Source organism: Pseudoliparis swirei, chromosome 20 (assembly GCF_029220125.1).
Source record: "Pseudoliparis swirei isolate HS2019 ecotype Mariana Trench chromosome 20, NWPU_hadal_v1, whole genome shotgun sequence".
NCBI lineage: Eukaryota > Metazoa > Chordata > Actinopteri > Perciformes > Liparidae > Pseudoliparis > Pseudoliparis swirei.
This window is the reverse complement of record NC_079407.1, coordinates 21,634,300-21,776,910: the sequence shown is the minus strand read 5'-3', so window position 1 is coordinate 21,776,910 and position 142,611 is coordinate 21,634,300. Positions and strand designations below refer to the sequence as shown.

General features: G+C 44.2%; 8 protein-coding genes and 1 pseudogene across 11 annotated transcripts; 2 read left to right on the top strand and 7 right to left on the bottom strand.

The window, feature by feature from the left end:
- The first annotated feature begins 20,261 nt into the window (after positions 1-20,261).
- On the top strand, positions 20,262-20,940 carry LOC130211306 (zona pellucida sperm-binding protein 3-like). The gene is made up of 2 exons (XM_056442046.1): positions 20,262-20,741; positions 20,818-20,940. Exons 1-2 carry the CDS (start codon positions 20,262-20,264, stop codon positions 20,938-20,940), a joined length of 603 nt encoding a protein of 200 aa, XP_056298021.1.
- A 2,958-nt stretch (positions 20,941-23,898) lies between these two features.
- LOC130211300 (zona pellucida sperm-binding protein 3-like) lies at positions 23,899-24,569 on the bottom strand. The gene is made up of 2 exons (XM_056442039.1): positions 24,125-24,569; positions 23,899-24,046 (listed from the first exon to the last, which is right to left on the bottom strand). Exons 1-2 carry the CDS (start codon positions 24,434-24,436, stop codon positions 23,924-23,926), a joined length of 435 nt encoding a protein of 144 aa, XP_056298014.1. The 5' UTR covers positions 24,437-24,569; the 3' UTR covers positions 23,899-23,923.
- A 1,051-nt stretch (positions 24,570-25,620) lies between these two features.
- Positions 25,621-32,738, bottom strand: LOC130211261 (uncharacterized). 2 transcript variants are annotated; one of them, XR_008834978.1, is made up of 2 exons: positions 25,923-32,738; positions 25,621-25,663 (listed from the first exon to the last, which is right to left on the bottom strand). XR_008834978.1 is itself a non-coding variant. In XM_056441998.1 (2 exons), exon 2 carries the CDS (start codon positions 31,396-31,398, stop codon positions 26,140-26,142), a length of 5,259 nt encoding a protein of 1,752 aa, XP_056297973.1. In that variant the 5' UTR covers positions 31,399-32,260; positions 32,556-32,738; the 3' UTR covers positions 25,621-26,139. The 2 variants fall into 2 exon arrangements, 1 of the variants encoding a protein (XP_056297973.1); XM_056441998.1 differs by having other exon boundaries at positions 25,621-32,260; positions 32,556-32,738.
- Positions 32,739-36,242: 3,504 nt separating this feature from the next.
- LOC130211305 (zona pellucida sperm-binding protein 3-like) lies at positions 36,243-36,980 on the top strand. The gene is made up of 2 exons (XM_056442045.1): positions 36,243-36,722; positions 36,801-36,980. The coding sequence occupies exons 1-2, from the start codon at positions 36,243-36,245 to the stop codon at positions 36,921-36,923; spliced, it is 603 nt and encodes a 200-aa protein (XP_056298020.1). The 3' UTR covers positions 36,924-36,980.
- An 8,427-nt stretch (positions 36,981-45,407) lies between these two features.
- Positions 45,408-45,702, bottom strand: LOC130210664 (histone H2A-like; annotated as a pseudogene).
- A 6,909-nt stretch (positions 45,703-52,611) lies between these two features.
- LOC130210943 (SPARC-related modular calcium-binding protein 1-like) lies at positions 52,612-63,725 on the bottom strand. Its single transcript, XM_056441483.1, has 11 exons — positions 63,641-63,725; positions 58,734-58,908; positions 58,222-58,455; positions 57,636-57,689; positions 57,418-57,465; positions 57,179-57,259; positions 56,704-56,896; positions 56,214-56,287; positions 55,973-56,066; positions 55,533-55,848; positions 52,612-53,383 (listed from the first exon to the last, which is right to left on the bottom strand). Exons 1-10 carry the CDS (start codon positions 63,716-63,718, stop codon positions 55,536-55,538), a joined length of 1,344 nt encoding a protein of 447 aa, XP_056297458.1. The 5' UTR covers positions 63,719-63,725; the 3' UTR covers positions 52,612-53,383; positions 55,533-55,535.
- Positions 63,726-66,270: 2,545 nt separating this feature from the next.
- Positions 66,271-112,416, bottom strand: actn4 (actinin, alpha 4). Of its 3 annotated transcripts, none has more exons than XM_056440419.1 (22): positions 112,010-112,416; positions 85,552-85,666; positions 85,062-85,181; positions 83,553-83,639; positions 82,413-82,500; positions 81,422-81,500; positions 81,146-81,227; positions 77,792-77,877; positions 76,162-76,254; positions 75,919-76,044; positions 75,695-75,799; positions 75,429-75,576; positions 75,104-75,254; positions 74,812-74,920; positions 74,180-74,320; positions 73,909-74,091; positions 73,331-73,465; positions 72,855-73,034; positions 72,520-72,666; positions 71,333-71,413; positions 68,559-68,717; positions 66,271-68,348 (listed from the first exon to the last, which is right to left on the bottom strand). In XM_056440419.1, the coding sequence occupies exons 1-22, from the start codon at positions 112,133-112,135 to the stop codon at positions 68,190-68,192; spliced, it is 2,700 nt and encodes an 899-aa protein (XP_056296394.1). In that variant the 5' UTR covers positions 112,136-112,416; the 3' UTR covers positions 66,271-68,189. The 3 variants fall into 3 exon arrangements, with proteins under 3 accessions (XP_056296394.1, XP_056296393.1, XP_056296395.1); XM_056440418.1 differs by lacking the exon at positions 77,792-77,877 and adding an exon at positions 80,236-80,321 and having other exon boundaries at positions 112,010-112,415; XM_056440420.1 differs by lacking the exons at positions 77,792-77,877; positions 112,010-112,416 and adding exons at positions 80,236-80,321; positions 109,641-109,656.
- A 3,578-nt stretch (positions 112,417-115,994) lies between these two features.
- zgc:85932 (uncharacterized protein LOC405875 homolog) lies at positions 115,995-134,711 on the bottom strand. The gene is made up of 20 exons (XM_056440422.1): positions 134,394-134,711; positions 130,958-131,027; positions 129,481-129,599; positions 129,240-129,373; positions 128,529-128,700; positions 128,295-128,366; positions 127,945-128,036; positions 127,125-127,199; positions 126,003-126,163; positions 124,755-124,912; positions 124,152-124,360; positions 123,999-124,041; positions 122,926-123,003; positions 122,047-122,104; positions 121,156-121,220; positions 119,907-119,975; positions 119,306-119,384; positions 117,363-117,479; positions 116,886-116,944; positions 115,995-116,462 (listed from the first exon to the last, which is right to left on the bottom strand). The coding sequence occupies exons 1-20, from the start codon at positions 134,688-134,690 to the stop codon at positions 116,436-116,438; spliced, it is 2,154 nt and encodes a 717-aa protein (XP_056296397.1). The 5' UTR covers positions 134,691-134,711; the 3' UTR covers positions 115,995-116,435.
- A 603-nt stretch (positions 134,712-135,314) lies between these two features.
- eif3k (eukaryotic translation initiation factor 3, subunit K) lies at positions 135,315-139,379 on the bottom strand. The gene is made up of 8 exons (XM_056441035.1): positions 139,209-139,379; positions 138,086-138,184; positions 137,374-137,494; positions 136,933-137,010; positions 136,233-136,299; positions 136,030-136,107; positions 135,821-135,946; positions 135,315-135,446 (listed from the first exon to the last, which is right to left on the bottom strand). Exons 1-8 carry the CDS (start codon positions 139,268-139,270, stop codon positions 135,415-135,417), a joined length of 663 nt encoding a protein of 220 aa, XP_056297010.1. The 5' UTR covers positions 139,271-139,379; the 3' UTR covers positions 135,315-135,414.
- Between the last annotated feature and the right edge of the window lie 3,232 nt (positions 139,380-142,611).

The following is a 142,611-nucleotide window of genomic DNA, read 5'->3' as shown; positions in this document are numbered from 1 at the left end:
ACATTAAGAGATACTTTGGTCTTTGACCGCAGCACCAGTCTAGTGACAGTTTACAAGTGCACAGACTTATTTTCAAATGTCCCTTTCAGATCCCATCTTCTGTGGAGCATCAGAGTCTGTGATCGATTTGGAACATTCAGTCATTAGTTTCACGAATAGAGCCGAGTAAACCAGTGGTCTGAGAAAATAAAAAGTTTATTTGGGTTTGCTTTGACAGTCCAACATCGTTGCAACCGGTCATCATCTCGTGTGGTATTTTCGACTCGATGGCGGCCTCTAACTCCCTGATGCGACTCCGTCCGACATTTTGGTGCTCGTGAATCCGGTGTAAAGGCATAAATTAAAGTAATCATAATCATCTAAGAAGAGAACTACTGGTGTTCACTGAAAGTATACAACGGCAATGCGTTTAAGGCAAAACCCTCACCACTCGTTGGCTGCCACGGTCGTGCAGCTGCGTGTTCGAACCGGCACATGGGCCAGTGGGTCGATCTCCAGTGGGGAACAGCCACCGGTGTGATGTCCTCTGGGTCGATCAGCGCAGGCCAGCAAGTCCTGGCTCACTTTCACCTGGATCCTGCTTTCCCCACCGCTTTGACCACGGATTTTGCCTTGATCTCTGGTTTCCGCCAGTTCAAAGTTAGGCAAGGACACCTTCTTGAATCCACTGGATCTTCTGAAACCTCAGGACAGAGTGAGTCACAGCTGGATCTGCTGAGCCAGACATGGCGGCTTGTTGAGGTGGAGCCTGGAGGCTCTCAGGTGCTGCTGCTGCCCGGCTCAACTCCAACTCCCAGGTAGTTTGGTGCTCTGGACTGAGGAATCTAGCAGCATAGGCTGTACAGGCTGCGGCAACACAAAATGAGCAGGGCCATTGTTTGAACCTGGGCTGGGGTTGATTCACTCCAACACGGCCGCACGGGCTGAAATAGTGGTGGCTCCTCCCCTTATTTCGTTACAGCAGTTGCTTTGCAGAGGTGTGAATCATTACAAGGTAAAAGAAACAGGAGGTGGATGGGTAAGTGGGTGTTTAATAGGGCAGTGGGACTTTCAAATATGAGCAAGAAATGGATAAAATAGACTTAAATGAAGATGTCGTGAGGTTGATATAAAAATAACATTTACAATACTGGGCTTAGCAAAACAAGTAATAGCCTAAAAGTAAAGGATGAAGGGTCCCTGGTGGACAGAGGAATGTGGGAGGTAGTGAAGAAAGAAACAAAGCTCTTAATTGTTAAAGAAGAACACCTCAACTTCCAGAATCTGATCAGTACAAACAAAGCGCCGGCAAGAGTGCGGGAACCATTCAGGAGAAACAAAAAGGAAAGCTGGAGGTTACTGTAGTAGAATTGGGAGATCAACACCTGTGGGAGATTTGGGGATCAGAAGCATGTGAAGAATCAGAAAGTATGGCAGTATCAGTACTGAAAGGGGAGGGAAGCAGCAGCGACAGATGGGAGGGGCAGAGATGATGGCAAAAACGTTAACAGGAAATCCACAGCTCATGACACTTAGGAAGGGTAGAATTAGGGAGGGAGAAAGGACACGGTGGCTCATCCTGGTGCTCTGGAAAGAAGAACATACTAATAGTTCAATGGATACCCATTTACTTTGGAAGAGGTTAAAGGTGATAGAAAAGGCAGTTAACATCCTGGGAAAAAGGATGAAATATATTATATAATGCTGAAGCATTTAGGGAGGTTAACAATGACCAGAATTGGTATCATTTTATAATAAAATTTAGAATGAGACTTCCTAGATCATGGAAAAAAGCTGTGATTATTTAATCAGGAAGCCAGTTAAAGGAATTCATCGTCAACAAATTATAGACCATAACTTTAACCTCATGTCGGTAAAATTATGGAAGAATGATAACTGAGAGAGATTAAGCGCTATTATATGGAACCAGAATGATAACACCTCATCAGTGGATTTCGGAAAGGTAGAGGAACTGGACCCAATTATTTGTTTAGAGACAGAAATCAAAAAGCCCAGGTAAAGAGAGTCAGTGATAGCGGTGTTTTTGATGTGGGAAAGGCATATGACATAGTGTGGAAGGAAGGGTTGATGATTAGTTGAATATTATAGAATAGGGGCAGAGTATACAATTGGATTAAAGACTTTACTTGACAGAGTTATCCAAGTCAGAATTGGGACAGCACTATCGAGAAAGATACCGGTGGAGAATGGTACACCTCAGGGTAGTAGTCAGTCAATACTGTTCTCCATCGCCAGTAAATAAATGTGTTCATCGAGTTCAGGTGATATTGGACGATCACATTAAGATGATGGAGCATTGTGGAAGAGGGAAGAACGCAAGCATATTAAAGGGAAGGTGCAAGAGGCCGTGAATGAAATAGAAAGATGGTCTTATGCGAGTTCAAGTTTTCTGTAGGGGAAAACTAAAACAATCTACTTTATTAGGAAGAGAGGTGGTTACTCAGCAAAAAGCTATATGGGCAAATTATTGAGCAGAGTGAAGTTTTAGGTTTCTAGGGTGTGGTTCGATGATAGCTAACATGGAATAACAGATTCAGATGATAGTTAGGAAATGTAAAATATTTTAAATGTGATGAGGTGTCTAACCCGGGTGAATGAAACCAGCAGGCCTGCAATGAAGAATATTATATTGCGCTGATGAGATCAGTTTTTTTATTTTGGGTGTATAGCAATTTGGAACTACGGCAAAAACTTCATAAAGTTGGATGGTGCAATTTCGGAATATGAGACTTTGTTGTGGGGTTTGAGAACAAGTCCTGTCACTCTCTCAGGTGGGGTGGTGAGATGCCGCTGCATTTGAGGCGTAAACAATTAATGTTGAGCTATTGGAGGCCAATCGAAGGGCATTCGTGGACAAACAGCCAACCACAAAGAGAGACTCATACCCGTGTTAGGAAAGCAAAGGGACAAGCAGGCTGCTAGCATTGGAGAGTGGACAATTGCAGGGAGATGGGGTTGAATCAGATCAAATTCACTGCTACCGTGCGCTGGTAACACCTTAGTTATTTTTCCTCAGTATCAGTTGATCCATTTGTTCTCACTCTGAACAAAGCAAACATAAAACATTGACAATATTACAGGAATGGTGGAGGATAGGCTAAAGAGCGTATATAAATCATTACTCCGGCATTCCGCAGACGGATCGAAGATCCTAGTACAGAGTAGAACGGTTTTTGCGGTCACCATCCATCTTCGTTATGAAGTAAAACGGAATCGTCAGACCATCTATCGGTGGATACAGTCAAGGACATTGGCCATTCTAGCAACACTACAGTGGGTGGAGGTTCAGATAAGTAAGGTCATCATTTGTTTAGTTCAGTTCAACATTAATGTCATTACAATCACTCACATCTAACAGCAGGCAGGACTTAATCAATGAAATACACGAAGCACTTTTCCGTCTTAAGCATATTAAGGTATTTTGGTAGCATTCATGTGGTGCCGGCACATAGAGGTAAGGAAATAGGCAACAGATAAACTAGCAAAGCAAGCATTGGATGTCAGAACAAGAAGGATATTTATTTAGCAAATCAGAAGCTGATCAATAAGGTAAACATTAAGGAATGGCAGCACAGTTGGGAGGCAGAAGGAGGCTGGGAAGACATCTGTATACTATTCAGAAGGATGTTAACAAGGGAGGACAACAATATTTAGCACTAGAGAAAACATATTGAGTAGACTCAGGATTGGACATACAAAGCTAAACAATGATGTACTTAATTAAAAACACAACTGGACTGTGCAGTCCTGCAAGACATAGAAGCAGTGGATCATATCATGTGGCATTGCCAAGAAGTTTGAAGCAGCGAGGCAGGTTGAAGAGGAGAGCTGGCAGTAGGAGGGTGCAATTGAGGATGCAGTAGCCTCCTTGGGGAGGCAGGAAGGTGCTGCAGTATCTACAGAGAGACAGGAGGTTGAATAGAAGGTGGGGCACTGAAGTTGACAGGGCTCCCTTCTTTAGTTTAGTTATTTAATTTAATTTAATTTATTTCTTTTCTTTTGAAAAGAAGGGGATAAAGGGCTTGCTATTTCTAGTGCACAGAAAGGCGGTAGGTGGCGGTAATGCCAGTTTGGATTACTTGACCGCCTAAAAACAAAAAGAAGAAGAAGAAGAGGTGTAGATCTCACAGCTGCACAGGCCCCACTAGTGGGAGAGACCAGTGTGTCTTCACAGTGTTCAGAAACCTGTAAGATCACAGCTTACTGGCAGGGCCAGTCTGCCTTTGAGCTATGGGTCTGTAATAATGACACTGATGGGTTATGGAGGACTTTTGGTGAGAAAGGACTTTGTTTTCAATTCAATCAGTTTATTTTTGTATAGCCCAAGATCCAAAATTACAAAGTTGCCTCAGAGGCTCAGGAAAACTCCCAACCAAAACTGAAAAAACCACCTTTCACAGGAAAAAGGAAGACACCTTCAGGAGGCTTAACAGGAGGATCCCCAAATTAACAGAGGCAAAGATGTCATGTGTACAGAATGTACAGTACAAACAACTGTAGGTCAGTGGTTACTTGAGTCCGTCTTTCAACAGGGGTTAGCGGTTCAATCAACCGTTAGCGGTAAATATGAGCAAGACATAATCTGAATTGCTCCCTGTAGCTGTTCTGGTGATGAAATATGATTGTAATTACTTTGTCAGCTAAATTTAATCTGATGTAAATACTATTTCTGATAAATTGTCAGTTTAGGAGGTTTTAAATAAGCAATTTCCTGCTATTGGCTAAGCAGATATCCCTCGCAATGACAAAATAACACAAATTAAAAACACTTGATGAATGAAGTAGTACAATTCTGAAAAACTAATCTTTCTTTGGCTCATACTACATGTACAGACGCCACCTTGTCCTTTGCTGCAAGAGCATTTTCACAAATTGTAATCGTCAAAGAAATCCCGGAGTTGCAAGTTTGTTTAAAAGATAATTTGATATCCACATTACCATGGGCCCACTTAATCTATAAATTAACTATTGTTATAGTTACTCTTAGTGCAAATGTCATGGTGAAGTACAGTAGCACAAAATAAAAAACATCTCAAGATATCAGCAACATGAATACATGTTCTTAGTTACTTTGTCCCTTGATTTGATTCATTGTTTCTCTTCCTTTGTAAACATACATTGGTCTTTCCCTAATTAGTAAGGGGGGCCTGGTTTGGGCAAAAACCTGTGGGGGGATCCCATTTCAGCCTGCAGTGGCCGTGCTGGAGAATCTGCATCCCCAGTTCTGTGTCTGCAACAATGGGTCCAGCCAGCTTCTTTGTTGGGCTTGTGCCCTGCGTCAGCTTCAGTGCTGCTAGATTCCTCAGAACCAGAGCACCAAACTACCTGGGAGTTGGGTTGAGGGGGAAGCAGCGCCCGAGAGGGGCCCCCAGGAAGTCTACTCAACAAGCCGCCATGTTCCGGGCTCAGCAGATCCAGCCCGGGGGACGACTCTCTGTCCTGGAGGTTTCCAGAAGATCCCGTGGATTCGGTGAAGGTGTCCCCCGTCAACTTTGAACTGCGGAAACCAGAGACTGGGGTGGCTGTCGGGTGGGAAAGCAATCCGGTGGAAGTGACCAGGGGGGGCCTTGGGAAGCTGATGCCCGGGACAACATGGGGTGTTTCCCCATGAGATCACGATGGGTCATGTCTTCTTTTAAACGGCTGCAGACGGGCAGCCAACAGTGGTGAGGGTTTTTCTCAAATGTTTGTTACTTTAGTAAGACCATGTTTTTTTTCTTAGATAAAACCCAGGATTACTTAATTTATGCCTTTCCTATCAAACCCAAATGTCTCGGGGGTATCCGGGAGCCAAGTGCCGTCTCGGAGCAGTCCATGAGATGTAGGTGCGACTTATTTACGGAACATTTACTTTGTGTAAACAAAAGAAATAAACTTTTAAAATTTCTCAGACCCCTTTCTCCTCATTTTAAACCCTAAATGTTCCCTCGAAAGACTCTGATCTCCACGAAAAGGGGCAAAGGGACATTTAAAACAATCTTCTCCTGTAAAAAAATCCCAAAAGACAGGTGCTGTGGCAAAGTATCTCTTAATCAATTTTCGCTACTTTTCCTTGAACTTTTGGGAAAAGTTCATTGTAAAGGGAAAAGGGCCTGTCCATGGTAAATACAAACCAACTTAAATGGCTTTATCCCTGAGGCTGGGTTGTCCTTATAAAAACCCTATGTGTTTCAATTTGGCATTTACCAAGCACAAAGAGCTGTGGAAACCTTTTTAAACCCAGCCCGATCCCGATTTCCAACCAAATGTCCTAAATTTTTGCCTTGAGGGTTGTTAATCAGCTTACTTTTAACAGTTTAAGACCATTTTTTATAGCCCAAAATTTAAAAATTTTTCAGGGCTTTACAACGTGATGGACATCCCTTCCCCGGACCTCAATTATCAGGAAAAAAAATGGGGGCCCAATTAATCCTTAAAAACTTCCCCCTTATCAAATATCTTTAAAAGGACTTTTTTTTGATGGGGCTAAGATGTTTAAAAATTTCTTCCTTTTTTTGGATGAATTTACATCTCCATTGAATAACTTGTTCACGTTATAGGGCCCTTACCACTGTCTAACTGGTTTGGGGTTTCCTGCCCCGGCCCGGTGGCCCCCCAAGGCCCCGTAAAGCCGGGCCCTTAAGTCCTGTGACGATTTAAACCCTGGGCTTGTGGCTTTTAAATTAAATTTAAAATTTTTTGTGGTCACCTGAGGGGACATAAGGATCCGAACAAAATTACGTTGTTGAGCCCCTCTGGTCAAAAAGGGGTTTATTTCAGAAATTTTTAAGGGGAAATCAATAAAAACAATTGATAACATTGTGAAATAGAGCTAAAAGGAAAATTCAACAGCCTATTTATAAAAAACATTTCAATGGTTTTTTGTTGTTTTCCTAAGAGAAAATGTTTTTATTTTCCGGGAAATTACAGCGATCCAGGGAAATTCAGCTCCGAGGGAAGAGGGGTAAAAACAACCCCCGTTGTGGGGGTGGTGGGACAAAAACCCTCGCCGCACTCCTAAAAAAGGGGGCCTAGGAAGGGGGGGGGTCCCAAAGTGGGTGGCAACTCAGCCGTGGGGGGGGAAGGGCCAAACCCGGCGAGCCTCCGGCACCCTTAGAGGCCGAGACCCCTGGGGCTAAAACCTATGGGGTAGGGGGTTCTACAGTGTGTGTGTGAGAGTTCATGTTGATCCCGGTAAATCCCTCCCCAGGCCCAACCCCGAGTTCTCGTCCCCAAAAATGGTCGTTGCCCTAGATAGCCTTGAAACCGGGGATACAACCCCAGGTGCTTGGTGGGGAAGGAAAAAGGTTTCATTTAAACGATTTTTGTTAGTGGCCTTTGGGCCACCCGTTTTGGTTAGGGAGACAGATAAGTTGGGATTGTTTGGTTTGAGCTACACCAATTTGCGCACCAATTTCCACCACTTTCCTCCCATTTCCCAATAGGTTTAAATCATCCAATTTGTCGGCGCCTTAGGGGGTGTCACCGTTCCTTATTTTTGGGATAAACCCAAACCCGAATCATAGGAAAGGAGATGTATCTACTCCCCCACGGGAAAGGGTGAAAGGCCACGATCTTAACCCGCTGAACTCCCGGCAGGACGGGCAGGCCCCAACCCAAGGGGTTTTTGTTGAGGGGACCGTTGTCAGTATCAATTGATCGGCCTAGTTTTGTTCAAACAGCAGAAACTCTCAAGTTGGCAAAAAGAAGGGGGGCCAAACGGGAGGGGGAAGGTCTGGGGGAGAGGGGTCACCCCCCGGCCCTAAAAAGTCCCTTGCCCTTTTCCAATCAATTGAAACTTTTTTAAAGTCTTTTGCCCTCTTCGTGGGTCAGGCCTTTGTGTCTCGGGGATTGGTAAGCCTCCAGTTTAGGGGTTGTTTATTTTGGTTTTCTTTGCACAAAGTAAATATCTACACGGAAATCAATCGTGGCGGTTCCTTGTTAGGGCATCACTCATAAACTCTGGCTCCTGTGATGGACTCCGTCGACATTTGGGCTGTAGATCATGTAAAGGGATTTGTAATCCCGGCATCTAAGAAGAGAATATGGTCATTCCAGAAAGACAGCTCTTTAAAGCAAAAACCCCCCCCTCTTTGGTGCCACAGTCGTGCAGCTTATTCAAAAAGCCAACCCAGTCGCGATCCATAGGGGAACAGCCCGGTGGATGTCCCTGGGTGATACTTTCCAAGGAGAATTTGGCTATTCCCCCTGGTCCGTTTCCCCCCCCAAAAGGGGGTTGGTTTCCCAGTTCAAATTTAAGGGGGGAAACCCAGAATCCAGGGTCTTCCGGCCTCCGGACAGAGAGGCCCCCCGGTGGATTCGACCCGGAACAGGCGGCTTTTGGGAGACCCGGGGGTCTCCAGGCGTGCTGTCCCGCTAATCCAATCCCCTATTTTGCCCGGTTCGAGGAAACTGCAGACTGGCTGCCCAGGCAACCCCCCGAAGCTGGCTCCCGTTGCGCCAAAATGGGGATGCGATTCCCCCGCCGGCCACGCGGCTGAAAAAGTGGCCCCCACTGTCTTAGTTATGTTTTAGAGGTGTAGTTAAATGCCATGTTAAATTAAAAACCAATGTTGTTTTCGGGAAGAGAAACATGAACAATCAAGGGGCAAATAACTAAAAAATGTTTTAATCTTTAACTTTGAAGTTTTTATTTTTCTACTTTGTACTTCTACCAGACATTTCACAAAGAACTAAACAATGTTAATTTACAATTAAGGGGTGTAATAATGGGAATAAATTACTTTTAAATAAAATTTTAAAACGGTTTCTTTGGAACAAATTTTGGAAAAGTCTTTCACAAAAAACAAGGGGGGTTTGTTACATGTATAGTAGCAAAAATTACTTTTCAAATTGACACTTTTACAGTTTTTCTGCATTTTTTGTCATTAGAGGACTCTGTTCTCGAAATTCTTATGAAAATCCCCAAATGAAATTCTTCAGAAATAGTGTTTTAATAGTTAAATTAGCTCAAACGCTTCTCAATTTTAAAACACGTAAGGAGAATTAGGGGGAATTTTTATAAACTAAAAGAGCGCACAATCTCCACGGAGCTGCCGCGACGGCGACTGCTTTTGCAGATCTTACAGGTTTCTGAACACTGACTGAAGGTCAGCGTATATCAGGACTGAGAGGATATTCCTTCAGATCTCTCTTTTAACTTGATAGAAAAGTCACTCATTTCAACTAGTGGAACATAAAGTCAACATATTCCTCTGCTGTAGCTCTCTGCTGCCATCTAGTAGCCACAGACTGTATGTTCTTTTTACTGTAGAGAACCAACTGCTTGGCCAGAAACACATCTGCACTGACATGGTGTGCATCATATTTCATCATGAAGATGCCAGTGTGAAAGAGTGAATTGTCAAGGTACACTGAAGCAGTGTTGACTGGTAAGTCAGACGCAGCGGGAAGAAGCTCTGGTTTCTCTCCTTCATGCCATGAGGGAAGCAGCTCTAAAAAAAAAGGTATTCATGCTGCAGAGTAAATACCCTTCACAGGGTCATGTGTTGGTTTGTGTCACCATGGCAGACCTCCATCAGTAGCCACAGCAAACTCATGTACAACATGGATACAAATCCTGAGCTGCTTTTTTAAACAAGTTAATTTTTCCATGACATATTGTTCTGTCCATCCGGGGAGAGGGATCCTCCTCTGTTGCTCTCCTGAAGGGTTCTTCCCTATTTTCCCCGTGAAAAGATTGTTTCTATTTTTTGGGAGTTTTTCCTGATCCAATGTGAGGTCAAAGGTCAGGGATGTTGTTGAATTTAATTGAATGTAGTTTATATATTATGGGTTATGTCTTCTTCTTCTTCTTCGTCTTCTTTTCTTCTTTTTAAAGGTTTATTGGAGGGTGGTATACCACCTGGTATGGAGTGTATATATGTATTGGCTAAATATATATATATTGGCTTAAAAGAAAGGAGAAAAAAACAACAACACAGGGCTTATATTTTCCCAATAATATTTGTAATTCGAAGATAGATAGATAGATAGATAGATAGATATATACTTTATTAATCCCCAAGGGGAAATTTGTCGAGTCAGTAGCAGCAACACAAGAATAAAAATAAAAAAACACAAAATATAAGAAGGGTTAGGGTGATCTGGCAAGAGGTGAACTGTTGTAGAGCCTCATAGCCGTCGGCAGGAATGTTCTCCTGTATCTCCTTGTGGCAGCGGAGCGTGAGGAGACGTCTGGAGAAAGTACTCCTCTGACCCTGTAGGAGGAGGTGGAGAGGGTGGTCCGGGTTGTCCAATATGGACACCAGTTTCTTCAACGACCTCCTCTCCACCACCTGTTCCAGGTGCTCCAGCTGGCAGCCGATGATGGAGCCAGCCTTCCTAACCAGTTTGTTAAGACGGCTGGTGTCACCGGCTCCGATGCTGCTCCCCCAGCAGACAATGGCAAAGTGCAGCACACTGGCGACAACCGACTGGTAGAATAACTCCAGCATCTTGCTGCACACGTTGAAGGATCGAAGCTTTCTCAGGAAAAAGAGACGACTCATCCTTCTTGTACACAGCGTTGATGTTGGCCTTCCAGTTCAGTCGGCTGTCGATGGAGACGCCCAGGTACTTGTACTCCTCCACCATGTCCACGTCCACTCCAGGACACTCAGAGGTGTAGGAGCTGTCGCCTTCCTCCTGAAGTCCACCACCATCTCTCTGGTCTTGGCCACGTTCAGCCGCAGGTGGTTCTCATCGGCCCACTTTACAAAGTCACTCACCACTGCCTGTACTGTACTCCTCCTCCGTCCATCCCTAATACACCCGACCACTGCAGAATCATCAGAGTACTTCTGCAGATGGCATGACTCCGTGTTGTACTGGAAGTCACTGGTGTACAGGGTGAAGAGGAAGGGAGACAGAACAGTTCCCTGTGGGGCTCCAACATCACTGACCACCGTTCCAGACAGCACACGGCCCATTCTGACAAACTGTGGTCTGCCTGTGAGGTAGTCAGTGATCCAGGAGATGGTGGACGCGTCCACACCGGCCACCCGCAGCTTCTCACTCAGCAGCAGTGGCTGGATGGTGTTAAATGCACTGGAGAAGTCAAAGATACTGTAATAGTCCTTATTTTTTCAGAATGCCTACACTATTTTAAATGTATTTGACTTGCCGAGGCTTCTCAATAGCTGTCTTCTCCCATGCTCATATTTCTGAGAGTGGAGAATAACATGTTCTGTTGTTTACTCTTGGCAACATAAGTCATATTTGCCTGTATCATGTTTCCCATTGGTTACATCTCTTCCCTTGTGAAGACACATTGGTCTCTCCTAATTAGTAAGGCCTGTGCAGCTGTGAGATCTACACCTCTGCAAAGCGATCAAGCTAACGAGTCAGTGGGAGGAGCCACTGCCTATTTCAGCCTGCAGTGGCCGTGCTGGAGGAATCTGCATCCCCAGTTCTGTGTCTGCAACAATGGGCTCCAGCCAGCTTCTTGTGTTGGGCGTTGTGCTCGTGTGCGTCAGCTTCAGTGCTGCTAGATTCCTCAGAACCAGAGCACCAAACTACCTGGGAGTTGGAGTTGAGCGGGCAGCAGCAGCCTGAGAGGCCCTCCAGGAAGTCTACTCATCATGCCGCCATGTTCCGGGCTCAGCAGATCCAGCCGGTGGACGACTCTCTGTCCTGGAGGTTTCCAGAAGACCCAGTGGATTCGGTGAAGGTGTCCCCTGTTAACTTTGAACTGCGGAAACCAGAGACTGGCAACCGCGTGGCTGTGCGGTGTGGGGAAAGCAGGATCCAGGTGGAAGTGAGCCAGGACTTGCTGGGCCTTGGCAAGCTGATCGACCCAGAGGACATCACACTCGGTGGCTGTTCCCCTACTGAGATCGACGACTGGGCTCATGTGCTGGTCTTTGGAATACGAGCTGCACGACTGTGGCAGCCAACGAGTGGTGAGGGTTTTGCTCTTTAAATGCATTGGTGATGTACTTTCACTGGAATGTTACTCAGTAGTTCTCTCTCTTTCTTAGATGACCGAGGATTACTTAATTTATGCCTTTACACTGATCTACGAGCCCAAAGTGTCTGACGGGAGTCACATCACGAGCCAGAGTGCTGTCATCGGAGTCGAGTGCCACTACACGAGATGATGACCGGCTGCAACGACGCCCTTGAGTTTACTGTGTAGATATTTACTTTGTGTCAAAGCAAACCAAAATAAACTTTTTAATTTCTCAGACCACTGGTTTACTCGGCTCTATTCCTGAATCCCGACGAGACGCAAAGGCTCTGATGCTCCACAGAAGATGGGATCTGAACAGTGGTGGGCCGTCAGTGCCAGCAAGGCCTTCTCTGCTGGCCTAAACATCAGAATATAATTTTTTGTTTTTATAAATGTTCTCTCAAATATGTATTCAATTATTCCCCAGAATAAGAGTTATACTCTTAATTTCATAGCTTTCCTCTTGGTTGCACTGCTTCCAGCACCAGGTTGAGATTTGGAGGGCTGATTTTCATGTTAGATCTTTTATCCAATCATATTCAGCCATCGTGTTGCCAGGGGGCTAAAATCTGCCCTTAGGCCTTCAGAATCAACATTGCGGGCGCTGGTAGCTTCAAGTGAATGAAAATGTTGTGTCAACCAATCAGCTTTAGAGTTGGCTCCTGAACCAGCACAGGAGCCAGCTAGCAGGCGTAGTGCGTGCACATCTTTTGATTGGATTACCAATATTGAGAGGCGGGGCTTATGGGCAGGTATATGCAGAACTAGGAAACTGAATTTGATGAATTAATTTGCGTACTACTAAGCTATTTTTTTCAACCTACAATGGTGGAAGGAGGAGAAATCGATTTGGTCGAGGATATAATTATAACGCCATTCTCAAGACTAACTTTAAGGCTGACGCTACAAAACCCGTCACAGGCAGGGAAGGGGTTCGTCCACCACTTTCAAAGTTCCAACTACGAGCGCTACCAACGGCTCAGGCTCCGAGAAGCTCTGCACACCGGACTGCTGGGAATGCCTGTTGCAAGTGATCGATTTGGTGTTTGGAGCCACACTGGCTTTGCAAACTTGAGTTGTCTAACCAAGGCAGCAACGAGACACCAAAGTCCGACTCGGCACCTACAAGCAATTGTGCTTTGGAAACTTCTGGGGACACGAGTGGATCTACAGATCAACGAACAAGCGCGCAGGGCAACGGAGCTGCACAATGAACAGGTGAAGAACAATAGGGAAATATTGAAAAGACTCATTAATTGTGTCATGTGTTTGGGTAAACAGGAACTTTCATCTTCATCACGGTGAAACTGCTTTGGGAGTGACAATGCGCTGTTTAGTGAACACACTGTAAAAAAAAAGTTGGACTTAAAGCTCAAAGTTTGTGGACCAGAAGAATATTAATATAACTCTGTTGCACTCGAGTATGTTCTTGCCTATTAGTTGAACTGTACTGTTTTGTACTCTTCCCCTGCAATTCTCTGAATATAAATGTCAATTTCAAGGTGACGCAACACCTGGTTATACTGCATCTGTCTAACTGTATAGTGTCTAGAGCCATGGCATCATAATGATACTAGCCTAATAAGAGGTGGATTAATTCGGGTGGGACTGTGTAGGACCTCACTGAAGGCCCAGGCCCCAGGCCCACGGCACGCCACTGGATCTGAAAGACATTTGAAAATAAGTTTGAGTTGATTAGGAAAAGGCAACTGTGGACAATCTAATGTTGAAACAAAAATGACCATGTGAAATGTTTAATTTTATCCAAATGAGGCTGCTTAAAGAGGGTTTACCTTATTGGCTCTTATCTACTAGATGTTATCAATTTGTCTTTAATGTGCCATTTACCAGTCATTCAAAGTATCTGAACCATAAACACCCTCTCCTGATCCAGAGGTGTTGCCTCACTACAGACTGATCAATGTTTCTGCCTGGCTCTCATCCTTGAGTGTCGCTATCAGTTGTGACTTTCTACATAATAGTTTAGAGGACTTTGAATTCAATTTATTAAAGCCCACAATCTGCCTCATGGCTTTACAATCTACACAGGACATCGCTCAAGAGGCCAGGCCCTTCAGGCAGGGCCATTGGGAAGGCCAGCTCCAGGCCAGGGGCAAGGAAGGACCCAGGACCAGCTTCAGACAGCTAGGTCCAATGGACCCTATGAAATGTGAACATAGTAATGTGCAATGGAGATGTAAATTCATCCATAAAGAGAGAAGAGAAATGTATCCTAAACATCTGAAGCACCATCAAAGAGGAAAGTCCTAAGTCTTAAATGAGGTTTGTCTCCCTGACTGAAGGTGGAAGCTGGTTCCACAGGAGGAGCTTGAAGGCTCTGGCTCCCATCCTTTTTCCTGATCCAATGTGAGGTCCTGGGATAGGGATGTCCTATGTGCACAGATTGTAAAGCCCTGAAGCAAATTTGTAATTTTGGGGCTATACAAAATACTGAGTCTTCAAACTGTTGGAGAATCTCACAGCTGATTAACAACTTCCTCAAGGGAGAAAGATTAGGGATCAGTTTGTAGCTGGCAAACCCCTCTGGATCAGGACTGGGCTTCTAAAGGTTTAACCACAGCTACTTTGACGGACTGTGGTAAACAGCCAGTTTGACACATTGATAACATCTAGTAGAGTGTTTCCACTTAAGGTACAACTTCTCAGCAGCCTCATTGGGATAAATGACACATGGTCACATTTAAGTTGAGTTGTGTACTTTCACCATGACAGACAGCGCCACAGTTTACCTTTTACTAATGAACTCTTCCACATAATGTTCAAGGAAAAGTAGTTAGGAAAATTAGATTAAGAGATACTTTGACCACAGCACCTGTCTTGTTGGACCGTTTACAGGAGCACAGACTTATTTTCAAATGTCCCTTTCAGAGCCCATTTTCTGTGGAGCATCAGAGTTGTGATCGAGTTGGGACATTCAGTCATGAGTTTCAGGAATATAGACGAGAACCAGTGGTCTGAGAAATTAAAACGTTTATTTTGGTTTGCTTTGACACAAAGTAAATGTCTACACAGTAAACTCAAGGGCGTCGTTGCAGCCGGTCATCATCTCGTGTAGTGGCACACTCGTGATGACGGCACTCTGGCTCCTCGTGATGTGACTCCCGTCAGACACTTTGGGCTCGTAGATCAGTGTAAAGGCATAAATTAAGTAATCCTCCGTTATCTAAGAGAGAGAACTACTGAGTAACATGCCACTGAAAGTACAACAGCAATGCATTTAAAGAGCAAAACCCTCACCACTCGTTGGCTGCCACAGTCGTGCAGCTCGTATTCAAAGACCAGCACATGAGCCCAGTGGTCGATCTCAGTAGGGGAACAGCCACCGAGTGTGATGTCCTCTGGGTCGATCAGCTTGCCAAGGCCCAGCAAGTCCTGGCTCACTTCCACCTGGATCCTGCTTTCCCCACACCGCACAGCCACGCGGTTGCCAGTCTCTGGTTTCCGCAGTTCAAAGTTGACAGGGGACACCTTCACCGAATCCACTGGATCTTCCGGAAACCTCCAGGACAGAGAGTCGTCCACCGGCTGGATCTGCTGAGCTCGGAACATGGCGGCTTGTTGAGTAGACTTCCTGGAGGCCCTCTCTCAGGCGCTGCTGCCCGCTCAACTCCAACTCCCAGGTAGTTTGGTGCTCTGGTTCTGAGGAATCTAGCAGCACTGAAGCTGACGCACACGAGCACAACGGCCAACACAAGAAGCTGGCTGGAGCCCATTGTTGCAGACACAGAACTGGGGATGCAGATTCCTCCAGCACGGCCACTGCAGGCTGAAATAGGCAGTGGCTCCTCCCACTGACTCGTTAGCTTGATCGCTTTGCAGAGGTGTAGATCTCACAGCTGCACAGGCCTTACTAATTAGGAAAGACCAATGTATGTTTACAAGGGAAGAGAAACGATGAATCAATCAAGTGGTCAGAGTAACTAAGAACATGTATTCAAGTGCTGTTAACATCTTGAGATGTTTTTTTATTTTGTGCTACTTTGTACTTCTACCATGACATTTCGCACTAAGAGTAACTATAACAATAGTTAATTTACAGATTAAGGGGTCGTATATATAATGGGATATCAAATTATCTTTTTAAATAAACTTGCAACTACGGGATTTCTTTGACGATTACAAATTTGTGAAAAATGCTCTTTGCAGCAAAGGACAAGGTGGCGTCTGTGTGACATGTAGGATGTGAGCGTGAAAAGATTAGCTTTTTCATAATTGTACTACTTCATTCATCATGTTTTTTGAATTTGCAGTTATTTTGTCATTATGAGGACATCTGCTTAACAATAGCAGGAAATTGCTTACGAAAACCTCCCTAAACTGACAATTTATTCAGAAATAGTGTTTTTACATCAGATTAAATTTAGCTGACAAAGCGACTTACAATCATATTTCATCACCGTAAACACAGCTACAGGGAGCAATTCAGGGTTAAGTGTCTTGCTCAAGGACACATCGTCAACGGCTGATTGAACCGCCAACCCCCTGTTGAAAGACGGACCTGCTAACCACTGACCTACAGTTGCTCTGTAACACTGTACATTCTGTACACATGACATCTTTTGCCTCTGTTAATTTGGGGGATCCTCCTCTGTTGCTCTCCTGAAGGTGTCTTCCCTTTTTTCCTGTGAAAGGTTTTTTCAGTTTTTGTTGGGAGTTTTTCCTGAGCCTCTGAGGCAACTTTGTAATTTTGGATTCTGGGCTATACAAAATAAACTGATTGAATTGAAAACAAAGTCCCTTTCCTCACTCAAAAGTCCTCCATAACCCATCAGTGTCATTATTACAGACCTCCATAGCTCAAAGGCAGACTGGCCCTGCCAGTGCTTTTGCAGATCTTACAGGTTTCTGAACACTGACTGTGAAGACACATTGGTCTCTCCTAATTAGTAAGGCCTGTGCAGCTGTGAGATCTACACCTCTTCTTCTTCTTCTTTTTGTTTTTAGGCGGCTGGCATCCAAACTGGTGCATTACCGCCACCTACTGCCTTTCTTTGTGCACTAGAAATAGCAAGCCCTTTATCCCCTCAAAAAGAAAAGAAAATAAATTTAAATTAAATTAAAATAAACTAAACTATAAGAAGGGAGCCCTGTCAACTTCAGTGCCCTAAATTCTTCTATTTAACCCTGTCTCCTTCAGATACTGCAGCACCCTTCCTGCCCCCAAGGATAATGCATCCCTCAATTGCACCCCTCCTACTGCCAGCCTCCTCTTCAACCTGCCTCGCTCGTTTCCAAATTTCTGGCAATGCCACATGACATGATCCACCGTTTCTGCTGTCTTGCAGTACTCGCACAGTCCAGTTGGGTGTTTTTTAATTAAGTACATTGTATTGTTTAGCTTTGTATGTCCAATCCTGAGTCTACTCAATATGTTTTCTTCTCTAGTGCTAAATATTGTTGTCCTCCCCTTGTTAACATCCTTCTGAATAGTATACAGATGTCTTCCTGTGCCTCCTGCCTCCCAACTGTGCTGCCATTCCTTAATAATGTTTACCTTTATTATTGATTTAGCTTCTGATCTGCTAAATAAAATATCCTTCTTGTTCTGACATTCCAATGCTTGCTTTGCTAGTTTATCTGCTGCTTCATTTCCCTTTACCCCTCTATGTGCCGGCACCCACATGAATGCTACCAAAATACCCATATGCTTAAGACGGAAAAGTGCTTCGTGTATTTCATTGATTAAGTCCTGCCTGCTGTTAGATGTGAGTGATTGTAATGACATTAATGTTGAACTGGAATCCGAACAAATGATGACCGTACTTATCTGAACCTCCTCCACCCACTGTAGTGCTGCTAGAATGGCCAATGTCTCGACTGTATCCACCGACAGATGGTCTGACGATCTCCGTTTTACTTCATAACGAAAAGATGGGATGGTGACCGCAAAACCGGTTCTACCTGTACTAGGATCTTTCGATCCGTCCGTGAATGCCGGAGTAAATGATTTATATGTCGTCTTTAGCCTATCCTCCACCATTCCTGCAATATTGTCAATGTTTTTAAGTGCTTGGGTTTTGTTCAGAGTGAGAAAAAATGGATCAACTGATACTGAGGAAAATAACCAAGGAGGTGTTACCGATAGCGACACGGTAGCAGTGAATTTGATCTGATTCAACCCCATCTCCCTTGCAAATTGTCCACTACTCCACGCAAAGCAGCCCCGTTTGTCCCTTTCGCTTTCCCAACACGGCATGAGCCCCTTTGTGGTTGGCTGCTTGTCCACGGAATGCCCTTCAGATTGGCCCAATAGCTCAACATTAATTGTTTACGTCTCAAATGCAGCGGCATCTCACCCACCTCCACCTTGAGAGCAGACACAGGACTTGTTCTCAAAGCCCCACAACAAAGTCTCATAGCCTGAAATTGCACCACATCCAACTTTTTAAGTGAAGTTTTTGCCGCAGTTCCAAACGCTATACACCCAAAATCAAAAACTGATCTCATCAGCGCAATATAAATATTCTTCATTGCAGGCCTGCTGGCTCCCCATTCCGACCCGGTTAGACACCTCATCACATTTCAAATATTTGTACATTTCCTAACTATCATCTGAATCTGCTCATTCCATGTTAGCTTATCATCGAACCACACCCCTAGAAACCTAAAAACTTTCACTTGCTCAATAATTTGCCCATATAGCTTTAGCTGAGTAACCACTCCTCTCTTCCTAGTAAAGCAGATTGTTTTAGTTTTCCCCACAGAAAACTTGAATCCCCATGCATAAGACCATCTTTATACTTCATTCACGGCCTCTTGTACCTTCCCTTTAATATGATTTATGTTCTTCCCCCTCTTCCACAACGCTCCATCATCTGCGAATAGGGATCGTCCAATATCACTCTGAACTCGAAGGAACACATCATTCATCATGATGGAGAACAGTATTGGACTGATGACACCACCCTGAGGTGGACCATTCTCCACCGGGTATCTTCTCGATAGTGCTGTCCCAATTCTGACTTGGATAACTCTGTCAAGTAAAAAGTCTTTAATCCAATTGTATACTCTGCCCCCTATTCCCATAATATTCAACTTAATCATCAACCCTTCCTTCCACACCATGTCATATGCCTTTTCCACATCAAAAAACACCGCCATCACTGACTCCTTATTTACCTGGGCTTTTTTGATTTCTGTCTCTAAACAAATAATTGGGTCCATAGTTCCTCTACCTTTCCGAAATCCACTTTGATGAGGTGTTATCATTCCCCTGGTCTCCATATAATAGCTTAATCTCTCAGTTATCATTCTCTCCATAATTTTACCGACATGAGAGGTTAGTGCTATGGGTCTATAATTTGTTGGATTTGATGAATCTTTGCCCGGTTTCCTGATTGGAATAATCACAGCTTCTTTCCATGATCTAGGAAGTCTCCCCATTTCCCAAATTTTATTATAAAATGATACCAATTTCGTCATTGCTAACCTCCCTAAATGCTTCAGCATTATATAACATATTTCATCCTTCCCTGGTGATGTCAATCCGGCTCTTTCTATCACCCTTTTAACCTCTTCCAAAGTAAATGGGGCATCCATTGAACTATTAGTATTGTCTCTTCTTTCCAGAGCACCAGGATGAGCCGACCGTGTCCTTTCCCTCCCTAATTTACCCTCTCCTGTAAGGTTGCCAGAGCTGTGGATTTCTGTTAACGCTTTTGCCATCATCTCTGCCCTCTCCCCATCTGTCGCTGCCGTTTCCTCCCCTTTCTTCAGTACTGGATACTGCCATACTTTTCTGATTCCTCTCATGCTTCTGATCATCCCCCAAATCTCTCCCACAGGTGTTGATCTCCCAATTCTACTACAGTAATTCCTCCAGCTTTCCCTTTTTGCTTTCCGAATGGTTCCCCGTACTCTTGCCTGCGCTTGTTTGTACTGGATCAGATTCTGGAAGTTATGTGTTCTTCTTAATACCTTAAGAGCTTTGTTTCTTTCTTTCACTACTCTCCCACATTCCTCTGTCCACCAGGGGACCCCCTTTCTCTTCATCCTTCCTTTACTTTTAGCTATTGCTTGTTTTGCTGCTTCCAGTATTGTAAATGTCATTTTTATATCAACCTCGTCGACATCTTCATTTAAGTCTATTTTATCCATTTCTTGCTCGCATATATATTTGAAAAGTTCCCATTTTGCCCTCTTAAACACCCACTTACCTATCCACTCTCCCTGTTTCTTACTCCTTTGTAATGATCTACACCTCTGCAAAGCGATCAAGCTAACTAGTCGGTGGGAGGAGCCACTGCCTATTTCAGCCTGCAGTGGCCGTGCTGGAGGAATCTGCATCCCCAGTTCTGTGTCTGCAACAATGGGCTCCAGCCAGCTTCTTGTGTTGGCCGTTGTGCTCGTGTGCGTCAGCTTCAGTGCTGCTAGATTCCTCAGAACCAGAGCACCAAACTACCTGGGAGTTGGAGTTGAGCGGGCAGCAGCAGCGCCTGAGAGAGGGCCCTCCAGGAAGTCTACTCAACAAGCCGCCATGTTCCGGGCTCAGCAGATCCAGCCGGTGGACGACTCTCTGTCCTGGAGGTTTCCGGAAGATCCAGTGGATTCGGTAAAGGTGTCCCCTGTCAACTTTGAACTGCGGAAACCAGAGACTGGCAACCGCGTGGCTGTGCGGTGTGGGGAAAGCAGGATCCAGGTGGAAGTGAGCCAGGACTTGCTGGGCCTTGGCAAGCTGATCGACCCAGAGGACATCACACTCGGTGGCTGTTCCCCTACTGAGATCGACGACTGGGCTCATGTGCTGGTCTTTGAATACGAGCTGCACGACTGTGGCAGCCAACGAGTGGTGAGGGTTTTGCTCTTTAAATGCATTGGTGATGTACTTTCACTGGAATGTTACTCAGTAGTTCTCTCTTTCTTAGATAACCGAGGATTACTTAATTTATGCCTTTACACTGATCTACGACCCCAAAGTGTCTGACGGGAGTCACATCACGAGGAGCCAGAGTGCCGTCATCGGAGTCGAGTGCCACTACACGAGATGATGACCGGCTGCATCAGCCTGCAACGACGCCCTTGAGTTTACTGTGTAGACATTTACTTTGTGTCAAAGCAAACTACAATAAACGTTTTAATGTCTCAGACCACTGGTTCTCGGCTCTATTCCTGAAACTCATGACTGAATGTTCCAATTCGATCACAGACTCTGATGCTCCACAGAAGATGGGATCTGAAAGGGACATTTGAAAATAATTCTGTGCGCTTGGAAACTGTCTCTAGACTGGTGCTGCGGTCAAAGTCCAAAGTATCTTTTCATGTCATTTCCTAACTACTTTTCCGTGACCACTATGGAAGTATGTGAAGGCGAGTTAATTAGGAAAAGGAAACTGGACTGTCTGTAATGGTGAAACTACAAAGAAAGCCTTTAATGACCATGTGAAATGTTTCAATTATCTAAACGAGTGTTCTGTAAACGGTCCAAGACAGGTGCTGCGGTCAAAGTATCTCTTAATCTAATTTTCCTAACTACTTTTCCTTGAACATTATGTGGAAGAGTTCATGAGGAAAATTTAACTGGTGCTGTCCATGGTGAAAGTACACAACTCGCTGAAAACGTGACCATGTGTCATTTATCCCAATGAGGCTGCTGAGAAGTTGTACCTTAATTGGAAATACTCTACTAGATGTTATCTGTCTTGACCGGGCCATTTACCAGAGTCTCTCAAAGTAGCAGTGGCGGCTGGTGAATTTTTTTTTTGGGGGGGGCGCAGTTGGGCGACGCGGTTTAAATAGCACTCAACAATGAGAAGAAAAGAGGTTTAGAGTAGAATGTAAAAAACAAAGCTTTATTTCAAGAAAACACCGTGCTTAACACTGTCCAATAACAACTATCAACACACTAACTTTGGGCATAAGAGGTTCAGAGCAGAATGCTTTAAGAAACATTTCAGAGGTTTGCAAAATAAAAGTTTCACCCTCACAAAGAGGTTCAGAGCAGAATAGTCAGATGCATCACATTGTACATTGGGTGTTTGACAGAGTAGACTCCACTACGTGTAAAGAAAAGTAGCCCTCTCTTTAAAGTTGGCAAACTTCTCAATAACTGGTTAAAGTCAATCATGTCTGTAACCAGCCTGTTTCCATTATTCTTGAGGGAATGTGTCTGTTTTTCCGAACTTCTTCGTTGTGTTTGCGATGCCAGTTCGGTCTCCTTCTGCTGCTCTGCTCTGCAAACAGGGTTAGCTTCATGCTGTTAGCGAGTTAGCTTCATGCTGTTTACTAGATAACTGCGGCAAGATTCATGCTTTCCACTTGTCTGCAGCTCTTTAGATCCCTCACCCCGTTGTAGTCCAGAGAGTTTCAGTCCCAGGACTTTGGAACAACAGACAGGGGAAACTAAACAGCGCATTACTCACTGAGCCTCCAGCTAACAGCTCCGTTAGCAACCTGCTCCCGTAGCTCCGTGAGCTCTCTGGCTGAGGGAACGATACCGGTCTCTGATTTGCTGAATAGTCCAGTCACGTGAAATAAGAAACGGTCATTGGCCAGGGCGCACATTTTTGTGCCCCAAGATTCACGTTTCATCCGCCAAGACTGCCAATGAGAAGCCGTCCTTGCCGAAACGACCGTGAAATGTTTGCTCGCTGCCGTACACACACACGTTGGGCCGGTGCCCCGAAAATGGGGAGGGGCTTCTCTCCGTGAGGATGAGTGGCGATATATTATTTCTGTCACATTTAACTTAAGTGGTTGTTGACAGGGGCTTACGGTCTCCCACACATATAGCTCAACACGGTATATTTACTTTTTAAATGATTTGGTATATGTTTTTTGACAGGATGTATTATATTTTTTTCATCTCAAAAGTTTAAGAGGGGCAGCGCCCTAGCGCTCTCTATGGACGCACCGCCACTGCAAAGTAGCTGTGGTTAAACCTTTAGAAGCCCAGTCCTGATGCAGAGGGGTTGGCTAACTACAAACTGATCCCTAACCTGTCTTGAGGAAGTTGTTAATCAGCTGTCTGATTATATAGACCCAAAATTACAAGTTTGCTTCAGGGCTTTACACTCTGTACACAGGACATCCCTATCCCAGGACCTCACATTGGATCAGGAAGGATGGGAGCCAGAGCCTTCAAGCTCCTCTATGGAACCAGCTTCCACCTTCAGACACTTCGGACTTTCCTCTTTGATGTCTCTTCTCTCTTTATGGATGAATTTACATCTCCATTGCACATTACTATGTCCACCGAGTCAGACTTCACATCTTATAGGGTCCATTGGACCTAGCTGTCTGAAGCTGGTCCTGGGTCCTTCCTTGCCCCTGGCCTGGAGCTGGCCTTCCCAATGGCCCTGCCTGAAGGGCCTGGCCTCTTTCGAGTGATGTCCTATGTGTACAGATTGTAAAGCCATGAGGCAGATTGTGGGCTTTACAAAACTGAATTCAAAGTCCTCTAAACTATGTAGAAAGTCACAACTGATAGCGACACTCAAGGATCCGAGCCAGGCAGGAACATTGTTCAGTCTGTAGTGAGGCAACACCTCTGGATCAGGAGAGGGTGTTTATGGTTCAGATACTTTGAATGACTGGTAAATGGCACATTAAAGACAAATTGATAACATCTCGTAGATAAGTGCCAATGAGGTAAAACCTATTTTAGCAGCCTCGTTTGGATAAATGAAACATTTCACATGGTCATTTTAGGGTTTTTTGTAGTTTCACCATTACAGACAGTCCACAGTTGCCTTTTACTAATTAACTCACCTTCACATACTTGCATAGTGGTCACGGAAAAGTAGTTTGGAAGTGACATTAAGAGATACTTTGACCACAGCACCAGTTTACAAGCGCAGAGACTTATTTTCAAATGTCCCTTTCAGATCCCATCTTCTGTGGCGCATCAGAGTCTGATCGAGTTGGGACATTCAGTCATGCGTTTCACGAATAGAGCCGAGTAAACCAGTGGTCTGAGAAAATAAAAAGTTTATTTGGGTTTGCTTTGACAGTCAACGTCGATGCAGCCGGTCATCATCTCGTGTAGTGGCACTCGACTCCGATGACGGCACTCTGGCTCCTCGTGATGTGACTCCCGTCATACACTTTGGGGTCGTAGATCAGTGTAAAGGCATAAATTAAATCATCCTCGGTTATCTAAGAAAGAGAGAGAACTACTGAGTAACATTCCACTGAAAGTACAACAGCAATGCATTGAAAGAGCAAAACCCTCACCACTCGTTGGCTGCCACAGTCGTGCAGCTCGTATTCAAAGACCAGCACATGAGCCCAGTGGTCGATCTCAGTAGGGGAACAGCCACCGAGTGTGATGTCCTCTGGGTCGATCAGCTTGCCAAGGCCCAGCAAGTCCTGGCTCACTTCCACCTGGATCCTGCTTTCCCCACACCGCACAGCCACGCGGTTGCCAGTCTCTGGTTTCCGCAGTTCAAAGTTGACAGGGGACACCTTCACCGAATCCACTGGGTCTTCTGGAAACCTCCAGGACAGAGAGTCGTCCACCGGCTGGATCTGCTGAGCCCGGAACATGGCGGCTTGTTGAGTAGACTTCCTGGAGGGCCCTCTCTCAGGCGCTGCTGCTGCCCGCTCAACTCCAACTCCCAGGTAGTTTGGTGCTCTGGTTCTGAGGAATCTAGCAGCACTGAAGCTGACGCACACGAGCACAACGCCCAACACAAGAAGCTGGCTGGAGCCCATTGTTGCAGACACAGAACTGGGGATGCAGATTCCTCCAGCACGGCCACTGCAGGCTCAAATAGGCAGTGGCTCCTCCCACTGACTCGTTAGCTTGATTGCTTTGCACAGGTGTAGATCTCACAGCTGCACAGGCCTTACTAATTAGGACAGACCAATATATGTTTACAAGGGAAGAGAAACGACAAATCAATCAAGTGGTCAGAGTAACTAAGAACATGTATTCAAGTGCTGTTAACATATTGAGATATTTATTTAATGTTTGTACTTCTATTCCATTACATTTCTCACTCAGAGTAACTATAATAATAGTTAATGGTTACTTTACAGATTAAGGGGTTGTCTATACAATGAAATATCAAATTATCTTTTTTAATTTCTTCTGGAACGAACGGATTTCATTGGAGATCACACATTTGTGAAAAATGTTCTTTGCAGCAAAGGACAAGGTGACGTCTGTGTGACATGTAGGATGTCAGGTTGAAAAGAGTAGCCTTTTCATACATCATGTTTTTTTGACATCTAGAGTTAGTTTGTCACCAGTTCATGACTTCCAAAGGAAAATAATATGTTGTTTTGTGATTTAAATATATATTTTTTAATCTCTACTTTTAGTGGGGACTCTAAATGATCGGATCAGTGAAGATTTGTACTGCCTGGTACCACATAATGTGACCTGTCAATCACACCAACAGCACTCTGAGGCCTAAAGGCTGTTGTTCTTTAATTTAATTCATTTTGAATAGCTCCAACATCCTCTGTCCTAGGACCTCAAACGGTTCAAGAAAAAATTCCCCGGAAAATTCTTTTAATGGGGAGAGAAAAGGAAGCAACCTTTAGGAGAGCAACAGAGGAGGATCAACAGAAGTACAATAGATGTCATGTGTACAAAATAAATAACATGACAGAGTTACAACACATTCAAAGCACATGACAGACTATTCTGCTCTTACTTCTTTAGGTTAGCTTAGCAGATAGCTAACAGCAGATCCATAAAATGAAGACTCATGAATCCAGAGTTGAGTTTTAGGGTCTTTAGTATTGATCTTTGATATTGTAAAACTGTGGAGACATAACATAGCATAGCTTCACAAACTGTCCACAGACATATGCATAAACAACATTATGATTAACACAAGGCCATCATGACATAAATTACCCCTATCCATCAACATGAATATCCTGACTACTTAAGAGTCCAAGCTAATCCTGACATGACAAATGCTAATCGCGATTAGCGTCCACTGCTACAGCACAGTATTATATTATAACAGTAATGACACATAGCAGATATTTACAAGTTGCATACATAGATACTTACAGACTTTGAACTTCAGAGGCTATCAAGCAGTAAAGGTGAAACGTAGCTGCAGTTTGTGCTTTCAGTTGGAAATGAAACGGGAACTAACTACGGTGAGAGAGGAGGGATAAATCTAAGAACCAAAAAAGGCAATTGCCTTCTAGACCACTCAACGTCTCAAATGCAACACATGACAATGTGGGGCAGAACACTCCCCGTTTGGTATTTTATAATACCACTATGTCCCCTCACTGAGGAGCAGGACAACTTCTGAGACAGGTCTTGAATACACCTTAGGGGTGCCTTCTTTGATGATCCTGACATTTACTTTTCGAACTCTGCCATCGCGACTGGGAGTGGTTTGGACAATAACTCCCGTTGGCCACTCATTTCTCTTAACTTGAGTGTCTTTGAAAAGTACCACATCTCCAACTTGTAGATTTGGTCTTTCTGACTGCCACTTCTTGCGAGACTGGAGGGTCACCAAATATTCTTGCTTCCAGCGTCTCCAGAAGGTTTCAGCAAGGCTTTGGACTTGTCTCCACTGCTTGGTATAGAGATCTTTGAGATCCATTTTCCCTGACGGAGCAGATACTGCCTCAGTCTTCTGTGTAAGCAGCATTGCGGGCGTTAAAACCGCTGGCATCTCAGGATCAGAAGTCACTGGAACTAGAGGTCTCGCGTTCATTATTGCCATGACTTCAGTCATTAGTGTCACAAGTACTTCATGTGATAGATGACAGTTCTCTTTCAACAACATCGCATCTAAAATGCGACGTGCAACACCGATCATCCTTTCCCACACACCCCCCATGTGAGAAGAGTGTGGCGGATTAAATATCCAGGTGCAGCTTTTGTCTCGCAGGTGAGCTTTCAACTCTAGATCTTCTGAGTTAATCTGCAGTTCTTTGCAAGCTCCAATGAAATTTGTTCCCCTATCTGAACGCAATAGTCTCACAGGACCTCTGATAGCAGTGAATCTCCTCAAAGCGTTAATGAAGCTGGATGTTGTCATATTCTCAATGACTTCGATGTGCACCGCACGTGTACTCAGACAGGTGAACATGACTGCCCATCGTTTGGCTTCTGCATGGCCGCCTCTGGTCCTACGTGATGTTATAGTCCAAGGTCCGAAAACGTCAAGACCAACATTGGTAAATGGGGGATCCAAAGTGAGTCTATCCAAAGGTAGGTCAGACATTTTTTGTTCTTCTAGCTTTCCTCTTAACCTTTTGCAGGTGACGCATTTATGTATCACACTTGACACCAATCCCTTGCTTCCTCTTATCCACAATCCGGCGGTTCGAATTGCTCCTTCAGTGAAATGCCGACCTTGGTGAGCAACTTGTTGGTGGTAGTGTCTTACCAGCAGGGTAGAGACGTGATGGCTCTTGGGAAGGATGATTGGATGCTTTTCTTCCCAGGACATGTCTGCCAAAGATGTTCGACCTCCAACTCTCAGCAAACCACTGTCATCAATAATGGGGTCCAGATAAATGAGCGGACTGCGCATTGAGACTTTGTCCCCCTTTGAGATGTTTTTTACTTCTTCTTTGAAGAGGTTGTGTTGTACATTTTTCATAATTATGAGTCTTGCTTGAAGGAGTTCATCCTTTTCCTGGCTACATTGAGGTGAAGTTACAGAGAAGGCTCTGGCTTTTTGGATGAGCCTAGCTATTGCACGGATAAGGGATTTCCAACTGGAGAATCTTCCAAACCGATGGGAGCCGAGAAGTCCACTTGTTGCATTTGTGGCATAGGTTGAAACTAGAGGGCGCACCTCTACGTCAGTCTCTGGATATAGAAGATCAAATACATCTGGACATGGCAACTCGTCCTTTTCCGGTCTTGTCAGAAAAGATGGACCGGAAAACCAGTTGGTGTCTTTCAGAAGATTAGCAGGGACAGACCTAGATCCATGATCTGCAGGATTATGGTTGGTTCTGATGTAGTGCCACTGGCTTGGGTGAGAGGACTTCCTGATTCGTGTCACTCTGTTAGCCACATAGACGTAGAAGTTCCTGGTTGCATTATGAATGTAGCCCAATACAATCTTGCTGTCCGTGTAGAATTTTACTGTTTGGATCTCCACATCAATTTCATCCATTATCAGGTCTGCCATCTCTGTTGCCAATACAGCCGCACACAGTTCCAAACGAGGTATGGTATGTGCAGGACGTGGAGCCAGCTTGGATCTACCCATAATGAACCCAACATGTCTGTGTCCTTCTGTATCGACTGCCCTGAGGTAAGCTACAGCTGATATAGCCATCGTTGATGCATCTGAGAAAACACATATTTCTCTGTGTGCTGTAGCGAGCAACGAAACAGGAATGTAGGTCCTCTGAATCTGAATATGCTTTAGTTCCATGAGGGAATCTTTCCAGGCATTCCACTGGATTTCTTTCTCTGCTGGGAGTTGTGTGTCCCAATCATACTCTTCTTTAGAGATGTCTCTGACAAGTGCCTTCCCTTGAATTGTGATTGGTGCTACGAACCCTAAGGGATCATAGAGACTGTTGACCGTTGATAGTATGCCCCTCCTAGTGAATGGCTTTTCCTTATCGGACACGCAGAAGGAGAAGCTGTCAGTTTGCATATCCCATCTGAGACCTAAACTGTGTTGGTGAGGCAGAGGATCAGATGACAGGTCTAGATCCTTAAAACATTTGGCACGATCTTCAGATGGGAAAGCGTCCATAATGCTGCTGCTGTTGGATGCTATTTTATGCAGCATGATGCTTGACTCAGCTAGCATCTCTTTTGTTCTTTTCAGAACACTGATGGCTTCATCCTCAGTGGGAAATGAGGCTAGCCCATCATCCACATAAAAGTTCCTCATGACGAACTGCTTAGCATCTGTACCATGTTCTTTGTGTCCTTCTTGCGCTGCACGTCTTAACCCATAGATGGCCACAGATGGTGAAGGGCTGTTGCCGAACACATGTACTGTCATTCGGTACTCGGTCACTGGTTTTGTGAAGTCGTTACCTTCAAACCACAAGAACCGTAAGAAGTCACGATGGTTCTCACAGACTGTGAAACAATAGAACATCTGTTGAATGTCTGCTATGACTGCAATAGGTTCCTTGCGGAAACGGATGAGTACTCCAAGAAGAGTGTTATTCAAATCTGGTCCCTTCAAAAGGATTTCGTTGAGAGAGATGCCTTCGTGCTTGGCACTCGAATCAAACACCACCCGTATTTGATCTGGCTTCTGAGGGTGGTAGACGCCAAATGCTGGAAGGTACCAGCACTCTTGGTTCTTCTTCAATAATGGAGCTAGCTCTGCCTGGCCTGACTCGAAGATCTTCTGCATGAAGTCAAAGTATTGTTTTTTCACTCCTGGCTTTCTTTCCAGGGTGCGACATAGAGAAGAGAGACGTTTGGCTGCTTGACCTCTATTATTTGGGAGACGGGGCCTCGGGTAACGGAATGGTAAGGGGGCCACCCAGGTGTTTGCATCATTCATGAAGACATGTTTGTCCATAATCTCCAGGAAGGCTTTATCTTCAATGGACAATGCCATTTTCTCATCCTCTTTTGTCCTGTCAAAAACTTTGCTTCCAAGATTGTCATCCTCCAGGAGCTCTGTGTCTTTGAAGATTTGATTGCTCTGACTTGACGTCCTCTTGTTAACTTTCTCTTTTACATGGATACCACTAGCACATGGACTAAAGAAAGATGTGCGCCCATTATGTAGTATATTGGTCTTGTAGACGTTGATACTGTTGGGTTTGTGGGCTCCACTGAGACATACTTCTCCAACAATAACCCACCCAAGGTCCAGTTGTTGAGCATACGGTGCATTGTTGGGTCCATTGTACTGTTTTCGCACCTTGTGTACCCGTAGTAGGTCTCTGCCAAGGAGAAGGAGAATGGCTGTATCAGGATCAATAGCTGGGATTTTATCCGCTACCGGCTTGAGGTGGGGATAATAATGTGCTATCTCTGGGGAGGGGATCTCCGAACGGTCGTCAGGCATCATGTCACACTCTATGAGTGTGGGGAGAGGAATCTGTACGTTGCCATCCATGGACTCAACTATGAGTTTAGTTGCGCGTCGTCCTGATGTTTCCATAACCCCTGAGCATGTTTTAAGGATGTATGGTGCAGCACCTGCTCTAATGTCAAGACGGTCGAAGAGCTCTGTCTTTGCCAAGGACCTGTTACTCTGTTCATCGAGGACAGCGTAGACTTTAACAGCTTTCTCTCTTTGACCTGCAGGGTAGACCTTGACCAAGCATATTTTGGAACATGATCGTGCGCTGATGGAGTCCCCGCAGACTTCTGTGCATTTTGACATAACCTCTGGGGTCTCATCTTCCTGTTGCTCCCCGCTTTGATCTTCCTTAAGAGCATTGCTCACTGGTTCCCATAACATTGGCCCAGGGTGGAGTGCAGATGGGTGTCTGCTGCTATTGCACTCTTTGCAGTGCACCGCTTCCTCGCAGTCCTTGGCGAAGTGACTTGTTGAAGCACAACACTTGAAACAGATACGTTTCTCTTTCAGGTAAGCTTTTCTGTCTTCTATTGTCTTGTTGCGAAACCCACGACATTTTCTTAGAGGATGGGGCTTATTATGTAATGGACACCGTCTGTCTGGATCCTCAAACTGTCTCTCCATGTTGTTGTGCTTGGCTTCACCCTCTGAGGAAACTTCCGTTTTCCGGGTGAACACAGATGGTTTTATGTTTTTCAGAGATGTATCTGTCCTCGTGGAACCACCCATGGTAAGTTCAGCAAAGCTGGGGTCATTTCTGATCTTTGCCTGGTCGCAAATGAACTTTACAAACACACTAAAAGGAGGATATTGGACCTGATAATCATTTTTGTATTTAGAGCCAACTGAGATCCATTTCTCTACAAGGTTATAGGGGAGCTTCTGTGCGATGGGGTTGACTCCACGGGGTGTGTTGAGGTAAGAGAGTCCAGGTAAGAACCCATCTTTCCTAGCTGCCTCCAGTTCTAGCAACAGGTCCCCTAGCTCCCTCAGCTTCTCATTATCTTTGTTTGAAATCTTAGGAAACTCCTCTAACTTTGTTAAGAGAGCATGTTCAATCATTTCAGCTGAACCGTAGCATTCTTCCAATCTCTGCCAGATCATTTGGAGGCCTGAGCTAGCATTATTAATGTTGACTGCACGGATACGTTTTGCTTGCTCTGCAGACTGTGGTCCAAGCCATTTGGTTAGTAAATCCAACTCTTCTCTGGCGGTAAGGTTCAGGTCACTCATGGAGTTGACAAAAGAGGCTTTCCATGTCCAATAGTTCTCTGGTCTATCGTCAAATTTTACAAGTCCAGAACTCACTATTTCTTTGCGAATCAGGTACCTGGCTAAATCAGCTATATCTGATTGAACATACGGAGTTGCTCTGGAGGGCATGACCTGGTCTGTACCTTCTGACAGTGTAATGTGAGTCTGGAGGGGTCCACGTTCTTCTTGGAGGAACTTCAGAGGGCGTGCGTGGCTACGCTGAATGATGGTTGGACTCATGCTCTGGTGTTATGCTGGTAATTCTTGGAATGTGCGGTCGTGAAGTCCACCAAAACTATCAATTTGGAGACCCGGATTGTCTGCATCATCGTTGTCCATATTTGGCTGGCGCTTTGATGGAGAAAGAGGTTCTCGTTTTGTGAGTTGGTGTTGTTGCTGACCATGGTCCTGAGAATGTTGTTGCACATATTCCTTGGTGCGTTGAGGTGGTGGATGTGGAGCTAGATTTGTCACATTTTGTCTTGGTCGTTCTCCACCGTTTTCCTCGTAAGCTGCTTCAAGGATTTCAGCTTCTGTGATAGCTGCTACAGCGGCGCCCTGAATTTTCAGTGCATGTAGATTCGCCTGTAGCTCAGTTTTCCTTCTTTGCTGTTCCGCTCTTACTTTTAATTCTTCTGCTTCTATCCGTGCCTGCTCTATTAACATGTCTGCTTCTATCCGTGCCTGCTCTATTAACATGTCTGCTTCTCTCTGAGCATACGAAGCTTTGACCCGAGCAGCTTCTGCTTTAGCTCTTGCCTTGGTGGCAGCAGAGCTGTGTGTTGAAGAACGGCTCGATTGGTTTGAGCGTTTGGAACAGGAGGAGTATTGAGACTGTTCATCAGATGTAACTCCCAGAAGGTTTTCTACTTTGTTTTCCTCCATAATGACTTGTAAAGGTTATACTGAGCTGTATCTCTGGTCTGCAGTGTGCTTAATCCACTTTTCGTTTGATAGGCATTTTGATTAGTCTTTTTACTATTCTGCTCTTACTTCTTTAGGTTAGCTTAGCAGATAGCTAACAGCAGATCCATAAAATGAAGACTCATGAATCCAGAGTTGAGTTTTAGGGTCTTTAGTATTGATCTTTGATATTGTAAAACTGTGGAGACATAACATAGCATAGCTTCACAAACTGTCCACAGACATATGCATAAACAACATTATGATTAACACAAGGCCATCATGACATAAATTACCCCTATCCATCAACATGAATATCCTGACTACTTAAGAGTCCAAGCTAATCCTGACATGACAAATGCTAATCGCGATTAGCATCTAGCTAATCGCGATTAGCTAGACGCTAATTAGCGTCCACTGCTACAGCACAGTATTATATTATAACAGTAATGACACATAGCAGATATTTACAAGTTGCATACATAGATACTTACAGACTTTGAACTTCAGAGGCTATCAAGCAGTAAAGGTGAAACGTAGCTGCAGTTTGTGCTTTCAGTTGGAAATGAAACGGGAACTAACTACGGTGAGAGAGGAGGGATAAATCTAAGAACCAAAAAAGGCAATTGCCTTCTAGACCACTCAACGTCTCAAATGCAACACATGACAATGTGGGGCAGAACACAGACACTATTTACATAATGAGAGTAGCAGGCATGGTGAAAACGTTACGATTAACAAAATGAACAGCAACAGTCGATATAGTAGAATAATAATGATATTAAAAGCCGTAATGGTATTAGCAAAACTAATTACAATGCAACAAGCAATAATAACAATGATGAAAGCAGACACACTTCCATCTCCAGCGGTGCAAGGGAGCAGACTGTGTGAAGTCTAGCAGCTTGTTCCATCGCACATACGTGTGACTTGATTCATCTCGTATCCAAGCTCACACTGATCTGCCCCTCTGTGTGTGTGTGTGTGTGTGTGTGTGTGTGTGTTCTCAGCAGATAAGCAATTGTTCATGCTGCTTTAGTCAGCATGTTTTTTTTAACTTTTTTTGAATTCTAAATACTTTACTGCAGTTTTGGATTTTCCTGGATGAATTATAGTTTAATCCCAGCATGCACATTTAACTACTGTGTGTGTGTGTGTGTGTGTGTGTGTGTGTGTGTGTGTGTGTGTACATGTGCAGATTTTGAAAAATTTGTTTTACCCTAATCCAGGCCCGGGGTGGGTAATCGGGAGAATCGGGAGAGTTCCCGGTGGGCCGCTTCACTTCTGGGCCGGTCGAGAATTTTATTTGTTGACATTTGTCACGTTAGTCCATCTTCTCTTAAAGTGGGCTAAACACGTTCCGCATTCTGACACCGCAGCCTCTGCATGGGTTGTACCATGCGAGGAAGTTCACCCCTCCCAAATAATAGAGTTGGTTCAGTCCATTATGGAACCAACCAACTCAATTTGGGAGAGGAGCGCTTCCTAATAGAGTTGGTTCGGTCCTTGGCCGTCTTTTCCAAAAAGTGTTCTCAGCTACGGATAGCTGGGCCGGCCCGACCACAACGATACGCGTCAGGGAGGAAGAGGGCAGGAGGGGCTGAAAAAGCCAGGTTGAAAAAAAAAAAGGCATTGGAGGAGGATGCTGCCAAATGTGCCAAGCTTACAGATTTATTTTCAAGAGGACAAACACAAGTGGCAACTGGTAAAGAGAGACAAAGGCCTAATGATTAGCAACATAACTATTCGGCTAACGTTGTAGCCTTGATTAATATCATTGTAGCGTTGTCAACCTATTCTCAAGCAAAATATTAAATTGAATTAAAATATTAGCCTTTTTATATCACCCAAAATATGGCGATCCATAGACTTTGCAAATATTATGCAAATATTGATATATACTATTGATATTGATATTGAAGTATGCAGTAATATCACTCTTAATTTTTCTTTGTAGCTTCGGAGCAGCAGATAAGAGTCTCCTGCTGAAAATGATGAGCCCAACATTTGCAATGAGGAGGCCATGACTACAGGGACATGTAGAGAGGATAACAGAGGAAACTATATGAATTAAAGTTATATATTCTAAGAAAGAGCAGTACAGTACTTGATGAACCAACATGCATTGTTTGCTCAGAAGTGGGTGTAGTAAAGGAGTAAATCACCACTATATAATACTCATGCAGAAAAATGATAATGACCATGCCAATGACGGCCCCCATGAGGTCTCACTCCAACAAATCTGGCCTACTGCCAAATCTGAGTCTGACACCCCTGCTACGCCCTTCTGCCTTTTTTAATGTGCATATTTTTTGTGAACTTCTCATTTTAAGTGGATTATTATTGTTGTATTTAACCGTTACATTATTTGTTGGACCATGGTATTAATAAAAGAACTACAGGATAGTAAGAGCTGAACTGTTGCTTCATTTATCCAATTTCCACGATACCATGAAAAAAGTGGGCTGGTCTTGAGCCTGAAATTCCCAGGCTGAAAAGTGGCCCCACTCCGGCCCTGCCCTAATCCATTGGCAGATTGATGCCTCTATGTGACTCACATGGCCATTTCTTTGTTGTTCGTCATGGGCTCAGCAAACACGCACACACACACACACACACACCTACGCACACACGCACACACACACACACACACACACACACACAAACCATTACAGTTTATTCCGATTTTTTAAGGAACCAGCTCATCAATAATTTCTATCAATATCACATCATTAACCCCCCCCCCCTCCCCCCCTTTCCCGCCTCATCTGCCCGGGGCTCAAACTCCACTCACCTTAATTTCACGAATAGTTTGCATTATTATTAGGGCTGTGAAACGATTAAACATTTTAATCAGGTTAATCACAGGTTTCTGTGGATTAATCATGATTAATCACATATATACATTTACAGGGCTCTCAAGACAGGCAAGAGCTCCGAGAGGAGTTGTTGACGGGGGGGGGGGGGGGGGGGGAGACGGAGATCGGAGTCGTGTTAACTCGACACGTAGAGACAGAATGACATGCTGCTTGTTCGAGACGACCAACAACAGACGGATTGGAAGCTCATTCTGCGCATGCGTTGAATGCGTAAAAAAACAAAAAACTAGTTAAACCTGTAATTTAATTAACTGAGTTAACGCGTTATTTTTCACAGCACTAATTATTATACAATATGTACTCGTCTTTTCTCATGAGATCCATCATCAGTATGAAGCGCTTTCTATTTGTTCTGCTGGTATTGTGTAGAAGTTCCACTGCAGCAGAGCGCCATCTGCTGGTCACAGATATACATCGGAGGTCGAGGTCAGCTGACGATGGATTTGGACTTTCAAGATCAAGATGAAAGAGAAGAACAATAGTTGTTGCAACTTCACCGCTAGAGGCCAGCAAATCCTAAACACTGAATCAAGCGGAAGACCTGCTCTTCTATCAATCTCTTCTCTCCTCATTCTCTGCCTCTATCTCTGCAGCCAAAAGCTCTTTCTACCTAACACAAAATCAGTCTTCCTTCTCTAACCCAAAAAACTCTTCTCTATCTTTTCCAACCTCCTTGATCCCCCCTGTCCCTCTCCTCCTTCCAACCTTTTGCCAAGCCACTTTGTAGAACTACTTTAAAAACAAGATAGACGACATACGCTCCTCCTTTACTAATCCATCTTCTATCACTTCACCAACACCTTCTTCATCTCCCTCTCTTTCTTCTTTTACCCCCTTGTCTCCCAATCAAGTTCGATTTAAGTTTGATCGTGGAACGAGCTCCCCACTGACATCGGGACAGCAGAAAGTCTCTACAGCTTCCGCCGGAAAATAAAAACACATCTTTTCCAACTATATCTGGAGTAAAACACAGATTAGCACTTCAGTGGCACTTAAATAGCTCTTATTATGGTACTTTTGTAGTTCGACTATGTTGAGGAAATGTTACTTTCTGTATTCTTGTTGTTCTTGGTTTGTACTCTAGGTTGAATGCACTTATTGTAAGTCGATTTGGATAAAAGCGTCTGCTAAATGACATGTAATGTAATGTAATGAATCTTTAATTCAAGGCCTGTGGAGCTGTGAGATCTACACCTCTGCAAAGCGATCAAGCTAACGAGTCGGTGGGAGGAGCCACTGCCTATTTCAGCCTGCAGTGGCCGTGCTGGAGGAATCTGCATCCACAGTTCTGTGTCTGCAACAATGGGCTCCAGCCAGCTTCTTGTGTTGGCCGTTGTGCTCGTGTGCGTCAGCTTCAGTGCTGCTAGATTCCTCAGAACCAGAGCACCAAACTACCTGGGAGTTGGAGTTGAGCGGGCAGCAGCAGCGCCTGAGAGAGGGCCCTCCAGGAAGTCTACTCAACAAGCCGCCATGTTCCGGGCTCAGCAGATCCAGCCGGTGGACGACTCTCTGTCCTGGAGGTTTCCGGAAGATCCAGTGGATTCGGTGAATGTGTCCCCTGTCAACTTTGAACTGCGGCAACCAGAGGCTGGCAACCGCGTGGCTGTGCGGTGTGGGGAAAGCAGGATCCAGGTGGAAGTGAGCCAGGACTTGCTGGGCCTTGGCAAGCTGATCGACCCAGAGGACATCACACTCGGTGGCTGTTCCCCTACTGAGATCGACCACTGGGCTCATGTGCTGGTCTTTGAATACGAGCTGCACGACTGTGGCAGCCAACGAGTGGTGAGGGTTTTGCTCTTTAAATGCATTGCTGTTGTACTTTCACTGGAATGTTACTCAGTAGTTCTCTCTCTTTCTTAGATGACCGAGGATTACTTAATTTATGCCTTTACACTGATCTACGAGCCCAAAGTGTCTGACGGGAGTCACATCACGAGGAGCCAGAGTGCCGTCATCGGAGTCGAGTGCCACTACACGAGATGATGACCGGCTGCAACGACGCCCTTGAGTTTACTGTGTAGATATTTACTTTGTGTCAAAGCAAACCAAAATAAACTTTTTAATTTCTCAGACCACTGGTTTACTCGGCTCTATTCCTGAATCCCGACGAGACACAAAGGCTCTGATGCTCCACAGAAGATAGGATCTGAAAGACATTGGAAAATAAGTTCGAGTTTATTAGGAAAAGGCAACTGTGGACTGTTTTATGTTGACACTACAACAAAAATGACCATGTGACATGTTGAATTTTATCCAAATGAGGCTGCTTAAAGAGGTTTTTACCTCATTGGCACTTATCTACTAGATGTTAGCAATTTGTCTTTAATGTGCCATTTACCAGTCATTCAAAGTATCTGAACCATAAACACCCTCTCCTGATCCAGAGGTGTTGCCTCACTACAGACTGATCAATGTTCCTGCCTGGCTCGGATCCTTGAGTGTCGCTATCAGTTGTGACTTTCTACATAGTTTAGAGGACTTTGAATTCAGTTTTGTAAAGCCCACAATCTGCCTCATGGCTTTACAATCTACACAGGACATCGCTCAAGAGGCCAGGCCCTTCAGGCAGGGCCATTGGGAAGGCCAGCTCCAGGCCAGGGGCAAGGAAGGACCCAGGACCAGCGTCAGACAGCTAGGTCCAATGGACCCTATGACACGAACATAGTAATGTGCAATGGAGATGTAAATTCATCCATAAAGAGAAATGTATCCTAATCTTAAACAAAGAGGAAAGTCCTAAATCTTAAATGTGACCGTCTCCCTGACTGAAGGTGGAAGCTGGTTCCGTAGGAGCTTGAAGGCTCTGGCTCCCATCCTTTTTCCTGATCCAATGTGAGGTCCTGGGATAGGGATGTCCTATGTGCACAGATTGTAAAGCCCTGAAGCAAATTTGTAATTTTGGGGCTATACAAAATACTAAGTCTTCAAACTGTTAGAGAATCTCACAACTGATTAACAACTTCCTCAAGGGAGAAAGATTAGGGATCAGTTTGTAGCTGGCAAACCCCTCTGGACCAGGACTGGGCTTCTAAAGGTTTAACCACAGCTACTTTGACGGACTGTGGTAAACAGCCCGTTTGACACATTGATAACATCTAGTAGAGCGTTTCCAATTAAGGTACAACTTCTCAGCAGCCTCATTGGGATAAATGACACATGGTCACATTTAAGTTGAGTTGTGTACTTTCACCATGACACAGCGCCACAGTTTACCTTTTACTAATGAACTCTTCCACATAATGTTCAAGGAAAAGTAGTTAGGAAAATTAGATTAAGAGATACTTTGACCGCAGCACCTGTCTTGTTGGACCGTTTACAGGAGCACAGACTTATTTTCAAATGTCCCTTTCAGAGCCCATTTTCTGTGGCGCATCAGAGTTGTGACCGAGTTGGGACATTCAGTCATGAGTTTCAGGAATAGAGCCGAGAACCAGTGGTCTGAGAAATTAAAACATTTATTTCGGTTTGCTTTGACACAAAGTAAATGTCTACACAGTAAACTCAAGGGCGTCGTTGCAGCCGGTCATCATCTCGTGTAGTGGCACTCGACTCCGATGACGGCACTCTGGCTCCTCGTGATGTGACTCCCGTCAGACACTTTGGGGTCGTAGATCAGTGTAAAGGCATAAATTAAGTAATCCTCCGTTATCTAAGAAAGAGAGAACTACTGAGTAACATTCCAGTGAAAGTACAACAGCAATGCATTTAAAGAGCAAAACCCTCACCACTCGTTGGCTGCCACAGTCGTGCAGCTCGTATTCAAAGACCAGCACATGAGCCCAGTGGTCGATCTCAGTAGGGAACAGCCACCGAGTGTGATGTCCTCTGGTCGATCAGCTTGCCAAGGCCCAGCAAGTCCTGGCTCACTTCCACCTGGATCCTGCTTTCCCACACCGCACAGCCACGCGGTTGCCAGTCTCTGGTTTCCGCAGTTCAAAGTTGACAGGGGACACCTTCACCGAATCCACTGGATCTTCCGGAAACCTCCAGGACAGAGAGTCGTCCACCGGCTGGATCTGCTGAGCCCGGAACATGGCGGCTTGTTGAGTAGACTTCCTGGAGGGCCCTCTCAGGCGCTGCTGCCCGCTCAACTCCAACTCCCAGGTAGTTTGGTGCTCTGGTTCTGAGGAATCTAGCAGCACTGAAGCTGACGCACACGAGCACAACGCCCAACACAAGAAGCTGGCTGGAGCCCATTGTTGCAGACACAGAATTGGGGATGCAGATTCCTCCAGCACGGCCACTGCAGGCTCAAATAGGCAGTGGCTCCTCCCACTGACTCGTTAGCTTGATCACTTTGCACAGGTGTAGATCTCACAGCTGCACAGGCCTTGAATTAAAGATTCATTACATTACATTACATGTCATTTAGCAGACGCTTTTATCCAAATCGACTTACAATAAGTGCATTCAACCTAGAGTACAAACCAAGAACAACAAGTATACAGAAAGTAACATTTCCTCAACATAGTCGAACTACAAAAGTACCATAATAAGAGCTATTTAAGTGCCACTGAAGTGCTAATCTGTGTTTTAATCCAGATATAGTTGGAAAAGATGTGTTTTTATTTTCCGGCGGAAGCTGTAGAGACTTTCTGCTGTCCCGATGTCAGTGGGGAGCTCGTTCCACGATCGAACTTGAATCGAACTTGATTGGGAGACAAGGGGGTAAAAGAAGAAAGAGAGGGAGATGAAGAAGAAGTTGGTGTTGGTGAAGTGATCGAAGATGGATTAGTAAAGGAGGAGCGTATGTCGTCTATCTTGTTTTTAAAGTAGTCGACAAAGTGGCTTGGCAAAAGGTTTCAAGTTTCAAGTTTCAAGTTTTTTATTGTCACATCCCCTTTTATACAAGTATAATCGGTTCGTGAAATTCTTATGTGCAAAACACCCGACAGCAGTAGCAGACTAAAAAAAGAATAAGAATGAGAATAAACTATACAATATCCACACAAAAAAAAGAAGAAAGTATTAACAATATATATATAAAGCAATGTAATAGAATATACATCATGGCAATATATATATATAAAACAATGTAATAAAATATACACTTTTTTGAGACTATATATATATATATATATGTATATACATACAATATATATATACAATATATATATATAAACAATGTAATAAAATATACACCATGGCCATAGATATTCACAGAATATGTTCTGGTGTATAGTGTTAATGAGGGTCTCAGTCCTTGTTCAGCAGCCTGATGGCCTGACTGAAGAAGCTGTCCCTCAGTCTGTTTGTGCGGCACTTGATACTGCGGTATCGCCTGCCTGACGGTAGAAGGGTGAACAGTTTGTGGCCGGGGTGGTTATTGTCTTTCATCATCCGTTTGGCCCTGGCCACGCACCGCTTGGTGTATATGTCCAGGATGGAGGGAAGCTCACCTCCAACGATGTACTGTGCCGACCGCACCACCCTCTGTAGTGCCCTACGCTCCAGGGCGGTGCAGTTCCCGTACCAGACGGTGATGCAACCTGTCAGAACACTCTCGATGGTACTGGTGTAGAATGTTCTGAGGATGCTGGGGGCCATGTTGAATTTCCTCAGTCGCCTAAGGAAATACAGGCGTTGTTGGGCCCTTTTCACCACGTGAGTGGTGTGCGTGGTCCATGTGAGGTCCTCGGAGATGTGCACGCCGAGGAACTTGAAGCTGCTGACCTCTCTACTGCAACTCTGTCTATGGAGATGGGGTGTGCTCTCCTCTCCGCTTCCTGTAGTCCACGATCAGCTCCTTGGTCTTCTTGACGTTGAGGACGAGGCTGTTCTCCTGGCACCACTGTACCAGTGATCCAACCTCCTCCCTATAGGCTGTCTCGTCGTCGGCGGTGATCAGCCCCAACACTGTTGTGTCGTCAGCAAACTTGATGATGACGTTGGAGCTGTGCATGGCCGTGCAGTCGTGGGTGTACAGGGAGTAGAGGAGAGGGCTCAACACGCATCCCTGAGGGGCTCCCGTGTTGAGGGTCAGCGGCTCTGAGGTGGTACCGCCCATCCTCACCACCTGGCGGCGGCCCGACAGGAAGTCCAGTATCCAGCTGCACATGGTAGAGTGCAGGCCTAGACCTCTGAGCTTGGTGTCGAGCTTGGCGGGAACAATAGTGTTGAACGCTGAGCTGTAGTCCACAACCAGCATTCGCACACAACAGTTCCTCCCCTCCAGGTGGGAAAGGGCGGTGTGAAGTGCCATGGAAGGAGGAGGGGACAGGGGGGATCAAGGAGGTTGGAAAAGATAGAGAAGAGTTTTTGGGGGTTAGAGAAGGAAGACTGATTTTGTGTTAGGTAGAAAGAGCTTTTGGCTGCAGAGATAGAGGCAGAGAATGAGGAGAGAAGAGATTGATAGAAGAGCAGGTCTTCCGCTTGATTCAGTGTTTAGGATTTGCTGGCCTCTAGCGGTGAAGTTGCAACAACTATTGTTCTTCTCTTTCATCTTGAAAGTCAAAATCCATCGTCAGATGACCTCGACCTCCGATGTATATCTGTGACCAGCAGATGGCGCTCTGCTGCAGTGGAACTTCTACACAATACCAGCAGAACAAATAGAAAGCGCTTCATACTGATGATGGATCTCATGAGAAAAGACAGTACATATTGTATAATAATACAAACTATTCGTGAAATTAAGGTGAGTGGAGTTTGAGCCCCGGGCAGATGAGGCGGGAGAGGGGGGGGGGGGGTCTCGTCTGGTACACGGAGTGGGTTAATGAAGTGATATTGATATAAATTATTGATGAGCTGGTTCCTTAAATAATCTGAATAAACTGAAATGGTTTGTGTGTGTGTGTGTGTTTTCTGAGCCCATGACGAACAACAAAGAAATGGCCATGTGTGTCACACAGTGCGTTTACATGATGGTATAATTCGAATCTTGCTTTAGTCGGACTATGCTATCTTTTGGGGGATCTGCTGTTATCCCAATATACATGGCAGTGAGTAATTCGAATCATTGGCCTTTGAAAGCATGTCATATCCGATACGATAGGCGGCGCTGTTTTCATTACAACTCGTGGTGATACAGCCATTTCCGCTTGACCTCTTCACCACTACCAACAACAACATTTCGAGGGCTAACAGAGAGCGCGAAGCTACATCCCTCTACTATTCTTCCATGGTGTTAATAGGAGTACAGCGAATGCAAATGGCGCTATTGGCTGAGTTGTTGATAACGGAGAAAGCGCCCGTCGCGGAGAATTTAATTTATCGTCTCTTTCGACTTCACGGTCACGACGGAGGAGGGGAGAGGCGGCGGGATCTCGAGCATGCGCAAAGCGCAAGTCCAGTTCCGAATCGAATTCAGAGTTACATGCCGCGATAGTCGAATTATCAACTGGATCGGACCGAGCTATCCAGGGGTGTTAATCGGACCGCACATAGTCCGACTAAGGTGTTTACATGAAACGGATAATTCGATTTCAGTCCGACGAAGCCAATAATTCGATTGCATGTAACCGCACTGACTGAGGCATCAATCTGCCTCAGGGCTTTACAATCTGTACACAGGACATCCCTCAAGAGGCCAGGCCCTTCAGGCAGGGCCATTGGGAAGGCCAGCTCCAGGCCAGGGGCAAGGAAGGACCCAGGACCAGCTTCAGACACAGCTAGGTCCAATGGACCCTATGACACGTGAACATAGTAATGTGCAATGGAGATGTAAATTCATCCATAGAGAAGAGAAATGTATCCTAAACATCTTAAGCACCATCAAAGAGGAAAGTCTTAAATGAGGTGACCGTCTCCCTGACTGAAGGTGGAAGCTGGTTCCATAGGAGGAGCTTGAAGGCTCTGGCTCCCATCCTTTTTCCTGATCCAATGTGAGGTCCTGGGATAGGGATGTCCTATGTGCACAGATTGTAAAGCCCTGAAGCAAATTTGTAATTTTGGGGCTATACAAAATACTGAGTCTTCAAACTGTTGGAGAAAGTCACAGCTGATTAACAACTTCCTCAAGGCAGAAAGATTAGGGATCAGTTTGTAGTTGGCAAACCCCTCTGGATCAGGACTGGGCTTCTAAAGGTTTAACCACAGCTACTTTGACTGTGGTAAACAGCCCGTTTGACACATCTAGTAGTGTTTCCAATTAAGGTACAACTTCTCAGCAGCCTCATTGGGATAAATGACACATGGTCACATTTAAGTTGAGTTGTGTACTTTCACCATGGACAGCGCCACAGTTTACCTTTTACTTATGAACTCTTCCACATAATGTTCGAGGAAAAGTTGTTAGGAAAATTAGATTAAGAGATACTTTGACCGCAGCACCTGTCTTGTTGGACTGTTTACAGGAGCACAGACTTATTTTCAAATGTCCCTTTCAGAGCCCATTTTCTGTGGAGCATCAGAGTTGTGATCGAGTTGGGACATTCAGTCATGAGTTTCAGGAATAGAGCCGAGAACCAGTGGTCTGAGAAATTAAAAAGTTTATTTCGGTTTGCTTTGACACAAAGTAAATGTCTACACAGTAAACTCAAGGGCGTCGTTGCAGCCGGTCATCATCTCGTGTAGTGGCACTCGACTCCGATGACGGCACTCTGGCTCCTCGTGATGTGACTCCCGTCAGACACTTTGGGGTCGTAGATCAGTGTAAAGGCATAAATTAAGTAATCCTCCGTTATCTAAGAAAGAGACAGAACTACTGAGTAACATGCCTATGAAAGTACAACAGCAATGCATTTAAAGAGCAAAACCCTCACCACTCGTTGGCTGCCACAGTCGTGCAGCTCGTATTCAAAGACCAGCACATGAGCCCAGTCGTCGATCTCAGTAGGGGAACAGCCACCGAGTGTGATGTCCTCTGGGTCGATCAGCTTGCCAAGGCCCAGCAAGTCCTGGCTCACTTCCACCTGGATCCTGCTTTCCCCACACCGCACAGCCACGCGGTTGCCAGTCTCTGGTTGCCGCAGTTCAAAGTTGACAGGGGACACCTTCACCGAATCCACTGGATCTTCTGGAAACCTCCAGGACAGAGAGTCGTCCACCGGCTGGATCTGCTGAGCCCGGAACATGGCGGCTTGTAGGGACAAGATTAATATTCTCTTGCCCATAACCAGTGCCAATCTGTCCTCAAGTGGAATGGCCTTGGAAACCGCTGTATGCCCTGGTGTATATTTGGAGGGATTTTCTCCTATCAACCGTGACCAATTATTTTCAACGGTTTCTACTTCGAACACGTCTACCTGTCTCTTGGACCCCATCCCGACGAGGCTGCTTAAAGACGTTTTGCCTTTAATTGGCGGCTCTCTATTAGATATTATCAATGTGTCTCTGCTAACAGGCCACGTGCCACACTCCTTCAAGGTGGCTGTTATTAAACCTCTCCTGAAGAAGCCCACTCTGGATCCAGAGGTATTGGCTAACTACAGACCGATCTCTAACCTCCCTTCCTCTCCAAGATCCTTGAGAAAGTGGTCGCAAATCAGTTGTGCGACTTTCTACATCATAATAGTTTATTTGAGAAATTTCAATCAGGATTTAGAAAACACCACAGCACCGAGACGGCACTGGTGAAAATTACAAATGACCTCTTAATGGCAGCAGATAAAGGACTCCTCTCTGTCCTGGTCTTGTTAGACCTTAGTGCTGCATTCGACACCATTGACCATGACATCCTGTTACAGAGACTGGAGCAGTCGATTGGCATTTCAGGCACGGCACTAATTTGGTTTAAATCCTATTTATCAGATCGATCTCAGTTTGTATTTGTAAACGATGACGCCTCGATAACCACCAACGTTAATCACGGAGTTCCACAAGGTTCTGTGCTTGGACCAATTTTATTTACCTTATACATGCTTCCTTTGGGCAATATTATCAGGAAACACTCCATAAACTTTCATTGTTATGCAGATGACACTCAACTATATTTATCGATAAAACCAGAGGAGAGCAACCAACTCTGTAAAATTCAAGCATGTCTTAAAGACATAAAAACATGGATGACCTGCAACTTCTTGATGTTAAACTCAGACAAAACCAAGTAATTTTAATCGGCCCTGAGCACCTCAGAGATCAATTATCTGGTGATGTGGATTCTGTAGACGGCATTGCCCTGGCATCCAACACCACTGTAAAGAATCTTGGCGTTATCTTTGATCGGGACTTGTCCTTTAACTCCCACGTAAAGCAAATCTCAAGGACTGCATTCTTTCATCTACGTAATATTTCAAAAATCAGGCATATCTTGTCTCAAAAAGATGCAGAAAAATTGGTTCACGCGTTCGTTACTTCGAGACTGGATTACTGCAACTCCTTATTAGCAGGCTGCTCTAATAAATCTCTTAGGTCCCTCCAGTTGATCCAGAATGCTGCAGCTCGTGTTCTCACTAAAACTAAGAAAAGAGATCACATCACTCCTGCACTAGCTGCTCTGCACTGGCTCCCAGTAAAATCAAGAATCACTTTTAAAATTCTTCTCTTAACCTACAAAGCCTTGATTGGAGGAAGCTTTTGTTGTTGTGTCTACTTCTTGGCGGCCTTCTCGGTCTTCTTGGGCAGCAGCACCGCCTGGATGTTGGGCAGCACGCCGCCCTGAGCGATGGTCACTCCGCCCAGCAGCTTGTTGAGCTCCTCGTCCAGCTGCAGGTGACGGGGATGATGCGTCTTCTTGTTGTCGCCAGGATCTCAGCGGTCAGATACTCCAGCACCGCCGCCAGTTCCTCAAGTGCCTGTGGACACGGGGAACTGGAGGCCGGCCCTGGAGGACCTGGTCTTGGCCTTCGCTCTGGTCTTACGGCTCCTTTCCACGTCCAGACATGTCGCAGCTGTTGGTCTCTCAGTCAACTCACAGAGAACAGAGGTTGTTTCAGTAGTGGCGTTTTGCTTTTGGACACTGGACCATAACTACTTTTTCGATAATTCTACTGTGGCTTTTGTTCACTTTGTCGTGAGTATCGGTGAGCCGCAGCATAACAATGACTGGGACCGCGCGTGCTCAGCTGATCGCGCTTCTGCCTGGAGACAGACCTGTGATCCCGCTGGAGCTACGGAGAAGGGCTCGCGGCTGCAGATCTGGCGTCAAGCGGAGGCTAAACGAGGAGATACAAACCCTCGGTACCGTCGATCATAACGGGAACGTGAGGTCTTTGGCGAATAAGACGGATGAGCTCGCTGGTAATGACCGAGAGGGTCTTCCGTGAGAGCAGTCTCTTGTGTTTCACTGAGACTATCCGGATCACAGCGCGTCTTTGCCCGGCTTCAGGACTGTTCGGGCTGACAGAGACGCTACACAGAGCGGTAAGAAGAGGCGGGATCGCTGTTTATGTGAATGAACGGTGGTGCCATCCGGACCATGTGTGCGTGAAGGGCGCTTCTGTAGCGAACATTGAACTGTTGGCCGTGGGGATGCGCCCGTACTATTTGCCGAGAGAGTTCACGTCCGCCATTTTGGTTGGCCATCAGCTGGCGCTGAGGAAGCTGTGGACACCATCCACTCCACTGTGTCTGCTCTGCTGAATCATCAGCCTGGAGCATTCATGGCTATCACTGGTGACTTTAACCACACCACATTGGAAAAAGCTCTGCCAACCTTCCATCAATACATAGACTGCCCAACAAGGAACAATAAAACTCTGGACTTGCTGTATGCTAATACTAAGGACGCATACAGCGCCACTGCCCTTCCCCCCCTCGGCAGGTCTGATCATGACCTGGTCCGGCTGACACCCAGGTATGTTCCTCTGGTGAAGAGGCTGTGACCACCAGGACTGTGAGGAGGTGGTCTCTGGAGGCTAACGACGCTCTACAGGACTGCTTCGAGTCAACGGACTGGGATGTGCTGTGTGGACAGGACATCAACAGTATGACCGACTGCATCACGGAATACATCAAGTTCTGTGAACACACCACCATCCCATCACGGACTGTGCGCTGCTTCCCCAACAACAAGCCCTGGATCACCAGGGACCTGAACATGAAAGCTGCTTTCAGGTCTGGAGACAGGATGAGCTGAGAAAGCCCAGCGCAACCTAAAGGTGAAGCTCAGGGAGGGCAAGGACTCCTACAGGAGGAAGCTGGAGGCCAAACTCCAGCTGAACAACACAAAGGAGGTGTGGACAGGAATGAAGCAGATTACTGGCTTCAAGGTGGGAGGGAGACAGCCAGGGGGCTCCCTGGAGAGGGCCAACGAGCTGAACTGTTTTTTCAATAGGTTCAGTTCACAGCCCTCCCGTCTCCTCCACACATCACACCTCCCAAACACCTCCTCCCCCTCTGTCCCCCCTGCTGTGCTGCACATCCACCGAGCCCTCAATAACAATGGGCTCCTCTACCCTCCCCTCTCCTCTCTGTGACGACTGACCAGGTGAGAAGACAGCTGGAGAAACTACACCAGCGCAGAGCTGAAGGTCCTGATGGCATCAGCCCCAGGGTCCTAAAGACCTGCGCCACCCAGCTGTCTGGTGTCCTGCAGCGCCTCTTCAACCTCAGCCTGAGGCTGGGCGAAGTCCCGTGCTGTGGAAGACGTCGTGCCTGGTCCCTGTCCCAAAGAAGTCAGCACCATCTGGCCTCAACGACTACCGACTCACCTCCCATGTGATGAAGGTGCTGGAGAGGCTGGTCTTGGCCCACCTCCGGCCGCAGGTGAAATCATCGTTGGACCCTCTGCAATTTGCTTACCAGCCTCATGTGGGAGTGGGCGACGCCATCATCTACCTGCTGCAACGAGCTCAGTCGCACCTGGATGGAACCGATGTCTCTGTGAGAGTCACTTTCTTTGACTTCTCCAGTGCATTTAACACCATCCAGCCGCTGCTGCTGAGTGAGAAGCCCACCATCTCCTGGATCACTGACTACCTCACAGGCAGACCACAGTTTGTCAGAATGGGCGTGTGCTGTCTGGAACGGTGGTCAGTGATGTAGGAACTGTTCTGTCTCCTTCCTCTTCACCCTGTACACCAGTGACTTCCAGTACAACACGGAGTCATGCCATCTGCAGAAGTACTCTGATGATTCTGCAGTGGTCGGGTGTATTAGGGATGGACGGGAGGAGGAGGACAGGGCAGTGGTGAGTGACTTTGTAAAGTGGGCCGATGAGAACCACCTGCGGCTGAACGTGGCCAAGACCAGAGAGATGGTGGTGGACTTCAGGAGGAAGGCGACAGCTCCTACACCTCTGAGTGTCCTGGGAGTGGACGTGGACATGGACTGAACTGGAAGGCCAACATCAACGCTGTGTACAAGAAGGGGAGGAGTCGACTCTTTTTCCTGAGGAAGCTTCGATCCTTCAACGTGTGCTGCAAGATGTTGGACTTGTTCTACCAGTCAGCTGTGGACAGTGTGCTGCTCTTTGACATTGGCTGCTGGGGAGCTGACACCAGCCGTCTTAACAAACTGGTTAGGAAGGCTGGCTCCATCATCGGCTGCCAGCTGGAGCACCTGGAACAGGTGGTGGAGAGGAGGACGTTGAAGAAACTGGTGTCCATATTGGACAACCCGGACCACCCTCTCCACCACCTCCTACAGGGACAGAGGAGTACTTTCTCCAGACGTCTCCTCACGCTCCGCTGCCACAAGGAGAGATACAGGAGAACATTCCTGCCGACGGCTATGAGGCTCTACAACAGTTCACCTCTTGCCAGATCACCCTAACCCTTCTTATATTTTGTGTTTTGGTTTTTTATTCTTGTGTGTTGCTGCTACTGACTCGACAAATTTCCCCTTGGGGATTAATAAAGTATATATCTATCTATCTATCTATCCATCATATCTTAAGGAGCTTGTCGTACCATATTGCCCCACTAGAGAGCTACGCTCACTAAATGCGGGACTACTTGTAGTTCCTAGAGTCTTAAAAAGTAGAATGGGAGCCAGAGCCTTTAGTTATCAAGCTCCTCTTTTATGGAACCAGCTTCCAATTTCAGTCCGGGAGGCAGACACAGTCACCTCGTTTAAGAGTAGACTTAAGACCTTCCTCTTTGACAGAGCTTATAGTTAGGGCTGAATCAGGTTTGCCCTGGTCCAGCCCTTGATATGCTGCTATAGGCTTATAGCTGCCGGGGACGTTTTAGGATGCACTGAGTACCTATCTCCTTTTTTCTCTCCTTAAGGATGAATTTTCATCTCTCAATCACACGTTACTAACTCTGCTTTCTCCCGAAGTCCTTTGACTTTCGTCTCATGGGGTCATCGGACCCTATGAGGCGCATAGATCTATCTGCCTGATGGATCGTCTGGGTCGTGGAATTCCTGCTCATGACTACGCCACTGTCCTGTTGAGACTCCGCCCACTCCTCCTCCCCACCGCCATCTGCCTGATGGATCGTGGAGGTCTCCATCGTGGAATATGCCTACTATGAACTATTCATACACTCTGTCATATTCATTGAATGTATTTTAACTCTAAATCTGTCCTTCTGTACACATTACATCTATTGCATCTGTCCATCCTGGAGAGGGATCCTCCTCTGTTGCTCTCCTCCAGGTTTCTTCCCTTTTTTTCCCCCTGAAGGGTTATTTGGGAGTTTTTCCTGGTCCGATGTGAGGTTTTGGGGCAGGGATGTCTATGTGTACAGATTGTAAAGCACTCCGAGACAAATTTGTAATTTGTGAAATTGGGCTATACAAATAAACTGAATTGAATTGAATTGTTGAGTAGACTTCCTGGAGGGCCCTCTCTCAGGCGCTGCTGCTGCCCGCTCAACTCCAACTCCCAGGTAGTTTGGTGCTCTGGTTCTGAGGAATCTAGCAGCACTGAAGCTGACGCACACGAGCACAACGCCCAACACAAGAAGCTGGCTGGAGCCCATTGTTGCAGACACAGAACTGGGGATGCAGATTCCTCCAGCACGGCCACTGCAGGCTCAAATAGGCAGTGGCTCCTCCCACTGACTCGTTAGCTTGATCGCTTTGCAGAGGTGTAGATATCACAGGTGCACAGGCATTACTAATTAGGACAGATCAATATATGTTTACAAGGGAAAAGAAACGACAAATCAATCAAGTGGTCAGAGTAACTAAGAACATGTATTCAAATTCTGTTAACATCTTGAGATATTTATTTAATGTTGTGCTATTTGTACTTCTATTCCATGACATATTGCACTAAGAGTAACTATAATAATAGTTAATGGTTACTTTACAGATTAAGTGGTTGTATGTATAATGGAATATCAAATTATCTTTTTAAATAAACTTACAACTACGGGATTTCTTTGACAATAAAAAATTTGTGAAAAATGTTATTTGCAGCAAAGGACAAGGTGACGTCTGTGTGACATGTAGGATGTCAGGTTGAAAAGAGTAGCATTTTCATACATCATGTTTTTTTGACATCTACAGTTAGTTTGTCACCAGTTCATGATTTCCAAAGGAAAATAATGTGTCGTTTTGTGATTTAAATATATATTTTGCAGCTCTAATTTTAGTGGGGACTCTAAATGATCGGATCAGTGAAGATTTGTACTGCCTGGTACCACAGAATGTGACCTGTCAATCACACCAACAGCACTCTGAGGCCTAAAGGCTGTTGTTCTTTAATTTAATTCATTTTGAATAGCTCTGTCCCGGGACCTCAAACGGTTCAAGAAAAAATTCCCCGAAAAATTCTTTTAATGCGGAGCGAAAAGGAAGCAACCTTTAGGAGAGCAACAGGGGAGGATCAACAGAAGTACAATAGATGTCATGTGTACAAAATAAATAACATGACAGAGTTACAACACATTCAAAGCACATGACAGACACTATTTACATAATGAGAGTAGCAGGCATGGTGAAAACGTTACGATTAACAAAATAAACAGCAACAGTCGATATAGTAGAATAATAATGATATTAAAAGCTGTAATGGTATTAGCAAAACTAATTACAATGCAACAATAAATAATAACAATGATGAAAGCAGGAGGTGTCGGGCCTGAGAGGAGAGAAAGCACAACGTCTCCGGAGAAGGAGCAGAGTTAGTAATGTGCATTAATGGCCTCTGGGTTTCGTTACATCGCTCCGCTGCCGGATGGATTCATCGCGGCTCCTCGGTGACAGAAGGAGGAACACATCCAGTAATCCAATAATATAAGTGCTTTATTTATAACTCTGTCGACTTTAAAAGCAGCTACAGGTGTGACCGCGTGTTCTCCCAGGATGGATGTCTTTGTGTGCTTCACGGCCTCTCTGTCAACAGACGTGTTCTCACGTGAGCTGAACGCAGCTTCCTGCAGGTTGTGATATCACACCACCGCACACACACTTCCATCTCCAGCGGTGCAAGGGAGCAGACTGTGTGAAGTCTAGCAGCTTGTTCCATCACACATACGTGTGACTTGATTCATCTCGTATCCAAGCTCACACTGATCTGCCCCTCTCTCTGTGTGTGTGTGTGTGTGTGTGTGTATGTGTTCTCAGCAGATAAGCAATTGTTCATGCTGCTTTAGTCAACATGTTTTTTTAAACTTTTTTTATTATAAATACTTTACTGTATGAAAATGGCAGTTATGGATTATACTGGATGAATTATAGCTTGATCCCAGTATGCAAATTTAACAACTGTGTGTGTGTGTGTGCGTGTGCGTGTGTGTACATGTGCTCCTACATGTGTTGAAATCCTTGGCAGATTGATGCCTGTATGTGACTCACATGGCCATTTCTTTGTTGTTCGTCATGGGCTCAGCAAACAAACACACACACACACACACGCACACACACACCATTAAAGTTTATTCATATTTTTTAAGGAACCAGCTCATCAATAATTCATATCAATATCACATCATTAACCCACCCCGTGTACCAGACCGGACCTTAATTTCACGAATAGTTTGTATTATTATACAATATGTACTCGTCTTTTCTCATGAGAGCCATCATCAGTATGAAGCGCTTTCTATTTGTTCTGCTGGTATTGTGTAGAAGTTCCACTGCAGCAGAGCGCCATCTGCTGGTCACAGATATACATCGGAGGTCGAGGTCAGCTGACGATGGATTTTGACTTTCAAGATGAAAGAGAAGAACAATAGTTGTTGCAACTTCACCGCGAGAGGCCAAAACACTGAATCTTTCATTTAAACTCTCTCGTATTTGTTTAGAAACGACAGAGTTTGACCTCTGGCCCATGGAGTTTTTGACCTTAACGAACAGGTTGCTCTGATGACGAGCTTTACATTTCTTCCTCTTACATTCATTTCACTCTGTAGTTTTGTTCTCAGCAGCTTTTTCATCGAGCCAGAAACCCCCGACACTTGATCCCTTGACCTGAGCAGGCTCAAGCCGTCAGATAAGCAGACGGCCGTCACTGTGACCAACATGGCTGTCCGCCGGGTGTCATTGTAGCTTTGTGTTGACAAAGCCCCCTGATCTCGATCTCTCTCTCTCTCTCTCTCACTCACTCACTCACTCACTCACTCTCTCACTCACTCACACCTCATGTCAGGGCCCTCAGGCTCAGTCTGGGCACCACAGAGGAAGAGAAATCGCGCTGAGGACACGCCTCCCTCCTGCTGCAGTTTGGACACTGTACATTTCCCATCCAATCACATATAGCCGCAGCGATCGACTCGGACAGCCGCTAATGCACCCTGGGTAATACTTGGCCGCTGCTCTTCGACCGCTTCCTGTTTATCCGTTGATTTGTTTACCGCGGGGCAACGAGTGCGGCGTTGTCCTTGGCAACCGGCCAGGCCTTCTCGTGAGACCGAAAGCCCAGAAGGACTTCATTCACTGATTACTGGCACACAAGCAATGACATCATCACTTTATTGTAATCACATTTACAAACGTCAGGGAATAGAGAACTGTAAACGACTCGGCCTTAAACCTAATGTGTACAACATTAATTAAACATGATCAAAATGTGCATCAAAATATGTTACATCAATATATTGGCAATATGTATATAAAATACGGGCCAGCAAAGTATATACAAAGCAGGGAGGAAAGTAGGAAGTAGGAAGTAGGGGGGAGGAAGGGAACACCAAAGGTAAGGATGTTTGTAAAGGGAACGTCACCAAGGGTGAAAGAAATAGATCAAGGAAAGGAGAGGAGGAAAGGGAAGGAACGATGGAAGGAAGGATTCAGGATCTAGTGAAGGAGGAAGGAATCAAAGGACTGAAGGAAAGGATTACTTTTAGCCCAAAGTGACCACTTGACCATCGGTTGCGTGGACGTTCTCCCTTCTCATCGGAACAGAGCTCACTCCGAGTCGCTGGAAAGACTTCTTTTGTTTCTGTCCCATTCAAAAGAAGTTTAAACAACAACTTTGTCTCAGTTTGGTGGAAGAGAGACGCTTGAATTCAGAAGGTGTCGAGGTAGGGATGACAAAACATCGCTCCATTGGCATTTTCATGGATTCATCAGATGAAGAGCGGCGCTTGTGTAACATAGCGAGCCTCGCCGCTTTCCCGCAATGCATCCTGGTCCCTTTTATCGGTGTCGATGAAAAGGATGCAAAGAGACGATGCCCTTGATGTTATGGACGAATGGATTGAACCGTGACCTCGTCACCAGGTCTTCTGTGGCAACGAAAGAGAGAGAAAATAAAAGATTAAAAACCAACAGTGGGGGGGCAAGCAAGTCCAAACCACGTCCTGTTGTCTCTAACTCAGCAGTGATGGCAGCCTCTCCTCCTCTCCTCTCCTCTCCTCTCCTCTCCTCTCCTCTCCTCTCCTCCTCTCCAGGTGTCACTGTCACGCCTCCACCGCTCGCCCTCTACTTCTCCTTTTTTCTCAGTCTCAGAATCATCGGCAGCTCCTCCGCCCTCTTTTCCTCCCCATCTATTCATCCGTTTCTCTCCCACCCTCATCCCCTCTGCTCGGCTGGACACCTCCACCTCACTGGGTGGCTGTGATGTCAAAAAGATGAACGGGAATGTTCTTCTGTTGAATTTAAATCACAAATATGTCCCTCATAATGTAGAATCATAAAACACTGCACTACATAGTACACTGTATATTTGTCTAACAATGACTTTTGCCATTTACATTATTATCTCGGATACGTTTTTTTAAATAATGACTATTTTAACGATGATAAAAAAACAGTATAATTCAGCCACCAAGGGTTTTATTTACATTTAAAATAGTTCTAACGACTTAAATGATCCTAACTTAAAGTATCTGACGTCCCCATAGTGTCACATGACAGGATGTAGAAGGCGTCCTCAGTGACGCTCCATCGCGACTGAACTGGGCTCTGAATGTGTCCTCTGGGTCCCTCTGCAGTGGACTCACTGGACTCACTGGACCCACTGGACTCACTGGACTCACTGGACTCACTGGACTCACTGGACTCAGTGGTTCCCCTGAAGGATTGAACTGGGATTTGTTCAGCTGATGTTCCAGCAGAGCGAGCGTGAGACTCACCTTGTGTTCCTGCCGTGAAGCGATAGAAGAGCTCACAGAGAGTTATAAACGCGAGGAGCGCTCCCTGTTCGATATCAGGTTGAAGCGTTGCACAGATGTTTTAATGCTAAAAGCATGAAAGACCATTCAGCCACGAAGAGCCCCTCAGACGTCTGACTGAACACCATCACGCTTTGGAAGCAGGAGATTCATAGATGATGTTGTAGCGGTGGCGTAAGTCAAAGGGATCTGTATGTGAAGGCACACTGTACGTTCTCTGTTTGAGCCACATATTTTGTTCTCTGTATGTCAACAGAAACGACATAAATTCATGTAGAAACAGACTCTTTGTCCGAGGCAGGTTGAACAGTGAGTTGGCACACACACACACACACACACAGTCATAATAACACTCTGACCCCCCCCCCCCCCCCCACACGCACACACACACACACACACACCTGTCATGGCCGTCTGCGGCGGCCTGATTGGTGAGCTCGTGTCACGGCTGAGCCGTGACCGATGGCTCGCTGACAAGCAGGGCCATTGAAACCGCGGCCGGGCGTCTGTTTTCATTTCATTAAAGTACATAAACACTCGGACAGCGCCGGGTGTAATTTGTCTGGCCGCCGCCCCCCTGACACGCTCCGCTCGCCTGGCATCGGGAAGCGGCAAGGAAGGTGTGTGTGTGTGTGGGGGCGGGGGGGGGGGAAGAAAAAAAGTAACACGTAGGTTATTAATAAATGTCATGTCTGAATATTTTGCTGATTTTGACCGAAAGCTGCAAAAGAGCTCCGAGTTGCTTGACGAGTAACTTTGTTGGAGCGATTCGAAAAGATATAATAAGATCCGATTCCTGTTGACTTTCATCTTGAAAAGGTATCCCCCGGCCTATAGAAAAGAGTTTATACGTCGATCGCACAATATGTACTGCATGTGGATCGTAAATGATACCAAATGAATAAATAGAAAGAAATCTCATTGAGATGTTTTTCCTGTTGCCAGGAGCAGCTTCTGCTCCGCTGGACGGGACTCTGGCTCCCTGTCGTCATGCCAGCTGGTGCACCTGCTGTGAATCAGCTTCACTGATTGGTTGGCTGGGAACTGGTGGCACGTGCACGCTGCTTTACGCGCCACCGATTTGTTTTACTCTTTTACACTGGAAACTTAAGGTGGCCGACCTGCCAGCTTGTATGTATCTTATTGTCAGTCGCTGACTTTGTGTCTTTACCGACGTCAAAAGGTCGCTTCAACAATTTGTTAAAGACGTGGAAAAACCCGGTGAGGTCGAGGTTTCCATCACGCCCCGGCCCCGACCCACCTTTCAGAGGCCCAGGCAGACCCTCAGCTCCTCCAGCGTCAGGCCTCGGTCTCCGTCTCCGTCGCAGTGCTGGGCGAACTTCTTGGCGCACCGCCGCGGCTTCAGCCTCCGTCGCAGGAACTGCCGGAGGGGTCGGGCCTCGCGTTCGCTCAGCGACCCGCTGGAGTCCGCGTCCAGACGGCCGAAGTGCCACCGCAGCGCCGCCTCCGGCCCGGAGAACTCCGCGGCCTCCAGAGTGGAGGAGGGGGACGGAGTGTTGGAGGGTGGAGAGGCAGAGCCGGAGGGAGGTGTGGAGGAAAGAGACGGGGAGGAAAACCTAAAGAGGGGAGAGGGCGAAGCATCCGTGCATGAGGTGACTGTGACCTGGGCTCCCCGAGGAGATCACAAGAGATCAATAACATCCACTACTTTCATCACCACACCGCAGAATTAAGACTTACTGGTGGAGACTCAGACTCCCAGCATGCTCTGCTTCCAGCTGCAGGGCTCTGACCAGACTCTGCAGGAAGTGCTTCCTACGCGCTCCGGGACACCCTGGGGGGGGGCATGAATTAATGTGGCATGAATTATTAATAAAGTAAACAGGACGACATTTGAAGATGCTTTCATAAAGAAAAAGTCTGAAACATTTTACAGAATTATTATTATAATTTTCTGATACGTATTTCTCTAATTTCTTACCAGGCAGAGGGTTTTTCCTGGGCTTCCTGTCTGAAGGCGCCTCCTCTGCCCCAGTGCACTCTGGGATGCGATTCCTGCATAGAAACAGATGATTTTAACTGACAATTAACCGACATTACAGTAGAACGAAGCCAAGCATATGTTCGCTTACTGCAGGAAAATGAAATAAATAAAAATAAAATAAATAAAAATAAAATACAAATTAAATAGATAAAACTTAAATTAAATAAATAAATACAAATTAAATAAGATTTTCTGAAAAGAGCAGGATCGAAAAGTAAAAACCAGATGAGGAAGTGAAATATATTAAACCTTGTATTGCATAATACTGAAAGGTGCATTTATAGCTAAATATAACAAACGGCTGAACAGCAACATCAACACGTCTTTAAAACAGGGCTTTTCTGCTAATGCTACATTAGTGGTGAATATATATTGTGCTTATATCCCAAAAAGCAAAGCAAGTGTATTATCCAGACTGATTGATTACCTCGTGGATGTGCCTGGCAGCGGCCTGCCACTGTCCACCCGGACACACCAACAGTAACCTGTGGCAGCGTGGCACTGCGCGGGGCTGTAGAGGCCGTCTGCAGTGCATTCTGGGACGAAGCGCTCCTCCTGCCAGGACGAGCTCAGGCGATAGAGCAGCGACGCCCGCTCGCGCTCGCACGTCTGAGGAGTGCCTGTGCAAACGCAATAATACTATATAGAGTATATTTGTGAGGAAATGTGGAGGCAATACACCCCCCTTCTTTTAACTGACATTTCAGAGAGGTGCCAGTTGTGTGTGTAATGTGTGAGTGTATATATTTTGTATTTCTCTTTCTGGGATTCATAAAGTATACGATATCACAAGTGCACCTCATAAAGGGTACACTGGGTGTATAAGCACAGCTACTAAAAGTGTTTTATGACTATGATTCCCTTATAAATCCTTTAAAAAACTGTCTCACACTGGCTCTTACCAGTGGGTCGTCTGACGGAGAAGTTCCCCCGAGGGTCGGAGTTCATCAGCATGGTCACCCAGAACGGGGGAGCGATCCGCTCTGTCGAAGAAGAGTTTAAAGGTATTTATGAAAAGATGTGCCAGTGAACTAAAACATGGATCATGTGATCAGCAGTATTATCTTCAAACAGTAATCTGAGGACAGTGGACAAGACAGCCGTGTCCGTATTGGAGAAGGTGTTTTTTTGTTGTCGTCACCTGTCGGTTTCCTGGGCTCCAACGTCGGTCCTGGTTCCCCAACTTCATCTGGAACAGAAGAAAATAGCGAAAGTGACACAAAAGATGCAGAGAGCGGAGGCAGTCTGGGCGCCCGGAGGAACATTCAGGTGTGCGTTCGAGTCCACGTCTCAAATGTGAAGAATAAACATGTCCGCAGAGAGAGAGACGTTGCCTCGTGGAGCAAAAGTCTTTCTCACCTTCATTTGGAGCGGAATCTGCATCGCCGGCCTGAGCCAACCTGGCGATGTGATCTGTTTGGAGAGAATTCAAGGGTCAAGGTTTTTTATTTGCCATTTGTGCCTAGACCAACAGTCCAGACATATTGGAATTGTTTTGCAGGGCTCTCCGAGTCAACAGAGGTACAAACACACTATAATAAGAAGAAGAACAAGAAGAAGAAGAAGAAGAAGAAGAAATATAAAAAACACACTGTAAATAAGGTGGTAGAATATACAGTATTCAGTACAGTTTAAAAAAAACATGTTATCAACATAAAAAAGGAGGCCGAGGTAAATAAATAGATAAATAGGCTCGTGCTGAGTGTTGTTCCTAGCTTGTGAAAAGAAAGAGGGGGAAGGGGACAGTTATGTGGGGATATTGCACAGATTGGAATATTGCACATTTTCTCAGATAAAACACATTTTTGAATAGTTGTGTTTTGCCATCAGTCTGACTGGCAGGGAAAGAAGCTGTTGAAAAAAACGTGTTCATGAATTCACGAGACGGAAGTGCTCGTTGGTTCCTTTCAATGTGCAGAACTCTGTTGAATAACGTATGTCTGACCGGTACAGTCGGGCATCAGGTGGAGGACCGAGGTCCCGCTGACGGGTTTGCCGTCGGGCATGGAGCACCAGCAGTACCGGGTCTGGTTGTGGCACTGCACTGGCAGGAAGTGGCCGTCCGCGCTGCACTCGGCCACGAAGGCGGCCGCCACCGGGCTGACGCGGCCGGCGCTGTGGAGGGCGGCGGCCTCCAGGGCCTGAGCCCGGGCCAGCTGGCACTTGGACTGACTCGGGTCTAAGAAGAAAGGGACATCAAGTCATTGAGTGTCCACAATGTCTCAGTCCTGGAGAGTAACTAAGTACATCTACTCAAGTACTTAGAGGGTAACTTAGGACTTGGGACACCTTTACCAGCTGCAACATTGAAGGGATGAACACGTTAATGCATTAATACGATATAATCCTTAAAATAAGCCATTTTGTTTCGCGAGAACTTCTACTTTGAGTCCTTTAAGTATCCTTTAAACGACTCCCACACTTGTGTTTGAATGACGCGGCGGCGAGTGTTGGTACCTGAGCAGTGCGCCCGCGGAGCGAGGCGGAGCCCCGTGTTGATGCACCGGGCCCTCTGGAACGCACACGGCGATTTATACAGGCGGCCGTTGCTGCCGCACATGGCTCGGTGGCGCCCCCTCTGGCAGTCCAGGACACAACCACGAGGCCACATGTTGTCGGCGATCAGGAAAGGCTGCAGCACACGGACACGGGTTCTGGAATAACTGATCCAGCCGGTAAGCAGCCGATGGAAACATGTTTTTTAATGTCGCATACGAGGAACTTTCATTATAAGGGTCGCAGAATCAGTAACTTCTTTTAAATCACTTCTTAAAACCCATTTTTATAGAGCAGCTTTTGAGTGATCCATTTAATTTTTTATTTTAAATATACTTGTAAATGTAATATTGGTTTCTTGCTGTTCCAATTGTTTGGCTTTGACTCTTTGTGGAGCACTTTGTAAACATTATTTTTAAAGGTGCTATAAAAATAAAGTTATTATTATTATTATTTTGGTGGTGCCTCTGGACAAAAGCAGTCGTGTTTTATTTGACAGGTACATCGATGACATTTGACCTTTGCATTGAACTAAGGCCAGAGGAGCAACAAGGAGCAAGGGTTCAGTGACAGTCACAGCTCAAAGGCTTTCAGTGTCACGACTGGAAACACGACTGAAGGAAGAAGAGAGGGAGAGAATGAGTGTGGCAGCTGTGGGGGTGGAGTCTCGCGGTGATTTAAATGACTCCCACATGCGCCTCTGGGTCACACACACTGCCCCCGACTACCAACTCTTCATCAGTACCTCTTTGTACATCACCCCCCCCCCCCCCCCCCACCCACCCCCCATGCATGTCTTACAGTGTTGACATCATTTAGTGGTGAATGAGACCTTTGTGCCTTCGTGTCCAAACATTGACGTACGAGATCGAACATTAAATATGTCTATGAATCAATTATTTGATCCGATGGGAAAAATAAACAAGAGACTATTCTTTGTTATTTATTGATTTTTAAAGTGTGATTATATGATGGTAGACTGGAGGGAGGAGTCCAGCTGCAGACTTCCTGTCTGTCAGGTAGAACTACAGCAACTACAATATCCTCAGTGTTAAAACAATTACCACCCGTGCTTTAGGGCCAATATAACTTAATAAATGGGTGCATGTGTGTGTGTGTGTGTGTGTGTGTGTGTGTGTGTGTGTGTGTGTGTGTGTGTGGGCGTTAGACAGAAACATATACCTTTAAATAGATTTACTTTTTAAAAAACTGTCATTCTCACGTGTTTTATATTTACTGCGATGTATATATAATATAACTGCAATGTTTAAATGTTTAATTGCAAGTCATCTTTACTTATATATACATATAAACTCATACATACATAGATACACATGTATACATATACACCCATATATTTTCTGCTGCTATTTAAGAAATTAAAATTAAACCAATATATGTATTTATAAAGCTGCACAGCTGTTACTCTAGAATATCTTTGCTTCTACTTCGAGAGAGAAAGGGGGACAGGAAGCCAGAACAAGCCAGAACAAGCCACCACTGTCTCCTCCTGCCTCTCACTTGCTTCTCGCTTTAGGAAAACGTCTCCAGAGCTTTTGGACACCAGTGAAAGGCCCAGTGACCCCCAGCGGGGGGGATCTCGACTCACTGCCTGTGAGAAGTGAATCGCTCGCTTGTGATCGTGACTCTCTCCATCAATCTGTGCAGCAGTTGAACCGACCATCACCTCGCTGAGTGTCGACGATGACACGCTACACATCTGGGCAGTGTGAGTATGTGCGAGTATAAACATCAGCTCCACTCATACGTCTGACTGCTGCTATCATACAGACTTAAAGTACTTTATAGTTCTTAATGTATACGTCGTCTAAATGTTCTTTGTTACCTTCGCATTGAAAATGCGGAAGGTAATGTTTTGAACGCTGTGTATTTGTATGCGTGTTATTCGCATAAGTCAAACAGTTTTAAACCGAATCTCATGGAATTTGGTGGGATGATTGGTTATTATCCGGGGACCATTTGATTCGATTTTGGAATCGATCGGGTCAAAGTCATGAAAGGTCAAAATCTTCTTTTTACCATAGCACGGTCAATTTGTATCCAATTGACATGCAACTAATGCCAAAAGGTTCATAATTCAATGCCCAATCTTGTGATATGTGAAGGTATGCGCTCTACCGAGTGCCCGTTCTAGTTGTTAGCTGTTTTGCACTTCATTACTTTATTAATATTATCACTACAATACACTTTGTGTTGGACAAGAGAGAAACGTACTTTCAGATCTTCTGTATGTTTGCACAAATGGAAGAAGTGACAATAAAGATGACTTTGAGCTCCTGATGTAAAATCAGATTATAATCTGTGTCTGTGCTGCACCTTCAAAAGGTCATTTTGTATCTTTTAACCCATTGACCTGCAAATGTCCTTTAATTACCCTGAACGTTACATGAACTGCAAGTCATTTCCAAAGCTCGCGCTCAGGTTTCACGTTGATTTCAAGCCTTTTTTTCTTTTAGAGCGACTGGGTTCAGTTCATGCATGTGGTCAGGAGACTCACCATGGGGCCACTGCTTTTATTTAAATGTTCCTGTAAAACGAAAGAACGTCTTTTATGGCTTTGTGAAACAAAAAGCAGCTACCTGGATGTAACTCCAGTTCTACGAGTATGGGCGTCGCCCTCTAACGAGCTTCGCTAAACCTCTTGAGGCTCCGCCCTCGGCACCTGAGAAGAGAGATTTTCTCGTTCAACCCATCTTCTGAGCAGGTTGAATGTGTGCCCAGACCAAACCTCAACCATCAGATTAAAAAACAGCCACAGGAATGTTGCCGTCGACAGCTCAGAAAACACTCTAATTGGTCGCTATAGAAGCCAATTAGGTTTGGCCTGTTTGGTTTGGAGGACTTACGGGATAAAATAACATTTACCCAAAAAGACCTGCTCCCAGCAGCATGAGACCAGAACACTTGAACTCAGAAATGGATGGAAAGTGAAGTTAAATCTTGACATTCCAGTCTAATTGAAAAAGAAAATAAGCAGATGCCTGAGTGTAAGCTAGAAAAAACCCCACAATTGATTAAAAATGATTGACAGTAATATAAGGTGAAAGCGTGCCTCATTAATTCTTTCGTATAGTTCATGTGATATGTTTAACATTATATGGTCTGTATGGTATTTTTCTTGTGGTCTTAAAGAGTGAAATATCGATCACTGATCTCTTTCCACATGGCATCTCCATAATGTTTCAGGTAATCGACCTTCTTAATTAAACTATGTTACCACATCTATGATATTTAAGAGTTTTCCGTACTTCTCCAAGCTTAAGTGCACCATGTACTGTGATGTTTGTTTAGTGTGCTGTTAAAACACACTGGAGGATTACTGGGGATTTTTTTCCTAGGAATTCCTTAATTTCTCTCACACACACCTGCCGAGTTTCCACTGAGTGGCTGGTTAAATATTTGCATGGCAGCAATGTGTGTGTGTGTGTGTGTGTGTGTATGGCTTGTCTCATACCACGCCGTCCTCCAGTGAGCGACACACACACACACACACACACAGTGTGCTTTAGGGTGAGGCGACTGATTGACAGTTCGCCGCCGCTACCAGAGTCATGTCGGTGTCTCTCCGTCACTCCTTTGCATTCAACTTCTTGGTTGTGAAAAAGCCAAAATGGCGACTTCTAAATTGCCAAATTCAAGGCTTCATAACAAAGTCATGATTACTACGCCCACTTCTTACGTACATGGGTACAACTGAAAGGTGGGGTGAGTCTCATCTTCATTCTGCTCTCCCTTGAGAAGGTTCCTGGTGCAAAGGGGGTCGGCTTTGCTTTCGTTGGCTTGACGCTGCTGCAGTCCCTTAGAACAATGGATCTTTTCAGGTTTACCTTGTTTCCATTTATTTAATACAAATCATTGACCTGTATTTTTTAGGTTTTCAGATGAAAGTTTCACAGCTTAAAATTTGTATAGAAAGGTTACATCTTTCTTTTTTTAAAGCAGATATTCTCAGTAAAAGTTGAATGCGTCAAAGAAAGCTCGTCGGAGAATCTGTTAATGGCAAATAAATAAAAGAGCTAAAGCCTAATGGTTAAAACCCTATAAAAATAAATGGTTTCATATATAAAATATTTTTTTAAATTGCTGCAACCAAATGAAGCCATGTTATTTGGGGGAGTCCCAGACAGCCCTGAGTTATTACAGGCCAATCGCTTCTAGAGGGTCTGAATACTTATGACCATGTGATCTTTCAGTTTTTCTCTTTTTTAATAAATTTGCAAAAATCTCTACATTTCAGTTATTTTCTGTCAAGATGGAGTGCCGAGTGTAAATTAATGAGAAATAAAATAAACTTTTTTGATTTTAGCAAGTGGCTGCAATGAAACAAAGAGTGAACATTTTAAAGGGCTCTGAATACTTTACGTACCCACTATCTGGAGAAATCAATCACAATTTAATTTCACCCAAAACCTTGATGTCGATATTATGTGACGATATTTAAGGGTTTCACTAATGTTACCAATTTTTCATCAGAACCGTAGATATGATGACTAAGTGAGTAAAGGCTAACAATAGTCTGGTAATTACAGAAATGACATCACTTAACTGTAATGAAAATCAGGGGAAGAAAATACTTATGACAAAATACTAAATATTACAAATACAAGATGCCACATTATCAATATGTTGATATAATGTGGACCCCTATTGTGTGCCTGCTGTAAACAACGTGCACACTTGTCAGGTTGATACAATGAAGACTACAAACAGTTGTTGGAGTCTTCTTGCCTGTCAACACACGTCAAGTAAACATATTCTCCTGTGTAGGCTGCACGAGGGCTTCCTAAAGTTCACAAAGGCAGAAGTTTCACACTCTCTCGCAGACAGAGTCGAGGTTCGGCTCCTACCGCAGTTCTGTCGGTCTGAACCGCCTCGGGCAGCAGGGCGACGAGCAGCGCGCGGCAGGCGAAGGTGAGCGCGAGCATCGTCCCCGCGCCGGGCGGACCGGAGGCGCAGCGGCCGCGCGCCCTCATGAGCTCGCCGGCGTCCCGATGCTTCAAAGCGCCTTTGTGCGCGCGGAGCGGCCCCGGCCAGTCCGGAGCGAGAGAGGATGAAGGTGAAGGTGAGGAGGAAGGGTCTAGGTCAAGGCCGACTTCGGCGTCACCGACCCGCTCATGTTGCCGTTTGGTGGTCTCGTGCTGCTAAAAGAAAAAGGTACTCCCGCGCGCGCAGATCAGACCCCTTTTCCAGAAGGTACTGCCCATTTCCGTTCCTCGTGCCCACATTCAGAATCTAAACCCCACCAGTTGAAACCTGCCACTCCCCTGCACATCCGTTACGTCATCACTTTAAACTTACATTACCAGGGTTCTCAAGTTTTGAAGACAGGCAAGCGTGAGATTTCCATCAGCACCCGATACAGCTGACCGTTGCGCGCGCCGGCATCGAGCCGAAAACAGTTGTTGAATCGAGCCTATTAATTAATCCCAATGCGCGCAGACCGGCGTCGGAGCTCTGCAGCGGAACAATCGATCGGCGTATTGAGCACCCCTGCATTCAAGCATTAAATAGCCGAGGTTTTTTCAGCGTGAGGAATTCGACGTGGCGGGAGTGCGTGAGATAAGACCGAAATGCGTGAGTCTCACGCTCAATGCGTGAGACTTGAGAGCCCTGCATTACACTATTTAAAGTACTTTTAACCTGGAAAAGGTGACAGGGGGGGTGAGGTGAGGACGGGTGGTTTTCTTTGACTTTCTTTCTTTTGTCTTTTTTTTTTGCACACGTTTTTAGAACCAGCCTCATACTAACCATTTTCTTAACCACACAAAGTCAAACAATATATAATAAAACAAAAGAACAAACAGTCTCCAAACTGACTCAGCTCAACCCTATAATGATAGTAAAATATATAATAATATTGTCATTCTATATACATTGTCATTAATATGGTTAATTTTTTTTTGCCTGAAACTTCCTCATCCTTTTTCTCCTGATGATCTTTCCTGAATCTACCTGAATCTGTTCTGTTCCTACCTGTTTGTCACGATATATTATTCATATTATTATATATATATATATACCGAAATAAATACAATACCAATACCAGAATATAATACCCATAAATAAAATAATTCTACCATAAATACGATTGTATATAATAAACATCTTGTATGGTTCACTTAAACCAACTTCACAACTCAACAACCAACTTTTTCATTAGTTAACAAATACCATTAATATATGAATGAAAATATGAATGAATGGTTCCATCATAGCATTGATGATAGATCATGAGGCTGTTAGTCTGATGACCACACATGAGATGTCAGTGAGCAGCTGTAGAGTTACACAACTTTACAGACAACTTTACAGACTTCTTTTCTTTCTTTTTTTTTTTTTTTATTTTTTAAGCGAAGTTCTAAAACGCTGCTCCACTTGAGCTGCGCAGCGTGTGCGCGAACAGCTCGACACAGACAGCTCGCGCGTGCTGATCGCTCTCTTAATGAAGTATCGAATAAGTATCGATAAAAAACATGCGTGTTTAACGTACGGTACCGGTACTTACAGCTTTGCGCGCATGCGTAGTGACAGCAGCAGAGGTAGCAGATGTACATTCAACCTAACCTGAACCCCTAAACTCCCCTCTGATGTGCCGACCGCCGACGCGAGAGACGCGACGTCCATCAGATTTGCGAAGAGCACCACTCCACACTCACACTCTTTCTCTCACCGCAATCTCAGCAGCAACAGCAGCGGCCCCCCCAAAAAAAAAAAAAAACGGATCTCCACGATTCACGCGGATGACCTATTTTGAGTTCAAAACGGTGAATTTCACCGAAAGGTGACAAGTTTGCAGGTATGTAACTATTTAGTGTATCTTCTCGTCTCCTTTCCACCTAAATGCCCCCTCGGTCCTAAGTATGTATGAAACATATTTGAACATCAATATATCAACATACATTTATAACAAATACCACAGGGTACGGCATCTCTTTGCCTCTCCTCGCGCAGTAATGATGAGGGCTCGACTTAACAGATTTATAGATAAGTCTAACATTTTACATACATCAATTTCTAAATTTACATATTTCTATATTAGTTGTATTGAATAAGTAAAGTCGTTAAGTTAAGTTTTAAATACTGTTAATTTAAAGTAATTCACGGAACATTGTTTTTCAACTATAAAATATGTTAATTTAAAATATATATTAATAATGTATAAATTTTATATACCAATATATCTATATAAACACATACAAACTCAACAGATCTATAGTCTAACATTTTACATCCATCAATTTATAAATCTACAGATTTCTATATTAGTTGTATTGAATAAGTAACCAAATATGCTAATGTACATCAAGCCTTGAAGGCTGCATCGTCATCATCTTCATCATTAGACCATCTCCACTCAGGTTTTCTGTGTCTACATTTGAAGAGGTGAAAACAACCTTGAATGGGATCATTTTGTTTCATAGACGGCAGATCAAGTTCAACACAACAATAACAAAAGAGACGTGGAGTCAAGCGGAGGTATTTTGTAAGGAAACTTTTATGTGTGCTTTTGTGAAACTCACTCATGATTAGAGACAGAAGGCATTGCAGTTTCCAGTACAGCAGATAAGGTTTGATATTAAAGAGTACAAAAAAAACGGAGAAAAAGAAAATCACAAGTCCAGAGTTAATTTTCTCTCCAACCTCGCAGGGGAGGAGGGAGTGAGAAATAAGAAAAAAAATGGAAACAAGTTTTTGGTCCGAGTCTTTTCTTCTCAATTGCTTTCCTTGTCTGTCACTCCGTCTCTCTCTCTCCCCCCCACAACAGCCAACAAACACTGGAGAAATCTCATTAGCCTCCGTTAAATTTAGTCGGGGAACTTATTCAGAAAAAGGCCCGATTGATGCCCACAACGTCCCTTAGAACTCAGCAATTGAACACATTATGATTGCATAGTTTTTTGTACCTCTTTTTTTCTAATGTTTACATGAAGACCGCTCCCTGATCTTTCCTCCTTGTTCAAACTTTCTTTCCCTTTTCGTTAGCGACAAATTATGAGATGTAAGAAAAGAGGGGGAGAACGTGAGCGAGACAGGGCTGGCACCACCAATAGGCATAATTATTTCATTTCTTCCACTGTTTTTCCATTTTTCCCTCCACAGCGTGGCACTATGGCAGCTCTAAAAAAAAAAAAATTAGGAAGTGCAAAGAAACCTTTACTCAGCCAATCAGATGCATCCATGATGTGTGTGTGTGTGTGTGTATAATTTTGCATCTGTGCGCGATTTCTGGTATATAAAACTGGTCTAACTTTGACTACTACAATCCTACCTATCATATAAATGTATAGACTTTTTGTATTTAAATAAGCACCTGAAGCCCACCCCAGGAGAATAGTTTCACAGAAGCAAATATTAGTGGAGAACTACAGTCGTTTGCCTGTCGTGGGTTTTATACAGAAGGCCTTAAACGTCACGGCGACCGACTGTTTCCATTGCAAAATAAACCCCCTCAAACCTATCCACTGTTAACCTGCTCACTGTGTTGTTTTTAATTTTTTAGAATTGCTTGCATTTGTCATTTTATTTTAATAATAAATGTCACTCACTTACTGGGAAGCTTGCGATCGTTTACTCTTGACAACGGGACCGTGTGTGTGCCACAGGGAAAAAAAAAGTATGTACAGCTCTGAGCCCCCCCCCCAGCCCCGCCCACATCCCCATGCAAACTCCACCCACCTGCTCCCAGGGAAAGAAAAATGTAAAAAAAAGAATTGGAAGAAATAAACAGACAGGAGAGAGAGGGGGAAAAAAGATGAGGTTAGACAGGTTACCTTATCCAGCAACATGGGAATTATGCTTAAATATGTCTTTTTTTAATCTCTGTTTTGATCATTAACCCTTCCCACCCCTCCCGCAGCAGATATCTCTCTAGGATCTTATACACAAACCTCGCCAGTCGCCATGTCAAGACCCCACACCCTGACCCGGCTTGCAAGAAGAAAGAAATTATAATAAAATAAACAAAGAATTAGCATGAGTATCAGATTAGCTCGTGCCCCGGTTTGAGCCCACCAAAAAGGCAGAGAGGGTGAAGCTGAAGGACCCCGCACCAGAGGAACTGTCCCCCCCGCCTCCCCCCTGACCCACAGCTGCTCCTGGATATGCCCGTTCATAAGAACCGTTCCACGAAAAATTGATAACTCTCGATCCGTTTACGGAGGCTGTGAGAAGAGACATTCGACAGAGGCCAATCATAACTACAGTTCAATCAACAAGTATCAGCGCTCTTTAAAAAAAAATTATTCCGAAGATTTCTAAACCGGCACACGAAGGGGAACCTCACGACCACCACTCCAATTGGTTACAGACGCTCGATTTTCGGGTGACTTCTTTATGCCCAGAATGACTCTCCTCCGCTGTCCAGCCCTCTTCCTCCTCCTCTTCCTCTTGCCTGCTCTACAGGTCACTCTCTCCATATAGGGCGGTGGAGAAGGACATGTAGTCCAGGGCGCCGGGGGCGGCGTCCGCTCCCAAGTAGGGCGCCATGCGGGCGATGCAGTACTCTGCCTGGTCGGGGGGGAGCTCCCTCCTCAGCTCCTCGGCTGTGATGAAGGCCTGATGGGGAGGAAGGGGCCAGTGAGCGATGTCCATCACTTTACTGACCAATACAACTACATCTATTGTTATGCCATCACTTTACTGACCAATTGATCATTACAGAAAACATCCTACTGAATTAATTTGTTTTAAACAAAGAATGGGAAAACCAATACAGAATAGGACATAACTCTCCATTAAACCAAACACACACACACACACACTCACCTTATCAGCGGCCAGGATCTTAAAAGAGGAGATGACCTGGTCGGCGGTGTCCGTGTCGGTCGTTTCCCTGGACATGAAGTCGATGAAGGCCTGGAAGGTCACAGTGCCGCTGCCGTTGGGGTCCACGATGCCCATAATGCGAGTAAACTCGCTGTCTCCCTGGCAACCGAGACGGCAACGGGTTAACCCAGAAGAGACAGCACTTTGTACTCCGACACACACACACGAACACACACACCGTGACACACAGTTTTCTTAAGTGTGTAAAAACATCAGGACCTTGAGGAAATAGACAGCCGGAGAAAAACATGGACAAAGTTGTGACGACGGTCCTGATATTTTGTATTTCACACACACACACACACACACACACTGGTGAATACAGATGGGAAACAAACAGGAGGACAAACAAGTATTTAGGATTCTGATTCTATGGAAAAAGGACATTTGTCCTTCAGTGGGAGGATGAAAGGGAGCAGGAACGTGACACAGATGTGACGAACTGAGAAGCAGCGAGAGGATCGAGGAAAGAGAGAGCAGGGTGTCTGCAGGAGTCAACTCAGATTTTCAGATATTGCATCAAAATAAACTGACAAAATCTAAAAAGACTATCCTTCACGAGTTGTGGCGCCCGTTTACTTCAGTTCCTCGAGATCTTTTGATTCTTTGTTTCCCGCGGAGACGTGCGTGAAAAACAACGTTTTCTTCAAGAACTCAAAGTAACACGGGGCTGAATCAGACATTCAAAAACTACAAAACAAAAAGCTACACATCAGTCTGTAAAATAGACGATTTGAGGGAATATGTGATTGAAGAATAAGTTAACAGTTTGGGCTGTTGCTCTACCAGATCGAGACGGACGGCCGTCCGGCCCTAATCCCGAGTGGGTCGAATTCTCCCTGGATGATTAGCATGATGGGAGGCATTCATTTAAGTCATTTACGGTTTTTGAATTTGCCACACTTGGTTGAATCTGGATGTTGCCGGCCCTGCGGACACCCTGTGAGCGCATCATGCCAGCAGCAGCAGTACCAGGCTGTTTCCTGTAGAAATCAGTAGAGCCCGGAAGTCCTCCGAGACCATTTGTCCCGATCGCTTCTGTAGGCCGCCGCACAGCGAAGGTGGGGAAGGGTGGCGGGGTATCAGAGAGACAAGAGTGGCAGAGAGGAGGAGTGACAGGGTGAAAGAGAGGGAAGTAGTGATGGACAGAAATAGAGATATCAAGATGTTTGAGAAATGTTTAGGGAGGGGTGAAAGAAAAGAAAGAGCACAAACTGTTAACAGCGAAAGTAAAACAGACAGGGGGATCTGTTCAGAGAGGGAGGGGAAAGCAGCGCAAAGCAACAGCGTCCCCTGGTGGACGAACAGGGACACAACACCGCGACTGATGGACTGGACCCCCGCCGCGAGCTCGTCAGGAGCCCCGGAGCAGGAGGAGCGCCGGCTGATCACGTTTGTTTCACACAACTAGACGAGGCATTACATGTGTCCAATTTATGTAGAAAACAATGATCTGAAACCAGGAAGGCGCAAGCACCGATCATTTTCAGAATATATTCACACAGTGATCAACATATGTTGGTATTTTATCTGATAATTACTACTCCAGTTGTATCTGAAATGCAGATGTTTTGTCTTTAGTGCAGAATCATGATCTTTTAAAATGTTTGAAGCCAAACTTCACCGTCATCATCTTGTTGGAGGTGAACATAGACAGGTGAACATTTTAAAGTTCTGACACTTCTACAAATGTTTATGGTTTTTATTAAGTCTGTTATTTGTGTTTGTTGAAATGAGTCTACATCTAAATGGGATTACCCTGGAGGAATACATATTAAATAACTTGTATATACTTTGATTTACTCCTTTAGAGCAGCGGTCCAGAACATTCTTTGTTTGGTTTAAGACAATATTTTCACGGACCGACCTTCAAGATGTGGGGGATGAATCCAACAAAATCTAATGACACGACCAGCATAAAAACTAATATAAAGTAGATAAAAAATACAAAATCATCATTATGATGCATTATTGCCATATTGTGCAGAGCGGGCGTGTGATAATCACCTGAACGGTCAACACGTATTTTAAGTACGACTCCTGATATCGTCTTTTAAATGCAGCTTTCTTTTTCTTGGAAGTCGTCCGCTCTTCTTCCGTCTCCTCGTTGGGCCTTAATCCCTTTCCATAGAAGCTCTCCAAAGACGTCTGTTTTTTTACCACATTTTAACTCACTTATCACGAGATGAGCATCTTGACATGTGTCAAGAAGCACAGACGGAGGTATCCGGTCATTTTTCAGAATAAACTAACTTTTTTTCATCCGTCTTTCCGTGCGGCCCGGTAGGAAAGGACCCACGGAGCGTTCTGCGGCCCGGTGGCGAGGGACCACCGCTTTGGAGCATCGTCATGATCATGTTGTTCCATCGATTGCCAAAAACTTGGGGTAATAATCCAGATTAGTTTAGAAAAATATTTTTAAATTATACATTTAAAAACATCTAGGACATCTAATGGATGAAATTACGAGCGCATTTGTTTTATGAGTGAAATGCACAACTGGTACTACTTTACACAGCTGTATAGTATTTGTATGATTTTGTATGTTTATTGTTGTTTTTTCCCAGAAAATCTTCATTGTGCTTTCAAACAATCAAAGATGAAACTGAAAATGATTGATGGCTTACGCCCCCGAGTCAGACTGCCGGCCGTCGATCTCCGCTCTCCTGCCCAGAGACCCGCCGAACGCCGGCTCTCCCCGATCGGCTCCCTACCTGCTTTTCGTTCTCCACGTCGTAGCCCAGACTGATCAAGCAGGCCTTGAACTCCTCGGCCATCAGCGCCCCGCTGTGGTCCTGCGATCGGCCAAACGCCCAACGACACGTCAAATCGAGACACGGGGATGAGGCGGTGGATGGCGAGCGCGAGATCCACACGGCATGCAGGGGGAGGATGATGAGGACATGGGAGGATGGAGAGGGGACAGACGAGACATTCATGGACGTTTAGACAATGTCAACGCACAGGACTCATGACGGCTTCTTTGAGGAATGGAAGACATGGAGATGACTTTCCTCACGTTCTCTGTGGAGATTCTGAAACATTCAATGGTTCTCGTGTCGTTCTGTAAAAGAACGCAAGATGTGCCCAGAAACACCGGAGTGGAGTGATGGGTGAGTGTCATGCAGCGGCATAGATCAGTCACACACACACACAGCAGTGTGAGATGGTGAACGGCGGTGGTTCGACCGACATCTCTGAACTCTACGTTCCTGAACAGCGGATTCTCAGCTAAGATGAACTGGGTGCTCAATTGACGCCGACATTGACTGTCGAGTTGTTTTTTAAGTGGGGTTGTACGAGTTACTCGTCTTGCCAGCACAGTCGATGGGGTTTGGGGGAACATACGGGAGAACCAGCGCGGCAGCAGAGCCGCGTATTGCTGTGGACGCATCGACACCGATGGACATGACCAATATCAGTTCAAGTGTACGCGACATTTATAATACCGTTGGCGCTTTACAGCATCGATAACGGCTTCAGTTGGGCTGTTTGGTGTCAAAGTGAAGCGGTGGAGGTATTCTAAACATAGCGCACACTCAAACTGATACGTGCCTCATTTTACCCACTTAAAAAACACCCGAACTCTGCCTTGGACGACAGTCTTTCGTCTGGACCCGTGCTGTGATCACTTCTTCACCCTTTGACCCTCTAAAGTAAAAGCCGGTCACCAACCTGCACCAACAAACTCTCCTCTGCCAACACAACCTCCCCCCAACATGTGCTCTAAACATCTGGATGAAAACTCACACGCTTGGCTCCTCTCTCCCCTCCTTGTAAGGACTGAACATTCATACATCATTTTACACATTCATAACGATGTTTATGCTCCGTTTGGATATAATATGCTGCGATATAAAAAGGTAAGAAGTAAATAAAAAAAATAAAAACAGCCCCTGACCTTGTCAAAGTGGTTGAAGGAGGCGCGATACTCGTGGAGCTGCTCCTGGCTGATGCCCTTGGCGTCACGCGTCAGGATCTGGTTCTCCACCTCGTTGATGGTTCTGGCGATGGTGGTCAGCAGCTGCTCCCAGCCCACGCGGAGGTGCTGTGGGGGAGGAAGGACATGAGAGGGCGGAAACAAGGGAGCCGGGGAGAAGTGGGGGGGGGAGGACACATCGACATCTTTAGAGAACAAAAAGAAAAAACTTGTATGCACTTTAGTAGTAACCCCAAAACAGTATTTGTAAACTGTACTGTGTATTTCAGGTGTGTGTGTGTGTGTGTGTGTGTTACCTCCATCGTGTAGGAGGTGTACTGGTTATCGAAGATGAGGGCTTCCTGGATGAGCTGATGGTCGCCCTCCAGCGTGTTGATTTCGGGCATGTACGACATGATGTTCTTCTGATACTCCCTCAGGTTGGTCAGCTGGTCTTCCAGGGTGCCGTTCATCTCGATGGATATCCTGCCGATTTCCTGCCGACACAGACGCAAGTGTTTTACTACCCCGCTGATAGTGAGACTACAGGATATCCTGTAAAGCTGTATCGTCATGAATGGTTGAGTGACGCGTGTTGCCGAATGATGAAAAGGCCGAATCCCCAAAACTCGGTCTCAATCACGTGGGGGGAAAAAAATAAAACATCGGAAATGACTCTCTGCTCTACGAGCTCGCCTGAAAAGCTGTGACTAACAACGCACAGCTGTGCGAAGAGGAAGCGCTTTGCACGCTGCGGCGAGTGGGACTTGACCGCGTGGGCGGTATCCTTTACCTCCATCTTGGCCTGGATGTAGGCGCCGACCGTGTTGGCCTGGGTGGCGAACTTGGCTCTCAGCGCGTCGTTGGAGTTCTGTTTGTTGAGCTCGTCCTGCAGGGCGGTGTCACGCACCGGCACCATGGCCATCGCCTGCAAACACACACACACACACACATTAGAAAGTCTGGCGCTGAACCTTTACACATACACACGGCACCAGCTGGAGAACATCTTTTCACCACTCGGCCTCGAGAGGACGTTAGCGAATGTTGCTGCAACTAATCACCAAAATAAACATCGGACGAGGTCCTGCCTTTGGATCTGGTTGGCACAACAACAAAGAGTACAGACCCGCGTGGGTTAAATGTGTGGAGTTACTTATGGTCGGGTTTGTTCTTTTCATCACGCGACACTATGATCACGATGGATCTTTTTGGCTCTGAATGACCAGCCATGGCTGTTGGCCTTATAAACCGTGGGTCTTCTTTACATTAGAGTCCCCCAACTCGTGTACAACGTGCTGGGTTAGATTTTTACTTCTGCCGATTGCATTTATCCTTCAAAGATATAGAACACATAAAAGAGATGTGTACCTTTTCCCACTTGCCGTCGATGCTCTCGGGTGTGATCGTGGTGTAGGGGTTGGCTGCGCTCAGCTTGATGCCGTTGCTCTGGGCGATCTTCCGCACCTCGGCCTGGATGGATTGGATGGCCTCCCGCTCCTTGTTGGCCTCTGCCAGGGTGGACTTGAACTGATCGTGGGCCGTGATGAGACCCTGAGGAGATTAAAACACGTGCATTAGAAATGTGCCTCGTGGCGGATACCATTCATGGCCGTGTGCTGCATCCCTCTGGACCGGTTACCTGGATCTCCTCGATATTGTGGACGATGAACATGTCCTGCAGGTCCTCCATCGCTCCCTCCATCCAGTTGTTGAAGGGCGCCGCCCTCTTGGCGTACTCCAGGTACAGCTCGTCTATCGACTCCAGCTGCTTCTCCGTCCTCTGTAGGCAAGAAATCGGCCAGAAACAAATTAATGACGAGAATTTAAGTGTGGACATTAATACAATATAATGCTGTTGAGGACGGAGTAAATACTTCACCAGGCAACTTTTTTTTATAATGGTTTTTGATTTTTTTTTTTACTAAGAACCAGACAATGATGACGTCCGCGTGTTAACAGTTTTAATGAGATTTCTAAAGTTTTCTATGTACATTTATAGTAGTTTTTATGACGTTGGTAGTAAAATGGCCTTTAGTCTTCTGTGGGATCTCAATGCAGCCAGATAACACACTGATGGGTTACTTTGGCCCATAATGCACCTGTTTATTCAGCCTGTATATGTTCAGTGGATTTAAAATGTCATGCCAGTAAAAGGACATTTTATCTAAATATTTAGTGTGATTAAAGATACACATTGTAGAATGTTTTACAAGCCGTTTGAGTTCACACAGTAATCACACACGCACAGATGCACACACGCACACGCGTTACCTCCAGGGACTCTTTGCGGCTCTGGGTGAAGGCGCCCAGGGTGTCCCACTGGTCGCAGATCTTCTGACAGCGAGCGTTGACGCTGGCTGAGTCGTAGTAGTCCAGCTCGCTAGAAACACAAGAGCAGAGGAGACAGTTCAGAGCCACACTGAGCCACAGATCGATGATCCAGGTCTACAGAGCAAGAGTCAATGTAGAGTGCTGCAGGAACTGGCTTTCTGTGGTCTTTTATTGTTTTCAGACTGAGTCGCCGGCTCCACGGCTGTTTGCCCTTTCCACACTACTTCCTCACTTGAGTTCCTGTGCGATGGCGGCGATCTGCTCCACTCTGTCCTGATGGGCTGCCAGGTCGCTCTCAAAGGCCTCGTGTTTTCGTAGCAACGCCTTGACCTCCGACAGGGTGGAGGTCTCGTAGTCTTTCTGCGTCAGCATGACCTCCTTACCTGCATGCACATATAATTCATTCATCCAGTCACCTGAAAAAAGTTGCTTAAAACACTGCCAATGATTGTAAGAAGAGTGGAAATTTATTTTACTTCTGTCCATATTTTTAGTGGGCGTGTGATGTGTGTTTGTGTGTGTGTGTGTGTGTGTTTGTGTGTGTGCCCTCCGCGTACCGTCAGTCCAGGATTCGTGGATGGCTGCCTTCTGGTAGAACTTCTCGGCCAAGTGCTCCAGCCTCTCCAGGCGCCGGATCTCGCTGAGGATCCACTCCTCGTAGCCCTTCTCCGCTCCCTCCAGAGTTAGCCACGCTCCGTTGATATCCTGAGAGCAGACGGCATGCAGTTCTGATATCAGGCTACAGCGTGACGATGTAATTATTCAGTATTACAGGCATATTTTAATAATATCATTTTAGGGTGAACGGCCCCCGCGTACATACAGACACCATGCGTCCTTCGGATGGCATGAAGGCCGGCCTGTTGCTGAGTCTCAGTTTAGTCTGCAGAGTGTTGAAGCTGATCTCCAGCTGGCATTTCTCCTGGACCTGAAGACGGGAAGCTCACAAGCGTTAGTGGACACATTCGTGCAGCGTCCGGACAAAGACCCCTCAACTGGTCACCGTTTAATCCAAAGACAAAGACCTGCAGAAGAGGCTCCCCATACCTTAGGTGGCTTGTGGACACAGCGGTAGTCCCTGAAGTCCTCCTGCTTCGCCTGCATGTCGTTCACGGTCTTCTCCTGGGTCCGGTTCTCCAGCCAGGGGACGGTGCGACGGATCCACTCCAGCAGCTGGGAGGCAGAGAGGAAGAAGGTTCCGCGACTCTCAGGATCAAAGTTATTTCTGGTAAGTGTGAAACGTTAATTTGGATGTTGAGGCTCTGCAAAGAAGAGGGGGGGTCGCCTCACCTCGCTGGCGAGCTTCTCGTAGTCCTCCATCATTAGCTCATTCTCCTGGTTGACAGCCAGCACTTTGCAGATGCGATTGGCGGCTGTCTCGGCCTATCAGGAAGCAGAGTGGTGAGCGGCGCTCGCAGTGATTGAATAAAACGCTGCGACATCGAGTCCGCTCACTGAAGCTGCGCTTAAAACTTCTCTTTTTTTTAAAACACCACTAAAAATAAACACCACACAAGCTCTCCGGCTGGTCGGAACTAGGTCATACTGGGGTTTTATTACGAGCGTTTTAATGAGTCAGAGCTGTTACTTTCCTAATTTGTGATTACACACTCCACACACAGGCAGTGAATAGGAATACGTCGGACCATAAGGACACACATGGCTAAAGAAAAGTGCAAATTAACGCAAACAAATGGAAGTCGAATGGATTTGGCGAATAAAATCATGCTACAGCTGTTGATGGTTAGTTTATAATGTGGCAACAAAAAAAATCAATCTTTGTTTTAAAGCTCCATGCGTCTCCCGTCACAACTCGGGAGTCAAGTCCATACATCTAGTTACAGGTTCATGTAGCGCTGTAGTCCACACCGGTAGGTCTGCCTAGGATATTACACTACTGTACCGCTGGAATAAAACAAACACAGTACACAGGACGTAAACGCCTAACTTTCCATTTGCTTCATCCTACATGGACACGCTTTGAAGTTTCAAGGTTTACTTCTAACTCTAAACTAATATATTCCATATATATATAAAATAAATAATATTATCACACAATAAAAAAAATCCATTTAGAGTTGAGGGGTGTTATTAGCTGAAGAGAAAATGGAGGACATCGACCAGTGTTTCCCGCAATAATAAACCCAAACGGGTCCGCCTTCCCCAAAGACCACATCAGTGCGATGTTTTCCACACGTGGGACGGACCCGGGCATAAATTAGGGCTGCAGCGTGCTCCAACTGAGCTTTCTACAGATTATTCAAATGATTAGAAAATGCTTTTGCTTCATTAATGAGCAAAAGTAAATAAACAACGGAGTTACTCAAGGAATCTTTTATACGGAAACGTGTACTTGTTTATACCGAATAGAGCTTGAATGCATCATAACGTAACTATGTGCAACCTCCCTGTAACGTTAGCTCCTTTATTTAGCCGCGAGCTCTCCTTCTGGTTTCTAGTCTAGTAAAGGTACGGGGTTCCCCTTCTGTAGGAGTACAGATCCTCAGAGCACCAACATGAGTTTGGAAATTCAAATCCTGACCATAAGGTAAATCCAATCTGGGGGAAACAGTCGATGTCCAGAGAAAACAGAAACAGAAGCATGAGAAAGCATTTGTGGTTGTCGTCAGAGTTCCCATCATGCACCAAATCTGTTGATACCCAACTTTTTTCTGGGTTTCCAGATCCATTTCCAAAAAGGAGACATTTAAAGCATCTCCATCTAATAACATTTTAATATATTCATGTAGTTTGCTCCATTTAGTTTCGACACTAGATGATATCAACTACATTCCCCCAGGAAATGTTTCACTGTTTTCACTGTCTGGAATGAATAAATGAAAAAAGGCTGATGGAAACTCTGTTTTCTGTTGCTGCATTGAAGTGTTAATGTGAGTTTTAAAAGGAGTGAAAAGCTCACCTTCTGTGCACCAGAGAAGGCGTGATAGAAGCAGGATACATAGGTCATTATGGCCTTCTCATCCGGCCGCAGATGACCCACGATGTCTACACATCACCCAGCAGGACAGAGAGAGGTTGGCGAAAGAAGGGAACCAGAGAGAGAGAGAGAGAGAGAAAGATTGAAGCCAAAGCTACCCAACACCAAGTGGTGCTCGCCCCCTGCAGGAGGAAAGAGTGAGGGTTGGGCTCCCTCTTTAGGTCCACAGCTTCAGGTTCCACCTATTACACCCACACCCTCATGGCAGGAGGAAAGATGCACGTCCTCTTGAAGTGAGCTGAAGGACACTGGAGCCGTACGTTCAAGGCCGGGACACAAACACACACATCGGCCGCTAAATGAAGCCCTTAAAATTTGCGTTTGGAGCGGATTTACTGAAAGAAGGTCGTTACTTCACTTGGCGGGTGGAAATGATGCCAATACATTATCGGGAGGCACCAAATAATAAGAGTCGATACTAAAAACTAAAAGACACTTCATTGATGCGCACGGTAATTACATTTGTTGAACTATACTTTCCACAGAAAGTGAATATTATGCAACACTTTTTAAACCTGGAAATAGTTGGAGCATTTGCACGGCTAATGAAGGCATCCACAATTTAGAGTTCTACGAGTATTTCTGGAGCATCTACTCAGTTATAACAAGCGTAATATTTCTTTTTTTTCTCCTTTCAACAAAGGCAGCATGTACCAGATCTACTACTTATGCTCTTACCTTTCACAATAAAAGCCCTAGAAATAAAATATTCACCGAATTTAGCATTTTCTTATGGTTTATTCGTCACCCCAGCGTGGGTGACCCCTTTACTTTGTAACCTTTTGGTTTAAACCGCTCATTTGTGGAAAAACATATGATTTAAGAGCATGGGTCGTACCCTTCAATATATGACATTTTACAAAGAAAAACTAAACAATAGAGTAATCCATAATGAATAATTAGTTCTAGATCAAGGTTTAAATTTTAGAAATCTTGTAAATCTGAAAAACAGCAAAACAATTCTAATTTTAATCCTGCAGAAAATGCATACAAGTTTAAACTAACATGTCTTTTTTAAACCTATGACGTAATAGTTACTCTTCTCAAATGTGTGAACAGACTGACAGCAACACGACAAAAAGCTTTGCGTGAAGGGGACTACGTGTGATTTGTACAACGCTGACAAAAGCAGAAAGTCTGTAAATTTACGAGTTTGTCTACGCGTCCAGAGCCGCTACTCTGGAGCGTCCGTGTGGGTGTGAATCCTTCAAGGAGAACCGGCTGCACATGGAACGAGTTCACGCACACAGTCGTCTCCGGAGACGGCAGAGGCTCACAAACAAGTCCGGGGCAAGGCAGAAAATTAATTGTGAGGAGCGGGAGCAAAACAAGTGGCTTCCTGTCAGAGGCCTACGGGGAGGGGACGGGGGGGGGAGGAGCTGCAAAAGACGGAGAGAGACGAGATATGGGAGGATAGAGGAGTGACGGGCCCAGATAATTAAATTCACGTGCTGAAAAGCATACACGTGACGCAAGATAAGGCAGCATTTGTTGCAATTTCGGGAACAAAACCCTCATCGATCCATCATGAAGTGCTTTGATGTGTCAGCAAAGGTCGAACAAAAAACAATAAATGCATCTATGTAATATTTACAGATGTTTAAAAAGGATTTCCTAAAGGTTTAAAAGCTTATTTGGTCATCATTCACAAATAAATAAAATGTAGTATACAAAAAAGTTAATTGCCTTCCCTTATTATGACAATATATCGTTTATAAAGTAATTATTTAATTTAAAAAACAAACCAATGATGAAATGGTGTCCCACGAAGTGCTGGTTAGATTGCTGCTGGACGACATCCGTTTTGATATCAATGTCGACGTATGTACGTTACAACTTTCTGGAGTTTTTGGAAATGAAACCATCCTCTGCAGCCACTGTTGGAATCGTATTCGACAGACTGTATAATATCAATGATATCAGTGTAGACGGATCTTCATCTGCAGCTGTGCAGCATTTGAATGTCGATTTAGAATTTGAATGTAAAGGTTCTAAAGTTCCAAAGCTTTTAACTATTGAGATCGGTGAGGCTGACCGAAGGAATTCGCAGCTTCAGAAGACAAACGCCAATGTTCCGATACGGTCTCGTTAACAGACTCGTTCTAATAACAGAAGCTGAGCTCTTCTGCAATCTGAAGACTCATTTCGAGGAGAAGACGGAGCGTTGACTGCGTTCACCAGCACAGTCACATTCACACTATTTGAGCTTGTGTGTGTTTGTGTCCCCGACGAATCCAGTGTCCCCGTTAAAGCTCGGGGGCTTAGCGGCGCTGTCGAGAGGCCATGCTGGACAGGAAGCAGCACCTTGTTAGTAACGAGGAGGGGGGGGCGGGTTAACGGGTCAAGGTCAGGGGGTCAGAGGGTACCTTCTGGGCTCCAGAGAAGGCATGGTAGAAACTGGACACATAAGTCATTATGGCTTTCTCATCCGGACGAGCAGTGTTCACAATGTCTATAAGGGGGGGGGGGGGGGGGGGGAGATCGTGATTATGAAGACACGCACACAGATACAGGCGAGACAGAGGACACGTGATTATACACAGCACACGTGTGTAGGGACATGCACTCGCATATACACAGTCAGACAGGATGACCATAACTTCATTTTTTGGGGAAGTGGGATATTTTAGAACAACAATATTTAGTACTGCAAAGAAACATATCCAATGTTTTGTTTTTACAATCTGAAAAATAAGAGGAGAATGAAGGGGAGTAGAGGGGGGGGGGGCTCCATCGGTCCTGATGACAGACCCTGACATAATGCATTTGGAGAGCATCAACACTGTGACTGCAATGGAAGTGAGGCAGTAATTAAATTCAGCGATTGTTTTCACTATAGATTAATCTTTTTTGATTGATTAGCCGTTTCGGAAGATGACTTCCTTAAATGTGTTTGTCCGCAACTCAAAAGGTTTCCAGTTTACTTACAGGAGTAATCAGACCAGAAAGTATTCACGTTTCAGAACCTGGAATCTTATTTTTTTTGTATTAATCACCAATTAAGCGAGTATCAAACACAGGGAGGGGTCCCCGTCTTAAATCTGCTCACATTTTGAATCAGATGAAAACTGTAATGAAAGTACTACATGTAATAATACAGGGGCTGTAAAATTACAGAGTACTGCCTACTTGCATCACAGTCCTTGTGTGTGCACATCAACACAGACACTCATTGACAACAGTAGGTTTACAGAGTGGATTATAGGATACAGACACACACACACGGACCAAAATACAACAACAACAAGGCATCACACAGGAAACAAAAGAACCTACCCTCTGCGTCCAACATCTTGGGGATGTCCAGGTGCTTCTCAGCCACCTCGAAGGCGTTGTTCAGATTGGTCACCGGGTCGTCCTAGACAACCAATCACAGCGTCAGAAGACACATTCGTGATAGTTTTTGTGTGTGTCTTTTTATTAGCAAGTTTTTGATTATTGGTCATTTTAAACTTTACTAGTTTTCGTCACAACATGCAAAGACTTCTATGTGTGTGAGTGTGTGTGTGTGTGTGTGTGTGTGTGTGTGTGTGTGTGTTTGGGGCCGTCTACCTTTCTGAGACGGTCGTAATCGATGAGATCCGGTCTGTGTCTGTGGATCAGAGCGTTGAAGGCGAGACCGTCCTTCCAGCTGTTGGAGAGAACAGGTGATCAGCGTGTGGCGAGGACGATAACATGCGACACGCCTAACGCCTAGAAAGTTGCACTTGGACGCACCAGAAGACTACGGTGTCAGCGTGTATAGACTGATCTGCCCCGACATCAAAGTATATATTGTTTGGACCAAATAGTTCGTAACTGAACTACATTATTATTATGCAGTTTTGTGAGGCACATTTCCAGGACTTCTCCAAAAACCTCTCCAGGCCTGTTTGTCATGACTGTATGACCCCTGGTCTTATCTTAGACTTGCTCTTTGCTTGGCCTCAAGTAAAGTAATGATAATTAAAACCAAGTTATTTTGTACTTTGGATGTGCATTAATACAGCTTCACATTTATTCTTTCTTAAATGTACAAACATATGCAGGCCACATTTCCCCCAACACAGTGGCTTTGGACGCCTTCAGAGAAGTGAAACATTTCCAGTTTCTCCAACAGGGGGCGACCTTTTTACACGTTAGGAGCCCAGCGACAGCCCTGAGCTCTCATTCAGGTGACCCAAAAACACTGGTCCACCACCACGTGCTGCGCCAGGACCAGGGAGGGCATCTATGTGTAGTGCACGAATGCCCACGCTGATCCTTCATTTACTGCCGCCCCCACCAGAGCCATTATTAATAAATATAAACATTATTAGTCATGTGGAGGGCCGGGCGTCCACTGGCAGTGAAGCAGAACCGGCCCATCGCCATGGAACGGAACCATGGCGATTATCGTTTCATTAATCTGGAACTTTATTTAGTCATGCATTTCCTTAAAGTTTTGATTTGATTATTTGTTGGGATAGTTACTGATTGATCCATCTTTGATTAATACCTAATCTAATGTGAGTGTTATATATTATCATCCTAATATAAATATGTTTGTGTGTGTGTGTGTTACCTGATGTGGAAGTTCTGCACGTTGACATTCTTGTAGGGCGCGGTCTTCCTCTGGCACCACAAGAGGAGACCCTCCTTCGCAGAAGTTTCTGCGATGAGGAGGAAGAAGTTAGTGTCAGAAAAGGGAGGAGGACGAGGAGGAGGACTGGATTAGAAGGAACTGTATCTTAGTCACATTTTCTCATCCTCTTATTGTATTTCTAGGAGCGCTCCTCTGGTGGGCAGGAAAACACGCCGCTGCCCGTTTTGTGATGTGTGCCAAATATAAATAACCCGTGTCCACCCTCAGAGGAGTGAGGGATGCCGTGACCGAACAAACATGAAGAAAACATATCGGCCTATAATGCGCAGAGCAAGAAACTTATTTCCTTTTGTGGATTCATCAGAAACATTTTTTAGAAGGGGAAAAATAATTTTTCCTTCATTTTAATAACCAACATTTTGCAAATTGAATGAGATGATGAACCTTTGAAGTTGCACCAAGTTGATAAACCCTCTCGCAGAGAGTAGACACATGCGCAACAGAGGTGATGATAAATGAAACGATCACCATGGAAACGAGAAGTCCCCGCAACATGAATAAACCCACACACACACACTACTGTCTGCTCAAAACAAAGCAACACGTTTTAAAATTAATATTAGAAAAATGTCAAAGTCATGAATAATAATAATATGAATGAGAATAGCAGCTGGTGATTAGTTCTATATTCTGACTGTATACCATCACTACTCAACCTCAAGGTACAAATTACTAGAGATGCACCGATCAGGTTTTTTGGTGCTGATCACCGATCACTGAAATCAGTATCTGCCGATCCGATAATACCGATCACCGATCACGGTGTCGATTGAAGCATTCTATTTATTGTGTAGCATTATTGCCTAGGACTATGAGGAAATATATATATTATGCACCTCAAACATCAAAGAAATTAACGATTTCTTTAAACATTTCGGACTTTTAATTCGAATTTTTTTTATTTATTTTTATTGCGAGAATCTTCAACCAAAATATCAGAAATATTTTTGAAAAGGATTGCCAACCGTGACTTTAACCCCTGGAAGCCGAGCCCTTCGGCAAGGCACGTCTCTGTTCAATGCGTTCATGCGAACGGGAAAAAGCCACAAGAAGTCGTACCGTCTACGGAGATGTCCTGGATGGCGAAGCGGAGGATGATGGTCCAGATCATTCCCAAGGTCATCTTGGCATTTCCGTCCACGATTTCTGAAATAATAAAATAGTCAATAGTCAATCTCCAGATTCGTTTTGTTGCATCTCCATTCACCGTTTGTCACTGCCGTTTGAACCGCGTTGCTATTTCTTCTAATACCAGCACACCCACACACAGATCCCATTTTCCCTTTCAAGTGAGATGCTATATCATTTGTTTCAGATTTTTTTTAAATATCTGGTCGATATAAAATGCAGTTAACCGACTGGTCGATGGCAAAAATTAAACGTCTGCACGTTTTGTCTGAATGAACAACAGCCACTGTGCACTCCGTTAGCCAAAACTAATGATGGCATTTTCAATTATTTTTGACCTGAATGATAACCGACTCAAAGTCCACCAGTGTGCACCTGCCCAACAAGCAATCCACACCCACCTACACGAGTGAGAACTCGACCGGATAAATGAGGCTTGGATTATACAGCATGAGTGTATGTGAGTTGGTGAACGGATTGTTTTAATAATAGTTATGCTGGATCTACATCAATTCATAAAGACTCCTTTGTTTTGGGATTCTCCGTTCACCATGGAGCCAGACAAATTTGCTTTCCTTCTAGAATTCAAGGTCATACGGGTGGCTGACATACACATTCATATTTTGGGGATGAAGTATTCCTTTAAGATTGAAGTCCCTTTAGTTCAAATGGGGACCAGAAGTATTTCTGTAGGACGTCCTCCTCCTCCGTCATCACCATCCCTCACTACTTTCCTCTTCCATGTCAGCATTTGTCTCTTGTTAGTTTCCAGTAGATGACCTTTAGTGGGCTGCTTTCACTGAAGGCCACAAATAGTGTGTGTGTGTGTGTGTGTGTTTGTGTCTGGCGCACAAACACAGGAACATGACAGGATGGCGGACAGACAAGCGGACGAGCCTCACTGCTGTCTCACCTTCTGAGTCTGACGTGCAAACTGAGTGAAGAACTTTCATTCTACTACAGAGTTCTGTTCGAGCTGCAATAATTAAAGACCTCATCAACTCAATGCTCAAAACGTGACGACATTTTAGTGATGGAAAAAAGGTTCTGCGTTCATAAAGAGACATGGCAGGTTCTGTGTTCTTAAAGTTCTCAGACTTCTATGCAGGTTCTGTGTTCTCAAGCCAGTTCTGTGTTCCTAGAAGACTTGTTACCCTATCCCGATTGAAATTTATTGACTAATTTGAATGTATTTGTGTGGGATATTACTTTATTATCAGTATGCTGTGCAGTTGTCTTATGAGGGACAACATAAACAAATGTGCTTGCCAGATATCCAATATTAAAGGAATAATCAGAAGCTAAATAAATATGTTGAACTCAACCACGTCTAGATTTATATATAACGGGAAAGCTTCTTTTTTTCTCCTGGTCACAAGTCCGAAGCAGGACGCAGGTGGATGACGACGTGTAGTTTAACCAGAGACTTGAGATGCTCACCCTCGGCTCCAATAGAGACCAGCTTCACTCCTTTGCTGGCGATGAAGTCCAGGGCTTTGTTCACATTGTTGATCCTGTGCACCCTCATCTTTCCTCGCTCAGGTTTGGGTAACCGTCCGCCTGTTGGGACACACACACACACACACACACACACACACAGTGAACAGTTAGCTCCTGTGGTGACGAGAGCTGAGCATGTTTCCACAAGGCTCAGCAGAAATAACACACTCCGTCAGGGCGGTTCGTGTTACGCAGGGGACGATGGCATCACTCAAGGCAGAAAGTGAATGTGAAGGAGGAAGCCAGGTTCTATTTTGGCAATTAACCCCAAGCAGGCCGCGGTCATACAGTGATAAAACTATAGCCGGTTCCCCATGCTTCTTTAAGTGCTTGAGGTTATTTTTTCAGACTTGTTTTGGCAACCGGAGGCATCGCCTCCCGCTGGTCAGTAGATTTTCACTTTTAAGCTGCATGTCTCCAGGTGAGTTACCTGCGATGACCTCCAGCAGCAGCATGAGTTTGAGCCCATCCCTGAAGTCCTCCTCGATGTTTTCGATCTGCGTGCCGGACTTCCTCAGGTGGGAGTTGCACCATGCCGTGAACGTCTGCGCGATGGAGAGAGAGAGAGAGAGAACAGAAACAGGAGGCACGTGGTGATTATTCAAAGCCTGTTTTTGTTTAGTTTTTCCAGCTCTTACCACAATACATCACTTTGAAATAGAGAATGAAAGAAAATGAAATTCAATGGACGGGAAGGAAGGTCAGGGAGTCGCTTTTGATAAGACGGGAAGTAGCAGGGAAAAAAGGGGGAGGAGACGGATGCTATAATACAATACCTAAAGTTTAGAAACGAGGACGGCCAGTGACGTCAAAAAACTATTCGCACTTTCACAAGGAGCAGAAATCTCACATGTCAACAGCATTCTTAAGAAATGCGTTTTGAATAATGTTATGATGACGGAGTTTTGTGGTCCAGGACCCTGAAATCTCACCTATGGCCCGTCATCAATGCGTCTTTTGATTCACGTCAGACTCACACCAGCAGTCACAAAACTGCTCCTAAACCGTGAAGAAAATGTCACCAGGGGGGGCAGCAGTTTACAGAACCCACGGTACGGATCGCGTCAGAGTTTCTAGTGACAGATCGGAAAGAAAGGCAGCAAGTCTGACTTAGAGATGCCGCGGTAAAATCTTTGCGGCAACCGCTACCGAGTTGCTGATCGTCAACGATCCCCGATGGAAGTGAGCGCGTATCCATTGAGCCGTACCCTCTGTCTCCACCTCTCTCCTGCACTGTGTGTTCACAAACATTATGACGGGGGTGGGGGGGGGGGCAGTCCCCCGCCCCCGCAGTGCCCGTCCCACCGCGGCCACAGCCACAAAGCGCCCATTGAGCCTCCTGGATAATAGCACCCTTCAGCAACCCTGTACTGTGTGTGTGTGTGTGTGTCTCCCCCAGACCGGCCGATACCAACCCCCAACACACACACAATTAACACAGGACCATTACATACACCGAGGAGGGAGGAAGGGGAGATACATTTCACATCAACAAACAGACGTTCGGACAAAGTTAGGAGGGCAGAGCAGAAAGACAATGCCCCCTACCCCCCACACACACACACACACACACACAGTCAACAACAATGCAGCAGGAAGTGGCACTGCAGTGACAGGAAGTTCCAGCCCAGTTCAACACAGACAATCAGAGTGGAACTGCATCCATCACTGTCACGACTAACTTCTATAAAGATGAAAGAATCTTCCGCTTTGTGAGCATCAGAAACCTTCTACAATTCATTTTAGTATTAGTCTAATTTTGGGAGAGCGTCACTGGAATGACACCGAATGTAAACGGAGCCGGTCCGAAAGCAGGAATGAAAAATAAAACTACAGCAACGATGTAATAACCGGCGAGGTCATGAAGTCGATTCGTGCTCGTAGGGATCATTACGGGCCGTAACGTCTGCAGTAAAATGCATCCATGCACTGCTCTCGCTTCAGATCTCGTTTGAGACAATGACATCATTGTCTCTTTGTTTAAATAAGATATGGACTAAACCGCAATTGATATTATTTCTAATATCATTGTCTGTCTTTGTTTAAATAAGATATGGACTAAACCTCAATTGATATTATTACTAGTTAATTATTTCACAGTTCATTTTGCACCAAAGTTCATATTTACGTGAGAACCTTTAATTTTACAAGTATTTACTTCACAAAATAAAGGCGATATGTTGAGTGACCAGACGACGTGCTATATGGTCTTTTATCAAGATATGAAAGTACCTATTATTGTATAGAAGAGTGTGGCCACATGTCAAACATTACCATGATGCAACAGACTGCATGTTCCACGACGAACAGACGTGTAACTGGTTTGTTTAAAAAAGAAGAAAAAAATGAGGAGGTGCATCTGGTGATTATCAAATGAACACAAGGAATATCTAAAATGTTGAAGAGAAGCAAATCTTTTTTTGGTTGGAATAGTCACAGAGTCGGGTGGAGCAGGGTGAAGAATGATAATGATGATGATGATGATGAAGGGGTTTATGCGTGTTTGGACATCGTTTTAAAGTTTAGGAAGGCGAAAGCATGTGGGAGAGCAGCCGCTCTGTTCCAACAGGAGCGCTGCCACCGGGAGTGGAGACGGGTTCAGACCTGCAGGGAGCTTGAAGTTTACGAGGCTTCGGATCACACGGCTCTCCTCTTTCTTCCAAATACCGTGTGTGTGTGTTTATAAGACGCGCACCAGCCTGGCCATGGGCTTTACATATACACGTAGCGGTTAACAGCGTTGTGCAATGTGCATGTGTACTGTGTAAATGTATTTTTAAAAATAGCTTTAAAAAGCATTTTTATTTAAAGGAAAAAAGAGGGCTGGGAATGTTTTTGTTTTTTTCACCAGGACGACCATGAATGGGACAGTCTGTCATCTGGGAGTTTACCTGGACTCGTGCCTCGTTGTCGCAGTAGGATGAGTCTTCACGTGACGCAATTACTCGTTTATATTTCATCAAAGCAGCATCACAGCAGGGCCAAGCGATGATGAAATAATCCAATTTCAGTTATTTAATTTAAATTATTGGACCGTGTTCAATTCTGCAGTGGACGCTCTCATTTTGCCTCGTCATGAATCCGGCGACCCTCTTCCTTTACAGGGGTGAGCTCAGGGACGGACGCTCTACCCGGGTGCCGGCTGGCCCTCGTCCTAAATCAAACATCCCTCGTTCGTGTCCGAGAGAAACCTGGAAGCGGTTAAGTCGCCCAACGTGTCTCCGCCTTCCGTGGCAGATATACAGCCGCCTCCTCGCTGCTTTACTGCCGCCGGAGTTTGGAAAAACAGACTGAGCCTTACGCGGTCTACTGGGGTCAGCGGTTTGATCTCCTCTCCCCAGGTGTGGCCCCGCCCCCTTTCCGACTATCCTTCAACTCTGATGGGCTCTTCGGAGACCGAAAGGTCAAGGTTCAGATAGCCGGTTCAAAGAGCTGTAAAATGCGCACGCCCACATAAAAACTCACGAGTAAACCACCCGTTTGAAACGTTGAAGACACAGTTACAGAGTGATGCCGACCGCCCTTCTTCCGAGCACGCTCTCTCACACACTCTCCACTCCTTGGACAGGAATGTGCTTGAGTGACACGAGAATCAAACCACTACTCAGCCATCGTATACCTGGTGTTGCTCACCAACTCTATTTCACTTGTTCTTGCCACACCCAACGTCTCAATGCATGCGCAATCCTCTGACTCCATAGTCAACCTAATTGTATGTATACCAGTGGAGGGCCGTCAGGGCCTTCGAAGACTTCCGACGGCCTAAACATAATTACAAAGTTATAGCTATTTTAGAATTTAAATTATAAATTTTTTTAATTAACATTTTTTTATTTAAATGTTCTTATTGCACTATTGTCTTCCTCAATTGCTGTGCTTCGATCCGGCAGCGCTGCTTCCATTTTAACGGGAGCTTTTATCCAATCAGATGTCACCTCCACAGTCTCTATGGAGGAAGAGCAGCTCACCTCAGGCCTTCACAGGCCAAGACAAGTCCAGCCTGCTTCAAGGACATGGGGTGCTTATCGTTGATTGACAATCTTCAACCAAACATATCGTTAGTTTGACATACTGGGTGTATTTTTTTTAGGTCTTTGGCCTTCTGGAAACTCATGAAAGTACGTCAGATTAACCTGCGCTGTGATTGGTTAATGGGCCCGCACGCAGTTCAACTGAGAGGAGAAGGAGATAGAATAGCAGGGGTCAAGAAGTCACCACAGTTAGTTTTTCGCTTTTCGCTTTTAACGGCGGATGGAGGAGAAGCGGACTTGGTGTCGGATTTAATCTCGAAACCTTTCTTAAGGAAGACTTTTCAGGAAAAGAACGACATTATAACCAACGGCCGCCCGACCCCACAGCTAACTAGCTAGCTATTTATGTATATGCACTCTGCAGTTATGTATTTGTAGGTGTTGCGCTTCATGTAAATAGCTAAAATACTTAAATAGCACTTACTTATGGTACTTTTGTAGTTCGACTATGTTGAGGAAATGTTACTTCCTGTATTCTTGTTGTTCTTAGTTTGTACTCTAGGTTGAAATGCACTTATTGTAAGTCGCTTTGGATAAAAGCGTCTGCTAAATGACATGTAATGTAACATTTTATTTCAGTTGTGGCAGTGTTATGTGAATACGAGGTGTTTACACGAAACCAATAATAACGTGTAGCTGTGGCATCATAATGAAGTTATGAGTGTAAGTGAGGGTTTTACGTTACTTAATAACAAAAGAAACACTGCAAATTTATTTCCTTCACCCCAAAACACTCACTCCTCTCCACAACTCCTTTCTTTCCGTCTACTCCTTCACAATAAAAGCCCCGCACCGGAACACTGGTGAACTAATATCTTACATCAGGTTGTTCAGCTGTAGTAAGACGGCATTGAAGGCTGAGGTAGAGCATGCACGGCCCGCCACCGATTTATACCTGTACACATGCATGCACACACATAAGGGTGTGGTCTTGCTACACCTGGGAGGAATGAGCCAGGTTTAACACAATGTTATTGTCCTTGTGCCAGCTCTGCACGTCAGCAGTGTGTGTGTGTGTGTGTGTGTGGGCGAGTGCTCGTGGTAGATCACACACTCTTGGAGCCACTCTACACACTGACAGCCTGTTGTTTCTGCGACTCGCTGCGTGTCCCTCTTGAACAGACCGCTATTTTGACTCGTTAACTCCGAGGCTCCACACGTGCTTTTATAGAGTTCCCATTTCCATCTCTTTTTTAAACTCTTCATATCTGTGTTGTTGTCCTTGTGCTGCTGCTGCTCATCAGCTCTTAGAATATAAAAAGTTGAAAAAACAAAAGACACAATGAACAGGTAATTGTGATTAAGTTGCCAATGAACCATTTTAGTCCATTTCAATTTATTCTTAATATATATTTTTCTTAACTCACTAGATGGCGACACAAGGGCCAGGTGCACTTCTTGACGACCGTGTCATGACCAAACCACGGGCCGACCATACGCCGACACTTCTGTTCTAAAAGGTTTTCTTTTGACCTCTTCGGGGAACAAACTTTTTCTCACGAGTCAAAAAGTTCTCACTTTCAAGTCACACGTCTTTTTCAAGGTCTTCTTCAAAATGTATTCTCAGCACGACCCACGCACACACCCACACAAGCTGCAAAAAACTACTTTACCACAGCCAAGTTGCATCGAAAATAAAAGTAACGGTTTTACATCTCACTGCTCGTTGAGATTCTCAGCACTGTCGACACAGAAGACGTCTCGTCGCTTCCTTTCAAAAAAACTATTGCAGTGTGACAGTTTGCACCTTTTTGAGAGTGCGGTTTGAGTGAATGCGTTTGTCTTCTACACTGTGCTGCTGCTGGGAAAAGAAGTAACTTCTCCACAACACCTTCGAGACAAATGTTAAAAAGAAGACGAGCCAAAATAACTTCAGAAATATACAAACCAAACACAATTCCCAAATGAAAGCCATCTTGTATTCTTCCGAATAAGGGGAGCCAGGCGGAATATTTTGTGCGTGTAAACGAAGTCCTGTTGTGTGGAGGTGAATAATGGACGTGCCAAAAAAAACGAAAAAAAGCACAAATATGAAAACGGCAGCAGATCATAAGATTTACACTACTGGTTAAAGGAGTTTTATGGGACCTGCCGACAACCTCAAGAAACTGTGAACGGAGCCGTACTGGACCGGTCCAAAACCATGCAGGCTGGCCCATCGAATAATGCACAGCAGCGAGTCCGGTCTGACAAGGCTCGTTATTCTGAGAGGAACGGCAATGAAAATTATGTAATGGTGCCCCGGTGTGCATGTCGACTACGCTAACTATCTGCAGCGGACGGGTCGGTTCCTTGTGCGTCAACATACAGGGAGAAGACCAAGCCTCCCACATTCATCAAAAATGTAACTCCGCGTTTCAAATTTCAGTCACAACTGGACTCCATTAAGTCAAAGTAAACACCATCTTCAAAAAGATTCCTCGCCCTCGACTTTTGAGAACTGCACGTCGTGACGCCTTCTTTCCACGACGATCGCCGAGTGGGAACGAAAATCTAGACGCCGCGCACACTAGGAACTAGATTCCAGTGCACTCTGGTTCCATGCGATGTAACTGGATACGCGGGGGCCCGCTACTGGAGAGCTGCTGCACCGCTCCGGAAGGAACACGACACCGTCCCGCGGGGGGGTGGAAGGGAGGGTACAGGGGCCTGGAGGGCTTCAGGGTGCATGCATGTGTGACAACGCAGAGGCTGAGGAGGAGGAAAAAGCAGCCGCCAGCTGAGAGAAGAAAAAAAAACACATTATTTGCCAGATCAACATGTTAACGTCATGTAAAGAATGGCGCTCTGCTACAGGTTTATTCTGGTACCCTCAAGTCTGGACGGCACACACACACCTCCCTAAAGCTTCATGTGCTGACAAGTAGTCAGTAAAGTACTGCTTGCCTAAATAGGGAGCACACACCCACCTCCCAGAGGGAGCTGACAAACGTGTAATTGCCGTGTGCTCCTCGGCCTTCCGATATGACATTATGAGAGTCAACAAGCTCAACGCAGAGCATTTCTCAACCGGCTGAGCAGACGCTCGGCTCTTCGGAGGGAGATGCGATGTGGCGGCCAACAGAAGCAAAAAGGAGAGGGAGGATCAGGGAGAGGAAATGCAGAAGGCGGGGGAGATGAGGAGGAGGAGGAGAGGAAGTCAGGAGTGGAAACGTGATTAATGAGCCAACAGGGAGGAAGAGAGATGACAAATGTGACAAATATAATTAAAGTTAATGTGAGGAGCTTTTTCAGTGGTTCTGAAAACCGTCTGTTTATTACTGCAGCCTCCACATGACCTTCATAAGTGAACGTATTTATACATCAGCTGGACGTTTCTGTACAGAACGTTTTAAAGCAAGTCTTCAACGGGGACTCGGAAACACGGCACTTTTGTCCAAAGAGACGAAGTTAAAGTTTCTCCTAGTCTATTTAAGTTGGATTACGAGTTGATTTGGTCCAACAACAGTCGACTTTAATCTCCAAACAGTGTTGTGAAAACAATAAAGGGCAATAAAGTGGGGAACGCAAAAGTGCACTAAACTAGACTTTAAATAAAGCTTTATTTTGTCAGTAATCGTGTGTCGAGAGAAACGGAAGTTTGAGCGCCTTTAACTTCTGGACCGGCACGTGTTCCCAAGTGAAACGGAATGTTTGGAGAAGACTTCAAATATAATTAAAAAAAGAAGTGGGCGGGCTTGGATACAGTGCTAAAGAGGACTGCTAGCTGCTGGCTTTTAGTAAATCGCTAGTTTTATTATGAGAGAGACACGTGAGGAGAGGAAATAAGGGCAGGAGGAGGAGGAAGAGCAGGGCTAACATGTCGAGCCGTGGGGTCATTTGTTCATTTATTTATGCCTCTTCCTGTCTTTGTTGCCGTCAGGGGGTCGGGTTGCACCTCCCCCAACAGACAACGTGTGGGTCCTATTTTAGGACAGTATTCATACACAGTGGCTACGTGATGACAACAGCTCAACATTACCACAGTGATCACAACTGTATTAGTCTGCAGCGCTGTAATTTACTTGAATTGAAGATGGGGCAAAACATTTTTTATGAAAGTGAAAACTTTAGAGACGCGATTGCACCGGTGAATGATTTAAAGTCTCACTCGTCACATTTTAGCTGCCGGCTAAAGTTCAGTTCAACCTGCATGTGATCGGCGTTGGCATCAGGTTTTTAAAAACCCGTCGGTTTCATTCTCCTCTTGGCTCAAAGGCCGAAGGGGACCGGTAGGGACTGAACCTCCCAGGGTTTTTAAGTGCACGTGAATCCCACTCAAGTCGTGGAGTCACTTGTACAACAGACCCAGAGGTGGAATGTAACCAAGCACATTCAACCCGAGATGGCATGTTTCAACATGGCGAGTTCCTGCTGTGTATCAATCCAAACGGCTGGGGACTTTGGGTCCAGTGTTGCATCACCGTATGTTGGCACTGTCCACCACAAAAGACACTCGTTTCTTAATCTCCTGCATTTCCAATGCGAGGATTTGGGCTGACGCAATCATCCACGAAAAAAAAGAGAAAAAAGGCCGTTGCCTCACTAACAGACTTTTAGAAAAGGCTCATTTTGTTTTACCTTTCGTGCTTTTTACAGTCATGTCTTTATTAGAGAACGGAGGGAATGTTCACAAAACCAATCCACCGCATGTGATTCGCACAAAAATCACCTAGAGATTAAAAGTAGTAATCCTCCAAAGTATGTCGGATCCCTCCAACTCAACGAATAAAAATAAAAAAGCATGGTTAGAAATTGCTCCTCCTTAACCCTCCTGTTACCTTTACATTTACTAACATATTTTACCCTCTGGGTCAATTTGACCCCAGCAATTAAAACCTCCAGAAAATTATTAGAATTAATATTGTTTCCCAAGTTTAAGTGTGAGGTACTTTATGTTTGTTTGTTGACTACCTAAATAGCCCTTTAAATATTAAAAAGTTGATATTTCTTATACGTTTGACACCCAAGGAACACCGACATTAAACATTAAATGGGGTCAAATTGACCCGAAAGGTAACAGGAGGGTTAAAAAAGGTAATCGGTGTGACTTGCTGTAACGCAATAAGCCGGAGGAGTCTGTGAGGGGAAATACCAACGACAGCCTTGAATGAGCAAACTTGAAGTCCTCGAGACAAATATTGTGGATAAGCACCTTCACGTCGAGCATCAGCTGGCTGACGAGCACGACGCGGGAGTTATCCTGCCTACGCACAGACGCATGCAAAAGTCAGCGCTGTAGGCTACACATGTCTGTAATCGTGCAGAGAACCGGAAACAAAACCACGCCAGCACCTACAAGAGAAAAAACAGAGAGGTCTTCCGAACTGTAGTTTGTCAAATCACGAGTTACATCGTGTAATATCTGGGAAGACGCCAATTAAGGGAAACGGCTCATCAGCCACGCGGGGTGAATGTTTTTAAAAACAACAAAGGCCCATCCTGTAATTTATTTAGCGCATCAACACAATTTCGACGAAAGAAAGAAAAGACCTTGGAGCGAGTAAAACAAAACAAGGAAATCAAATTGGGCAGTTTCCATGCAGCTTTTCGAATGAACGGCTTCAAGATGTGCATAAATAATCTGCGATGCTTTGCTGACAGTTCTGTGCAGGAGACGGCTGAGCGGGTAGAGAGATTTATTGAGACACAGGGACTCATTCTGGGATGGAATGAAGGGAGGAGGGGCAAAAACGGATCTATTTGTATGCAAATGTCATGGATTATTACTTTCCAGATGTGCATGTTCGTTTCCGCCCCCCACCCGTCTGCATCAATTATCTGCCTGTGTCGCGTGGAGAGAAGGAAGCCATGAAAGAGAAGAACAAACCGGTTGAACATGACGGAGACTTCAGGAATGCCAGCTATGCTCTTCCTCCCTCTCCACTCCCCCCATGCTTCCTCTTTCCCGCCCTCGTCTATAGCCATCGTATACTTTTACGCTTGTGGAGTCCAGAAACCGTTAAATCTCCTCCGAGCAGGAAACGTGTCCTGCAAGTAGCTGAGGAGTCGTTTTGTTAGGACACTTGTCTATACAACATTAAAAGTAGATCCTTCAAGTAGATCCCATTAACAACAAAAATTTGGCCAGAATGCAAAGACTGCGAAAAGTCATAATTGCACCTTCTTCTTTTTTTTAACACTCCCACTTCTTCATTTAATTTGCCAATCAAATGTGTTTTGGGTTTTGACGTCATAACTAAATAGTCACTACTGGCGTCTCCTTTGCTGAACTTACACATGTAATAAGTGTGTGTCTGCACGATGTCAGAGTCCAATAATGACCTGAGGTTTACTCTGGTGCAAACACAACATCGAACAATGAGCCCATGACGTAAAAAGGACGCGGTCATGTCCACAAAATTTACAATGAGGGAATAATGGACAAGTTACAAGGAAACGTTAATATATTGTACAATGAGTCGCTAACATAAAAATGCCGGTCACATCTCTAAAGCGCATGATGGGCAGGCGCTCAACTGGTATTTCTAATGTCAAACTTCAACTTTTGCAGCAGCTAAAAAGGAGAAAAGATGCACAAGATCATCTCAAAAGAGACAGTGAGGAGAAAACAATCCAATTCACACACAGAATTACTTCACAAAAGTGTTTTCTTCAGTCTGCGTGCGTCCGTTCCTCTCATATCACACCATCAGTTCTCCCCAGCCAATCAGCAGCCAAACTAATCTACTTCCTGTCTTTAGAGCAGCAGCACAGGAAGCAACGGGGGAGGGGAGGATGTCCACATCAATTCTCCAGGAATGCGGCGAATGAATCCCAACTGTACAAGACGTAAAAACATTAACCCCACGAAAGAATGTTGTAAAATTAGCCTTCTGGAGATTTAGATAGATAGATATATACTTTATTAATCCCCAAGGGGAAATTTGTCACATTTATAGCCTCCATGTCCACGGACAATGGGCTCAGATGAACGTGCACAGGAAGTGTGTAAAGGTCTGTTGCGCTGTGATGATTCAAAAAACGTTGGGTGACTGATGGAAAGCCGTGTGAGGTTAGTGGGGAGTGAGGATAGGTGAGGGGTTATGCTTTCAATCATCCATGTATTATATATCAGACATATATTACACTTGCAATGCGCTTCTCAGAACAGAAAAGTTGACTATCACATCCTTTGGTTCAATGGATTCATGGGGGCTTGTGAGGAAAGGTCACATGGGCTTACATGGCTTAGTGTAAAAAATATTTTCTTTTATGAACAAATCAGTATATCAGATAAAACTCAAATTAAACTACATTTTAGGAGTGAAATGCATCATGATTTGACGTATTTTTCTAGGATAATTTTCAAAATCCTAACTGAAGACGGTGCAGTTCGAATGGAAGAGGACATTAATACAACATTTTTAAAAAACTAATGCCCACTGTACAGTTTTATGTCATTTATACCAAAAGAGATAAAAATCTAAATACATCTCTTGTGGAACAGTCCTTCCTTCTAGACGCTACACCTCAGGTAACAGAGTGTGTGTGCTCAAGATTGCGAGAACAGGTGGTGCAACGATTGCCGTCGTTTTACAAACGAGGGGTTTGACGACCCGCCCACAGGCCGACTTAACTGTGCCCGTTGTTTCACAACCGGCGTGGGAGTTGGAGAAACTTCCACTACTCGAGGAAACGATGACACGCTCTGCCACACGAGACTGGATCGATGAGTCACCGCTTCAAATGCGTTCACAGACCCTTTTTTTTAAATGTATTTTTTTTTAAAACGTCTTCAGAACCCTCGACGGTAAAATAAAACGGAATATAATTGTAACATTCCCACACACGCAGTCAACGCGGGCCGAATGCAGAGCGCTGCACTTCACCACCGTTATTGGAGTAAGGAAATAACGGAGTAACGAGCGCGCCGGCTTTTAAAAAGTGACCTTTTCTTTTTAAAGGGATCAGATTTACGCCGACGTGAAGAGAGCCGGTTTACGTGCATTTCAGTAGCATTTTAAGTGGGCTATAAATATTTAAAGAAACTTTCAAAGTGTTAAATTTGACACGTGACTGTGGCACTTTGTCATCCAGTTAAGCCAGCCCGCGGTCACGGGGTCCACCTGGACACGGGGCCTCGTTTCTGAAACAAGGTGGTTCCACAGCAACTTTGTTAAAAATTTTAAAAAAGATAACGTAGACTCCGGAATTAGTCGAGCCTCAACTTGGCCCACAATTTGGAAAGAAAGTAATCGCACTCATTAGAGAGAGCTGTGACCTGTTTACTTTTTTATAAGGTCCGGAAAACCAGAACCCACCAGTAGCCAAAGCGGTGTTCCCCTTCTTGCCTCAGCCCGACCTCCCATTACAAAACCAGAGCTCATTGAATGAGCTGAAGTCATTATTATTACTACACCCACTTTTCTTTCTTCTTTTCTTTGTCGGCCTTTTATTAAAACCGCTGGCTGAATCTTTCCAGAGCTCAGAGACAGTTCTGCCGTTCTGTTGATCGGTTCAGGCGGCAGGAAACGGAATCACTCCACCGGACCCGCGTCTGGTTACAAAGCGTTCGGTTGTCTCGATGCCAAACTGGCTTCGTAGCGCCAGCACTGCTTTTTCAACAACCAAAATGCATTTATGGGTTTTTCCAGCGCGAGACAAACATGCGTCTGTAAGTGCAGAAAATGGCAACGAACCAGACTAACGGCATTTAAAAAATAAAAAATATGTTGGCAATGGCAACGCGGGAAATTGAAAGAATGTCAAAATGTTTAAAGTTTAAAAAAGGACCGTTTAACTAAACATAAAAAGCCCATATAGCCAACAAAGACACCAAGGCGGGGGGGATGAGACACTCTGGTGAAACATTACCACTTCCGCTCTGTCCACAGGGACCGGCAAAATCAATGCAAAATTAAACTGTAATTAAACAGCTGGGAAACATGATATTAAACAACAAGTTGGGACAAGAGCATCAAAATAATAAAAGAAAAAACACATCAAGAATGAAATAATTCGGCGTGAACATTTTTCTTTACAGGGCTGATGTGTTTATTGCCTACTGGCTGTTGATTTCTGGAAAACCTCAGGATTCAACAACATGTGGACGTGATTTACCGAGCATGGGGAAAGTGAGTGGCCATTAATGTCGGGTGTGTCCATGTGCTTGTACGTACACATTTGTCGAGTAACAACCGGCTGAACCGCAGTACAACAGCTCTGATGAGGATGGAGGTGGATGACGTGGTGGATGACGTGGTGGATGACGTGGTGGACGACGTGGCAGCATTTACAGCTCATCAGCGCCAAACAACACCAGCTCGACGAAAACGCACCGGACTACTTTCACCAGTCTGCTTGTGTTCATATTGTTGGGTGAAGCTGGGCCAGACGCCTGCGCCCTCCGCCCCCCCCATTCTCAAGTCAGTTATTAAATCCGACATCAAGCTACAATGCAACCGTCTAGCAGCTGAAAACATCCATTTTTCTTTTTATTGAAGGGTGTAGGCAGAACCCTGTACATTGTGCGTCTGCTCTGAAGGCCCTTCTAGGGGCTTATGTATTTGTAAAAATATCTTAAGAGCCGTCAATTAAAACGAGATCGAACTAAAACAATGCGTCTGGTCACAGTAATACGGTGAAGTCAGAAGTTTTTTTTGGTTGCATCACACCACAGAGTGCATGTGTAACCGTGACTGATGAAAACCAGCTAGAGGAAGTTATTGGTCAGAAAAGAGAAGTCTTTTTTTGGTGCACAAGCGTGTGAGAACTGAACTTCTTAATCTAAAGGGGAAACTTGTAATGTAAAAAAATACATATATATAATAAGTCTATATATTGTACCTGACATCTGTAGCATGTCAATGTGTCTGACTGTGTGAGGAAACACCGCCATAAATAGAATGAGCGAGCGTGACAACAGTTACTCGTGCTGGTGGGTACTTTTTGATCATTAAAGAAAACACCGAAGCGACATGAGCCAAAAAGATGATTAGCTGGCAGCATGGCTTCCATCTCCCTCTCAGAGTTACGATCACACGGCTGCTCAGTTATAAAACCACGGTCACTTAGGACTAAGCGGGATGAGAAAAGGGAAGGCATGAGAAGAATCTGCATGCAGTGTGTGTGTGTATATGTGTGTGTGTGTGTGTGTGTGTGTGTGGCGTGACATTCCAGCAGCTATAAATCTTCATACTTGGCATCCTCTCCAAAAACAGGAGTTTGTGTTGCTGATCTCAACTTTAACCAAAAAACAATGCACACACCTCCGAGAGAGAGAGACAGCCAGACCACAAGACGGGACAGAAATATCCCCCATCTCATGGAGCAAATATTAAAAAGAGTGAATCAAGTGGCACTCCAAATACAAAGTGGAGACATTGGAGGTGTGTGTGTGTGAAAATATCGTCAAACGGGAGTTTCAGGTCAGCCCAGTTGCCCGGCAGCAGACAGCATTGTCACGGTAACAGGCTCTTCCTGCCCCTCCTCCTCCTCCTCTCCACCCGCTTTGCGCGCCTTTACCTTATAAGGCAATGCATATTTGACTGGCTGTCATGGCGACAATAGTGATGCAAGAGGGCAGCAAGGTGCACCCCCCCCCATCCTCCCTCCCTCTCTCTCCCCTCTCAATTGAGAAGGCGACAGTGCAGATCCTTTATAGCAGTGGTTCTCAACTGGTCTGGCTCCAGGACCCACCATCTCCCCTTAAGCAGCGACCCAAATTGCAGAACATGCTCAACTTCTCAAATTTATTTAATGAAAATATGAACCTGAGATAGTATGGAGAAAGAATACGTACAAGTTTAATGATGAATCAAAACGACCAGCTGGTGGCGATGCTAGAGGGAAATATTCCTATAAAAGCAGCATTTTATTAATTTTTTTTAATTCACTTTTTTTTTTTTTTTGCATAAGAATTAAGAATCTTCAGCCATTTTTAAACAAACTCGACAGCTTTTATGCACAAATAAAGAAGACCAACAACTAAGTAGTTTTTAAAAAACTCAAATGACCTTAACTAACTGAGAAAACAAACTCACTGACTCCATGACAAACTATTTACTAAAAAAGTCACTGTCTTGAGAAGCAGCTTTTTCACAAATTCAAAATGAATTAAGTGCAATTCAAAAGGATTCATATATTTAAAAAATGTACTTTTCTTGTTATTACCTTATCAGTAAGTAAATACTGAAAGATATTGTGCTTTAAGCAGCAGTCAATTCAACCTGAGGTGTAACACTGACAGACCTGAGCGAATTTATAATGAGAGAAGCTGAATTTTTTATTAATTTAATTATCGTAAAAACCCAAAGTCTCCCCCATATCAGGATGGTTTGATCCAACCTGGCATACGCTGCTGAAAACATGGAGGGACGAGCCGGCATAAAAAAGTCCCTTCAAAATAAAATCACAGGATGAAAAAAATTCTAATTTTTATTTGCCCAGGCAAAGGCCCACGACCCACTAAAAACGACTAAGTCCATTCTTTGTGTGTGTGTGTTGCTTCCTAAGAAGCTGCAAAAACAAACGCGATGGAGAGAGGTGAGGGCACAGACGGGCAGAAAGAGGAACACACAGAGACACCGGAAGTGACTGGCAGGTTTTAGTGAAGAGGTAAAAAGACAAAAGAGGTTAGAGCTGCTGTCCACGACAAACAACTAATACCCTGTTGAGAGTTTATGAACTTTTTTTAAATTACAATTCTTATAACTCACGATGAAGAAACAAAGTAGAGTGCCTCGTTTTAAAGGTTGCACTACTAAACCTCGATGCCATGTATTCGGTATGCAGGCGAAAATATAATAATCCCGTGGGCAAGATGTTTCACTACTGCAGAAACGTGGATTTCAGGATTTGAGAAGCATGCACGTAAAACTAGTCTGCAGCAGGTAAAACCAGATCTCCAAAAGGCCTGATGTGAGATAAGGACTTCAACACAGATGCACGCAAACGGGTTTCCAGGCATTTCAAGGACTTCCCTGTGCTGCTGGTCATGGAGGGCCGGGTCCAGCTGAGGGGGTCTAAGATCCCTGTACAAGGAGCGGCACATTGTTTGTTCCGGGGTTTCCGCTTGTTGATGAACTGTACTGTAACACACACACAAGCTCACCCTGCCCTCTACAGCTCCATGCTCACTGGCCCAAAGTCTATATGACATGCACACAAGCCAAAGCATGTGAGAGTCACATCAGCCGGAGCAGGAAGTTAAGGATGGCAGTCAGGGAGTACCAGGCAGACGGTTTTATGGTATTTTCTTTTACAACTGTGTTGCAACGGAAAGTGTTAGTCTATAAAATGTCAAATTGTGATGAAATCACATCCGTTTTCCAAAGAAAAACTAACGAAATTAGACCTAAACAAGTACTAGGCAGCGGTGGAAGTAGTATTCAGATTATTTTAGTAAAAAGGTACCAATACCAAAGTGTGAAACTACTCTGTAGCAAGGCCAGCATTCAGAGACTTACATTAGTAAAAAAAGATAAGGTAGCAAAACGTGCTTCAAGTACAATAAGTTAAAGAAATGCGTTCTTCCCGACAGGACAAATCCAGATCATCGCTATCCTTTAAAAAAAACACCGACCACCCTCTCTGACACTTGTGTTCAAACGTGAGACGACTGGACGAGTAGAACAAACTAGTTTTTAGTTTTTTTTTAAATCTTCACCTTAACCAAGTCTAAACATGTCTTCCTAAATTGTGATACGTTCTCTGTACAATCAATTGAGATAAAACAAAGATCAAACCAGCAAAAACACTCCAATGAGCTCAGAAGATAATTTCACTGCAACAGCACCAGCTAAACATTTAACCCCACGTCTAAATATGAATCGATTGAAATATTTGCATAAAACGTGAGTGCTTTGAAGCACAGCACCAACAGCTAGAGTACCGTTATGGTGCGTTCATGCTCCACACAGAAAAAATGAGTATTGAGCGACTGTAAATGTTAGACCGTTAGGAACCGCTATGAAGCACAATTGGAGCCAAAAGCTGACGCAAATAGATTTTCACAATAACACATTTTGCATTTTATTCAACATTAGTGATTGGTGAGGGAAAGAGATGTTTCCCGGCAGCATAAAATAGATCTAGAGGTAATCGTGACCCGCTTCAACCTTTTCATTTATTGCTCGCGACGCATTGGTATCAGATCCGTCAGGGCGGACTTTAAAACGGCGAGCTTCTCTTCTCTGCAGTGTCGCACCTCGGTCGTCTCGAAGCTCTACTTTCAGCTGGCTTCCTCCACTTCAACAACGCATCTCTTTCGAGAACCGAGAGGAAGCTGCCGGCGAAAACAACACACGGTCCACCAGAGTGTCGACTTCACCCGAGTTCAAACGAGGTGACGCACATCGATCCGATATAACCGCCGGGTTTGGTTGAGGAGATCCTCGTGCAGAGTTTGGTGGTGCAGGATAACGCGGCCAGCTGCGATAGCACCCTGACTCTGCTTCAAGGCTGTTGCTAGGCAACCCCCGACTACAGCATCCTATTTTTAGAAGCCTTAAAATACATCTCAGCACCTGGAGTGCCTGGTATGAACCGGCCCGACTCCGGAGACGTTTAATCTAGACACATTTGCTCTCCGGTTCATCCGTCTGAGTATTCCTGACCTCTAGTATGCTTCCATACTCCCCCAAAATACATTTCACACCCGCTCTCATCGATCAAGAGACTTATTACAACACAGCGCAGCTGGAAAGCAGCAGTCAACGTGAGAGAGAACGCAAGAAATAACCTAGCGATCCCGTGAAGGTGTTGAGGGCAGCAGGAAACGCTGCAGCGCCACGCTCACGCTGCAGAGACGGGGCCGCCGCGCCTGTCACACACACACACACACACACACACGGTGTCAAAACCAGAGCGCCAAGACAAAACTGTACCATGGTCTGTGTTTGCTCCACATGTACTCCCCACAGCGCTGAGAGTCAGACGGGGACCAACAGAGTAGTCTTTGTTAACCAAAGGGGTGTGGGGGGGGAAACAGTAGCCGAGTAATCCCCCTGCAGGCTGGCTTTGATTGGTTCAGACAGGATCGTAGGCTCGAGAGGACTTCCCTGACCCACATTAGGACCGGCGGCCCCGAGCAGAGACCTGGACCACTTCCTGCTATCCTGACTGCTTAGATGTGTGGTGACTTTATATTTGAGACAGAAAAACCACAGAGCCTTCCTTCCTTCCCCTTTCTACAAGACTCCCAGCGGGATAACAAAAACTATGTAAAAAGTAAACTAAAACAGCGAGGCAGTCGCCCTCCGTCACACTAATCCTTTTTCCTTCTTCTGAGGGATAATCTATTCTTTAACACCGAGCCCATTTATCACAAATTAACGGATCGTTTCGGCATTCTGGGAGGCTGAAGAAATAACACATTTGTCCATGTGACACGTCCTCACATACTCAAAAACCTGATGATGTTAAACTCTCCATGCTGTCAAGAGGAAAAAAATATGAAGGGAAGAGGAAAATAATCCCTCTGCTTTCCATATTTGTATCAAACCCTGAGGCCAGCAGCAGAAGGGTCTCTTCGGCAGCATAAACTGGCAGTGAACCTGAAGTGCTCGTCACCCATCCGTCTCGAGCTCTTTGCATGGGAGTCTGAACAGTCCGACACTAGCTGTGGATTTTGGAAATCATTATCTTATACATTTCAAGAAATATTGACTTACAACCGAGTGCTGCACGCTTGCGTGCATTTTTTCGAGAGTTAAGAGGGCGGATTATAGCAAACAATGTTTCTGTAAATGATGGTTATATTTTAAAGATGTCATAGCCTGAATCGAGATGGGGAAAATATGATCATAGGAGGTCGGTCGAGACGAGGTGGATATTTGCAAACAATGTTTCTGTGAGTTAATAATAATAATTTGAATGTCAACATTAATAATGAACTCTTCGAACCGTTCCACGAGTCTTCAGATGGAAATGTACGATCTCAGAGACCAACAGAGTTCTTCTTTGTGCTGTAGAACTCTGGAGCGGAGGATAAGCTCGAGGCTTGTGGTCTCTGAAGGACGTCCTCTGAACTACGAAAGACAACAAAAAGCCGATTGAAGTGAGCAGGCCCCAGACTGGTCCTGGAGATGCCCGACTAGAAATACACCGCACAATATAGATGATGCCCCAAAGCTGAATTGCTATAAATCACACAGGAAAACATTTGCAACACCATACAGGCCAAAACCTGAAAATAGAAACACAAATACTCCAGTTCTCCTCCGACTGCATCGGTTGCCTTAACGACTCTGGCGGAGAGAGACAGAGACACACACAGAGAGAGAGAGAGAGAGACAGAGAGACACACAGACACAGAGAGAGAGAGAGAGAGGGAGAGAGAGAGAGGGAGACACACAGACAGAGAGAGAGAGAGAGAGAGACACACAGACAGAGAGACACAGACACAGAGAGAGAGACAGACACAGAGAGAGAGAGGGAGAGAGAGAGACAGACACACAGACAGAGAGAGACAGACACACACAGAGAGAGAGAGAGAGACACACAGACAGAGAGACAGACACACAGAGAGAGAGAGAGAGAGAGAGAGAGAGAGAGAGAGAGAGAGAGAGAGAGAGTCGGAAGAATGTTGAGTGGGATTATCTGGCAAATGGAATGTCCTCTGTGAAAATGAGAGCGGAGGAACCTGAAGGCCAGGCACCATCAGTAAATATTTAATGCCTGGGTTCTGTGCCCTGAAACCAGCAAGGGCTTCACGGATGCCCGGCTGACATGTTTCTGCCTCAGGTGTTCAAACGCTCCCAATTAAAATGTGTTAAAATGCTCCCAATTAGTTTTTACTTCACACTAGTTTAAAATTCTAGACTTCTCTTTTACGAATAAAACATGTTTTTAAGATCAACAAAATGTTTATCGGGCTTTTCAATGTGTTCGTTTTTAAATACCAGATGTTACTTTGGCATTGTGTAGCGTTTGGGAAGTGAAGTATTTTTATGTTCCCGATTCCACCGTACACTGCCTAATTTATTGAAAGCATGTGGGTTGAAATAACTGCATACACCCACTAGCCCGTCATGTCTGCCGTATGCATGCAGTCGGCGTCTCTTCACCTCTTTGCCCTAGTTAGAAAGCTGTTAAATAATACAGCGGGAGGAAATCAGAGAAGGTCGCGGAGACACACACCCACCGTTTGATTCATGGTTAGTCTTCACCCGCGATACGTTTATTTAAAAGCCGCTGTGATGGACGGCGCCACAGCAAACGCTAAACATTGCCTACAAGTCCCAGAAGCCCCGTCAGGCTATTCCCATGTGATTTCAGCTCGGTGCACCTTCAACGTTGCAAACTCAAACCTCCGCAAAAAAGGACAAAAAAAGGAAATGCGCCTGCATCAAAAACAAAAAGATGCTCCGTCTTTGCAAATACAATTTAAAATCACAACATTTATCAGCCGATTGGACGGAGATGTGCATGCGACGCCTAGCTGTGCTTTGGATTGGAGTTCCTTCAGAAAGCATATCTGTTGGTTATTTTGAAGCTCTGGTAGCAATCTGACAATCATCACATAGCCCCACCCTAAAGTATAACAATAAACTCATGTTTACAAGTAGGGTCATTTTCTCATAGGCTTCTATACAACTGGATGAGTGGAGGCTGGACATTAGAGAGAACGTGTATTTCAAAAAATTAAATTCAGAAAAGCTTTTTGTGTTGAAGATAAAAAGTTGTCTTTTTTTAATGGCAGTCTCATGGTTTGTCCAGATATCTGCCCTCTGTGTGTGCCCTCAAAGTGTATCCCAGATGGAGCATGAGGAACGTACCACCACAGCTATCTCTTTGTTTGTTTGCAGAGGAGCACAGCTTGTTGTGCCCTCTCGCTCACTCTCTCTCAAACACTCCCTGCCCCAGAGGGAGAACAACCTGTCTAGGCGTGGCCGAGTATGCAGATACCCATCGAGCTTTATTCTACAGCAACAACATTATTATCAGAAGAACATGGTCTGCTTTTAAAAAATCCTGACCTGAAACAAGACAAAGAAAATACCGAAATCAGTTTCTTTTTTATCCCAAATGGTTCCTGGCATCAAACCGTTCTTTTCGGACACGTTGACACATTTTAAACGTCTATTTCCGACTAGCTATTATTTACTTCTTTTTTTTCTGTTCACAGGGACATAGCTATTTGTTTTCATTTAAAATAATTATAGTACATCAAACTCTGATCATTTGTGACCAAAGGGCCACATAAAGCATTCCCCACCTTTTCTATTCAAGTCATATGTCTAGTCTAGACATAAAATGGTTATCTGGGATGTAATCTCGGGGGGGGGGGGACACACACGACACACGCACTATAAACAACACATACAGACGCCGACATGACATGGTTGGTCCGAGCTGAATTAAAAGCCGTTTGCTGAACATGGTACTAGATTAAAAAACAGAAAAAGGAAATGGTCCAAAAAATCCTGACTTTTAGTCCCTACTATGCCACAAGCGCAAACACATATATAGACAATCCCTGGAACATACATTTCCCATAATGCAACTAATATTAGATTTTACAAAACTCGACAGACTAACTAACCTTTACATGTAAAATTAGATCAAATTAAAAATAAATTTAAAGTCCCAGGTAATTTATTGTCCTTCCAGTCAAGATAGGAGGCGTTGAAACGGTTACGAGTCCACACATCTGCCACCATCTCATTTTATAATGTCTTAGAAACAGAAGCATGATGTTTATTTGTTTCAGCGGTCTAAGTGGAGCCCAATTACACACCTACATAAAGTAGGGGGTGTGAGTTGATGTTACTGTAATCCATCTATTTAAATTCTATTTGTTTACAAGGGAAGTAGCTTAAAGCAACAAATTGAAGTGCAGCCTTTTCAATATTACATTAGAATATTACATTTTCTTTCCCTGTGTTCGAATGTGATGCGGAAACCTTGGTTTAAAAGTCCAGTGATTGACTGCACCGTGATTACCAGCAGACAAAACCCACAGCTATGTGACTCGACTGGTAAACCACCCACACCTCAGTTAACATTAACAGTCATAAAGGATGCCAACAGCTAACTTTAATTAGCTATCCTCCAGCCGATTGACACAGATTTCTTTTAAATAATCGAGACAGAATTATTACGTACACCAGGAGATGGAAATAATGATGATTAGCATCATTCATTCCATTATCCAAACTCTTTAGAGTTGCGGGGGTCGCTGGAGCCGGTCCCAGCTGACGTTGGGTGACAGGGCGCCAGTTCCTCACAGGGCACATACAGACAACCAACCAGTCACACTCATTCACACCTACGGGCAATTTAGAGCCTCCAATTAAGCTAAACTGCATGTCTTTGGGAGAAAGCCAGAGAACCCAGGGAGAAGCCACACGGCCACGTGGAGAACACGCAAACTCCACGCAGAGCGCATTTCAAAAACACGGAGGTCAGTGGAAATACTGGTACCGACCGTTTTAAAACAAATTAATCAAATTGCAGATTTAAAAATAATTTTACAAAATGTAATCTCTGTTGAGGATATGGAAGGGGAGCTTCAAAATAAGCGCCCACCATGCCGACTAGCAGAAGGCAGAAGACCAATAGGAAATTCTTACTTTCCCATTGTTGCCAATTTACCATTCATCAGGGGGAAATGCCATTTACTAATGCTCATAACTACGCACAATGGCCAAGAAGTAAGCTTGTCAACACGGCCACAATTAGAAAGGGGGGAAGGGGGTTAGAGCTAAGGAAGTTGTGTCAGCCGTAAACTGTCTTAGTGATTTGAGACATTAAGATCCTCTGCCCGACCCGAAAATGCAACGCCTTACTCGCGCAATTACAGAGAGTGGGAGGGAAACGGCGCGTAAAGAAATGTCTTTGAAGAGAGAAACCCAGGGCATACAGGACCGATGTCGATACAAGCCCCGGGAGGGACCTAGGCACGAGTCCCACTGATTGTGTTGCATTTTATTGTTGCCGTTGTGTGTGCCCTGGAGTTTGAAGACATCTATGCAAACAAGTATTTGGAGAGATGATTGGCGGCACCCCAGAGGAGGATTTCCCCTCTCACCACCAACTTTTCCACACACAAAAAAAAGACACCCCGCACTCCTTTGGTAAAAAGAAAGTCCCCACCCACTGGCCGATAATGGGCCACCAAAGGAATGTCCCGCCTCCCCCTTCATGCACCCTCACAAATGACAGACGATGGGGCGCTGGGCCGAGGGGAAACATTCCTCTCCGATCCGTCCCATCACCGACTGGTTCCTTGTTACGGTCCTCAAGCTGATTCAGGATCCACGTCAGCTGAGGCAGTGGGCTTTCCCACAGCTGACCCAGGATCAGCTGGCAGCCAGGGGGAGGGGAAAGGGAGGGGGGGGGGGGGGGACCTTCCATTATCTCACATGCCAAGATGCCCTAGAGACGGCTACCACTGAACACTTACTCCTGAGTGTGTTGGGAAAGGAGGTTGCATGTGATCAATTATATATTGGTTGAAGTGCTGAGTAAATTTGACAACTGCTTGGTCATTCCCTGTGGCAGTCCAAATCCCAAACAGAAGTTACAATGATATGAAAACGGTGCATGAAAGGCGCGCCGAGCCATAGGAAAACAATGGTTTTGCTAGCGACACGTTCTTTGAGTCACGTCTGGTGTGATCGAGCCCGTTGTTTTTTTTATTATGTCGTTTAGGGAGGAACTGGCAGCTTAACGTGCAGCCAATTTTTAGCTGGCGTGTCGATCGAAGGGGCGCATTGTGAGGACACGTCGCTCTTGGCTCGTCCCAAGCCGTCTAAACCCGGCCACGCCCTCCCTCCCACCCGCTTGCCAGCCAACCAGCCAGACAGTAACGCAGAAAGCATGCAAAAAGTGGGCTGCAAAAGAACAAACTAACATTGTGTGTCCAGCTGCCCACCTCGGCAGTGATGGAAAAACAATAATCAGTGTGTGTGTGTGTGTGTGTGTTTTGTTGCAAGTCTGGGCAACAGTGGGGAGGCTGCCTGCACACAGACCGGTGCCGTTTGTTCCGTGACGTTGGAGGACACAACTGGATGATTCCTCACGTAAAAGAACAGAAAGTTGTCTCCGTCCAGCTCCACAAAGCACGTCTGTGCACACGGGCAGTCGGCATCGGAAAATGAAGACCGATTAACATCAGAGTGTTTGACCACAACCTGATTTGTGGGAGGAAACACTCCAGTCGCCACTACAAACTGACACGAGTTGGGGAAAGAAAATACTGGAGCTCTGATGTGAATCCAGGAGACAGATTATGTATTTTGCTTTTGGCAGCACATGTTCTCCGATCGTTTGACCTTTTATTTTTTGTGTATTAACCGAACACGACTGCTGGGTAAATGTGATTTCAAAAAGTGAATTTTCTTGACAAATGAGAACAATCAATGTCCGCTGGTCCCCCCTCGACTGCCCACTAACCCTAACCGGGTGAGCCAACAGTGTCCCTTGTTCGCCCACCCGCCGTCCCACCTCACTTTCCGTCCTGCGACGCGGGAAACACACACACACACACAACGCAAATGTCGCCGAGGAGCTGGGTCTACGTGTGCAGAGTGGCAGTGAAACCTCTGGCGGCAGCACATACCTTTGGCGTGTCGTGGCCCGTTGTGGCTGTAAAGAGCAGCGAGAAAGACTAGTTGTTTGTGTGTCTGGGGCCAGGAGCTTTGCCTCGTTTTAAACCAGAGTGAACTGGTCTCAGTCCAGGTACTCTGGGGTTCCGTTCATTCAACGTAGCAAAACTAAATCAAATGTGTCCGAAGCACCATCCTTTTTTTTTTTTTTTTTTACATCCACTTGTATCCTCACCCCGTCCCGCTCTACGAGTGTAACAAATAAAGACTGACAAGTAACCACAGACTTTACAGCCCACCCCCCCCCCCCCCCCGTCTCATCTTGCTTAACGTGGGAAAAGTAAAGTCAGCATGACAGTAGAAAATACTGCTTCCGTCAAAACCCTCTCCTGGTTTTGACCTCAGACTCACCCCCCCCCCCCCTCCACACACACACACGACAAAGACAAATCCATTCCCACACTCATTACATCCAGCCCTCTCTTCATATTTACTGTGGGAGGGCATTTGCTCACTTTTGCACAATAACTAGAATGGTGAGCATGAATGCACTGTAGGAATTTGCCCTTGGTTCCCCCCCCCCCCCCCACTCGCCTAGCCCAGCAACCAATGAAACCTATGAGTGCAGGTTCAAGAGTGGACCTCGGCCCAGGTTTGCACAACACACCCACTCTGTTAATGATCGGCAGGTTCGGTGGTTTTCTTTTCCTTTGTTGAGGAAACTTTGACCGGTGCGCTCTCTAGAACAAACACGCAGAGAGCCCTCGCGAGCCATTCAACCACCACAAAGGGAACTGCAAAAGGCCCAGAGACGCCCTTGAGGGGGGGGGGGGGGGGGGGGTCTGAATCTGATGCTAATCAACAGTAGCAGGAATGTCTGACGTTGTCGATGGCCAAAAACACTGAGTAGGGCTGATAGAAATGAACGCGTCTATGCTCGGCATGCTGCTGCACCACCAGTAAAAGCATGCCAGTCATCTGGCTGGCGAGTGAGTAAGATGGGGCGGTTAGCGTGAAAAACACACCCCACTCAAATCATTCCACTCTGCTAGGCAGCGGCTCTCTCCACGCCCTCATGGGAGAGGGTTATGTGTCGTCATCGTCTTCACGTCCATATTGCAGGAGCTTGAATTGGTCTATATTTTGAGGCATGATCATTTGGTACAGCTGCTGTGTGTGTGTGTGTGTGGGGTGGGGGACTGCGTAAAAAAGAAGGTCACCTTCCTCGAGCCGCACAATCCGTATAAAAATTGTTTAAAACATGTTGTGGAAGAGAAAGAGTTGGAGGATGAGGAGAAGTTAGACAGAGAGCTGTAGAAGGTGTGGGTGGGAGCTGCTGGTTTTAGACAAGTAGAAATAGCACAGTACATGTAAATTGCTGGATGGGGGGGGGGGGGTGAAGAGTAGTAGAACTGTGAAGGATTGGTGGAGTGTTGGGCCAAAGAATAGGGGATCCCGGGGCCAAATGCCCAAAGAAACAATACAACACAAACGTGTTTACGCGCATGCGTGTGCAAAAAGGTATGCGCCCTAAATTATGGTACAACAGGTGTGCTCAGCATCGCTGTTAGTTTTAAACACCGTCGATATTCACAGGACAACAATGTGTCATAACGTTGTTTTAAATATATGGGGATTCATGTCTGCTTTAGCCGTAAATATGTAAAAATATATATATATTAAATATTCTAAAACCATGCGAGTAATGTCTCTCCGCTCAGACTGAACCACGTTCACGGGTGAAGCCGTGTGCGGCTCTTCCAGCAGCGGGCAGCGGTGGAAAACTCGCCCCGGTCCCCTCGGCCTCCGAGCGGGACGGAGAAGCCTCGGTAAAGCGCTAAACTCCTTCCCCAAAAATAGATATTACACATCATCTCTCGTCATTTTAAGACCCAAATGTCAGCACGGTCACAATTTAGATTGTTCTTCTTTTTTGTTGAACAATGTGGCGCCGTGTTTCCTCAGAGAGAGGGAGGGGAGGGGTGGAGACAAATATCCCTTTTGAAAGAGTGGAAGCGAATGTTCGGACAAACACAAGCTAGTTATTACTTTTCATTCACGGAGTGTGTTAAAATAAGACATGTTGGGGTTTTTTAACCAGCGGAGAAATGAGGCACCTGGACACGGAGGAGACGAGCTAGCAAAAAAGATAGAGCCGGTCTGGGAGGAGAAAACTAAAATGGTTGATTATAACAAAAAAAAGTGGGGCATTGCGAGCAGAGCTGCGGGGTTTTAGAAAGCAGAAAACAACCAAGGCCCGTACTCGGTCTCCGACCTCCACTCCCCGTCCCATCCCTCCCCTGCCATTTTCTTTCCGCCCGCCACCTCCTTCTCAACCCGGCTCGACTCGGCCCAGCTGGGCCCCGACTTGCGGTTCCCTTACCTTCCTCTGCTGTTTCTCCCACGCCGGGTCTAGCAGCAGGTCCCGGTCCCAGTCATTCTCTTGCTCCATGTAGATTTGCGCGCCTCCGGCCGAGGATTGGTTATTAGCGTTGTGATAATCTACCATATCAGCCCACCCAAACCTGAATGCGCCACAGAGATAATCGCAATTCCTGTGGAAAAAATGCCAGATGTAAGCATACAACTAAGACTGGGGGAAGAAAAAAATAAGAAGAAACAAAAAGCAACGACGGCCTAAACTGGAGAGGTGGAACGTGGAGGTGAACACGACCCGAGGAAGTGTCCGTCTTTCTCTCGCCGCTTTCGATCGCGAGTGAGTGAGTCCTTTTTTTATGTGATGAATATCCGGCGTGTGCACAGAAAAATCTCCACTGCTGCTCTGAGAGAAAAAAGCTTTCCGTCGGAACTGTGAGGCCGATGGGAGGAACCAGCCGCTCCTACAGGCTTGAACGCGGCGACGGGAAACGATGCTTCCGGTGTTCCCTTTCAAAGTAATTCACGTTTGCGTTTACATTTTTTTATTTACACAAACACGAACTTACAAAATACCTCTCAAGGTTTGTTTTTTTCCCACCCGAAAGTCAGTTTTATTTTCTTCTTCTCCTACACAAATGTATTATATTGCTATCTATTTTTAATTTATATAAAATAATCTAAATAAATATATATTATATATATATGTATATATATATTAATATATATAATGGCAGAGAAGAGAAATACAATAAAAAGAAATGTATAATATATGTATATATTAAACATGCCTTTTTTATTGTATTTCTCTTCTCTTCCATTCTAAATGTATTTTTATTTCACATATTTGTTTTGTATTTCTCACATTGTTGTTATATTTTCCCTATACCTTATGTCTACTTTAATTGAAATTGAAATGTGTTCTTTCTATGTTTATGTTATGTGCCAATAAGCCAATACATATATTCCTTGTATACGCAAAGTTGGCAATACAATGGATTGGGATTTTCCAACAAAAAAACAGAAGAAATATATTACATAAATTCTTTAAATGTCTCTAATATCCATCCCTCATCAATTTGGGATTTATTTATTTGTTTTGTTCTTAAATCCCTTTGGTGTAAATCCTCACACAAAGTTAGGGCCTTTTATTTTGAAGGGTAAATCGCCTGTGAGACTGTTCTCTTGTGGATATTGACCTACCTGCCTCTCGAAGCTTCTATAGGCCCACACAGCTCATGAATATTCATACGATATTTGAACGTGAGCTTTTGCACCAATGAAACATTGTACATCTAAAATATTAAAACTAAAGGAATTTGACAGCATATGTTAAACTTACATTTTTGTATAAAATATGTCTTTACATCCAACCAACAGTCACAACCATCCTATTAAATACGACGAATTAAGCTGTTGATCGTTTACACAAACATTACGATTGTAAGTCATCTTTGCATGTGCCGGGAAATAAGTGTGAAGAAGCTCATTTGTCAGCAGAAGGATGCAGGTTTATTTTTTGAGGTTCTCTTGTGCAGCACGTTGCCTCCTAACTGAAACAGTGGGTCTCCTCGGCAGCCAGACTTGAACACTCGTGTTGAGGAGTTTTTTATGTGTGATTTTTCTGTATCAGTGTGTGAAAGTGTTGAGAGGAGGTGTTGATGAAAAACCTGAATTGTGCTCCAAAACCATTCTCTTAAGTCAGTAAATACAGGCCCATGTGTTAGCAAGTACAATATCAGTATATGACTATTAAACCAGGACAGGAAGAATTATATTTGTTTGCAGTGGCGGACTCATATTTGAAAAGGGCTCCAGTGGGGCATGAACCTGCAGTAAATACCCTGAAGGGCACACGATTGTGTTTTCTCTACTGGAATGGCATCCTGAATGGTATTTCATGATGTTATCTCCACTGGAAGGAAATATTGTCTCCACAGATGTTTTCTCCACTGGATGGACCTCCTAGGAGCCACTTCTTATTTCTACTGCGTGTCCATCCAGGATGGGGTTACCCTCCTCCGAGTCCACCAGTGTTTGTTTGTGACTTCTCTGAGCATCACCAGAGGATACTGGGCCAGAAGGTGCTCTTTAATGTAACTGTAATGTCTGTGATTATTGTCACTTATTTCCAACATTTATCCTTGTAAAATATGAAATAGTGTGTCTCAGCCTTCAATCAAAAGAAATGAAACAAGCTGAAAAGGGGTAATCTATTCTTGAAGTGGTTGATTCCCGTCCAGCCGGTGAACCGCCAAGAGGTCAGGAACCAGCCGGCTGGAGGTGCTCTGGAGGGTGGCTGCCTGCCCCGCCTGCAGGAGCTACCTACAAAAGTAGGTCATACTCAGGCTGTCCTGGCCCATTAGCGTCACCGCGGCCCCGGGCAGCAGGACCGGGCCTCAGCTTCTAATGTTGTCATGTAATGCCACCAACAGCTCTGGGATCAGTCGGCGGGCTCATTAGCAGAAAGGAGCCACTCCTAAAAGGACTGAGTGTTGGAAGTGAAGTTTTAGAGAAAAGGACAAACACATCCCAATTAAAATACGGTACAAATACATGTATCCGTTTTGGATGAAGAAATGCTCTCCATATAAACTTAAGTGGTTCTCCTGCATTGATCTAAGGGTGACGGTAGATATCTCAAACAAAAGCGATCAGCATGGAAAGATACCAGCTGCCACACTTGCATATTTATTTGTTTTCATTCAGTTTGGCGTGTAGTTGTAGTTCTTTGTTTTTGGGGTCAACTGAGCCTTTGGGGTTATATGAGTCTCCCACGCGGCCCGGTACTCGGAGCGCAGAGGGGCATTGGCTTTTGTTGTCGTCCAAATAAATTCCCTGTTCAAAATAAATCCATTAAAATGACAACTGAGAGGTGACAGAGGTGTGTTGTTAGGGTGTGGCCCATGTAGGACGGTCACATGACATCCAACACAACATTCATAACACACTGTGAAAACCAAGTAAATAAAATTATACATCAGTCACGTACACACACCTACACATGCACACACACACACACACACACACTGGTATTTATAACTCTCACTGTTCTCACTTGAAAGAAGGGTGCTGGCAGACGGATATTTACACATACCAGACATCAGCAAAGAATAGAGAGCTATTTCTCAAAATATACTCCGTGGTCAGGATGTAGAGAAGTTACTGAGATGTTCTACGGAACCAGACCACTGAGCAAATATCCGCTGTACGCTGTATGCTCAAATCATGGAAACAAAACTGACAAGACCAACATTACCAATAAGACGTAAACGGACGTTTGAAGAAGTACAAGTATGCATTTGTCCTCATCAAAATGTACGAAAAGGACTGAAAGTAAAAGGACTGATATGGCAGTAAAATGCTCCCAGTCCGTGTTTTACTATATGAATGTAGTGTATATGTATTATTATATGTGATACTTCTGGATTAATATCACTGCTGCATTATTGTGTATGTTCCATTTGACTGCCGTACATGATTTAACTCTTTTATATGTTGTTGGTTAGTTTAATCTGCATCAATGCATCATATTCTATAATATCATCATATGCCTTGCTCCTGTGAGAACCGCGTATCTCAAAAAAAAAAAAAGTAGGAGGATTTACAGATCCCAAAAAGGAACACGTCATCTTTCAGACTTTGTAAAGTAACTGAAGCTGTCAGAGAAACGTAGCGGAGTAAAAAGTCCAATATCCCCCGTGAGACGTCGAGGTGGTACTGAGACAACGGGCCCGTCTCTCCTCCAGCAGGACACACGGATTCACAGTGGTTCCGCCTCCTCTGGTTGTTGTTTTGTTTCTTTTCAGTCGTTAAGCATCTCTGTTGTGTGTTTCTCTGTAAATATGTTGGTCTTTTTTTGTAGTTACCTTTTTACAGGAGGGTTTTGTTCAGGGTAAAGTAGCTCAGCTACTTGTGTCTGAATAAATAGTGGAGAAGAACCGACTGAAGAAGAAGAAGAAGAAGAAGAAGAAGAACATTTTGTATCCAGGTTATCACTTTAGTGCTTTATGGCATCACAATGTTATTAGTACATATATTAAAAGAAATGCATAGTGGAGGGCAGAGAAATTAATTATGAATCAACTCAGACTTGTTGGCATGAAAATAATACACACAATAACTACTTAACTTTAAAACTCACAATAACGGGGACATTTCTATAAAAATACATTCAGCTTTAGTGTTCAGGTGATTATTTGACACTGCTGGTAACTGCCACAACAGACAGGGGGATGGAAAGTTACATTCATCGAATGTCAGTGAATCATAAACTTCACTTTCCCTCTCACAGCTTTGACCTTTGACCTGGGATGTTTCCATGACTGAAGAGCGTTCTCAAGACGTTTCCGTTGCTACTGTTTGACGACGTCACGGTTTGCTACACTGGACTCTGAACAGAGCTGATCCCGATAAATCCGTCCTGGACCAGGTCAGTTGTACATGGTCATGTGGAGCCACTGCAACCAATCAGAGAGCAGAACACCTTTAGTTGAAACTCACCTGGCTTAATGGCAAACAGTGATGTATGCACACGACGTATGAATCTCCTGCCACAGATGCATGATGGGTACTCGTTATGTCTGAATGGCCTTACATCGTTTTATCTTGGAAAGGTTTGGTTTCATACTGTTTTTTTATTATTTTCTAATTACTGTTAAAGAAGTCATTATTGAAGGAAAGCGGAAAAAACATCAACATAACAGCTGATGAAAACATTTCATGTCGTGTGCATCGTTTATTTTTTTCAGTTTGAAAGGTTTCATAAAGAGCTGTAGATATTAAAGTCATTCATATTCTGAAAGTAAAATAAACAACTGCCACCTCTGAGTTTGTATTCCTTCAGCGAAAAAGAGGAAGCGGTCATACAGGAATGCCCGTACCTGTCTGTAGCTCACGGTGACGCTTCCCATCCCCACCATGTCGAACGCTTGGAATTTGTCTGCAAAAAAAGGACAAGGAGGACGTGAGAAGCGTTTGAACCGCTGTGACGGCAAATATTTATAATGTGTATGTCTGTGCAGCTTTTCTAACGAGGTGAAGGGTTTTCGAACCGCTGTTTCCAGGTGAAACCCCAAAAGTGTTCGCTTCAACGTGTTGCCATTTGAATTGAACAAAGGGTGGATAGCTCAGGGTGGAGGTTTCATTTCAACATAAATCATCTATTTTCTCATCAAGCATCGTCTCTGCTCTGGCCTCCCGTCTGGAAGCATCACTCTCCTTGTTCTCCATCTCATGTCTCCCCCCATCCTTTTTTTCCCCTCACACCTCCTCCTCCTCTATCCCTCTTCACCTCTTTTTCTTTATTTATCCTGCAGCCGCCTTTTGTTTGTATGTGTGTGTCCCCCCACCCCCCTTACGGATCATGCTCTCCAGCTTCATCAGCAGATACAGGAAGCCGGGGAAGCTGATGGTCATATCAGGCTCCGTGTACCTCAGTCCGACCAGCTGCATTATCAAATCGTCCACCATGATGCCTGTGGAGCCGAGACACACCGGACAAATGTATTGAGTATTGAGGTATACATGATGTATACAGGACTGTTTCAGAAAATTAGAATATTGTGATGAAGTTCTTTATTTTCTGTAATGCAATTAAAAAAACAAAAATGTCATGCATTCTGGATTCATTACAAATCAACTGAAATATTGCAAGCCTTTTATTCTGATTTATTGCTGATTATGGCTTACAGCTTAAGAAAACTCAAATATCCTATCTCTAAATATTAGAATATCATGAAAAAGTATACTAGTAGGGTATTAAACAAATCACTTGAATTGTCTAATTAACTCGAAACACCTGCAAGGGTTTCCTGAGCCTTGACAAACACTCAGCTGTTATAAATCTTTTTTTTTACTTGGTCTGAGGAAATATTAAAATTTTATGAGATAGGATTTTAGAGTTTTCTTAAGCTGTAGCCATAATCAGCTATATTAAAAGAATAAAAGGCTTGCAATATTTCAGTTGATTTGTAATGAATCCAGAATGCATGACATTTTTGTTTTTTTAATTGCATTACAGAAAATAAAGAACTTTATCACAATATTCTAATTTTCTGAGACAGTCCTGTATATATATATATATATATATTCATATATATATACATTCAAACATACATATATATGCACACACATAAGTACATATATATATATATGTATTTATACATATATATTAGGGCTGTGAAACGATAAACAATTTTAATCAGGTTAATCACAGGTTTCTGTGGATTAATCATGATTAATCACATATTACCGATATTCTCGGTATATATATATATATATATAATGTATGTAATTTTATATACATACATACATAGACATAGATACATATATGTATATATATCCATATATATATATGTATATTTATATATATACACACATACATATATATATAGACATATATATATACATATACATCCATATATCAGTATATACAGGACTGTCTCAGAAAATTAGAATATTGTGATAAAGTTCTTTATTTTCTGTAATGCAATTAAAAAAACAAAAATGTCATGCATTCTGGATTCATTACAAATCAACTGAAATATTGCAAGCCTTTTATTCTTTTAATATTGCTGATTATGGCTTACAGCTTAAGAAAACTCAAATATCCTATCTCTAAATATTAGAATATCATGAAAAAGTATACTAGTAGGGTATTAAACAAATCACTTGAATCGTCTAATTAACTCGAAACACCTGGAAACACATTTTCAAATGTTTGATTTTGTTTTGCTGTTATAAATCTTTTTTTTTACTTGGTCTGAGGAAATATTCAAATTTTATGAGATAGGATTTTATAGTTTTCTTAAGCTGTAAGCCATAATCAGCAATATTAAAAGAATAAAAGGCTTGCAATATTTCAGTTGATTTGTAATGAATCCAGAATGCATGACATTTTGTTTTTTTAATTGCATTACAGAAAATAAAGAACTTTATCACAATATTCTAATTTTCTGAGACAGTCCTGTATATGTATATATATATATACACATACATATACATATATGTATACATATATACATACATATACATCCATATACGTATATCCATATATATATATTTATATATAATTTTGACTATATCCAAGTGAATGTAGCCAGAGTAGATATTGAGGAGTGACTTGAATGAGCCGTGTTGAGAAGAAGAGAAGAGGATAAAGAAATGTGATTTGGCTCCCCCTGCTGGTCACATACATACAGGATATTTGTGTTCTTCTATAAAAGTTGTACACGTTGACTGAGAAAGCCTTAAATGTGAATCAACCATTAGCTGTGTCCGTGTGGCTGTGGGTCAGACCTACCTGCTTTCTTCAGGGCGGGGGCCACCTCTTTGTACTCCAGGTGGTGTGTTTTGTTTATGTCAAAGATCAGGAAGATATCCTGAAAAACATAAACAAAATGCCATGTGTCATGACGTAATGCTACATAGTGGGGCCCATTTCTTCTGAGTGCAACTGAAGAACAGACAATACGTATTTATTACATTTACATATCATATGTGTACAACAACACATGAGGGCATCTACTGACTTAGTTCATATTGTGGAACAAAACCATAAAGTCTTCTACGCCTGTGTTAAGCACGGACCTTATTTCATCATCTAACCAAACAAAACAACAACATTGATTTTCGAGTGCAATCAAATAAAACATAAATGCTGACTTGTCTGGGCCTGCAGCTCTCTATTGTAACAGTGTTCTGCAGTGGGAGGTGGAACTTGAGAAGTAGCTTTCAAACCTAAATCTATTCATCTGTATTATTTCATGTTTTTAATTTGGTCCTTCTCTGACACAAACCCGTCGGTAGATTCGCAATCTCTAAAAGACAGAGATGAGCAGGGGGGGGGTGCTCGGCCTCGACGCTGCCATTTTCATGTGACTGGTGTGTCCCCGTTATCTCACCGTCCACCTCCTGATCTTGTCCCACAATGCTTGGAAGTCGGGCCAGTTCAGCCGAGCGTTGCCTTGGCTCTGAAGGAAAGGTCAAGGGAATGAAACCAGACAAAACAGCAACAAGCCCCAACAGTGACTTCTCTTTTCTCTTTCGCTTTTTTAAATAAATCCTCCCTTCAGGATCAGTTTTAAATGGAAGAGATGCCAGTTTACCCCTCAGAATATTTTGTCCGTCTTTCTAAACACACATCGGAGGGCCCAGGGTTCAAGACAGGTTTTAAGTTTCCTCATAGCTGACGGAAGTAATTGTTACATATAAATATAGTAGAACATGCCATTGTCCAGCGATGCACCAAAAAACAACAACATCAGAGCTTGTTGGAGATAATAACTGGAAAGTGGATAAGGCGATGGACTACGGTCAAGTCTGTCAGTTTCCAGGATCCTTGAAAGAAAATACAAGGAGTCACAGAATGACTTAAAGTCTGTTAAACTGTTTGGGATGACATGAATGTGGGTATGTATTTGGTATTAATATGACATTCTTATTTGGTATACATGTCACATATCAATCAAAACTCTGCACTTTAATCACTTGTTTAAAATTGTATTACGTATTTATAGTATTATATATATAGTATTTATAGTATTTATATATATAGTATTTATAACAACTGTACGTGAATCTTTATGTTTACTTAGTATTAGGAAATGTCTTGTCTTATCTGATTCCTTTGTATGTCTTAACATGTGAAGAAATTGACAATAAAGCTACTACTACTATGTCAATGAATGAAAGTTGTTGTCGTTGACGACGACTTCTGGTGCTTTAAAACCAGTCTCGCCTGAGCAGGGACTTGAACCCTAGACCCTCAGATTAAAAGTCTGATGCTCTACCGACTGAGCTATCCAGGCTCTTGATAACTATACTTTTCATTGTAATAAAAGGGAGGACCTGCTGTCCGTCAAACCTCTCTTTGGCGTTCCTCACATGCTCAGCTCTCTGAACTTAACATCTACAATATATTGAGGAGGGAACTCAGAGAAGACGACGTTGGCTCTCTGACTAAAGAGCTTCTTGATGTCAACATTTTAAAGCGTCTCATACCTAAAGTGTGAAGTTCCCACTGTTTACCACTTTTTAAAAAAAATCCACGTCCAATCCTGAGTGTACCTGATAGATCCAGATCCAAATAGATAAAGACAGACAGGCGTATATATGACAGGTGACGGACATGACGTTACTTTTCAAGGATACATCCATGAGCACCACCAGGCTCTTGCAGTGCTCCAGGACTAAGTACTTCTCGCTGCCGGCCAACACTGAGCACAACGGGTTAGACCGTCAGCGGACACTCAACCATGCATTATATCGACATCGTTCATATTCCTGAATCCTCTGAGGGAACATCCCTGCTAGCAAAACGCAAGCAGAGTGTGATTTGACGTGAGGGATTTTCTTGTTTTTTCCCCTTTATCTTGATGTCCTATATGGAGACTGAGGGACCTGAAGGAGCCGAGTGAGGCATTCAGTCTGATCTAATATAAGCTGTTGTCTTTGGTGTCTAATCAGCTGAAACTAAGAACCTCTGTGTTTCCTTTGGCTTAGAATGATGTGTATCTAGATACAGCATCTTCATGTCCCGTGTTTCTACAATAGCCTAGAAGGGACAAATTAAACTGCTCCAGAGAGGGACATTTTTGCTTTAATTTAAATTTGTTTTGTGCCTGGCACACAGGAGAAGTTTCAGTTGGCTGCAATCTGCCACCTCACCACTAGATGGCTCCGGACCCCACCCACTGGCCCCTTTAAGTACAGAAACCTATTCAACTCAGCCGGCCGATTCACTGACTATTTACTGTGGTGACTTATTGTAAAAAATAACCGTCTGATTGATACTAACCCATAAACCTCATGCACATGTGTGATAATCCACAAGGCGTACAACTGTTGTAAAAAGATCAAAAACTAAATATACACGTTTGACCTACTTCTATTACTACCTGTTTATAACATGTATATTTATGTATTAAAGTACACCAGTCAACCCACAGTATCATATGTCTAATCCTTAAGGCCGTTACAACTCCTTTCTGTGAGAAGAGAACAGAGAGGAAACAAGTCAAGTCAACAATGATGGCCACTGACCTCCTCCCTGCAAGGCCTCGTTCAGCAGGTTGTGGAGATGCACCGGTTTGCAAAGCCCCTTCAGATGACAGGAAGCAGGAAGCGAGTCATTACACATACACGTCATGCAGATAGCCTTTCGTATTTGTGCCGTACTGCCGGGTTCACCCACGGACTGCAATCTAAGAAGTGCCAGTAGTCGTCGTGATGTCACCCCGTTGGTTTGTGGACTGCTGCAGTTTTGACGTCTCGAATTCGCTATTTTGGCGCCATCGTGGTTGATTGTTTTTTTGCAACCAGTGAACAAAAGTAACCATATTTGGACTAGGAAGGCGTGACGTAGAGTATACAGCTCTGGTTGCGACTTGTCAATCAAAAGGTAGCTCCGCCCTAAAGCATACCCTGTGTTATGGGTTATTTGACTCTGAATGGACCATAATTTACTAAATAAATATCAAGCTGTATTGAAGAAGACTTACAACTCATGTTTACAATGTTGACTAAGGGAATGAATCAAGAGTCATTTTCTCAAAGACTTCTAAACAACCGGAGAAGTCGCCCCCTGCTGGTCAGTAGAGGGAATGTACGTTTAAAACATTTTCTTCAGATCTGTGTCAAGAAGCCCAGAAAATAGCTTTTAAATTTAATATTGTGATCGTCTAGACCGCGCGGGAACAATCTGCCAGCCCCAGCTGAATCTTTAACTGACTGGCTTGTTTTAACTCGATGGCGTTTCAAAGCAGCAGACGTTGTAAAAAGAACAGGTGTAAAATGTCAATAGAACCATTTTGTTCTCCTATAAATTCTTCACAATAAAAGCCCCCTGTTATTGAAATCAGATTTGTCTTCAGTCTGAACTTGGAAAATAAGAACATGGGAAAATAGGGTCAGACATCTCACCTTGTTGCTGCAGTGCTTCTTGAACAGCTGTTTGATAGATTTAGGTGAAGGAAGAGCAGCCTCGTGAGGAAATGAATACTGCAGGAAGAAAACACAGGACTTTACTTTCACAAATAAATGCCTCCTGGACAACTTTCTCACCTTTAAAAAGACGATGCTTAACTAAACCAACTTCAGTCTCCAAGTGACAATATATTGCACATATCTCCTTCCTTGATGTGGAAGGTACCGTTTTGGCTTTGTTTCGTCCTGTTTTCCTCTGAATTCCCACATTTCATTCTTTCCTTAATACAACGTTGATGTAGAAGTTCAGAGAAATAAGCGTGTGAGAAACCCGAATAAGAGGTTTTCAAACGCCAATATGTTTTATGTAGTTTTATGTAATATGTAGTATTAAGTTTTGATAGAAAGAGAGAAATGATGGAAGAAGAAGCCTGGATAGCTCAGTCGGTAGAGCATCAGGCTTTAAATCTGAGGGTCCAGGGATCAAGTCCCTGTTTGGGCGAGAGCTCTTTTAAAACTCCAGAGACTGACAGCAACAAGAGGAAAATCTGTCATCAGATAGAGTTTGCCCATATGAGACCATATTTAATGCTTTCTTAATTTCTTAATTCTAATGCTTTCTTACATAACATGAAACACCTGGTTGTGAGGTGGAATTGAGGCGGAACTGTCAATGAGATGACGATTACTTGTAAACTGAACTTCCTCGTGCAACACATAAAACCAGCAAGATGGACTGACAGAAGGAAGGAAGCATTTTCTCGGTATCTACTATTCGGTAATGTAAATCATTAAACTCATGATAGAAATGGTGGTAGATTTACTTCCTAAAACTCTTAGCGCCCGAACAAGGACTTGAACCCTGGGCCCTCAGATTAAAAGTCTGATGCTCTACCGACTGAGCTATCCGGGCTCTACCATCACTGAGACAGCGCATGACCTGGAACCCATCCGGGCTTTACAGAGACTCTCAAAAGCTTCTCTGACTTTTATCTCCAACACTTAGGACTTTATTTGGAGGCCAGTCCACTTTCACTTAGTATTCGCTCAGTGACTGATTGGTCTCGTACCTCTGTTAATGGAAGGCTGTCGAGTTGCGGTTTGCGGGATAGACTAGGAGAAACAAAACATCCTCATCATACTTCTCAAACTTGAAACATGCCGTTTTAAAGGGTATCTGTTTTTTTAAATTAAATGTTCTAAAACCTGGATCCGTGACTCACGTGGCAGCGTTGCCCTGCTCCGTCAGCACCCGGAGGAGGAACGCTCCCTTCTGATTGGCCACGGCGGTTGAGGAGATGATGATGTAGCGGCCCGGCGGGAGGGAGCCACGGAGCACCACCTCCCGGCGCGTGGAGTAGTTGGGGCAGCAGAGGACCGGGCGGAGCACTCTCAGGTCCTCGGGGGACAGGTATGTGTTCTTGGAATTGGCCTGGAGAGACATCACACACACTTAGGACACTCGGGTACACACAGCATGTCTGTTTGAACAGGGACTTGAACCCTTGACCGTTAGATTGTCATGCTAGCCAGGCTCTTCTGTAGTGCAGCATATTAGAGCCGTTGTGGGGATACAGCAAATTATTACGGAGCCAAAGCAGCGCCCAGTTTGAAGGACAGGACTTGAACCAGCGTCCCTCCAGTCCCCAAGCCAGATCCCCATTAATATAATAACAATTTAAAAAACTGACAGGTTTTTTAAAAGTAAAATCTTGACCTGAAGAGAAACTACACCTGTAAAATATGTGATAATTGAATCAATTAGTAACTGACATCATGAGTCTCGCTCTGCGTGAGTGTGTGTGTGTGTGTGTGTGTGTGTATACCGGGTATATATGCAGGGCTATCGCCAGGTTAACGCCCCTACGTCTCTGGTGTTTCTGCATCAGACTCAAAACGAAGGAGCAGTTCTTGTGAGAGTTGGCTGTGCCGCTGTCCACCTCCGACAGGGTGAAGTAGTACTGAGGGTTCTGCCAGAACATACCTGGAACACACACACACACACGCGCACACACTATTAGTACCACACTTTACACTGCATTCTTCAGCCTTGAACCCTAAACGTAAACGTGTACAGAACAGCTGATGAGCACACACACGTTGACTGCCTTTCCCCTTCCTCCTCTCTACTCACAGATGTACACAACATGCATGTAGCAGTTAATGCGCTACGACGACGTGCTTCACGTGGACGGCTCAGTGGGAGACACGCAAACACTCGGCTCCACAAAATGGATCTTAAATTAGACAGAATGCTACTTTGAGGAGACATTTTCAATATGGTTTATTCCATCTCATCCTGTGAGATCAGTGTCCCACTGAATGACAGTTACACTACACGACACTTTAGGTTCAGCACCATTCCATGTCTGAGAGTGTCACTTTTACCTGCAGGATTTACATTTTTTTTCTTAGTATTTGGATCTGCATTGCTCTCAGATTTGATGACACATTTGATGTCGCACCACGTTGTTACCAGACAAATAAACATGTCTCAACTTGACAACACGAACACACCTTAGTGAGCGGGACTTACAAAAGGGAGGAGGTTTATTTCTGACACCAGTACTGTACGCACGACGTAAGAGACTTTACATTTTTAGATACATGCTGCAAATATTGGCCCGAGGTCTGTTTGAACAAAAAACACGGGCACAACAAAAGGACCTGTCTTACATTAAACATTTTTGTTATTTTATTATGACAAGATACGCCAAGATGCTTATTTTCCAAATCAACTTTCTCATGAATCTGCTGAGATATACTGTCCTCAATGAGACGCTTATTATTCCAGGTCGACTCAATCTTATTGAACTTCATTCCTGCAGATGTTTCACAATAAAGCCTTATGTTCAAAGGGATTTATTATTATTATTATTATTAATAAATACATTATTAATGTGAAACAGTAAATCATCTGCAAATGGGAGCAGATCAGAAAAAGATACTTAAAAAGGTTTTCTTCCGTTCATAATGGTAAATAAAATAATGGAGACTTAATGGCACAAGTTAACGTACACAGAATGATAAAAACACAGACGTGTGTCATCATGGTTCGCCATGTATCTTCTTACCCCCATTGGCGGAGCCTCCCGCCGTGGTGTTTGGCACCCAGTTCCCATGATGCATCACGCAGCACCACGGCCGCATGGTGGACCCTGGCTTGCTGAGAGCGTTGATCAGGTGACACACCTCCATCGTCTCAAAGTGCTGTCGGAAGTCTGACACCGACATCCTGATGGAGAGAGAGAGAGACCAGTTACTGAAGCCTCGTGGCGGCCAGCAGGGTGCGTCTCCTCCGGTTTCAAAAATAAGTCAGATTGTATAGAAGCCTAAGAGAATATGACTCTACTTCTCTTTTGATGTATTTCCCCAGTAAAAATGTTAGGAATTAGGTTATCTAGTAAATTATTGTCCATTTAGAGTCAAATAGACCACAAAACAGGGTATTCTTTATGGTGGGGTTCATTTGTATGCGGTTAATCTTTTATGATGTGACTCCTTCACGGTCCAAATATGGTGGCTTTCTTTCACTGGATAGACAAAACCAACATGGCGATGGCCAAAACTCAAGGTCTCAAAACGGCATCCCACAAAGAAATGGCTGTCGTGATGATCACTAATTTCACTTCTTATACACAGTCTATATCAGCGGTCCCCAACCTTTATTGTGTCACGGACCGGTTTCGTACAAGACAATATATTCAAGGACTGGCCTTCACAATGTGGGCTACAAATATGACGTAACAAATATGTCGTAACAAATATGAAGTAGTAAATATGACGTCATAAATGATACGACCTGCATAAGAATAAATATAAAGTGCATACAAATACAACTTTGACGTGTCAAGAGGCTCAGACGCACAGATTATTGTATCTGGTCATTTTTCCAAATAAAACATCTTTCCGCACTTGATAATGAATACAAACCTTTGTTATTCATTCATTCTATGCGGCCAGGACACAAAATTGTCTGGGTGACCCCAAACTTTTGAACGGTAGTGTATATATATATATATTTTCAATTTATAAAAATCTTAAAAAATTAAAACAATGTACAGATTATCAGTCACAATGTGACATTGCATGCAACAAGGTCGCATGACGGCTAAGCCGACTTGTTTCTCTCGCATGTCAGAGTCTTTGTTTGCTGAAGGCGGAAAGTTGAAGCGAGCAGCGATGCACAAACTCACCAGAACTCTCCGTCCTCTCGTCTCACTCGATCCAGCCTTTTCTGCTCCTCCATGCTCACCGTCATCCACTCTGGACTGCACACACACACACACACACACACATACACACACATATTCACACACACACATACATACACACATACACATACACACATATACACACACACACATGTGCCAAAAACTGACTTTTCAAATGACAATACTGTCTGTAAATACATATATGCATTCATTATTTTTGATATTTTTTTATTTGACTCCAGATTTGAGAAATTGTGACAAAAAAGGCGACAAGCATCAGAAACAATATCCTCTACAACTTTTCTCAATATGCATATACATACTATTATTATTTTTTACTTAATTTTTTTATTTTACATAATATTGTATTCTTATGTTTAGATCCTATCAGTGCTAAGAATAAATAGTAAATCATCAAATATAGCCAAAGCACATCCTGCATAACGTTTAAAAGTAAATATCATGGAGGAAGGCGCATTTCCGAATAAAATATGTAATAAAAATACTGTATTATAAGTATTGATGCATCAAACGATTAAAACCGTACATATAGTTTAAATTGTTTGATATATTACATTACATTACATTACATGTCATTTAGCAGACGCTTTTATCCAAAGCGACTTACAATAAGTGCATCTTTGACTAAAAGAGGCAGACAAATGCCAATGCACAAAAACAAAAAAAATCACATTGCGTATACCTTTGAAGGAAATATTAATATTCATTGTGTAGGTTAATTTCTTCATGAATGCATTTTCCTTTCACAGTGTTTAATAGTCCATAACCTGTGTGTACCAACCCTTTTAAGTCGCTCCAGGGCCCCTCCCACTCTGTGTTGCCCCAGGGGTTAAGGAGGCGGACCAAATCCTTGGTGCCGTGTGTCGTCTCCACCTGTCAGAGGAGGATGAACAGAAAGAGCATGCCAACATGAATGCAACCACACCATTTACATTCAGCTTTAGTCGCCTCAGTAGGATGGGTCCCCTTTTTGCTCCCTGAGGTGCACACAGGTCGAAGAAAATCAGAAGGTTGTGATCAAACTTTTTTTTAATCCAAAGCATGCTGCTCCCAATACATATTTTAGGATGTTTCGATTGAAGTCAAGTGAGGCCCTTTCAAATAGGAATGTTAATAGGCATTTTTATTTACCTCCTCTACTGCAGTCAGAGAGTAGGCATGTCGGAACATGATCCCCAGTTCATCCCTCTGCTCCAAAGCACCCTGGAGGCAAAACAAAGACACACAATCCACCCACCGGCTGTCAGGAACGGCCAAACAAGACTCAACAACCCGCAAGTAAACCTTCCATGTGAACATGTTTTGCTGCACCTTTTTTTCTAGACCTAACAAGTCCATCCCTAAGTCTAGCTTCCACCCCCATACCTGGCAGTTGGCACAGTTGATGAGCGCCCCTTTAGCCAGCAGGTGTCTGAAAAAGGCCAGCAGGTCTCGGGGCAGTAAGGAGATTTGCAGCACCTCGGCCACCCCGCCCGTCATATCCACCATGGCCTCATGAGGGAAGCCCATGTCCAGAGCTCGGTAGCCACCTTTCAGCCTGGGACCAAAGATACAGAGAGGAGGAAAAACATCAGGTCCAGCTGGTTAACAAACAAGGTCTTATTGGGGAAAAACTAGAGAACCTTGCTCTCTAAGAAAACATGAGCGGTGAATATAGGTGGACGAACAGAACTTAATTCCGAGAAAGTCTACTTGTACTCCATCTGGCGGCATAGAGAGGAGGAAGTATGTTAAGATGACTTGAACGCTGCCCTTTAGAAGAGACCTGCTGAACTGTTGTATTAGAGCTCATTATTGCACTTCCAACTGCTCCATCTTTAGTCCAGATGGTAAATGAAGGAGAAATGCTGACAGACGGGCAGGTTATACAGTCTCGAGTCTGACAGCTGGTTCACCTAGGAAAAGGTTTTCCCTCACAGACAGGTCTAAACACGGCTCAGTGCATGAGAAGGATTGCAGAGGTTAAATGAATTGGATGTTATTACTTTGATTAAGTGAAGGGTAATCTTATTCTGCATCCAAATGAGGTAATGACTTCTTCCACACACACACACACAGTGATTAACAGGCACTCACTTGGCGTAGGCCTTCTCCAGCAGGGAGCTCCAGAACTCGTGTCTCTCTGGGGAGCTGAGGTAGATCAGACTGTTGTCCTGAGTCGGCAACAAGTCGTCAATCCTCACCTCCTCCCACTGACCGTACTGCCAGAACTACAGGGGGAAATGTTTGAGGACTCACTCGGGAGCGGTTTGTGTGTGTGTGTGTGTGTGTGTGTCGTGCTGCCCAAACAGGAGCATGCCATTTGCGAGGTAGTTACCCAGAAGATGAAGCAGCCCTTGTATCCGTCTTGGAAGCTCTGCCCTTCAGGCATGACCTTATTGAGCAGGAAGCGATGCATGGAGAGGGACGCGATGGCCGAGAGCAACCAGCAATCATCTGAAAAGAAGGGTTGACAGGTAGGTCAGGTTATCAGGAGGTTCTGCACTTCAACACAGACTACTTTCTCAAGGATCTTAGTGAGGAAGGGGAGGTTAGAGATCGGTCTGTAGTTAGCCAATACCTCCGGTTTAAAAGTGGGCTTGTACCGGAGAGGTTTATTGAGAGCTACTTTGAAGGGATGTGGTACATGGTCTGTTCACAGAGACACATTGATAATATCTAATAGAGAGCTGTCAATTAAAGGCAAAACGTCTTTAAGCAGCCTCGCCGGGATGGGGTCCAAGAGACAGGTAGACGTGTTAGAAGTCAAAACCCGTTTTAGACAACAGGTCTAGGTTGATGGGAGAAAAAACATCCAAATAAACACCAGGGTATACAGCGTTTTCCAAGGCCACTCCACTTGATAGATTGGCACTGGTTGAGGGCAAGAGATCATCAATCTTGCCTCTAATAGTTAAAATCTTTTCATGAAAGAAGTTCATAAAGTCATTACGACGGAGGTCTACAGGAATACTCGGCTCCACAGAGCTGTGGCTCTCTGTCAGCCTGGCTACAGAACTACAGAGAAACCTGGGGTTGTTCTGATTGCTCTAAATTACTGATGAGTAATAGGCTGCTCTGGCATTACGGAGGGCCTTCTTATATGTTTTAGGACTATCTCGCCAAAGTAAGCGTGATTCTTCGAGATTGGTGCTTTCAAGCTTCCGTGATGTTTGCGGGTCTGAGGATGACACCAGGGAGAAAACCTCCTCTGCCTCAGATGACATCCGTCACGAAGGGGGACGCACACAAGCAAGTAGTCAAGAGAAAGGGTTTTATTTAACTCTGGATAAACAGTGGCGTGTGGAGTCCGTAGTTTTAGTGGTGGAGGTGAGTGCATGCGTGGAAAGTCAAATCATACTCCCTGAGCGAGAGAGAGAGAGATAGTTTTAACAGCAGCGCTGATACACAAGGCCCAGGTGTTGCCAATGCTGCTGATTACCTCAGGTGTTTCCACTCTCCTGATGACCCTTGGCCACGCCCACTTGCAGCGGCACGAGCCAAGTGGACGAGAGGGTCGTCACAACATCAGAGATAAACTCCCCAGTCGTGTGCTGTGAACAAGTGTGTGACTAAAAGGTGTGTAGATAATGATTAACTGCTGGAAGATTAATCGCATGAAGTGGACCAGTGAGAGGAAATCCAGATGTAAACACCTGGAGCACCACGTACGGGGGGGGTGAGCTCACCAATCAATATATATCCCTTTGTGATTCAATTTTAAAACCGTTGTTTTTCTTACTCAACTTGCCTTGTGGGACGAGCGATGTGTGTTTGTGGACTCGTCGTGTCTGAACCTACGTAGTTCCACTTACTGAGCTTTCCCTGGCGGACGTCCAGGCGAGTGGCTCCGTCTATGATGAACTGGGGCGACGAGGTGAGCTCCTGGAGACAGAGAGGAGTTTGGTGATTGGTTGAACAAAAACAAGAGGAGGAGGAGGAGGGAGTGGGGAAGATGGGAGCATTCCAATGTCAACTAAAACAGGATGAATGAATGAATGAATGAATGAATGAATGAATGAATGAATGATCTTTATTTGTCATTGTGCAAAGGAACAACGAAATTTAGATGCAATCCCAAGGTGCTAATAGGACAATATAAAAACAACAAGACAATATAAACAAGACAATATAAAAACCAGAATGAGCGAACAGGGTGTGGCAGCTAATTAATAAAAGGTACTTTATCAACAGTCTTTATGGGGTCTAAAGGGAAGATTAATACTAGTTTTTACCTCTTTGCGGCATAGCAAAGTGTTTCAATAGTTGTCATTTAATATCTATATCATAATATCTAACACAAGTAATAATAAATTACGTGATGATCTCAGAAACTCCTCTTGCGAAGCCTTAATTATTATTACTTGTGTAAGATATTATTATATAGATTTGATAAATGATGTCGCAGAGTGTGTCTCTCGCTCTCGCTCTCTCTGTGTTTTGGTTCAACCTTGTTTTGTGAGGTACACTCACCGTCGAGTCGCTCATTTTCATAACAGATACTTCAGGGTCATGTCTGGCGGCTCAGATAAATCGTCATGCTTTGCGGAGGCAAGACGGATTAAATCAGTGAACTCTCAAAGTCGTTGAAGAGGGCGACGATGGCCTGCAGAACCGGTTTGATGGGCGCAGGCGGGTTGTTTTAACTTCAGTGTGTGCTGATGAATACCGCAAAAGTAGATTGACACATCAAACACTCAACGCTCTTACACTCTTATTTCTCGTTGTCCCTGTTTTTTTGTTGTTGTCCCTGTTGAGAAATCATCACGATTTCAAACTGGATTTAGTACATCTCTTCTGCTTGGCAACATATAGACTAAAATGTAGGTTTTAAATAAGCACAGACAGAAATCTCTGTCATCACAAATGTAAACAACCAGTCGGTCCTCCAGGTGCCAACAGGGGGATCCAATCAAACACCAGCCAGGATGTGTGCTTTAAGACTATTAATGGCCAGCTGCCAGCTGTGGATAAACGGACCGGGAAGTTCTACACACGCAGATGTTCAGTCTATTAATTTCAATATGATTGCACGAAACGTTTCTGTACATTTACTTATTAATAAACCAATATGAAGTACCTGTACTTTGAGTATTCCTATTTCAGACTTTTTAGTCGCAGCTTTAGTAACTTTTCAGATTACAGTTTTTCCTGTCCAGTAAAATAAGTGTTTGTGATGAACTGACGGATGAAGTGTTGAGAAAATCTTCTCCCATCTTAATCTAAATAAAGCCTCTTGGAACTATATATATATAAGTTTAAAACTAAGTTAAAGATACACTGTGAATAGAACTCTTTGAATATATTGTGTACTAGAGATCTGTTTGTTGGACCGAATTTAGGATTGACGAATTGATTTATAATTATTTTCTTGCTTTGACATTTTTATTTTTGTGTTTCCTTATGGCCCTTTTTGGCTAGATGCAATGGCTCATTTTTACTTTATTTTTATTTATGTTTTATTATTATTGTTATGCATTCTTACTTTTGAAGGTTGTATTTCTGTAAAAATACCTTAATAAAATCTCAAGTATAAAAATAAATAAAAAGCGATCAGCTCAAATGTGTCATCACAAAGCTGAAACCGGATGTTTTTATCTTGTTTTAGAGCTACGTGGTTCTCATATCACAGAGACGCTACAAACATATGAAGATATTATTGAATATGATGAGTTGATGTCACTTAAACTAACAGGATATAAAGAAGTTACAAATATCGACAGCAGTAAAACTCCCAGAGCGACTTTCTCCTCTGAGGTACATTTCTCCGCTGTACAGAGATGGCGCTCTGTTAATGCTCTGAAAGCCAAAACATTTCTTTCCCTCCATTGTCCCTGCGGGTCTTTTTGTTTGTGTTGGTATCTCCACGTGATGTGTTTGAAACGCACCCATCCTCAGTCTTTTTTCTTTCTGTTATGAATTGCACAATGACACCGTTCTAAGGTAGCTTCCTCAGTGAGGACACATGGTGCATTAAAAAAATGAAACGGGTTTATGTTTAAATGTCGTGTAAGGTCTGCCTCACCAGGAGATCCCTGTGTGACTAAATGATAGTAAATGTAATCTTTTTGAGCCTGTTACGTCACTTTTCTTCCATGTCAGCGCTTGCTCTATAACCTCTCTTTCAATAAAAAGACAATGAATACCTTATACTTTCCATGAAGCCCCCACTTGATGAAATAAAGTATAACTCGGTTTTGTTATTCAATATCAGAAGTGTAGAAGTGCAAAGCAGCGTGAAATGGAAATACTCAAGTAAAGTACAATAAATGCTAAAATAAATTTAACAGCACAGTGTTTGTAGTGTGGTGGCATCAAGCGGTGTCCTTTCCTTTAAGGACAATACTCCAGTTAATATACTGGGTTACCTTGCACCACTCCCCAGCAGTGTAATATGTGGTGGAAGATCCTTTACTTCCCTGCAGACAATTACGAGGCATACGGTACAGATTACTGTATCACCACACATACAATCATTCAGATGCTGTTTTCACGTAAATGCATAAGAACACCCAGATACCACATATGTACATTTTGCTGCTAATATTTTCTTACTTTTATCTTTTATTTGTAATAACAGTGGATTATTTCTACATATTAAAAGGCCTGCATAAAAAAGCAGAGGAGTTTAGAAATATACTTAAAGTACCAACGTTTTTCTTTTTTTAATGAATTAAAACAGAATGGAACAATTATTTCAAAATAATATATTTTCTCTGATTATGATTAACCCTTGTGTCGCCTTCGGGTCAATATGACCCGATTCAATGTTTAACCCTCCTGTTACCTTTATATTTACTAACATATTTTACCCTTGAGGTCAATATGACCCCAGCTATTAAAATCTCCAGAAAATTATTAGAATTAATATTGTTTTCCAAGTTTAAGTGTGAGGTACTTTATGTTTGTTTGTTGACTCCCGAAAGAACACCGACATTAAACATTGAATCGGGTCAAATTGACCCGAAGGCGACAGGAGGGTTAAATATTGAATCGGGTCAAAATGACCCGAAGGCAACACAAGGGTTAAAGATGCATTAATGTGTTCATTGCAGCTGGTAAAGGTGGAACTTGCGGAGTAATCTCTTGAGATATATATGAATCTGTTATACATTTGTATATTAATCTGCAAAATAGCTGAAGGTACCCAATACATGTAGTTCCCTCCAAAATAAAAGTATAAAGTCAAGTAAAGTAGCTGAAAAGTAAATGCACTTGGTCACGTGACCCCACCACTGCATCTCTCTCTACCTTCGGTCGTTTCCACTTGACCCCGGCCTGCAGCTCCAGCTCCCCCAGGGGGAAGTGGTAGTCCACGAACAGCCCGTCCCGGCCCACCGTGCTCGCGTCGCCGTTTTCCGGCATCACGTCGCCGCTCTTAAAGAGGTCCGCGAGCCAGCTGCGGGACTGGGAGCCCAGCAGCTCGTCGGAGCAGACCGAGTCCGCGTCGTCCTCCAGCGGCGGGAGGGAGCCTTCGGACGACACGCTCAGAGACTTGATCATGGCGGAAACGCGAGACGCGCTTTCTGAAGCTGCGCTTTCCGACATTCTGCCTTCCACGAGAAGAAGATCAAATACTCAGAAGCCACGCCCTGTTCGGTAGCTCTGCAGGTAGATGCTCACCTGAGCGCGAGGCGAGTGGGTGGAGCCGAAGTACATGGAGACATGTCGGGACTGTGTTGGGAGCGAGTATGACACAAATAACATCATTGGTACAAGAGGGAACGGAAACCCATTGCATAATAGCATCTCATATGAAGGGCTTAGTATATCATAATTATGAATTTAGCATCTCCTTAACTCAGTATCACATAACTTTACATTTCATATTACTTGGTACCTCAATTATAACTTGGCATTTTGTATTACTTAGTATCTCATTTACTGCAGATTTCATTATGACTTAGTATCTCATAACTATGACTTAGTATTGCATTAAACACTTAACATGACTCAGCAATGGCTATAAGCCGATTCATTTGATTTATTGCTTAATAATAGAGTGGAACCAACACCCTGATAAGATTTTTTATTAATGAGGAAGTTGAAGCCATTTGTGGGAAAAGCTGGCAAACATGTCCCCTGCAAGGAGTTCACTTTGTTAATGAAGCAACTAAAAAGGTTTCAAGAACGCTCAGAGAGCAGCACGGAGAAACAAACTCAGACAGGCTGTGCGGGATAAATTACTTTTATTGAGGAAAAAGAAAAGTGATTATGAAAAATAATGACCTGGTTGAATCTGTCTTACAAAGGGTGTGTGTGTGTGTTTGCATCACTGAGACGTAGCCATGATGCTGGATACACCTGGGAAAAGAAACAGATAGAAAAGGGGGTAAATATAAAACGTTAACTTACAGTTACTTAACTATGTTAGATTTGTTTCTGCGTTAACAGTCAAAGTGTGAACTAATCCTTCCAGTCATTTCCAAACTTGGCACAGCTAACGTTGACTCGGCTAACGTTCCCCTTATCTGTTCCTTCGGTAACATACGTCACAGCTTTTTGCCAACGGCCCAGTGGAAAACCCCAGAAAAGAAGGCAGACGGACTTGCCAGTTAAACTTTAGAACTGGTTCCCCAGAGCACAAGGCAAAGTGATACACACCTTTCTTTTGGTCACCAAATGTTACTCCATTTCTGGCTACACGATCATTCATTAATGGCCGGTAGCACACTCACTCTCAAAGTCGATCTTCTCCACGATGTTCTTGGGCTTGACGCTCTCCTCCTGGTTGAAGACGAAAATTTGTCCTTCCTCGTCCTCCGTCCAGCCGTACTTGTTCATCCACACCTTCACCTGCGTGTCTGGAGGAACGGAGGTTGACAAAATGAGCAGGTTTTGCATTTTTACCTTCGCCGTGGTTCATCGATCTCTCTGCGCTTCTTACCCAGCGGGTCTCCCAGCATCTCGGCCAGTAACCGGTGCTCGATGGTCTGGTAGGTGATGCCCACTACGTGGCAGATGACTGGAGAGGAAGAACAATTATTTTTAAATAACAGACGATGCTGATGATGTTTACACAAGTTCGATGCGTGCCCTCGCTTCTAGTTCCACAGGATGAGTTTAATGCGAGTCGAGGACGACACTCACACTTGCGAACAGAGTCCTCGAAACCGGTAATGCCGTCGATGAGCTCTCTGTTCTCCTCCAGACTCGTCTGTCAGGATGGACGAGGAAGGGGACACGATTAAAAGAGAGTGAGAGATAAGACGGGAGGAAACCAAAAAGGCCTCAGAACGAGAGAGACGTTGCAGAAAGAGTGTGCGGTGTTGTCAGCGTTCATGAAGCCTGACTGGTGCAAACTGCGCTCGGCTAAAACACAGCACTCGCACGTGGGAGCGCACAACATATGAGCGGCAACCTGCAGTTCAAAATTATTAATAATTATTTCCGCACCTTGAGTAAAAATATTTTTTCATTTCTCATTTTTGAATTCTGCTAAAAAGATTCAAAATAAAACAATCAAGTCTTTCTAATGACATTTAACGTGGCAATGCTAGCACCGACAGCTGCTGGACGCCAACACAGACGCCGCGTGGAGTCAATCCCTGTCGTGGACTAGCTCTGAATTTGGAATCGAGCACCGTAAATATTGTTTCCGGCATTCAACTTAAAGTCGTGACCCCAAGTTTCGGCCTTAAGATGTATTCAGATATCTTATTGGAACAATAATTCAATACAGCTCCTTCCTAATCTTCAAATAATCTATGAAATTAAGTGCCACCTCTCTACCTAATATCATTCCGATGTCTCTCTGTAGTGTCATTCAACTGTTGTCGGTGTGTCGTACCCAGAAGCTCTGGAAGTGACACGTCTCCAGCAGGTTCCCGAGGTAGAGGATCTGTCTGATGGGACGCTCCTCTTGCTGCGACACTGTAGCCAAGGAAAGGTCCCCGACCCAAAGACAGAGGGGCACCCCCCAAATCCTCCCACGCTGGATCTATTTCCATACATTTCTACGGTAACTCTTGATAGACATTGCTTCTTTAGGTGAACACTACATTTAGAGCTTTTAATTACATCCTTTGTAAAATACTGGATCTCAATGTGAATAAATACAGCTTCACAAAATATATTGGAAAAATAATAACTGTGTATCTTTGCCAGAAAGATCAACGTCTCCCTGACCCCCCCCCATCAGCCGCATCGGCCTGTGTTCAGTACTGACCGCCAGTAAATTAGTGAACAGTCAAGAAGACGTCAGCTGGTTGAAACGGCACCAAAAGGATACTTGTGTTTGTTCGATCATACACTTGCACAGAGTGAAGTCGGTGTGTGGCAGGTTGGTCAGAGCCTTCAGGAGGATCTGTGAGGTCACCGTAGTCTGGAAGTAAGCCGGGTTGAACTGGTAGCTGCAGAGGAACATATAGATTAATTTATGTCAACGTTTCTCTGCTCTGCGGTGGAAACCGGGGCTGAAACTATTAGTCGATTTTTTTTTTTCATATATTCAAATGAATTAACCCAAAGTAAACATAAAAAACTTGTTTGATTAATATTTCAAGAGTGTATTGAATCTTCTCTTGAAAAAGAAATGCAACAAGGTAGACAGATTCTCAGATGCCTGACAAGAAAAACACTGAACCTGAAATTTAAAAGGATTGCTGTGACACACATTACAATCACGCCTCCCCTGACCAGGAGGATTTGAAATCTGTCAAGAGACGTGTGCCGTCTAGCCTCAGCGCTATGGGACGCTCTCACATTAGCAGAGGTTACAGGTGTATTGTATTTTTTAATAAACCAATCTCTAGAGGCAGCTCACATTCGTTTTTTTTTTTTTAAAGCTCTCTTTTCTCAACAAGAATGACTGGAAATCTACAGAAAAGAACACAACAGCACCAGAAAACAGTGGGAAAGTTTGACAACTACCCTTTACTGTCAAAACACACCCACACACAACCACACACACACTGAATGGGGAGGCGGGTGTGATGACTTACAGCTTCAGGACAGCCAGGTTGGCCTCCAGGTCATAGAAATTCTCTTTGGCTTGAGTCTCCACGTAGCTCTCCAACGTTGGAAGGTTTTCTGGGTTGTACCTGCAAAGAGGGACAAGACCCATCAATCGTGTGTAGAAATCTGGGTGTCCAGAATTTACATATTCTACACTCACAGACGGTTTCAGCACCTTGTAACTCAGCATATTTGGTTCAATGTTTTTTTGCAAGGCAGTGATTGTAATGGGTAATAAAATACAGGTGTATTTTTGCTGCTAATAATTCTCCGCGATTCAGTTGGTCACTAAAACAAACAATATAATAGACAAAAATAATTGAATAACCAGAATTAGCTTGCAGAGCTACAGAATAAGTACTTTATATAAATAACAATTAAGAAAAAAAACTCTGTTGCACGTAAAAGTCCTGCATTCAAATTGTAAATAAAGGCATGCAAAACGATGTACTTAAAGTATAAAAGTACTCCTTGCGCAGCCAAATGGGCTTTTTAGTTATATAATATATTATTATTAATGCGATAAGATGCGTGTGTATGTTGTAGCTGGCTGCAATAGAGGTAATTATATTCAATTAAAAAACCTTTGTATTTCATAACTAAATGTAAACCCGACAATATTTTACTCTGAAATGTATTGGAGCCGAAAGTAGCATCAAGGTGTCCTTGCAACACTGATTAATACTACGCTGTAACAAAAACAAAACATTTTAATAAGAGTGTGTCAAAACCATGACCATGGACTGACAGTCCAAAGTTGGTACCATTGGAAATGTTATTCTTTTCTTTTCATATATACAATATCTATGTTTGAAAGGCTGCAATGCATGACCTGACCTGTTGTTTGTAAACTAGTTGAGCAGAGCTAGACAACGTGAGCTGCTGGTCAGATCTGCTCTTCCGGTTATACTGTTCATATACAAGTTACACAAACACATGTTGGCGTTAGACAGAAAATGAAAAACCTGAACTGAAACCGTAAAAATTAGTTGAATGAGCGAACGGCCTCCGACTTCACTCGGCAGACGTTAGCTTAAAACATTAGCCAACGGCTAAGCTATCGCTAGCTTGTGCGCCGGGGTTTCAGCTCATTGGGAGCGTCGCGCATACCTGTCGATTCCCCGGAGGAGCTGCACCACGCTCGCCCGCACCTGCTCGAAAGGCGACGACATTTGGTCCAAACTTTTACGAGCAGAATGTTAAGGTGAAAACCGAATTAAATCCGCACGTGGGCCGCAGAAGGAAAAGATACCGGGCGGAGGGAGAAGAGTCGGAGCTGAAAGGGCGACGCACAAGGCGGACCGGAAACTACACGGACCGGCACGACCAAGGGACCGGTGTCTGTATATATATATACTACCGTTCAAAAGTTTGGGGTCATCCTAACAATTTCGTGTTTTCCATAAACTTACACTTTTGTTTATCAAATTAATTACGAAATGATAAGAAAATATAGTCAAGATCAGGTTAGAAATAATGGATTTCAAAGGAAAGCCAGTTGTATAGCAATTAATTCTCTCACCAACATAATTGTTTTCAGCTGTGCTAACATAATGTCACAAGGGTTTTCTAACCCTCCATTAGTCTTCTAAGGCGATTAGCAAACACAACATGTACCATTAGAACACTGTAATAATAGTTGCTAGAAATGGGTCTCTACACCTATGTAGATAATATGTAATTAAAAAAACAGACGTTTCCAATAGTCATTTACCACAATAACAATGTATAGAGTGTATTTCTGATTAATTTTATGTTTTCTTCATTGAAAGAAGAAGAAGTGCTTTTCTTTGAAAAATAAGGACATTTCTAAGTGACCCAAAACTTTTGAACGATAGTGTATATTCCAGTCATAATCCTCTCACACTACCGACTCATTTGTTTGGGATGGTAGTTAATATGGCGGACGCACAAATGGAGTGGAAAAGGGAAAGTAGAGCGTTTAGGTGACGGTTAGGAATTAGGCCCAGACAGTTCAAGGTTGCGTCCTAAGCCTCCTCAATTGCATCCTGTTCCTATAGTCAGTTCCTTCCACGCGGGACGCATGGAGGATGCAGAACACCACGGAAGAGGAGAAGAAGCGAGGGGTGCTTTTTCAATATGTGATTCCTTTCCTCGCCCTCCTCCGCTCATGTGTCAGTCCAGCCCAAAAGAGATGTCAGTGGAGGAGGTGAGGTAGAAATGCAAGAAGAGAGGAATCAAAAAGTTCAGGCATTTAAAAAATCAGACCCACTTGCTCTGGAGACATCATTTTAAAGCAACAACTAAATTAAATGTGCATACTAGTGTTTACTATGTACTCACAAACATGACAAAATAAATAACACCAGATTAGTGCTGAATGCATATGTTCTTATTGAAACAGGCCTAATAATTGGAAATAATTTGCACTTGTACACATCATGGCACAATTATAGCAGTTGAACTGGATGTCGCCAACACTCAAGATATAAACGTAAAGGTGACATATGTAGTTGAAGAATTGCATGAAGAACGGACCTTCCAAGGAGTTGTGCTACATATATGCCCAGCGACTGCCCTCTGGTGGTGGAAATCTGTCTCTTGCTCTTTCATTTTGACATTTGTAATGTTTTTTTTAAATTAAATTGTCTTTTCTCACTGAGCATTTACAGCACTTTCCTACCCATAGGCATACTAAAACAAAGAAAAAGTATTTAAGTATATATAATATATATACTCATGTATTCGTCCCACCATGTTAAAGCAGCATACAAAACATACAAATAAAATAGAAAACATCACGAAATTGAATTCACATTATTGCGCATATAACATATTTATATTTATATGGCACATGAGTTAATAGTCAGTTTTAGTAGCCTTTGTGCAGTATGCTGGGGGAAAGTGGTGGATACAGTGTGACAGCAGCAGGAAGGAAGTACCTGCGGTGTCTCGGTTCCCACTGTCACTGAAAAGAGCAGTTCACGTAGCATGCATTATTAGTGAAGAGCAGCACATCTTCAAATTTAAGAAGGTGGAACCATAACAAATGTTATTATTCAAAGTGAAATTATTATAAAAAATAGTTTTTTTCTCTCTCTTAAGCAACGAATTGATTAATCTATTAATATTTTGAGCTGAACTTTGGTAGTTTTACAACATGTATAAAGTAGAAATATTATTCATCAGTGTAGTTTTGTGTAGGAGATAGAAATTTGTAAAAATATAAGAAACAAGTAAATGATAAAGTTAGAGAAACAAACAAGGGAACCAGAAAATACATGTACATTTCCATTCACTTCTAATATGCCTTTTACATAGCAGACATTTTGACTGTGATAATGAGATCACATGGGGGACAAGTATTATGCGCTTCATGTTTTTGAACTTTAACTTTTTATGGGTGTTTAACGATACGCATATTTCTTATTTTGTACTTTTAGTGCACTTTACAGAGTAAAGACTGCAGACTGCATGCAAGTATGTATCATTGCATGCAGTCTGCATTCAGTTGGGACATACATATCAGAACATTGAACTTTGACCTTTGACCTTCTTGCCTACACAGGATTGATTGTACGTCAGGATAACCACAAAAGTTTCCTGTTATTTTGGACAACTTGACACACTATTTTTTGGGACTTTCATTATTACAGCGTTTATACTTTTTTATATATACTTGTGTTATATATTGTAGCATTATACAAAATACATTTTATTTGATATACTGTTCTCGTTATATTTGACTTAGTCCTTTATTTGAATTGTTTTCATATATTTCCTTATAAGAACAAGTGTAACATACTCTCCCCGGGGATCAATAAAGTATTCTGATTCTGACATACACATTTTTGTGGCATACTAGTCACGACTCACGAGTCCCACGTACAACCTGTTTATCACAAGATTGGGCATTGAATTATGATGATCCCATTCCATGCGATTCAAGAAGATGTTGACCTTTTCATGACCTTGACCTTTGACCCGATTGATCCCAAAATCACCATCTTTTCAGACTTTTTAACTTTTCATCAACATTTTCACTCCAGCCACAAAACGTCTTCATCGTGAAAGATCATCAGAAGTTTCTTTGTACAGTATGTACACACACTACTACACACACAAAGTGTCTCTGTTACACTGTGCAGCACACACACACACACACACACACACACAGGTGTGTTCATCTTCAGACAGCTGCGCACTTTCAAATCGTAATGTGGCGCTCTCGCGGCTCCTATCAATCCTATGGTGTGGTAGCTAGATAACGTTAAGTTAGCTAACTTTAACCAACTAGTGGTGCAATGATTACAGCTAAGATGACTCAAATCAACAATCTCACAGCTGTCAACACTAACTCGCTAGCGATCTGGCTACTACACTAAATGTCTAATTTGATATACGATAACTAGCGAACATTAGCTGAACATTGTATAGCTAAATTAGAAGATCCAACCCCCCCCCCCCCCCCCCCTACACCACCAAAGATACACCACCGTCGTTTGTTTCGGTGCTTCTATTTCTGTCCATCATGAAATCATCTCCTCATGTA

What these genes read in the sequence shown, in the direction of transcription:
- LOC130211306 (XM_056442046.1), top strand. Translation starts at nt 20,262, where the DNA reads ATGGGCTCCAGCCAGCTTCTTGTGTTGGCCGTTGTGCTCGTGTGCGTC. An exon ending in ACTGTGGCAGCCAACGAGTG is followed by an intron (nt 20,742 to 20,817) that starts GTGAGGGTTTTG and finishes TCTCTTTCTTAG; the next exon opens with ATAACCGAGGATTACTTAAT.
- LOC130211300 (XM_056442039.1), bottom strand. Translation starts at nt 24,436, where the DNA reads ATGTTCCGGGCTCAGCAGATCCAGCCGGTGGACGACTCTCTGTCCTGG. An exon ending in ACTGTGGCAGCCAACGAGTG is followed by an intron (nt 24,047 to 24,124) that starts GTGAGGGTTTTG and finishes TCTCTTTCTTAG; the next exon opens with ATAACCGAGGATGATTTAAT.
- LOC130211261 (XM_056441998.1), bottom strand. Translation starts at nt 31,398, where the DNA reads ATGAGTCCAACCATCATTCAGCGTAGCCACGCACGCCCTCTGAAGTTC.
- LOC130211305 (XM_056442045.1), top strand. Translation starts at nt 36,243, where the DNA reads ATGGGCTCCAGCCAGCTTCTTGTGTTGGCCGTTGTGCTCGTGTGCGTC. An exon ending in ACTGTGGCAGCCAACGAGTG is followed by an intron (nt 36,723 to 36,800) that starts GTGAGGGTTTTG and finishes TCTCTTTCTTAG; the next exon opens with ATGACCGAGGATTACTTAAT.
- LOC130210943 (XM_056441483.1), bottom strand. Translation starts at nt 63,718, where the DNA reads ATGCTCGCGCTCACCTTCGCCTGCCGCGCGCTGCTCGTCGCCCTGCTG. An exon ending in TCCGCGGGCGCACTGCTCAG is followed by an intron (nt 58,456 to 58,733) that starts GTACCAACACTC and finishes CTTTCTTCTTAG; the next exon opens with ACCCGAGTCAGTCCAAGTGC. An exon ending in AGATTCCGCTCCAAATGAAG is followed by an intron (nt 57,466 to 57,635) that starts GTGAGAAAGACT and finishes CTTCTGTTCCAG; the next exon opens with ATGAAGTTGGGGAACCAGGA.
- actn4 (XM_056440419.1), bottom strand. Translation starts at nt 112,135, where the DNA reads ATGGTAGATTATCACAACGCTAATAACCAATCCTCGGCCGGAGGCGCG. An exon ending in GGTCTCTATTGGAGCCGAGG is followed by an intron (nt 83,640 to 85,061) that starts GTGAGCATCTCA and finishes TTATTATTTCAG; the next exon opens with AAATCGTGGACGGAAATGCC. An exon ending in TCGACGGCAAGTGGGAAAAG is followed by an intron (nt 73,466 to 73,908) that starts GTACACATCTCT and finishes GTGTGTTTGCAG; the next exon opens with GCGATGGCCATGGTGCCGGT.
- zgc:85932 (XM_056440422.1), bottom strand. Translation starts at nt 134,690, where the DNA reads ATGTCGGAAAGCGCAGCTTCAGAAAGCGCGTCTCGCGTTTCCGCCATG. An exon ending in AGGGCTGCTTCATCTTCTGG is followed by an intron (nt 129,374 to 129,480) that starts GTAACTACCTCG and finishes TTCCCCCTGTAG; the next exon opens with TTCTGGCAGTACGGTCAGTG. An exon ending in TAGCCCTGCATATATACCCG is followed by an intron (nt 124,361 to 124,754) that starts GTATACACACAC and finishes ATGTCTCTCCAG; the next exon opens with GCCAATTCCAAGAACACATA.
- eif3k (XM_056441035.1), bottom strand. Translation starts at nt 139,270, where the DNA reads ATGTCGTCGCCTTTCGAGCAGGTGCGGGCGAGCGTGGTGCAGCTCCTC. An exon ending in CTCCTCCGGGGAATCGACAG is followed by an intron (nt 138,185 to 139,208) that starts GTATGCGCGACG and finishes CCCTCTTTGCAG; the next exon opens with GTACAACCCAGAAAACCTTC. An exon ending in AACCTGGCTGTCCTGAAGCT is followed by an intron (nt 137,495 to 138,085) that starts GTAAGTCATCAC and finishes GTTCCTCTGCAG; the next exon opens with CTACCAGTTCAACCCGGCTT.